At 37.3% G+C, this 144,179-nt stretch overlaps 2 long non-coding RNA genes across 17 annotated transcripts; one reads left to right on the forward strand and one right to left on the reverse strand.

Annotated features, from left to right (window-relative positions):
• The first annotated feature begins 7,593 nt into the window (after window positions 1-7,593).
• On the forward strand, window positions 7,594-97,648 carry LOC139828639 (uncharacterized). 16 transcript variants are annotated; one of them, XR_011740510.1, is made up of 16 exons: window positions 7,594-7,683; window positions 27,753-27,856; window positions 48,827-48,985; window positions 49,096-52,087; window positions 52,525-52,683; window positions 56,159-56,202; window positions 57,532-62,913; window positions 73,736-73,799; window positions 78,028-78,077; window positions 79,633-79,694; window positions 80,945-81,177; window positions 84,826-84,966; window positions 87,707-87,844; window positions 88,330-88,423; window positions 93,924-94,253; window positions 96,395-97,648. It is a non-coding gene; the product is annotated as an uncharacterized lncRNA (long non-coding RNA). The 16 variants fall into 16 exon arrangements; XR_011740509.1 differs by lacking the exon at window positions 96,395-97,648 and having other exon boundaries at window positions 57,532-57,710; window positions 62,732-62,913; window positions 93,924-95,860; XR_011740516.1 differs by lacking the exon at window positions 96,395-97,648 and having other exon boundaries at window positions 88,310-88,423; window positions 93,924-95,860.
• A 21,580-nt stretch (window positions 97,649-119,228) lies between these two features.
• Window positions 119,229-123,475, reverse strand: LOC139828600 (uncharacterized). Its single transcript, XR_011740398.1, has 3 exons — window positions 123,279-123,475; window positions 123,060-123,165; window positions 119,229-119,407 (listed from the first exon to the last, which is right to left on the reverse strand). It is a non-coding gene; the product is annotated as an uncharacterized lncRNA (long non-coding RNA).
• Window positions 123,476-144,179: the final 20,704 nt, after the last annotated feature.

Below are 144,179 nucleotides of genomic sequence, written 5' to 3' on the forward strand. Positions count from 1 at the left end.
CTGCAAAAGCTCATATTATTTTACCAGGGATGGATTAACCGAAGAGGGTATAAAAAAAGTTGTCTTTGACCCTTGCAAAACAACTCTTGAAAGTATCAAGCTTATTTGGCTTTGTTAAAAATCTGAGAACTTGAGTTCATCTCAATTTCTGCAATGAGTATTTTGTTCAAAGTGGAACATAGTTTCAATTACATTGAAGCTTGCTACTTTGTAATTTAGCTCACTGTAAACCACGGCAGGGAGGGAAGGAGGGGAGAATTCCTTAAGTACTCAACCAAATCTTAGTATTTCTTCTGAATTATGCTTGAAGCAATACTGTGTGAGAAAAGAAAACTAGTCTTGCCAAAATTTGAATGGTTTTAGATCTGACGTTTGGTTTGCTTTATGTTCTTTCTAAATAAGCACCTGAATTTGTTGAATAGTCTTTGTCTGGAAATGTCAAAAGAAAATGTTCTATCTTGCTCATGGTAATTTGAAGACTGGTAAAAATCCTTCTCTAATTTTCATATTAGTTTTTCCTCAGATGCAAGTGTGATTTTTTTTTTTCTTACCGAATCAGATAAGCTGACCTAGAAAACTGGTTTTTAACCCAATCTCTCCACCATCTTCCAGAAAACAAACAAAGAATTAAAAGATTTCAAAGTTTGTTCTTTACAGTGCTGTTAAACTTGATGTCTTATTCTTTCAAACAGCACGCTGCAACGTCTTTCCTGTTCCCTCATTTATAATGGAGAATAGCTGAAGGAATTCCAAGTTAGATTCATTATTTTTTCCTGGGATAAGCATCAGGCTGAATACCAGGAGCTATATCACAACCTTATGTATTAGGGATTGCTTCCAATGATGACTGAATAAAACCAATTATTTCTTATCTCCCAAAACTTGAAGGAGGCTACAAAGCCTCAAGCAAAAACAACCACAGCCACATGGTTCGTGGAGCTGCTTTTGTAGAATCAAATACTGCCAGAGCCAATTTGATACTTCTGAGACCTCTGAGGTTACATTTTCAGTTGGCAAAGTATATCTTTAAATTTTAGTAGAGTTCTGTTCCATAGCCAGAAATGTATTTTATTCTTCTAAACTGAATACTGCAATCTACTCTGTAGAATTCCCATTGACTTCAAATATAATTTGTCTGATCTGGTTTGTAGGATTTGACCATCTGGGAACTAGTCGGCAAGATATCAGACTTTTGATTTACTTGATATAAACATCTGATTTGTTTTATGCACTTGTGAGCAATTTAATTTTTCTCACCAAGGCGTTTGGTCACTATGGAGAAAGGTGTGATTTTAGAAACTGTGGTGTCACATATGCTCTGGAGCTCTGCTCTCAATCAGTACCTTTGCAACAAATTGCAAATATTTCTGCATGATTTGAAGATCCTCCAAAGGCTGAAATTTAGCCAACAAGTACAGAATTGTGATTCCACAAATCCCACCACCTTGCTGCATTAGCTCGGAGTTTCCCAGGACTGTTTTTGGTGTGAGAATTTCTTCAGTCTCTTAGTATTTCATTTATTGCTGTGTTCAATGCTGCCTCAGTTGTGATAAATTTGAACATCTTGAGACTGAAGCCTGGTTTGGATTATCCAGACAAAAAGATCCCGGTTTTCTGTCACTTAAATCCCTGAGAGGCTCAAAATTTAGGAGGCCTTTCAGACCACGTTTGCAGGGTTAGGTACCGCATCATCACTAAAATTATTGATGAGACCCATCATTAAACTGAGGACAGAAGCCCACAAACACTCAGTGCCACCTTCCTGTCTCTTCCCTTCACACACATCCTTTTGAGAAAGCTTCTTTAGATGTGCTGGCCTGGATGACTTTCTCACCTGATCCCAATTGATACTGATGTACATGTGTGAAGAAGAGTCAAGGATAATGGTGCCAGAATAAAGACATGCCATGACAGAGCCTCTACGGAGGTACAGGGGAAGTCATTTTTGTATCTAGACTTCTTTTGCTGCTTGATGTTTTTAGGTTTGCAGCCTAAAAAGTCTAAATTATTTCTGTTTCCTAGAAATTATTCAAGCTGCTTTTTTTTTTTTTTGTAAAGCTCTTACTCCTTAGCCAATCTGGAAACGCACAAGAACTTCAAAACACACTCCATGGTGGTTTAGTCTCGTATGTCTTCATCCTGCATCAGCCTGTTAAGAGTCCTCCTCTCATCTGTTGACTTCCATGTCTGTTTGCTGTAAGCTTTTTGCCACAGAGCCTGTCATATTGATCAATAAGTTTCATATACAGCAATTGTGCCGGATAATTAAATAACAACTCTATTTCAAATCCATTTAAATCCATCTGACTTTCAGAAACGACAGTTGCTACAGTGTAAAACCAGTGAATAAAACCCTTTAAATACTTAAATCAATCCCAACTTTGTTTCATCTTAATCTTCAGAAAGCAATTCCTGCAAATGCCAATACTGCCCTAATACATTAGGTGATAATATCTCTGTATATGTTAGCTTCAGAGATACACTTGTATGAGATCAATTAGATGACTGTAATTGTTGCTTTGTTACACATCACAGATATGAGCAGTTTTCTGGCATGGTGCTTGAGATAAGGCATGTATTTACTGTAGTAGTTAAGTACTACTATTGACATAACTGGTTTCCTTCTATTTACGGTGTATTGCAGATATACAGCAGCTACTATAGGTTTATTAGCTAACAGCCAATACTGCAGAATCGAAATTTTTGTATGACTGGAGAGGCAAGATTTTATTTTTTTTCTCTAGGATCAGGGCCCAGTTTGTGCCTGTTCTGTACAAATGCATACGCAGAGGTTATCCTTTTCCCTTAATCAAAGGTAGAAATAAATAATATAACAGATTGCAGTGAAAAGCACTGACAGAACAGAAACCATCTCTGTTGAGTCCCATATGAGTAAGCCGTATGCAATAGGGCATCTACAATATAAAAAATGGTTTTGTGTCTTTTTTATGTCTTGAAGTCTGCTGTTATCAGTCTATGAACATCAAATATATGTTTCAGTTCACATATTCACAAGGAGGTTTGCAAAGTAACAACTAGCATATGTTCCTAATGGACATTTGTTTAGCTACCCCTAGTCATCTGCAATCCTGAATATAAAGATAACTGTCACAAAATTATTAGTCTTTATATGTGCCTAGTGATAGTGGTCATCTTATCCATCCTGATAGGTTTTGTATTACTAATAAACAAAAAAGAACAGGAATTAGCAGGTGCCATTGGTGTATGTAGCCAACTACTGGGCTGGCTGTGAAAGCTTGGGTGATTTGCAGTCATTGAACAATAACAATCCAAATTACTAAAACTCAGTAGAAAACACATAGTGTCGGTACCTTGTTCAAAAACTGCAGCTGGCAGACAATTAATTAGTCTGGGGTTTACCCACAAAGCACTAGTTATGCCTTCAACTGAAACAATTAGGTTGGGTTGTAATATGCTTTTAATAAGACTCAAAGTCCTTATATCTAAAATTTCATTTGCAGATAGTATCATAATTTGCCCGCTCTTTTATTGAGAGTTCAAAATTGTCATGAATTACATTGCTTCCCAGGTCAAATTATAGTGATGGTAGGGATTTGAACAGCAGCTATCTAAAGGCTTATTCATAATGTCTGTTGGGCTGAGCAGCTCTCTCAGCTCAAACTGCTTCCACTGAATTAGCAGACAGTGTTGCAGGAGGACTGCATTAGAAATAATAGGCAAGCCAAGATTCACTTGTGGTACAAAAGCGTCCAGATAAATGAACCTGAGCATGGCTAACCCAGGTCATATTGGCACAAGAGCCAGCTGTCTAAACACAGAGGAAAGTAAGAAGGTAATGAAAGGTAATTTGGTTGTGTTCTGGTATCTTTAATACAAAAGCAGGCACAAAAAAATGGAAAAAAGGGCAGTTGATTCTCGTAGGCTATCAAAAATCTTTAGCATTAAAATCAGCCAGCCTAAAGTGCTGAGTACATTGAGATTTACTAGGGGTAAAGAAAGGAAGAGTTTCTATAAATACATTAGATGAAAAAGAGAACAATGAAATGAGTCAGACTACCAGTTAATGGGAGAGAAAAACAGTAGATGTCAGAGATGAAGCATTCAAAGCCTTCTGCCTTCTGTCTTTGCAGAAAGGTAAACAGTGACCAGATGCTTATGAGTCTAATAAGGATTTAAGAAACAGCCAAAACAGATTTATCAAGAACTAATAGTATCAAACTGATTTGATTTTCTTATTTGATGGAAAGCTTAGACTCTAAAGAGAAGCTATGCAGTGCTGGAAATTTGGATAAGGCTTAGTACCCTGTTCACTGACGTGTTCATAAGCAATTGATGGAAATACAGGCTGAAGGAAATGCTGCTCAGGTGTAGTGAGAGAGTCAATTTGGGAAACTGTAATTGAACAGCAATTGCCTATAGGTCTTTCAAGTTTCTGGAACGGTCTCTGCATTGTAACATATTTTCCCTTTTTCTTTCTCCCTTTTTTCTTTTCCATTTTCTTTTGCCAGTGAATGAAATAAGATAAAATAATTGCAGTTTATGAATTACTTTCTTTACATGTATTCTCCTTGCCAGTGATCAGAATTTTCCTAAGGTTGGAGATGCTCAGCAGAGCAACTGAAGATATGCAGAAAGATTTTTTTCTTTTGATTCAATATCAAGGAAGAGAAGAAAAACAGGGTTTCCCTACATTAGTTAATGAGATTTTTTCTTAAAGTCTATTACATTTATTATTTTCCTTCTTAAAAATATGGTGTAAAAAATTGTTTGTTTTTTCTACACAGTTCTAACAAACAGAATAGAGGAGGCCAGGTCAGTGGGGAAAGTAAGTTGACATTGATTTGTTCTTTCAACAAAATGGGCTGAAGGGAAGCTGATGCACAGCTGAGAGAAGCAGGAGGGCCCCTACTATTAATAATCTACATGTCACTCAGAAAATAAATTCCCATGCAGAAACTTTCCCATTGCATGATTTCTGTTAGTATTCGTGTAAAAAATCATGACTGCTAAATAATAAAGATCAACATGCCTATGGCCACAAGTAAACTTTTCATTTTTTTTATTTTTGAGCTTCTCATCTCTGTGATTAATAGTTTGTTAAAAGGCTCGAATTCTAGACTCAGAATGCTAAATACGTTGGTAATTAGAGCTCTGCAAAATAACGTTGTAAACAGAATGCTCAATGAGCTTTCAGATATGCTCTAAAATAAAAAGACCTTTTGAAGGAGGGAGGAACAAAGCAATGTAGAACAGAGGGAAACGGAAATGCCTGTGCTCAGCGGCTGAGACCTGACAGGGGCACGGGGCTGCTTCTGCTCTTTCCTCACCACTCACAGCCTTCTCAAAAGCACATGGGAAAGGCAGGTTGTTTGGGGTATATAGATGGCATCTTTGGAGATAAGCCCTCAGTCCAGGATAGAAAGAGAGGGAAGGGAGGCTGGAGGTTGGAAAACAAATGGGAAATGAAAGGCCAGTAATACCAAAGTCTGTGGCCTGATGTGTTTGCCACTTCCATCTCCAGCCTGGGCAGTGAATCCCCACATTCGCTCACAGCAAAGAAACAGCCCATTACAAAAACATATTTTTCACAGAATCATTTTGCTTGGAAGACACTCTCAAGATCATCAAGTCCAAGCATTTTAAAAATACATTGCATAGCACATCTTGGAAAATAAGTTTATAAAGTTTTTGTGGGACTGCAAGGAAGTTTTAACTCAATAGGATGTCCAAAATCTTCAGTTGCCTTTCAGCCTAGGCCAAGGATAGGATTAGGAGTACAGAAGAAATGGTCCATCTCACTGTCAGTTAAAATTACAGGAGGTTCATTTGTGTACAGTTCACAACTAGGATGATTGGCTCTCCAAAGAAAACAAGTGTTACAATAGTGTGCAATGATTCAAAAACACATTCTCATCTGTGGACAGTGAAGGGGCACTGCTGGGAGATCTAGAAAAGTCCAGTTCAGATTCTTTGAATGTTCTGAAAATTATCCTAATAAATCATAATTCTGATAAATCTATTTCTTTTAGTAGAACATGGCTATCAGCAAGATCAAATTATCTTTTCCCTAACTGGAGCAATTACAGACCACCACCATAAACCTCCTTGGCAATACAGTAAACTGCTGAGATGGAAACATAAAAGTAGGTAATATTTTAAATGTAAACAGTTGATAGTCTATAAACTGGTGCTATTGAGCTGTTTCTTTCGTGTTTCAGGACTTTTGTAAACAAGAGAGTACAAAACCTGTGGTTTTATTGTTATACCATTAATTCAGAAAAATCTGGGGGATAAAATGGAAGTGATTTTTTCTGAAGCAGACCTATGTCAGTCACTGAAAATTCTCCCACCAGGACCTGTGTTACTGCAATGGTTTTATTTTATAACTGAATATTAGGCTAAGCTTCAGATAATCACTTTTGCTTTTATTTTCCTTTTTTTCTGGTTAGCCATTTGTTCGTGTGCACAGGAAAACATGCAGCTCTTTTGTTCTCTTCTTTTTTTTTTTTTGTATGTAGCAATTGTTTCACAGTCATCTTCCGATCTCCTACAGTTCCCATGACCACGGGACATGATGAACAAAAGCACTGCTTACACATTAGCTCCTACAGCTCGTAGTTCTCTCCTATAGATGTGAGCTGTCAGCCCAATTATACACCTATTGTATTAAGATGGAACAGATAGCTGATATGACTGAGCCTCTTTTTTGGTTTTAGCTAGATAAACATTCAGCTGTATATATATATTTTTTTCTCTGTCCCGTTGGTGAGGTATTTAGTGGCACTATATTACTTGTTTTATTTCTAAATGAAGAAAATCACAGCTGACAGTTGGTGTCTTGGTCAGTACTTTTCATTTCTGAATATTTACCAGATTCAGGTTGGATTTGGACATCTCACTGAACTCCCTTGGCTGCAGAAAAGGCAGTTGCTTGTTCAGGTCCATGCAGTGAATACCTTTTGCTTGGACTTCTCCAGACAGCTAAAACATGTCTTTCGCTGATTTTTGTGGAAGATCCTGCAGGGCTGATTATCCTTCCAGCCTCTGGGAAAGCAACTGCAATGTGCCATCATACTGTGAATGTCAGAGATGGCATGGAGTGCCCTTCCTCCTGCCGAGAGGCTCTCATAAAAACAATTTGACCTCAGTAAAATTACCCTGCAGGTCTTGGTGAAAATGAACAGAATAGACCAATTGTTAACATGATGATGTCAAGAGTACCATTCTATATCGATGTAGCTGCTATTGCTGCCATCAAGGGAAGACAGCAAGAAGGAAACTTGGGAGAAAAAAAAAAAAAGGCTTTTCCATCTACTTCAACCTTTCCGCCCACACTAGAAAAACAAAACCAACCAAACAGAAAACAGTTAATGATACCCTTGCAGCGTAACGTAGCTTAAAATGCTGATGCTTCTTTCAAAGGATTTATTGGTGCTATAGAGTGTAAGAAGCAAAAATATTTCAGCTAAGGACTTCCAGTTTGTTTGTTGGGGGAAAAAAAAAAAAAAAAAAAAAGTCTTCACACTAATTTTCATTGTTAGTATTCAATGACCTGTAATACATTAATTAACAAGCATTTCTAATTCTGGTTGCTACTGAATGAAATGGGAAAACAGGAAAACAGCCTGCCTGCTGCTCTGGTTTAAGGATATGCGCAAGTGTCTTGCCAACTGTACTCCAGAAATTGTAATTCAGAAAAAGGTAAATACTCAATCTTTAGATAGATACCTTAAATCTTGTAATATTCCATGCTGATAAACAGTGTCTTCTCTGTGTATTTTTCATAGTCCTGATTGGGGTTTCCTACCACAGATTTTTACTCAGAAACATTGTGCAGTGCTGTGGAGCCTATGCTGGGGTAGCTCTAAACTGCCAGGTAACATCGCTGTGCCACGTCACTCCTTTAATGCACGGGAAATGCGGTGGGGTTTACATCGCTGTACATGTGCATCTCTGGATATATCAGGCTGTCTGTGTATATTTTATACCTTTGCTGTCATTCAGGGTAGGATTTCTGGATATTCAGCATTCTGGCTAGAGGCTTGGCCACTGCTTTGAAGAGGCTTTGAATAGCCTGAAATAAAAAAGAAATGTGTGCAATTCTAATTCCAAGTGGTTCAGGTTTCATGGCCAAAAATGAAGAGATATTGTGGAAGTAAAATATATAGTAGTGCTAGCCCACAAGTCTCTCTTTGCTTCCATCCTATTTTGCTGCCTCTGCACTCCTCCCAGCACCAAAAACCAGGGTTCTGTTCCTGTTCCACCTGGAAATTGATGGACTTCTACTATTTCTACAGCTCAAATTGTCTCATTCTGCTTTCCTTACACCTTTCTAAGAGCTAAAATGATTTTATATGTATGGTGCATTATAAGATTGTTTAATGTGTAGTATTACAAAAAGCTATACGTTCTTTTCTGTGAACTTCAATAATATACTTCACATTAATATTTTCATATGCATGCACTGCTAATACATCTGTCTGAGGCACAGTGGCATGACTCTTGCAATGACAATATGATTGAACATAGCCTTTACCAGAAAACGTCAGAGCTTATTAAGTTACTGGGAAGAAATCATCGAAAGTTTAGAGACTGACTTTCAACTGGATTTGAAAATGAAAATTGTTAATAAATCATTCTGTATTTAAATGCAAAGATTTTTGTATAAACATTTGAGTAGCCACATGTGTATGTACTTAAGGATATGCTCTAGGTTTTCTGAGAAATAGCATTTTGTTTGCTGTGTCTGAGTTTGGATGGCCTGTTTAGGTAACAAGGAAAGGTGTTTCAAGAGTGCTGGACATTTTAAGAGACAAGAAGTATTTTTTGCAACTTCTAATACAGCCTACAGTACACGGCTTAAGTAAAACAAGCTGCGCTAGTTCACAGTGATCAGTAGTTCTCAGTTGTCATTCCTCTGGAGGCTTTTTTATGTACATCCATGTGTCCACAATTCTTGAACCTGTTGCTCAGTTTCAGAGGTATTTAACAGAGGGGAATATGACTCAACATGTTGAGTTAATTTCAGTAGCATTAAGATAACTGGTCAGAGCAGAGAGGCCCCATCAGTGCCTTCTCCGGGGGAACAGTTCAATGCTGAGATCAGTTCTTACCAGATATCAGAAAGAGAAACATCTTAGAAATGCCCCAACTGTTGGTGAGGCCTCAGTCAGAGTTAGCACCAGAAGCACTTACCCCTGGAACACACGTCTGAAAGAAACCAAGCTGGGAAAGGGACTTGGTTACATTTATTTTGAGTGTTGAGATCTTCCAGTTCTGCTTGTGTCTTCATAGAAATCAGTTTAGTTTCCAGGCTGTATATCATGGAAGTTCAGATATGCACTCCTTTTCTGGCTTTGCAAAACTGCATATTTCAAATAGACACAAAACATTGATTATCATTTCCATGGTTTTCCCTTGCGGCAAATTATTGTAAATGCATGCTCAAAAGAACAAGAAAGGAGATGAGGTATATATTTTGTTACAGTTTACAAGTAGACAGGAATTCCCAGTCGATTATGGGTATAGTTTACTACAAGGTCAGTAGCAGGGAAAAGTATTCTTAATGCTCAGCTGTGGTTTAAGTTACACGTAACTTTCTTGCAGCAGTTGCGTAAAGAGGTATATATTCTCTTCAAAGAAAGAAGTGCAGTAAAACTGAGAACAGCGAAAACTAGTATGTGGTCACGTTATTTGTAAGAGTTACTCATTATAAGATGTCCAAAACTGAATGCATGTAGAAGTTGTAAATATTCATTTCAAGATCAGCCCTTCAAAGTGATTTTGGTGGGCAATAGATACCTAAATGCTTTTTTGAATTGCAACCTAAGCAACTGCTTGGCAACTACTGCAGAGCCTATTTGACTGGGAGATATATATATATATATAGATATATATATATATATATATGTCCACCAGATACTTTTGTATCTTTAAAGCCTGATTTAGCTTTGAAAATAATCTGTGTTTGAAATATTGTGTTATATCAGGTTCTTTACTCTACTGCTATCACCTCTGTTAAATGCAGATACATGTATAAGAGGCCCCACTCCCATCGCTAATTCTAGTTTCTGATTTATATACTGGGTAAAAAGCATATATTTCTGAATTTCAGCATATTCATCAGGGATCTGGTAAATGGAGTGAGAAGTGATGTGACAGCATTTACTGATGTTAGTTAGTTAAGGTAGAAAGGGCAAGAATAATTACAGAAGAATTTTATGAGACTGAGTGACTGTGCAGTAAAATGGTAGGTGAAATTCAGTGTAGTTTAATGTAAAGTGATACAGAAGCAGAAAATAGTTTGAGCTCAGCATATAAAATTATGGTATCTGGACTTACTAATCGTCAAGAGCAAGACCTTGGGTTTGTCATAGATGGTGCTGGTGAAAAGTAACAGCTCAGTGTTTGCTGAGTGTCCAGAACAAATCATCTTTTAGGAATTATAAGCGAAAGAATAGAGACAAAATAAATAAATAGTGTCCCTGTATGAATACACTATTCATCCACACTGTGAATATCGTGTGCTTTTCTAGTGTCTCTCCCATTTCAGAAGAGATGTATTGGAATTTAAAAGCTTTAAAGAAAGGAAATAAGGATGATGAAATGGTTTGCATATCTGAAATGGATAAGTGGGCTGGGACTTCTTGTTGGAAAGGAAGAAGTTTAGAGGGAGATTTTAGATAAATTTATACTCAGTCTATAAATTTTTAATTAGACAGTAAATTCAAATATATTTAATATGACATTTGAAACTCTCTGATTTTCTTGTACTTTATTCTGACTGTTCATGTTTTCTTTATGGAAGCATACAATTAAGGGAAAGATAGTTAACTGTGCTCTAACTTGAGGACCTCATGTGGAGCAGATTCTTCTTTAGCAGAACTCAATGGTAAGAATCTCAGTGGGATTAGAGACTGGAATATATAAATACGCTTCTATGTGATATTGAAATTCATTTAAAATATAGGATTAAATCCTGTTCATCACAGTTGGGCAACATTTAGTGTTTGCTTCAGAGGGACTACTCATTTGAATAAGAACATTATCCATAATCAAGAAGCCTTTCAAAGCTTGGATCAATGCCAGGCTAAAAGTTTTCCCTTCTTGTCTCTTGGAACCAAAGGAAGGCATGAAAAGAGAGAATAAAATTACAATAGACATTTTTATCAGGTGGTTTAATCAAGTATGCACTTATCGTTCCACTATGTTGGAAAAGAGGAGAAAAACCTCACTTTTTTGAATCTTCTGACCTTGTAAGTTAGACAGACTGGCCTGCTGCATGACAGGCTCAGCAGATAACCTTCTCTTTTCCTTATCTGAGTGAAAGGACACATGTTTTTGCAAAGGGAAAAGCAGACAGGCACTCAAGGCTGTATTTACTTGAAGAAAGAACAGGCGGGCTGGTGGGAAGTGCACTGACTGGTCTGAGAGAGAAGGAGCTCCTGTTACTGCTTTTTACTGGTTCTCTAGTTCATTGCATACTGTGCAAGAGCATCAGTAGTATCCATGAGAGAACATTGGGATCGTTTATGTGACACAGCGGGGAGACCAGAATATGCCTCTTTTTATCCCCAGAGTACATAGAAAAGTGAGTGGAAGCAGAAATGTTTCCAATCTTTTCTGACCCTTTTCCAATCTTCTTCAACTTCCTGGGTTTTTTACCTTTCGCATAGGGAAAAAGTGCATGTAAAAATACCTTCAAAATAAGCTTTATAAGTTTAATATGCAAGTTTTATATACCTACATATGTATATATGCCAGCAGGAATGTTTTAGGTTTTAAAGAGAAAATTAATGTGGGAGTTAGAAATGGTGATAAAAATTTGTCCTGAAGCTGTGCAGGGGAACTACTGGTGACAGGGAAGCTATAGCACCCTGCTGTGCATGCATGGTTGTCCACACACTTCCAGTACCTACACCTATATTGTCTGGTTATTTGAGAGAGAATCGATTATGGAGAATTGTAAGGAGAAATTTTCAAATAAATCCTTTTTCTTTGTCCTTTAAGCTACAGAAAAATATCAAACTACATTTTGACCTTATCTACCTGTGTTCATTTTGTTTTACTTTTCTGTGTAATTGAGGTGATCACCTCAGCCCTAAATATCCCATGCATTTCCATCTTTTCAATTTCTTCTCCCTTTTCCCATACCTTGGTTACAGCAGGGTTGTGTGGCAGAGTGTAATTTGAATTCCACTGTGCTCTGAATGACCTCAGAACTACAGTAGCTATGCAACTTTATAGCATTTTCCTCGCTGCAAATAAATGCTGCATGGAAGGCTCCCTTCATGATTCAACATTATAGAAATAAAAACATTTAGAACATGGAGTATTTTGCAAGGATTTAGTGAACTACTTGGCAGTTTTGCTCCTGGGAAGCACATGTGAAGGGGGCAAGAAAGGAAGTCTGTTCCAAATGAGAGGATGGAAGAAATATTGTAAAGAAAAAGATAGTAGGAACCTCACCACTATTGATACAACAGAGGAAAAAATAATGGTCTCAAATACTGCTTTAGCTACCAAATATTTGCTTAAAGTATTTGCTTAAAACATTGTTGATAGAAACAAGTAATCTTTAACACCTACAGCTGATCCAAGATGAAGTAGATATATTTTCTACTCTTTTGCGCTAAAAATATCCTCCCTGAGCTAACCCCAAAGTAATTTCTTCTAAGAGATTCATTGCTTTTAAGCCCTTAGAGTCTACTTTAATCATCGAGTTTGTCTTTCAGTATATTACAGACTAAGTAATTTTGATATCAATGATATAGCATCTGACTAGAAATTAAGAATTAAACATTTCAAGTTATGAAAAATCTATTCCCTTTGATAAAATCTTCTAAACATTATTAACCTTTCCAGTTAAAAACATGTACCCTTTTCTAGATGGAAATTCAGCTTCCAGACCTTTACTTTCCATTTTTATATACATCTTCAGATATCTCTTTCTTTAAGAAATTAACCATGAAAATAGATTATGATAATTGGATTTCTTTAAAGTTCCCTATGCTTTATGACCCTCCTCCCTCTCCCCTAGATAATCAAGTATTTTGGGAAATGGGTATCTGGGCTTAAGTTAGATGAAGTACAGTGGTCCATCTCCCAGAATGCCCTAACAGAAAATAAGGCTAAAATAAACATAGGATTGCAGAGGATATTTGAAAACTATTATCACAAATCAATTTGCTGGGGAAAAAAAAAGCAAGAAACCAAAAACAAACAAACAAACAAACAAAACCCACAACTTTCCTGTTTTCATTTATATGTTTTTTTTAAGTGACAGCCAAAATGAAGAAATGAGTTGATTTTATGGGCTTCATACAAAAATGCAGCAGATGATTTTCAACATGTCATAACAAATTCATGTTGTTCCAGTTTGTATTTAGTAAAACAAGACTGTATGACATTTAACATTGTGTTTGTTTAGTTGAATTACTGATCATCTGAGAATAGCTTGAAATGGAACCCAGCTTGCAGCTGGAACATTAAGTTTGGAACAATTAAGCTAGAATTATATTTACAGAATTAAAACATTTGAGGGCAGACAAACAATAGTTATTTATGATGTTTTATTGACTTCCAGTTCTACTTCTTACATTGTTTTATAAATTTATTTGAAATTCTTATCCCAGAAGCCTCCTGAATGCACTTTCAAAAGCATTGTATACTACTAATCTTGGAGTTTCTTTCAAGTTGTTTTTAAAAAAATCCAGTTCTCTCTATCCACGACTTATTGGGGAAAAAAAATTCAAGAATGCACATGTATTAATTCTGTCTCTCAGAATAAGTTTTAGAAAATGACTTGTGAAAACCTGTAACCATTTCTCTATTTTAAATGCTATTTCTTCCAGACTAAGTCAATTTGTAACTTTTTTAGCCTGAAAAGTTTTTTCCATGGCTGAATGAAAAAGCAGTTTCAGAGAAATTAGATATGAGTCCTTGTTTCACAGCAGAGTAGTTCTGTTGTTCTCTCTAGCCTTGCTGGTGCTGAGGTTTGGGTTCTCTTTTTTCTTTTTCCTTACAATGTCTCTCCATTTTCAATTACTTTAAGGTCAAAACTTTGGTTAATGCTGGGAAAAGCACTGAAATATGTTGCTACAAATGTTATCACTGGGTAAACAAATGGCCTTTCTATTTCTTTCTATTGCCACTTACTGACAGCTTGTGTGACAATATTTTCTATTCATATTTCCTAGAAAAAGTGCTTCTCACAATGTTTTTTCTTTTGCTTGAAAAATCTTTCTAGTTTAATGCATCCACTTAGATGTTTTCTGGCCGCTGTATTTGGAGCAATTCCACTTTGAGCATCTGCCACATCCCACTCAGTTTAGAAGCTGGTTGATGAAATTTCCTAGAATTTTGTCAGTTCTACTGCTTCAGCTGGTAGTTTTCAAAGACATGGCCTTTAGTTTTCTTTTTGGATACTTAGCAAGTTGACTCAGACTTTTGTGAATCAGTCTGCTAGACACAATGGACTTGTGGATATCAGTGCTTGCTATATGAACTTTCTTATAGTAAGGGCTTGTGGTTTTAAATTCAATTTATACAAATTATATTATTTAATTATTTTCTATTTTTAGTGCACAGCCAACACTTTCCAAGCTGAAGTTAACCCTGTGTAGGCTGTTGAAGTCCTGCTGAGAAAAAGGGACATTTTAGAAGGAAAGCCATCACAACTGAGCAGGTGGTACGAAATCAGTGCCTTAAATTTTGCTGAAAGTGGGGTGATAAACTGGAGGTATTTCCTGAGTTTTTATTTCCATTAACTCTAGGGTTTTTTTTTGCCAGGTAGTTGAGTGTATAATAGATAAGCACTTATAACTTTGCAGGGATACACTCATTGCCTCTGTCTAATGCACAAATGCACTTAAGCATACACACTCCTTTGACATACACAGGAACAAAAACAAGATCCCAAAGAGACTGTTAATGGGGGAAGCAGAGGAGGAGAATAGCAGAATATTTGCTCAGTTTTATCTAGTCCAAAAGAGAAGAGTGTCACAGATTCAGTGGCATAACAGTTACCAGACCAAGAAAAGCTATGTTGCTTCTTACAGAGGAAAACTGAGATAAATGACACATCCTAATGACAGACTACATCAGCTACCCTTGCTTCATTCTTGTTAGTGAAGTCATCCTATTGCATTTATTTTAAAATGGCTTTTTTTGTTTGGCTGATATCTTAGGGGTGAGAGCAGGGGAAAATTACTTTTCTGGAACACATATGCTTAAGTTATGTACACTTGCAAAAATCTTTGGATACCTACTTTTTTTCTTCTTGTTGTATCACTGTTGATTGAGAAGTTGTCTATATTCCACATAAAATTATTATTTTCAATTACTCATTTAACACGTTTTCAGGGATCATTTTATGTGATCATCAAATGTCTGGTCTCCAGAAGGTTTATAAATCCCAGTGAGGCGCTTAGTCTTTTCAGAGGTATAATTGCAGATGAGCCCATCTGTCCCCTTTTCATTTCCATCTTCCATGTTTATCTACCTTTCTTATGTTTGGCAGTATATGGATGGCAGAGGGGAGCAGCAATTGACAAAAAGATAGCAGTGTTTGATATTCTCAAGCCTGAAAAAAATAGACCCATTTTTGAAACTTGAAAAATGTGTTGTTATAAATACGTGAATGACTTCAAATTCAGAGTTTGTGAACAAAAATGGTGAAAAACTACAACCTGAATTGAAGTCACAAAGATGAATTCCTATGTAATTCATTGTAAGGGTAATATGCATTTTTCCAAAGGATTTAACTGCCACTGTGCACTCTGTGTGGGCTGCCATAGAGGTGATGATGCTTTTCTCCTGAAGCCATTCCAATAGCTGCTGCTGCAGTGTCAGTAGGGGACAGGACAGCACAAGCTACCTTGCTTGTCCAGAAGAGGCATGGGTAGAAGTTAATAAGTGTGTTTCGTATTTGTATATTGATGATAAGTCCTGATGCAAATGGTTGATGAGCCAACTAGAAGAGCAGCGTTGCTGGATCTCATCCCCACTAACAAGGAGGGTCTGGTCGAAGCAGTAAAGGTTGAGGGGTGCCTTGGTTGCAGTGACCATGAGATTGTGGAGTTCAGGCAATGATTTGTTAGGCCCGACACATATGCAATTTGTTCATTGTTCAGATTTATTATACAAATTCATTGTTCAGTTCAGGAAACCTAGTCCACATTGCTGGAAGGGCATTGTGTGAAAAATATTGCTCTCTATTTGTTTTCCAAATATCCACTCCTTGGCCATTACTGGGACCAAAATACTAGATTAGATGTAACTTTGATCTGGCCCAGCAGAACTGTTCTTGTGTCCTTCAGCAGTGATTGACTGAACCTTGCCAGTCAGACTGCTCAGCACAGCAGCACACTGGCAGACACGCCGCAGGGCGTTACTGCATTAGTAACTAAGCCGTGTAGCACCCCTCTTTCTCAAGGGCTATAGGTCTCACAGCAGAGCTGATTAGAATGAATGAGCCTCAGAACTACGTTTATTGTCATTTTCTGCTTGCAGTGTCTATCTAGGTATGTACACAGTCCTCAGCATCTTACAGTAATTACATTTTTTCCCATTGCTTTTACTACCTACCCTCCATTATAGGTACTGAATTGAGATAAAAGACATCTGCTTGAGGGCAAGTAGGTGAAGATTGTCATGAGTCAGAACCAAATCCACTATTTTAGAGTCTTACTCTGATCACCCATCCACTTATCTCAGAATGAATTGCTCATCTCTCTCCCAGATAGCTGGAAAGCCTCATTCTTGCAATTCTGCTTCCTCTCAGCGTGCAGTTCTGCAAATTTTTACATGCAAATATAAAATAAGACTAATTTAAAAAAAAAATCACCAAAAATAAGCCTCTTCTTTTCAAGGTGTCTAGCTACTCAAGGAGTGACTTGTTATTCTGAAATACTAGCATTACAAACCTAATTTCAGAAGAGTTTTCTTTTCTCATGAGCAGTTTCCAAATAATGCACAATATCGCTGTACCATGCAGCATTTAACCTCTCACTATTGCCACTAATGACATACAACTGCATCAACAATTTTTTGTAATAGATTGAGTGATGGTTTTACCACAATTCCTGAAGTAGTTCTCTCCCATTTCCTTATCAAAGAAAGAAGATAAAGCACATGCGATATTTTTAATTGATGACCTTTTCATTTTTGGAGTTGGCTGATTAGTCGAAGGCAGTGTTCTCAAGCAGAGCACATTAGGATGATTTCTGCTTTATACAGATATTTGACATACTTTATAGAGCATGTCTCATAGTCTCCTTTTCTTCTCTGAAACAATGACTTTGTGAATTTCGTGTTTCCTAGAAGCCAAATTGAGGCCCTTACATGCATTGATAATTTGTTGGGACTCAAAATAAGAAACATTAATTAGTTTGGCAAGGCCCCCTGTTTTCCTGTCCTGTGGTAGGTTAAAAATTAAATAATAGCCTCTTTGTAAGGGAATGCGAGATTATTGAAAATGTTTATCAACATACAAAGAGGATATCTAGAATAAAAAGATAAGTCTCAGTTGCTTCTGTAAAGCAACACCAATTACAGAGTTAAAATCTACATGATTACCTCTTTTTCTGAGAAAATCAAATGGACTGCAATGCGCTTGGAATTAGACATAGTATAGATTATAACTTTTTATGGTTAAAAAGAGAAAACTTCAAGATACACTTTTAAAAAATGTAGCTACTTTTCTATTAAAATTATTCTTTCTACATTGACAGATGATAGAGATGTCACTTCATTGACATCTTCCATGTTTCTGTATAATGAAAATCCATCTGTGAAGCTGCAGACTCCTGAAAGCTGCCCTAATGGCCACTGTTCAATTAAATGGCCCCTGCGACTCTGTCAGTGGTCAGGATGCTGCAGATCCTTGCAATTTGGCAGTCTGCAGAGGAATAGAATGAGATATTTAATAAAATGCACAATTTTCTGCTGCAAAAGCTTGGGGTTTGTAAATTGCTCAGAAGTTACCATGCACAGGGCTGTCAGTTCTAATCCTTTCCACTGGAGGACAGTCTGCCATAACGTCTTGCTACCCAAACTGGCAGTGGTGCTGGCCTGGAAGGTATCTGCCTAATGTTCCCTCAAGGGAGGGAAAGACAAAATTACCATTCCCACAACAAAGCTCTGAAGTTTAGGCCAGAGGTATTAGAGGCATATACAGAGTTTTCCACAAAGGCAAAGTGAGTGCCTTCTCTAGCCTTACTTCTTTTCCATGATACTTGGAGATGGAAAATATCAGTAAAAATAAGAATCTGGCCACAGAGTCCAGGAAAGCACAACATCTCTGTAGCATTTGGGCAGATTTATACAGAGACTCTCCAGGGCTTGGCTGGCCAGTAAAGTACTGAGAAGTTAAAATACTCCTTTTTGCTAGGACTGCAAGGAAGCCCAAGGGAACTGAGAAGGAATTGGAGGCAGAGGTATGACCTATATACACTATGAAAACCTGCTATATCTTCCTCAAGGTCCTGATTCAGCTCCAATCAATAAGAAAGCAACTCACAGGCTTTATAAATTTGGATAGATCACAAGGATATCACGACTTATTGCCTAGTGCTGTTTGCTAACAGTCATCAGCTGAGCCGTAATTCTCTTTACAAAATCCTGACAGTCACTGCCTTCCTGCAGTATTGGACAGAATCTTGTACCCAAGAGTCTGTTGAGTGTGGGGAGTCTATTTCTTTTTGGTTGGTCGTTTGGTGTTTTGTTTGTGTGTGAGCTTTTTTGTTGTTTGGTTCGTTGGGTTTGCTTATATGTAAAGAAGAATATTTATTACACTTAGCTGTACCTTTGAATATTTCACCCTCATGGAATAATTTGCCCTGAAGTCATTTATTTTGCTGCAGGCTGTGGGCATGCAAGATATTGAGAACTCTCACTCTGATTCAGAAAGCGCCATAGGAATGGTGCAAAATTACATTTTGCAGAGATAAATAATAGTATAATGGTTGATTTAGTTGGATTTTAGAGATCAAAACACTTGAGTTCATATCTTAATGCAGATTTCCTCTCTGACCTTGAGTAAATCACATGTAATCTCGGGCCTCATTTCCTTGCCTCCAAGATGAGGGTAACCAGTGCTGTTCTGCTTGATAGGCGAGAACTGTAAAGACTGTGAGGTATTTGGTAATTAAAACCATGAGCAGTCACACCTATTCACAGCCTAATGAACGGGGGGATGCATACAGACTCGGTCTGCCCTCTGCACTAGCAAAATGTGGATTTAGAAGCTACAGAGCAGATTTTCTCTGTAAATACCCATCCAAGTACCTCTGAAACATATTCACTCTTTTGAACACCGTAACAGATAAAGAATCTGTTAGTGCTCTTTGTATAGTCTAGAGAATTTTTTTTTAGTATCTTTCATGTCAGAAGCATTTGTCAAAGCTAGCCTGAAAATGAATTATTAGACAAATGCATTATAAGTAGAGGGGAGAGGTCCAGCAAATGAGTCTCAAGGAACTACAGTTCGCATTCAGTAATGTAAGGTAAATGCTTGAGTGGTTTCATTTTATCCTACTTCTGCAAACAGGGATTTATTGTTCTTTCCTTGCTTCTCCTTGAAAATGACAAGTAAAGAGCTGAGAGATTAAAATTTATCTTAAGAACCTCAATTCAGTAGAAAATTACACTTCAGGGTAAAGGGAGACCACTAAATTATTTTCAATCAGACAAATTTTTTTTATTCTAGCTTTAGTCAATATTGCATGCTCAGAAACTGTAAGTAGAAAAAAAATAAAGGCAAACCTAGATTGAAAATTGATTAATCTTTCAAAGTAGAAAAGCATTTCCAGTAGATGAAAGGATGTCATTTTCTGCTTTGGTTCTTTCATTAATATGGCCAGATTTCGTGATACATACTGTCTTGACAGCATGTTCTTGAGGTTCTCAGAAATTGCTAAGGTTTACAAACACTATTTTTTATTAGTACCTTCCGGTTTCACAAAATGCACTTGGCTGAGCATGGCATAGCATGGACAGTAGCTGTAAAATACTGATTTCCTCTGTCATCTCAGAGCAGCTTGACTCTATTGGCTGGTGTGTCAGATCTTCCCTAGCTGTGTGTTTGACTGAGGAAAGAATTTTGGGGATGCCACGAGTCTTCTGTTTATTACACTTAAAGATTCATGAAACTACAGTTTCTTCCTTTACTCTTCTTACATAATTTATGATGTTTGATAGACATGAAAAGCATCTATGTGTTCTGTTGTCCCACAGATGAATCAGCATTAGCCGATCCCAAAATACATTCAGGTAACATGTTAGATGTTTCTCAGAGTTAATATCTTATTTTACTCCAGCATTTTCCCATGTTTCTAGGTATGTGGAAGGAGGAGTTCTTTTTGAACTACTACTGAATTACAAAAATGTTCACTGCTCCTCTCAAAAAAATGGTTGAAATGTCAACAAGGAATTTCTTTTCCAGATCACATTTATTCTTCCATTGGTTTTGGGCTGAATTGTAATATACAGAGGAGATTGTTATGTGGCAGTGTAAGGGGAAGTATTTGCCTATTTGACATTCAACAGGGCCTAAAAGTCTATGTTAATCATAAGAACAGCTGTATCACTTGACATCGAAGGCCAAAACCTCTTTGTTTATTTGCATGAGCAGTCAGTTTTTGAAGTTAGCATGAATGCTGCTGTGAGAAGGCAAGTACTGTGTAGCCTAAAGGTAGCAAGCAAAGAAATAATATCCAGAAGTATGTAACATAAATGTAAAAATAGGACTTCAGAAAAATTTGCTATAAATAATTGGTAAGCTTGCAACCCACTGTTGTACCAATTGTACTGCAGTATGACCAGCAAAAAAAGGACACAGTGGAGGTCACAACTTTTGAATCAGAAATAATCGATTTCAGTAGCTTTGCCAAAAACCAGTCAAGGATAGTGATTAGTCTCAAGTGACAAAATACCCTGAATATTTTCTTTCTGTCTCTGCCTGTTCCAAAATTTGGTATGCAAACCAAACCATTTACTCATTTTCAAAATTGCTGTCTATCTTCTTCCAGTTTTTTCTCTTCTTCCCAGTTTCACTAAGTGTCATTTATTATAGCCTTACGATTTTAAAGGAAGATTCTAGATCAATTTTATATCTTTAAAAATACCTTTCACAGTATTATGTTAATCTTTAGAATACAAGTTCGTTTAATGCATCCTGGAATCTGAGTTACTTTTCCCAAAAGGGGGACAGGTTTTACAAGTTAGTCTGAAGCCTAGAAAGAAAACTCTGTGTACTTTAGGGCTGTCTATTAAGAATGTAAATATAAATGGCCTACAAGGCACAAAAGAAAACAATCAGATGAATACTACCTGAATTTTCTGCTTATATTCAAAATAATTTTTTTCCTTTTTGATGTATTTGCTTATATAAGCAGTCTGTAAAACTGGTAGTTTTCAGTTCATTGTTGATGCACTGAATATACTGAATGTTCAAACTGGGCCAAGACTTCACGAAAAAACCAAAGTTAAATACAAAATTTGTATTCCAGTTAAACAGCTGTGCAAACTAAGGTTTTCTGAACTTCTTTCATTGTCACCCATAAATATTTGCATAACTTGTCAAAAAAAACTTGGCAGAACTGTTAGGCCTGTTTCCAATTCTTTTCATTCCGAGCACAAGCATGGAGAATGCTTTTCCAGATGTAGAGTGCATGCACAGAAAAAAAAGATATCAACACACTGATTAGTGATGGCAATTTCCAACTAGTGGCAAATCATTTCCTTGAATCACCAGAGGAGAATGCAACTAGGATAACAAATAAAATTGTGTTAAAATATATATATATGAAATAAAGCAGGGTTGTAATAAAAAGGTTGGAGAGCTGATACAGCTTCTAGAGGAGATAAATTAATTTACATTGTACTTAAAAGATTACTGAATGAAATAGGTGCTAATTAGGTTATTTGTGTGATGGTCATTGATTAAAGTTCCCTTGAGCTGTTCTGCAGTGATCTCACCTCTACCATGCTGTGTGAAACAAAAAATGCTTTTTCAGTTTTAACTGTTTTAACAGCTTATATTTGAATTATTTTTGTTAGCTTCCCAATGTAAGAATGTAATTATGGAGATCTGGGCTTATTAAAGAGAAAGTTGTTTCATTTGCAATAAGCCTGTCACATGTAGAGACAGGAGCTGGACACTATGATCCTTGTGGGTCCCTTCCAACTCATGCCATTCTATGATTTTATGTTGTGACCTATACGAATACCTAAGTGTTATATTTTAACAAGTGCCTTTTCTCTACACCTTGCAACCAAAGCAATAGTAGATCTGATTTCCAAGAAAAGAATCTTCCTCTCCTGCTTAATGAATACCCTGAGAATAATCCGAGTCAGATTTGCTTGCTAGAGTGATCCCGTAGCATTAAAAATTCCATGATGCCATATTTTTTATATTTGGGTGCTCTCTTCAAAAACTGCCATAAGGAAATGAGAGGTTTGATACTAATGAGTTTCAAGGAATTTGTAGGAGATCCTCACAGGCTGATAGAAATTCAGAAAGAAGGGAACTGTGGTCATCTGAATATTTTTGGTTTATTTGACTCCAATAGGTACACTGTCTTCCATAATGACAGGAAAACTTTCTCAGAAACCCATTTGGAAAAGAAAAAGCCAAATAATTCATACAGTCACAAAACAAACAAACAAACAAACAAACAAACAAAAACAAACAAAAAAAAAACACAACCAGAAAACTAAGTAAATAAATTAAAAAACAATAACAAAATTTCTATACTGGTTTATATTATAACAATTTTATAGTTCTCCTAAAAGGCTTTTGTACTTTACTGGATAAACCCTGATGGCTTGATCTTTGTGGGGGCTGAACTTTGAGTTGAGGTATATGTTATAACTCTGATTTGTGCCTGCTGAGTGCTTTTCTTAACCTGCTGGCCTATATTTTTGATGTACTTTTTGGCATTTTTACCTCTTTACTGGTATTTTCATATACTTGAGTGCATAAAATCATTGGAAAACAAAGAAGTGTTGGAAATGTATAACCAATATTGTCAGCTTTTCATCAGAGAACTTTGCAAGTACAGTTTTTAAATCCACTGCGCTATTTGTGCTGGATGTCACATTGCCTGACTTACTCCAGGTGAATCTGTACAAGAGTGGCAGATTTAGACAAATATTCTTGTCATCCAGACCTAAAGGAAGCAAATGGCACTGATGGATCTGAAAGCCACAGACACGTTACGCATATGAGTGAAGGTGACATGAAAGTGCAGCTACTCAGTAGCAAGTACAGAAATGTCAAACTACAAATCAGAAAAGGTGGATCTCATGTCACAGATCTGTGCAAGACAAACCAGTAAGTGAGGTGGCAGTAGCTGCCTGCTTTCACTGTTTGATCTTAGCTTCTATTTCAAAAATAAGAGAAAATAACCTGATTGCTGTACCGTGAAGCCAGTTTTGTCCCTAAACATCTGTGTTGTGTACCTTTAATTCTGTTGTTTTCATTTATTATAAATTTATAGTTGGTCACAAAGAACCAGCTGCACTGAAAAGAAAATGGCAGATATTTGAGACATAATTGTGTTTTGAGGGTTTTAGTGACCCATCACACATTAGAAACAGGTGTTTGTGTTGAATGGGAGATTGTTGATAAACACCGATTGTATTCCCTCATCTGAAAATCTTTAATTCTACTTTGAAGGGCTCAGCTTTGAGATAATTTTCACATGCAGAGGCTTGGGTGCATCAGGTACATTTGAATACATTGCCTCTAGTAATAATCCTGATAAGGAGAGCAACAAATTAGTGCAGAACTATCAAAGACAGTAAGAATTTATGTTTATCTTCCTTTTCTTGAGAAAATGACTATGGGATCTCACAATTTGAAGCTTCCCTGTGCAGCTGACCGGCTAAAAGCCAGGGTTCAAATGACAGCATACTAAAATCTTTGCTACTGCCGTTTCAACCTAAACATTAATTTTAAAGTTCTCAGCCTAAATTGGAATGCTTCTTCCAGCTAGTGCAAGATGCTTGGCTTTGGGTTGAGTCTCTACCAGAAGAAATGCAAATTTAAGGTTATGGAACACTGTGAACACACGAGTAAATTCTGTGTTGCCTGACAGCAGACTCTGATTTCACTCTGTATGAGGACATCTAAAATAGGGGCACCTAAAATTGGTAAACATCTCAACCCATAGTATGTATCTTAAAAGATCTAGTTTTTCGGATATTGGAAATATCTTCAACTTTCACAGAAAAACAGATACAGTTTTTTAAATATGTAACGTGTACAGTTGTGGTGCAGATCTGTGTTCAAACCTGCAAGTGGTTCTTTATGTGTGTCCTTTCACCTCTTTCTGCATGTGCAAAAAAGAAACTCTGTAAGAAGCTTGTATGACTTTCATACATGTATTTTAAAAGGTATGGTGGCAAAACAGCCTCTCAGTATATTTGCAAAACAGCAGACAAAAAAAGAAATCATGCTACAAAATAATCTTCTGTTTTCATAACTGTATGTAAAGCTGTAAAACATTTTCATATACATATAAAATATAAAAAAGTCTTTATTTGATATTATTGATCTCTTCTCTTTTTAAAAAATCTGCTTTCTTCTTTTGCCTCAGTAACCAGAATGTCCCCAGTATGTTAAAGGTCAGTATCCTACCCCATAGTGAGCAGATCCACTGACTCCTGTACAATACCAAAGGCGTCTGACTTGTTCTCAACATTTCCATCTTTCAAGTGATTGTGAGTTTTGAAAACCACACATCTTGAAAGTTAGAGCAAAAAATTCCCCAAACTTCCTGGAACACTAATGTGTCCCACCTAAGAAATTAACCTACAGCCACCATGGATGATGTACTCTCTGTATGCATATTTTGTGCAGTGAGGATCTGATCAGAAGCCAGTGGAAATGGTGGCTCTTTCTTTGGATTAGGATCTGGCTCTTGGCATTCCTTTCCATTTTCAGCAAGGAAGTGCTTGATGGCCTGCAAATTGTGGAATCTTGCCAATTGCAGACTAATGAATGTTGCAGCTATGCTCTGTAATTAGGAAGCAGAGGATTGCAATTCGATTTTCTAAAAAATCTGCCAAGGTTATTTTTCTATTATTATAACAGAAGGAAGGGATGAGTTGGCAAGCTTTATTGAAAAAGAATTTACACTCTGTTTTTAAATAATGTAAATTTGCAATAGTCTTTATGTAGAAGAAAAATAACAAATTTCCAAGTGGAATTACATATCTCATCAATTATCAGACAGGAAAAAAACATAACCTGTCTAACAGCATAAGCTATTTTGGATCTGGCATTTAATATCTCTGCATTCATCTTAACTTCTACATAGTAATGCTTCTGGTGAAACCTCCTCAAAACTAAAAATCCTCGTTAGGAATAAAAGTATATCCCAAACTCAGTGTTATCTCAATTGGAATTAAAAATTACATACATCAGTTGCTTTTCCAATTATGAATAACTTTCTACTTGCAAATTGATGTAAAAGGCAGTTTTCTGACTTCTAATCTGACTGGTCACTTTAACCCTTTGCAGTGTTATCGTGTTGCTTCTATTGCCTTGTCAAAAACCTCATGTTCTACATGTGACAAAGACTCTGTATATTAATAAGTTAATTATACCTCTTCCAACCATAATTATTTTAATCACTGCAATCACGGTAGCATAGCACCTGCAATTCAGAGCAATCAGCTGTTCTTGGATTACAAAAATTAAGTGTTCATATGAAATATTAAGTAGTGTGAACCTTTGTAGAAGTCTGTCAATAAGTCAGCTATAAGATGACCTACTCTCTTCCAGCCCTTTCTTCAATTCTTGAGAATGAAATGTTTCAGAAAGAATCATTGAGTGGCACTGTATGTGGATATGAACCAAGTATTATGTAAAAGAATGCAGTTTTCTTCTAAGTGGCTAGGTAATTGCTGAAGAATTTAAACTAAATTTAAAATCAATATTTTGATTTATCTAGGGATTTATGATACATGTGTGGCATAAGATACAGTTTCCTAGAAGAATTGAGATTAATATTGATTAGAATTATCTACTTCCATGAAAGTTAAAAGAGACGAGTATTAGGAAATCAGAATACTGAACTACAAAGACAGATAGCCTCAGAGTTCATAATGATTAAGTTCTAAAGGCAAGTGTCCAAACATATTACTGAGGAATTTCTCTGCTTAAATGCTAGATGTCTTCCTTCATAACAGAGAGGAATAGCAAAGCAGCTGTCAGTCTGAAATGCAGTTTCCTACAACATATGCTTCATGACATATGGAGAGTGGTACAGAAAACAAACATCATGGAGATTTTCTTGACTGAGACACCATGCAATACAGAAAAACATACTGGTTAAGTAGATTTATTTGAACAGTTAGTGAAGCTGAAGTTTCTCATAAGTCTCCATTTCAAGCTACTTACTTAAAATAATTTGGATGCCTCTTGAGACTGCTGCTAAACAAAATAAAAATGATGTTCAGTAACAGAAAGTAAAATAGATTTTGTTTTTACAATTTTTAAACAAAATATTTCAAGTTCTTATTTTGATATGATATTTGAAAATAACATTTAGCTAAATTCAGTGTTTAAGGGGTCATCAGTGAATTTGGAAAAAAATATTTTATTTTGACAGAATAAAATATTTTGTCAACTTTAAATGTGGGGTTTTTTTCACATTTTCATTTGGGTAGGAAACAAAACTGGAAGTTCTGTTCAGGTATATTCAAAATAGATTGTTTTCTCTGTGTTCCTCACTACACCACACACTTTGCACCAAATAAGAAACCAGCCCAATTTACAAATGTTTATACACTATATTCAGTATAGAGATGAATGACAGTCAATTCTTCCCATTTCTCGTAAGTAATTTGTATGATCTCAGAGTGCATAAAGACAACAGTATTGCATAGGTAAAGTACTGCAAAACACTACTTTTTCTGAAATGTGACATGCCAGTAGAATGAAACATATGATACAAGCAATTTTTGGGCGGTGAGATGTTGCCTCAGCTGTGGCACATGTTAGCAGAGAAACTAGAGAACGACATGCTTTTCACCGTGTAGAAATACTGTGCCTTTACAGAATTCTGCAGTCTGCTCTTGCTTCTAGTCATTTCTGCTCTCTCAAACACAGAACTGTTGATAGTTAAACAAAACTGTTAAAAAAACTCAAACCAAAACAAACAAACAAACTAGTTTTGTCCTGTGATTTTATAAATTAAAGTGAATTAGTTATTTAAAGAATTGTATTTATGTCATGACATATTTTTAAAAAACAGGAAAGAGAGGCAATAAATATAAACATTGTCAGAATTTCATAAATTACCAGACTATTTTATTCTGTAATTCTGAGTTAAAGAAACCCGTATAAGCTATTCCTTCTAAATTAGAAGAATGTACAGAAGCTCAGATGCCAGACCTTCAGCTAGTGTAAACATATAAATGGTGTACCTAACAACATCCATGAAAGTTTGTAGTAGGTAAAGACTTGGTCAGTTGAACAATTTCCTTGTGTGCTAGTTTCACACAGGTGTATGTGCATAAAGCTTCTTAGAGGTGATTTCTTCCTTAATTTATACATGGGGATTTTAGAGAAAACTTTGGGCTCAACAGAGTAGGTCTTGTGTTGTTACCGTGTGCTGTGTACATTACATTGCTTCTTGGCTTCTTAAGGTGCCTCCATTTTGCTAATTTTCAATACATTGTATTTGGGCTTTGATAGAGTTGAGGGGAAAAAAAAGATAAAGACTATGTTTCTAGTTGTTAATTTTCTGTTCTCTCAGTCAGACACAGGTTGCATCTGACTGATTGCTTTTCAATGTTTCCTGAAAGACCTGATGATAGGGGCTCAGCAGGCCAAGGTCAAATGTTGGTAGCCAGGAGCCAGGTAAGATTTCCTGATACAGCTGCTTCTTCTTCCATTTACTGCGTAATGAAAAAAATCCATTAGGCTTTCTGCATGCTATTCCCAGCTTTAAAATGGAAATAATGACGTTTGTGCACTAAAAAATGCACCAAAATACTATGATTTAAATATTGTGTTCCAAATCCTAAGGTCCTATTGATTTCAGTATGAGTTGATTTGACCCTATCGTAGTTATGCAGAAATAAACATGTTATCAAAATACCACAAAATAATGACACTTCAATAGGTAAATTTTGACGGAATTGTGATGACAGTGCTTACCTAAGAAAAAAACTTGAAAATGCCTGCAGCATAGAAAAGCAAACTCCAACATTAATTAATGAATGTTATATTAGTAGAAACAGTTTCTGACTACCTCTAACTTACTTTCAAATTATAGATTGTTTACTTAGCGTACTTCATTGCCAGTAAAACTTTATTTTAAATAGAAGTTTATAAAGCAAATTATCCAACTGTGAAATTGGAAGCACAACTGTTTCAGCCCATATGATTTTTTTTTAAATGTTCCCCCACAGTAATCTGCACTCGTCTTTATAAGTGCCTAAAACTGAAAAGGATTATCTAGTCAGAATACATCAGTATATAATAAATGTGCTTCATTTCTTCCTCAGTCCTTAAAGCTGACAGCCAAAATGAATGTTTGCCTCAGCATTGGCAACACTGGTACTTTCGCAGAGACTATTTCATGGTCCATTGGACCCTAAAGGACATTGTTTTTAAAGGCATATTATCAAAAGGAATGAAGCACACCATCAGAGCACATATCAGCATGTATTATTAAACTTAGGGGTAATAGTATTGCGTATTTGATATTGTAAAGCTCTCTAGTCAAAACGTATTAAAACTAAACCTTCATGCTTCTCAGCTTTTATAATTTTTTTTGTGTCTAATTAGTAAATACAAGTCATGCAAAGTACTTGTAGATATCCAGTAACTTTGAAAAAAGAAAAGTGTTTTATAAACGAAGTAATGTATCATTCTTTCTATATCTATATGGAACACATACTATCACAACCACTGTTATACTAATGGCCTTCCCATACAGTGCCACATTAATTGGATGTCAAAGCAGCACAGCTCTGAATCCCATTTTGCTGATTTATGAAAAAAAAATAGCTACATTCCTTTAAAAATATGCAGATTCACTGCTAGGAATATTATCATGAAGTAATCAGCTTTCTTGGAAACAGCTGTTAAACTACACAACGTAAATTTCTGAATCTCAGAGGCCGGGGGCTCATCAGAATATTCATTGGTCAAATCACAGCAATGATGAGATTGTGTGGGCAGTGCTTAATTTGATGGAGATTGCAGCAGTGTTCATTGGGTTAGATGCTGCATGATCCTGACAGCTTCACTGTCAGATAAATTGCTGCAGTTATAGCATATGAGCAAGCCCATAAGCTGATCATATTAATGTTACAAAAATATGACACCAAAAACTAATAACGTTCTTTGAGGCATCTGGACATAAGCAGAATCTAATCTTGTCTAAAAGATCTCCACTAGCACTAATCATTTTGTAATATGATCAACATATTCTTGTCAGAGTAGATTGTACTGTGCAGTATCAGTAGAACTGATTAAACTTGGCATGCTATTGTAAAATAAACCTTCAACTTTAAAAATCAGGGCCTGCTGATTACACTGGATTTGTTGGATAAAACACGTCCAAGCCATTTTAAAAATAACTTCTTCTGGTGATTTGTTTTCTGTAAGTGAGAAATATACAATAGTAGAAAGGAAATCAAAATGAGAAGTTAAACCATATGGAATTTGAATAGCTTGAGGAAGAGGAAAAAAAAAATCTGAAAAGTGTTGAGCCCTTAGTACAATAATCTTCTATTGCCTCCCAGAAAAAAAAAAAAAAAAAAGAAGTTTATACATCCTTTGCTCATGATACCTTGAGATCCAATTGCGTTATCAACCGAAGTTCTTTCAAGGATGCACATTCTTACAGCTGAAGCATAAATGCATCAAGAGCACATAAGGCTACCTATTTCTTTGTTAAAAAAAGGCCTCACTCTTTGGATTAATCCTGTGCAAGTGATGGCTGATTGCTGAAAGTTTTTGCTGTGAAACATATGGTCCATGATGCTCTAGTGTTCCCTGCAACCACAGAAGTTAATGAACTTAAAAAGGAGGAAAGAGCTTGATATCAAGCACCATGCATTTTTCACTCAATGTTGCTGTGGGTCAGCAAAGTTTCACGCATGATGATTTATAGCAAAGCAAAGGAACTAAGGAGTTGGAATTTAGTATTAAGAGACCATGTAAATGGTGGGGGGGGTTGTGTTTTGGTTGGTTGGTTGGGTGGTTATTTGGCGGGGGGGAAGGTTGTTTTTTTTGTTGGTTTTGTTTTGGAGTTTTTGATTTTTTTTTTTTTTTTTTTTGGTCATTGGTTGGGTTTGGTGGTTGGTGGTGGTGGTGGTTTTTTGGTAAATATTTTCATTCAACTAATTATTCTGTAAGATCTCCAGTGTGCTGCAGAATCCAGTTACTCTGATGGGTATAAGGATGTGCACTCACACAGTTCCTAGTTTAAATTAGAATTAGAAAATATTTCTCCAGCTGTGAACTGATTTCTCTTTAGGGGTCATAAAAGGATCCAGATAGATCTGATGAGCTTTAATCTGCAACATCTGAGTTCCTTAAGGATAAGAGGATTTTTTACAGGCTGTAATTACAGCGTGCAAGTGTTTACTTTGCAGGGAATATTGCTAAATACATTTAACAGCTGGCAGTGGCTGAATTTCTCCAGAGAAGGAGCATGAGCAAAAAAGGTACTACAGATAAGGATGGCAGTTTCTGCTTTCTTTCCTGGAGGAAATGAGCTATGGTTGGTTGTGGACCCTCTACAAACAGAGAGGAGCTAAAACAGGAAAAGAAGGCAAGGCTTGAGGAGAGAGACTTTGGAGGGACACAGGGGCTGTATTTCAGAGATCCATCAGTGCTGCCGTTGCTGTCCCCACATGCCAGAGTGCAGTGCAATGCCGTGAAGTGCTGCTAAAGAAGAAACACATAATTTGCAGACTTCAAGTAGATTATGAAAGAAGACAAGGTGGAAACAGCAAGATGTTCCTGCTTCTATGTAACATGAACTAATTAAGGCAAATTCAGGGCTAATTTTATTTGGGAACTTGACAGTCATTGCAGAGGGCAAGCGGTGGACAGGAGAGTAAGGAGAGAGCTAAGCAGTACACTGACTAACAAATAATTTGTAAAAGTCAAAAAAATACAGTTTTGAACAAAATGTCCACCCATAATGAAGAATCTGGTTCCAAAGTACAAGGGAGATAATTTACTTATTTTCTGTGATGTAAAGACAAAGGCTACAACCATTAGATCAACAAATAATGTGTCTTCAGCAAGATTTTGTATTTTCTTTCACACAGCTATTTTGAACTGAACATCAAACACTTTTTTGTTCCACTGATGAAAGGACAGTTATTATGCTGGGATGAAGTATTTCCCAATATTTATCCTTGTAAAGTGAAAAATAGGGCTAAACATTGGAACGTCTCAGAAAATTAAGTTTAGTTTTTACTGGCACAACCTTGTCTAACAGGATGGGCATCTGTATCATGATATTATAGTGTCCTCATGAGAGAGATGCCTCATTTTTACCACAGGAGAGCTACTTTCAAGGTGAAGGATGTTCAGTGTTAAATCATAAATTCAACAAGCTTACTCTGTCACAAGAAACAAATTCAATTTTACAGTAAAAATTGTACACTGACTATCTGTGCTTCTGAAATGGAGATGGGATGGTGATAAATGAGATCAGGGCAATAGATGTCAGACCCTCTAAATTATATGAGCTAGACTAAAAGTATTACTAAACATACACAATGAAGTACAAGGAAATGAAAGTGCACTCATTTATACTAATACGTACTGCTAAGTATATTTTAATTTGTGTGTGTTAAATAGATGGAAATACCTTCACTTTTCCCCATCCAGTGCGCCGACACTGGCTCACAGGAGGTTTTGGAGTTTGCTGACCAATGTCTGAAAGTCCACCTGGCACTTTCCTCCCCTCTCAAGAAGCAAGAAGGCAGTTGCCACCCAGACCCACACTGTGTAAATCTGCCGCCCATGTTGATGCGCTTACAGGCACATCCTTGCTCAGGCTGCATCAGGAACTGGTTTTAAGTTCCGAGTACAATTAATTGCTTTTTTAACATTTTGCCCTGATGATTTAGCCTTTAAAAGTTAACATCATTTAAACATGATTTCAAAGCAGAAATAATATTTCAGTGATATCTTATTAGAACAAATAGCTCACTCTGTCATGAAATCTTAACTCCACCAACAGTCAAACTGAATGAATACAAAGGAACAAAGCTGCTCAAACACTGGAAACCAATTATTTCACTTTCTTTCCTGTCTGTACCATGCAATGATTTCCCCTTATTAAGGCAGTATATTTCAGAGGAATTACAATTTATATACAATGAAGAACATCTTAATATATCACTGTTTCTTGGATATTTTTGGCGAAAGAATCAATGGGCAGATTTTTCACGGGAAGATGTAGAAGCAGAAATTAACTGCTGTGTGCCATTTATAGTAGGAAAACAATGACACTTGGTTCAACAGATATGGATTATAAATATGGATGACCACATTTATGTAGTTGTTTTGAAAATCTTAGCATTGAGGTATAAATTTATTAAAATGTGTTCTCAGACTTACTATATTGTGCTGTATCCTGGACTTCTGGTGATGATCAAACTTAATGGGGTCTTCTGATTTACAACTATCCAGAGGTGCATGGCATTACCAAAGATTTTAGGCATGCACAGATGATGGGTGATTTCAGAGACAAAACTCTCTCAGGAGTGATAATGCCAATGTGCTGCTGTTGTGAATCACCTTTAAAATCTCCATTATGTGTGAAGGACATCCCCTCAATTAAGGGGTCTGGTGGTTTGCTTAAGTCAACATTGCTATGGTCAGCAGGTTTGCAGTGAAAAACAACTCTACTGGATTTCAAGATACTGCCATTACAGGTAACTCTGACACAAATCCTTACTTAAAGTCTCCTTTCTCTAAGACTTATAAAAAACTGCTTATGTGCTTTTTCTGTGAAGGGTTTTCTACAGGTTTTAAAAATTGAGGAAAATAATACCATCACTTTCTTGCCCCATAACTAGAATGGATTATAAATCCTCTCAATTGTGGTGGATGAAAAATATTAAAGAGGTATTTGTGTGTGTGTGACACAGAGCACATATAGCTAGGTCAGCCTGTATTCTGACACACTGACAAGTAGCCCAAACATGTACAAGAAAAAAGGGAAAAAAAAAAAAAAGTGTCTTAATTAGGCAGAGTGAAATCTGATTCAGAGTTACCTTAAAATTTTATTACTGTCATTTTCAGTATGGAATATGTTATAAACAAACTCGTAGTAAAAAGAGGACAAAATATGAGCATGCTTTCCATGTATGGTTCATATCTATTCAAACAGTAGAAAAGCTCTTAGAAATAGAATATTCTGAAGGGACAATTTTTCTGACCACAAAGATCTTCCAGTAGCAAAAGACCTGTGTTTCGGTGTAAAGTGAAAGACCATCAGGGAAAGGGCAGATCAGAATGATTCCTCATTCTTAAGACTACATGAAATATGTTGTGCGTGTAATAGTCTAATCTTCTACACTTCGAAGAAGGATGTTACAACATTGTAACCTCATTGTTTCTGGAGGATGCTTTCCTGGTATTTTGGGAAGAGTCAGAGGTTAAAAATCTCAGTCTTGATCTGAATTTCCCTGAAGTGTCAGAAAAATCTCATATAAGAAAATTTTAAAACTTTCAACTTTGATATTTCATTTGTGTCAGAATGCTGACAATATATACTGTGCGTGTGGCAATTTTAGATCCTGTTTAAATAAAATATTATCAAACTATTTATGAGAAAGGGAAAAGACATTACCAAAATTGCTTTTTTTGTACTTTGCTTTGTAAGTGAACAGAAATAAGTAAAAGTAGCATGTTTTATTGCAAGGGAAAGAAAGAGGAATTAATATAATTTCCTCAGGAAGAAAATGCTAGTTATACTACTAGATGTTGAAATGGTGTACATTAAAATATTTTTATACTAATCGAACTTCTTATCAGGAATTCAGCTCTGTGAGTAGTTAAACAGAACAACGAGATGCATTAACATGACAAGATAGCACAAAGTGTTGTGAAGGTTCTACTTGTAATTAAGCACCCAAAATGCTGGAAATAACTGAATTATTGAGGAGAATAAAGTACTTGATGTTTTCAAATATTCTACAAAAGACTTTTCATCCAAAGGTTATTTGTAGTTTCTCTTGGTAAGTTTACTTTATATTAATTTTCTTCCCCATTATTTATTTTTAAATTTCTTCAGAAATGGAGAACAGGCTTGTTCCAATGAAGTGAAACTAAGTTAATACAAAAGCTAATTAATTTAATTAAGAGGTTTTTGTTATATCTTCTAAAAAAAGTGATTCAGAAATCTTTTATACATTTTCATAGGACAGCTGGATGTTCAAAAAATTGAAGTTGAACAACCTGGCTCCAAAGAGGTAGTATTACATAAGGTGCACATACATAGGGCTTACTACATTTAAACAGTTTGGCATTTGCTTATTTCTTTAAATTGGAGTGATGTGAGGAAGTTTCAAGCTTGTTCTTTTTTTTTTTAACTACTTGGGCAGATTGAGGTCTTGCACTGAGGTCTGCCAAGCTTCATTTTACTCTCATTTTACTACTCTAGTCATCATTATGACAATGGCCAAGGGAATATTTCTGAGAAATATACCTAATCTCATATTATGTTTGAAGGTAATAGAATAGGAATTTGTATATATCACTCTTAGTAAAAACATATTTCCCCTTCTCTTGTAAAAAACACCGGGTAGCATACATGTCTCTGAAGCACCTGGAAAGACATTGACTCCAAAAGGAATTGGAACCAAATCCGTAGTATGTCCCTAAATATCTTATGTTGAACTATGTGACATAATCTTTTTCTGTGAAAACTCAGATGTTGGGGCAAGGGGTATAGGGGCATTACTAACAAGAAACAGATAGATTTGTAAGAGCAGAAATGCCTCCAGACCTGACTGCTGCAGCTGAGGTCCCACCATACATGGAGGAAGAGATGTCTGTAAATCCCTTTCTGTCACTGTTCATGCTGCTTTGGTTTGGAGCTAGGGTGGGCAGGTGCCCCACTGCTGTGGGTCCTGAGACTGCAAGAAGTGGGAATATGGAGAACACCAAGTCTGGAGGCAGAAATGGGCTGCGGACCATGCTGAGAGGAGCAGTGAAGTCATGGGCCGTCGTGGTGAGCAGCAGGAGCCAGTGTGCAACTGGGAAAGGGCATCTTAATGGGGCTACTGAAGAGCAACACAGAGGTATAGAAGAAATAGTCATGGGCTCATGCTGTCTGTGTGTGCAGGCTTTGAAAACTGTATAATATTCATTTAACAATGTTTATTTCTGTCTGTCAAAAGAAATAGTCCTCAATTCAGATTCAACGGATGCCTGGTGCCAGAATTTTGTTCAGGACTCATTTTTGGGGTTTTTTTTGGGTTGTTGTTTTTTTGTTTTGTGTTGGTTTTTACTTTTCTTGAATTTAGAGACTATTGCAGTTAAAGTAATAAGCTTGATTGTAATGAAAATAATTTTAATGAGTAAATCAAGGGAGTGCAATTAAAATCTAGATACATAAATAATATGCCATCCTAATTAGAATGAAAGTGGGGTTTTTTTGAGAGTTTACTTAGGGTTTTTTTATGTTTTGGGGTGGGGTTTTTTTTTAAGATTAATTGAAAATATAGGCACTCCAGACTGAAAAAATAATACAAAATAAATTTATTTTATTTTGCTTAAACTTCAGCAGTTACCCAGTGTGTTTGGTTATCTTCCATCCTGGATTCTCTATGTGAAGAGGGAGGGAGCAGGGAAAAGGAACAAGAGATATCAGTACTTACAGAGCCATGGTATGGTAGGGGCGATTTGTTTGAATGGAGCTTATGGCAAAATTTGTAGCTGTTGTAGGATTTACATCAGTGCATTGGAGATCACCACCATTGCATGAATATGCTTTAGGCTCAATTACCTTATTGTGGAACACAGACCATTCGGATCCCATTGCTCATGTACCCCCAACCTGAGGAATTTAGTAAGAGCATGAAGTCTACAAGTGATGAAGGTTTTTACCATTGTACCAAGGTCTACTTTCTAAAAGCATTACATTAATGTGCTAATAGATTTAACTATCTAAACATAATTTTTCTGCCAAAAAACCTAAATCTTGGAAGACTATAAAACAAACTAGTGTCTTGCTGGCATAGTTTTTCCTCAGTTTTGTAAAAGTTATTGACTGGATAGTGTATAGATGCTGCACCATAGGAGAAGGAATACACACTTTGTTTTCAGAAGTTCACTGAATTATAGGCATAAGAAATGGAAAGGTATATTAACTTATTAATGTACCTGTAAGTATAGGATTGCTGTTGTGCATATGAGTTATGTACTTTTTTACATTAATAAGTGAATCATCCTACTCTGTTCTCTCTCTGATTTTCTGCTGAAAAGTTTCTACTTAAATACTAATTTGTGTTGCTACAAGAGAGTTTTTTTAGAGGCTAGTAAATCAACTCCGTTTACATTGACTAAGCCAAGAAAATACTACCTTGCAAGGCCCCCAGAGCCTTGTGTACCACAGTATTACAACTTCTGGTATATTACAAATGAGATAGACAATTTTATCAGAGAGAACAAGAGATGATTAAGATGATTCAGAGACTGGTAAGAGGCATCAACATAGAAACATGGTATCTTTGCTGGTGCATCCTGTGACCAGTCCAACATGAACTGGGCATGCAAAAAAGGAAGGCTTTCCAAACTGGAGTGGGAGGCAGAGATGCCTATATGTTGAATAGTGTAAAGCCTGCTGATTTGCAGAAGTAAGAGTTGACCTACATTGGCTCCCCATATGTACTTTTATTTCAATTAATGAAATTGTGAAGCAAAAGGAAAAGGGAGGGACAGATTGAAATTAAACTAAAGATCCTGAATACTAAGTGCCATGGGAGCCTGCACTGTCCATAGTAAATAAATGTCTGGTCTCCTTGGAGAACCCTCAAAATGAAGTTTTCCCCTCCCATTATAAAAAAAAATAATAAATTAAAAATTGCACCCCCTGCTCTGAAACTCATCCCTGGATTTTATCCTTCAATACTCCTACCAAATAGTGAGTCTGAAAGGACTTAAAACAATTGTATCAAGGCATAGTCTTACATTAAAGACCTTACTGATATTGACTGAAAGTTGGTTGCCTTTTCTAGTCACACCGAATGACACCAAGTACCTGAGGCCAGCACTCCTGTGAGGAGCAGTGAGATTCTGACTCCATGTAAGTACTGTAGTATTCTCTAGCAATGCTGTGCTAAGCAGCTTGGCTGGAAAACGCTTCACATGAATAACAATTTGTCATTAAAACTGAAGTAGAGAAAGCTAAGGTTAAATAAAAAGCATTTAAGCTCTTATCAGTATAGCCAAGGATATTTTTCATGTTGGAAAGGTATGTCTAGACATTGAGTAACTGATGTATTTAGTTCTCATAGCATACTGTAAATGCAGATCAACTTGATAAGCAAAGGCACATTTGCTGAATAGGAACATGGTTTATCATTTTTCTCCTGAGCTAATGACTACCTATTCACCCTCCCCTGTCTCGCCAGCACCTATAAGACTTCTCCTGCATTCCTACACAAAGTGACAGTGCAATTCATTCTACTTATTATTCTTGTATTGTCAACACTGTGCCTGTCTTTTTTAATGATGTATGGCCTTACCTTAGTGGTGGTTAATCTAATGATGGACTGATTCCCTGGAGGTTACAGGCACTGTTTTCTGTGTTTCTAGCTAGCAGCCAGCATCACACGGAGATGAACATCTTGGGCTTCCCCCACTCTCCCTCACTCATACTGCCTATGTGCATATTTATTGCAGTGTGAAGTTATAGATGTAGCTTCAAAAAGATCAATTTCCTGGCAAGGATCTTTGGTGTCTTATGTGCTATAATACCACTTATCTATCATTTAAATATCTCTGCAGTTTCAGTTAAAAGCTCAGACCATCAGCTAGTAACCTTCAGCATGCTGAAACATCATTTGACTGGAACCTGGCCAGGCAGTTTCAAAAGAAACTCTATATAATTGGCATAAAAGTTTTTTTTTCTAAAATATTGATTAATGCATGTCCTGAAATCCAACTAGAAGATAAACTGTATGATAAAGGAGAAATAGTAAATTTTGCACAGATTTCTCAGGAAAATAACTAACTTCTTCAGTAATATAAAGCATGTAACTATGTTCAGCCTGAAAACTTAATTGGTAACTAATTATTATTACTACAAGTGATTCAAAAACACCTACAAAACTGGAATTATTGCTTATGCAAAGTATAAACAACATTGATATTAAAACATAATTTTGTAACATGTTTATACCGCTTTCATGAAAGATACTTAGCTTTGAAGTTAGTGGTCACAAGGCATACCAGAAAAGAGTGCTCAGCATTCACCATCACATTATGTGCTACTTCTCATTTTTAATAAAAAGCTACTGCTCTATACTGATCTCCTGCTGGCCTCCTCCCTTGCCATGGCCGGTGTGTCATCTCTTATATTATGATCTTACTCGTTTCAACCAAGCACCGTTTTTATGTACTTCTGTTTTCTTTTTTGACTGAATATTTTCCATTTTATGGACATTTGCCAACTTAGAAATCAGGACTCCACTCCTGCAAGTATTAAATAAAAGTATCTTGAATCAACTCTCACCCTGGCAGGATGTAACATATTGTGTCCTAGTGCCCATTTTTCCAGAGTTCTCAACTCCCATTGCAGTTCATTTCTTATCACTTGCTCTCTGTAAGGAGAATCTCTGTGCATCAATATTTCAGGAAAAACAAACTAAAAAAAACCCTTAAACACAACAAAACAATAGCCTGCTATATATACTTGAAAGGGCATGCTGCCACAAGAGGCTAGATGAAAAAGACAGCAAAGGTTCCTCCAGGAGAGGTTCACTGCAAATGAGGTGATGCTGTTTGCAACTACCTCTGAACTCAGAGAAAGTGTTTAAAGATATTTGGTATGATTGTTTCTTACTAATAATGGTGTAGACCACTTCAATCTCTGAAATGCAAGAAAGATGACTGCATTAGTTTACCAAAGAATACAAGCGGATAAGTGATATAATTATTTTAGGACCATTCTTCTCCAAAACTCTCTTATAACCATAGTTTGTTAACTTGAAATTGATGCTTCAGCTTGTGGCTGCTATTCTACAATAACTATTTTGTGACTGCAATTCTGTCAAGCAGAGACAGATAATAAGAATGACCAAGAGAAGAAAAAAACCCAACAGATAGTGTTTGAGTATTCACTTAATATAATTTGTTTCCAGAGAGTGTGCAAATCTCACAATCAAACATAACTGCAAAATCTTAAAAAGGAGAGAGACCATTAATATTGCTTTTGCAAATTTCATTTCATAAGTTGTATTAAAATGTCAGTCATGTCCTAACTTATGCCAGAAAGCAGTTCACAGTTTTGTTTGTGGCTCTGTTTTTGAGTTCTTTAAGATGTTTTGGTTTTGCTTTGGTTTTTGTTGGTTGGTTGGTTGGGCTTCTTTGGTTTGGTTTGGTTTTGGAAGAATTGGTGAAGGGAAAAATTGAGATCAAACAAAAGAATACAGTGACTCTCATCCTGGTTCAATCCTCCTTCAGAGCTGTCTGCCTTAAGCAAGTAAGTGGTGTCATCCTCTCATTAGCTCACAATTTGTTTGACCCTTCCTGGGTTTGTTACAATAGTATATGTATCTATGAATAAGTATGTTGTTGCTATATGTATGACAGAATTGTAATATAGTTTCTAACTAATAATTATATTTGGAAACAGCTAATCATAGAAGTGTTACCCCAAACTGAACATGTGTTCATTCTGTCTGCAAAGTGAAACTGAACAGAGTTGACTTAGTTGAAATGGATTTTTGCGTTATTTTGGCATTTCTTTATTTTGTGTTTATTTTCTTTACTCAATGTTTTGTTCTTATTGTTTTAATTATTTTAGATAGATATTGAAATGCTCAAATAATCCTTTTCCCTAGTTTTTCATAGAATTAGTCACAGAAGTGTATTGGAAACTCATTTTATTAACCCCAAACTGCATTTTCCAGAAGCTAAACTATTTGACTAAAGACATTTTCTCTGTATTAGATACATAATCCGTTTGCAAAATTTCCTGGTTTTCAATATGAATTCAGTGCTTTTGTTTATTTAGTCAATTTCTGTTATAAACTTTCTCTTCTGTAACAATTTAAATAGTGTTTAAATTCAGTTTCAGATATTCCAAATAATATTGAATATGCAGGTATTTTGAAACGGAAATTTTGAAGCTTTTGACTTAAAATTGTTTACTTTTACATAATCTAAGTAGTCTATTGAGTCATCCATTGATGCAGCTGCCTCACCCAGAGCTTTCTGGTGAAAATTCCCTTGTAGTTCGTAATGTGTATGGCTTTTGCAGAAATGTTTTTTATATACATTTTAAATAAGTACTACATTTGATAATTTCCTAGTCAATTACTGCACAGATTATAAATACAGAAAATTAGACAGATATAATAAAATTATTAATGATGAGGTGTTTGCTCAGATTTAGCTACCATGTCTCTCATTTGACATTTTTAAAATTTGGCCTATTTTAGTACCTCAGTTCTTTTTAATTAGATTTCTTGACTGTTTTCAAGTTGTACCATTTCCCCTGTGATCATCCCAACTCGAAACCTGAAACTTTTCATGCGAAACTTGAAGCTGTAAATTATTCTAGGTTGTATTTTGTTCTTTAGGACAGAGCACAACTGTATTTAAATTAAGATTCATGGAATAAATTCTTCTATTTTAATTGCATCTTACGCTGAGGGGTTTTTGTTCGCATAGATTAAATAAGGATTGCAACAATGGGGTTTAAATCCTCCAGAAATCTGCTGAAGACAGCAGTATACTCTGTAGTTTACTTCTAATTTAACAACTTAGAAAAGCACTTTCAGTTCTCATTCCAACAGCCTGATGGAGGAGCTCAGGAAGAGACAAGACAGTCGGAGTGAGGAATGTGTAAAAAGCAAACAGAGTGAGCAATTTCAATTCACAGTGTTACAGTGCTGATGTTTTCTATATTCCCATGACAAGCTCAGGCAAGGAAGGTTGTAAAATCACATCCTTTTTAGTTTTACTGTAGTTTATACTTCCCAAAGACCACTGGGGATACGAGGTTCAGTTAGACAAGACATAAGAGAAGTCCCCAAATAAATCATTTATTCGTCAGCATGGTACAAAAAGAGTTCCTGCAAGAGCTGAGAAAAGAAAAGCCACTGTAATATTATGGGATACAATGCAGAGGTCCCTACATACCTTACCTCTAAGGTGCACCCAGGTTTGTAGAGAACATTTTATCCCTTATCAGACAGCTACTGAACAAGCAGATCCTGAGGTTTTCTTCTCCTGTCTATAATAATCTCTTTGACACCTAACACCAGGAAAGTAATTTCTTTCTTCCTTCATGAAGTAAACATCCTGAAATCAATACTGGTGTTTGCAGCTCTTCATAGGAAATATACTCTATTCCTATTCCCTTTAAAGAAGATAATGTCAATAGCACGACTACTTAAAATCTTTTCTGCCTTCAACCTAAGTATTAGCTCTGTTTTGTGGACTACATGGAAGAAACCTTCTCTCAGTATCTTTAAAAGGAACAGATGCAACCTGACTACAACCAATTGATCCTCAAAACTGGGATATAAATATTGTAATACTTCTCAGTGATACTAGCAATATGACCTTTACAGATTAATGTATTTATGTCTTAGCAAACAACCCTATTTATGGCTGACCCAATTACTTAAGAGCTCATTAATCTGAGATCTAAGTTTTTAGAGAGGGAAGTTTAGAATTGTCTTTAGAGTCAGCTGCTCATCTCTATTATTTTGGACAAATATAATCAGACCTCCTGGGGATCGATATGAAGCTGATTTAGATTTACAATTAGAACAGGGTTTCTGTCAGTGCTGAAGAAGGTAAATGACAAAGAAAGCACAGGAATGAAAAGCCCAAGAGGATTTTCAGTGCTTACTGCTGGAGTTATTCTCTGAATTTCCCAGCCTGAAAACACAGAGAGAAAGATGCTGAAGTAACACTGACATCTCTTCCCAGCCTTAAACCACCTTAAATCTAAGATTTCCTTTATTTTTGCTTCTAAATTCACTCCAGAGAAATGACCACCTCATTCTGGGCTGCTCAGCCCCTAGCCTTGCCCAAGACCTGGCCGGGCCTCATGGTGGACCTGAAGCAACAACACCAAACTCTTCCAAAAATCAAGATGAGGTGCTGCAGTCACCCAGCGTAGCTGGAAATTCCTGCCTCACCATTGCCAGGCAGCCCAGAAACATTGCTGTGTTTTCTGAATTATTCACTACCATCTGTAACCATCACCTTAAGGCATCGCCACATATTTTTGGCATGGGAATAGCAATGTTGCCTGGGAATTGACACTCCTCCCTGCTGCCACTTTGTCACAACCATAAGCTGTCCTCTCTGGAAATGTGCACCGGTTTTCATGCATTATAGAGCTGGGCCCAGCCTCAGGCTGGAGGGGCACAGCGGGCTCCCACCTTAGCTGCAGTTGCAGGGAAGAAGGTGAGTTTCATGCAGGTTGACCCTCAGCTTTCCCTGGCTAACAACCCCCAAAATGATCCTCACTGGATGTCTTCTCCTCCCAACTTACAGACCCAAGCTCTCACTCAAACATGAGACTTGGCTAAGTTTGTAAAGGAAGGAAGGAAACCTTCAATACCAGAGCAGTGCAAGCAAGGACACAGATTTCAAATGTCCCCACTCTGGAATCCATTCTTCCTCTCACCGTTTTGGTTTTGTATCAAGGAAACACCAGCCTTAACTCTTACTGTATAGCTCTCCTGTAATAGGAGCTCACAGTGGCCCAGAACAGACCAAGGGATTGAATACAGAGAGATGCAGCACTGCTTGGAAGTGCTATCTAAGGACACTGATGTTAAGGAAGGTGTTAAATGGTTGACTATACTAAACATTTACTGAAAAAGTAAAGTAAGAAGATTCCTGAGATTATTATCTACAGTTTTCTGGATGGATCAGTTACATTTCAGATACATTGCAGTGAAAAAAATTTGAAAAATATGTTTTTTGAAACTCCATAGTGAGGCACAAATTACTTTAATGACACTTCATATAATTGTGTTTATATTCTTAAAGGTCTTAAAATTTCTAAACAATCTTAACTAGCTAAAAATGTGCATAGAAGAGACCACCGCAAAAAAGCTGTTATGTAGATCCCCTCTATAATTTTTAGACTGGATGCATCAAAAGCAATATATATATATTAGTTGTATTTTATGTGTGTCTAAATTTATTCAGTATCAGTTTCTCACATAAAATCTAGAATAAAGCTATTGGTTGGTTTAATGCCATGACAACATTCACATTCAATGTAATGTCTCTGATGACAGTTGCGACTGGGGTCAGAACCTCCGAGCACTGACCCCAAGGGATAAACATGTCAGAGTCTGTGTGCAAATAAACAAAAAGGCACTCATAACAACATATACACACAGGCACCCCAAATCCCATCACAACGGGTTCTTGTAACAAGTCAGATCGTGCACAGAGGGCTTTGAAGTCTCTTGCTAAAGCAATAACTGGTTCTGTCAGATACCAGTAACTTCATTTGACAGCCATAATGTTCCTACTTTGTCTTCATTCAGGACAGCATTGCTCCAGTGGCTAGAAACATGACAAAGAATTGTAACAAGCAGCAGTTCAAAACATTTTTTAAAATTCTGTATAGAGGTGATTAAAATAACAAGCTAAAAATATGAGATAAATCAGTGTAAATTTAACCACAACTTTTTAAAAGCCAACCTTATGTAATACTGGGCTTTCACAAGCTCCTTATGAGCAGTGACATTTTAAGAAAAGCTTCTGTCCATTTCTCTTCCAATTTACCCTGCAGAATGCTTGCTTTTCCTCTTGCCCTTTTCAATCAGGCTGGCATTAATGAAATAAGAGGAAACAGTGAAAAACACACAGTAGAAAAAGGAGAGAAGTTTGTAAAACTGCCAAAAAAAATTTAGGTCATTAGACATACATTGTGATGGACAATTTCTGACATTCATTGGCAAGGTGCGGTGCTATGCAAGGGCATTTTTGACCTCAGGTCCAGATGGAAGAATGACATTAGTAGTTTAAGTATGCATTAAAATCTGGATACAACTCATAGATACTCAGTTCTCTGGCAGTATAACAAGAATCATGGAAAAATATTGTACTCCTTATATTACCCTGGACACTATGCTGGAGAGAAATAAAGACCCTCTTATACAGTGGCCATTGATCTTTTCTTTCTTCAAGGCTTGCCAGCTTATCACCTGAAGTATGCTGCTGGAGATTGTTGCAACCTGATATCACCGGAAACCACAGCTGTAACAAATATTCAGGTAGAATGAACTGTGCATGCTGATGCTGGGAGGATAGCAAGCCATAAAGCCCTATTTTGCCTGCCTCTTCTTGGATTTCATTAAATCCCCTTCCAGAATTCTTTGTCTGGCTTATTTTGCAACACTGTTCTGGCTGAGTAAGTTAAAGCAGGGCCTTATAGGAACTTCCAAAAGTTGGAAGAGCTAAAGAAGTAACAGCTGAAAGAAATTCTCCCCTGGGGAAGGTGGCCTCTCCTGCCCTCACAATTCTATCAGGCCTATAAAGTCATACCAAAATGCTAAGAGTGATTTAGCAAAAAACACACAAAAGAAAGGAAAGAAAAGCAAAGGAAAACAAACTTCAAAGTCAAATAAACCTAAAAAATATTTTTTTTAATTTCCCACATTAATATAAGAAGTCATGTAAATGAAAACCCAGCCTTTTTCCAAAATTCATTTAACTCAGTAGGACTACTCAAGAACTTGTAACTCCACCTTAGAAATGTTAACTCACACGCAGCACTCAGCAAAAATGCAAATCTGTTAGTAGCTTCTAGAACTCCTCTTAAGTAATCAATCAGATAAAATAACCTTTATATAATATCTAGGAAATGGTTCTTGCATCTTGCCATTTAAGTTTCTGTAGTTGAAAAAGAGAGTTTTGAGTTAATAGAGGCAGCAATATAAGTGATTTTAGTATTCAGCTAAAAATAGTTAGCTATTCCTTGAATTATCATAGTTTGAGGAAACCCCCCCTTTTACTGTTGGATGTGATTTGGTGATGCCTTATTTTGCTTTACACCTAGCACTGCTGGTGCTTGCACAACTGGGAATGGTAACTATCACTTCTTTGCCTTTATGAGTTAATAGTGTCTGTATTATAAATTAGATATTATTTTTAGAATATCTACTACAATTTTGTCATTGGCCACATTAGCAGTTCAGTATGTACTTACAGGAATATTATGATGCACAGGTGACATCTTAACATTAATGACAGATTACTGCAATTTTCAAACAAAGTGTCCCAATTCAATTCAAATGTTGTAAATACAAAAATTTTGGAGTTTAAGCAACCTACAGATATAGTATACTTCCAAAATGTAGAACTATTTGGAAAGACAGAAATGTCATAAAATGTTTAATTTTGGAGGTAGGTTTGCACCAGTATAAATCATGTCATTTGACTTAATTATACAGAACCAGTGCTTACTGTTAATACCTGATTATTAACCCCCACGTGAGCTATTTACATCTCAGTCTTGAGTAATCAGCATAATGATTACCTGCCTGTTGTGGTAATAATTAAGCAGAAAAGCCAGCAACAAAATAATGAGTTTTTTCATATTCTTTTTAGGTTGAACATAATGGGCATGGAGTGTAATAGTGGGTCTCAAATATAATGCAATTGAGATTAATTTTTAAGGGGCCTAATTTTTTTCACTTACAGATATTTATTTTTTGTCAAGGGGAAGCTAAAAATATTTCTGAGTAAAATAAACTAAAAGGTCTGATTATAATGCATAAGACTTCATGATATGCCAGAAGAGGAAGGGTCTGCTTGCACCTGAGCCCAGTTCATGCCAGTGTTCACACACCTGCGTAACACTGTGGGCCACCCAGCAGATCCTCATTGGTGTGAGTTTGCAGCAACTAATGAACAACATCAGGAGAATTCTTTTTTAAATCAATGGGCTTATTCATCACCAAATTTTCTCCAGGCACGTAGTAAGTTATGGATGTGCAATGTTTGTTCAAATGAAGAAGATACTTTCAGCTTAGTATAAGAATAATACTCCATAGGGCTGGTCCAGGTTGCAGAGTTATCTCCAAAGGGAAATGACAGAAGTTTGCTTACTGTGGGCACTGTAAATTAGGTTCAATAATGCACTAAGAAATTTACTGCAAGGTACTAATACTGAAAATGTGCTAGTGTATAGCATATGGCTTTGATCTGAAAATATTGAAGCGTGAGGTCATTTTCACTTGAGTAGTCCTGTGGGACTAACATCTTAAATTCATCTGGAATTTTGCAGCTGGTGTACATGTTGGAGGATTACTTGTAAGTGTTTATTTTGCCAGCATGTTAAACTACTGCTGGATTGCATTAATTTTCTGCCATCAACCCCAATTTAAGCATTTTTCACTACAATTTCTTAGTATATTCTGCTCTCTTCCCAGTGTTGACATCCTGATGAACGTATAACACCCCATAGATGATAAAGCCACTGACTGTATGAAACAGTTGTCTTTGGAAGAGTTGGTTTTCTCCAAGCTTCCTAGATTTTGTTCAGACTTAATTAACAGTTTTTCGTCTATAGACAGCTCAAAGCAACACCTGCAAGCCACATTAGGCATATATACAGAAAGACTCTTATCTCCGTTCTTGATAACGAGGTGCCCTGAGAGTGCATCTGAAGTATGTTGGCCTTATTTGCTACATTCTTCCTTAATGATCTTACATATACATTGCTTTCTGCGCTGAGAGAACTCTTGTCTGAACCAGTTTTTAAACTATTCCTTGTGTTTTTCTGTTAGTGTTTCAAACATATTTACATTGCTTAAATATATATTTCTGTTTAAAATCCCTCTTACTGCTGGTTAGTTCAGGTTCAAAAATATGGTAAGAGACCCCTACTGATTATTTACAGGTATTTTCTTTGTGTAGGGAAAAGAAGTCAAACAAAAATATTTTATGACCTCAACTTTTATAAAACTAAAAAAACCAAAACTGTCTTTGTTTAATTAGAACATCATCTTCATGAGAAATAGAAGTTAGTGGGAAGCTACGAAGCTGTCCAAGGATTAATAACAAAAGCTTTAGTATGTTTATTTGATTTTGATTCTGACCTCTTTGAAACATTGATTGTTTGTGATCATTTTACAACTCCACTCTCAAACATCTCTTTCATCAGCACAGAACACTCAGAAAGTCCAATACCAGTTCTCCCCCAAGGCTTTTCTCATCTGGTTTTGTTCTTTGTCTTTTTGTGTAATTGTATTTGTGTATTAAAGGGTAACATGTTCTATTTCTCTGCTGAATAGACAGCTGAGGATGGTTTTGTTTTTTACTGCAGAATAGTATTGAAGGCCTCAGCTCTGCAGTAAATTGCATAATCACTCTATGATAATTACAGGAGGGCTGGTGAGGCCCATCCAGAGGCTATTCCATGGTTGAGGACAAAAGAAGAAACAGAATTTATTTTATGTATGCATTAAGGCATATGCAGCACCAGCTTACTAAAAAGTCCTCTGATTCTTCAAATGATCATCTATATTAAAATTCTAGACATGAGTAATTAATTGACAGTAATGGAACTACTTGTGCCCACTTCAGATTGTTTACTTATCCAGGAATGGAAGTTTATGTCCTTGGTTGCAGTACAGTCCCTTGGAGGAATGTTTTAACTTTAAAACATTAATCTCTGAGTGCAATGATCCTTGCATGAGCCCTATATTTGAAGAACTGTGTTTTTAAACAAAAGGAAACTGTGTCTTCTACTTTCAGTGGATATGTGCTTTAACCACGATAATTTAAAACTTCTGTTAGGTTGTTGTTTTTGGGTTTTTTTTTAAGTAAAGTAGAGATGCTTTTGCTCAGTGAAGGAAAAAATACTGGTGTTTTTCTTTGCTCTTAGGGTGAGCTTAAAAGAGTGCATTCTATATGCTGCATGAATGGTTGCGGGAGACAGAATGAAGAGAGTAATAGCTTTTATTTTTTAACCCTATTTTTTAAAAACACTGTTAAAGATAAAAATGTTTGCAGAAAAGATTAAACTCTACCAAAGCTTCAGTAGATTGAAATGAAGATGAGTTAATGTCTAAGATTATCTTTTGAATACTTTTCTTTTTTGTAAGTATAGGTCTGTCAGCTAAATATAGTTCAAATTTTTACATTTTTATAGACCATGTGAGTTCCCTGCAGGCACATTGTCTCTCTTCAGTGATTTATATAGTTTGAATTATAGGGGATGATAAGCATTTGCTGTTCAATAGTGTAGTTAATGTTCAGCCCCCCGGGTAACAGAGCAGTGAAGCATTTAGTACTTTGTGGTAGTTCTGCAACAATCAGCAGCAGTGTGGCTCTATCACAGTAAATTTACATCAGTATACTTCATTCTCAGGGAGCTGAATATTCACCAAACATAGCCTAGGGAAAACAAGTAGAATGGACATTTACCAGTCTTTTTGGGTGGCGCAATGGGAGAAGCTTACTGTTATAACAGGATCAGAAACAGAAATCACAGATGGTACAATATGAAAATTATCCAACTTCTATTTTCTCTCATTGTTTCTTTGTTTTGTTTTTTTTTGTGTGTTTTGGGGTTTTTTTGTTCGTTTGTTTGTTTTGTTTGTTTGTTTGTTTGTTTTTCCCCTTCAGCTTAAATAATAGATATTTGGACTGCAAATTTTTTGGAAAGTTGAAAGTCGAAAGAGGTGCAGTACTGGTAGAACTGCTGCAGTTCTGGTGCAGAAGCCAGAGGCTCTGGGAGGGCTCTGACCCTTCCCTCCCATGATTAGGAAGAATCTCTTCTATCAGGTAGGTGAGCTTACAGGCACTGTAGATATATAATACTTCTGTGCTTGTGACTGTGATGAGAAAATAACAAGTGCTGCATCAGCCAAGCAATAATAGCTTTTCTTTTGCAGGATATTTTTCTTCACTAGGCCTGAAAGCATTTTATAAAGGAAGCCAATATCGTCTTTGTATGAAAAATGGTGAAACCAATGCAGAAAGAGGCCTCAGGAGTTGGTCACGTCCTTCAGCAAGACTGTGGCAGAGTGAAAAATAAAGCTGAGCTTCCCAGGGTGTCCTGCTTAATGCTTTACCTGCTGCAGTGAGCAATGCCCTCTCTCTGTAATGCACCTGGAAGCCTCAGGCTGCAGTACAGCCTACAGCGAGAATAAGGACTGACAAAGTTAAATTTTGTCTTGTAAGATACAAAAGATGAGGTACAGTAATCTACAGTAGGCAAGATGAGCTTCAGCCTAGAAAACGCAGTGGAAAAGCGTTAAGTGGGATTTTTCTAAGTACTCCATCCCCACAGACACTGCTGTGGTTGTAAGAAAAGGCGATTACAGTGAACCGAAGAGATGTAACTCAGCTTTGGTGACAGGGAATCTATAGGTAATGACCATTAAACCTACACTGTGGTTTTAAGCCTGACTGCTTGTACAGTAGAGAGCCAGCAAGTATAAACATAGGCATGCTTAAGTGCACCGCTCAAGTCCCTCAGATCTCCACATCTATACATTTGGTAGCACATTATCACACCAGAGTGCCTGAACAGCCTGTCTGCAAGAAGGCTTCAAGCTGAGAGGGCAAGTCAGGTCTCCGGAAGATGCCTGTGTTATGCTTTGTGCTTGCCTGCCCACTGCAGTGTGGAAACAGCATAAGGACATTGTGAAGGGCCTCAGGAAAGCTAATGTTGACAGGCAAGTGAAGACTGAGAAAAAAAGGCATAATTTGTGTTAAAGTCATAGAGACAGAGCTGCTGACATCCCGTGGTAGTGGTGAGAATGTAACACTACCATGTGTTTGCGAATAATTGAAGAGTGGCTCAATGGCATTAGAACTGGGACTGGTTTGGAAGCAGCATAAAAATTAAGAGCTTCAAGACGTTCGAAGAACAGGAATCTGATGAATAATGGGGAGAGAGAAAGAAAAAAAAAAAGTTGATTGACTAAGAATTGTGAAAAGATGCCATATGACCCATTGCAGTCAGTGCTCCCCTGGACATTTATCTGCTCCCTGCTGTCAGCATCCGTGAGTGTCCTTCCCCCACACCCACCTGCATCTGACCTTAAAGCATGGACACTGTGATAATAAAGTGAGGAGGACTATTTATGTAAAGCTTGGAATGAACCCTATAGAACTGACAAAGATAAATCTTATGCAGTAAAATTGTGACCTGTTTGATCACTCCAGTCAAGAAAATCAACATTATGCTCCAGTTCTAGAAGGAACTCTGAATTTAAAACTGTGAAATGGAAAATGAAAAGAACTATGAATAAAATCAAAGAGAAAAATGTAAAGGTCACACTTAGAGTCAAAGAGAAGATGAAGGTGCACTAAGCTAGTAGCAAGTCAGCTTACTGTGAGGCAGAATAATAATCTCGGCAGTTTCAGGGTTCAGGTAACTGAACCATTCCTTCGCCTAAAGCTAAAAGGCAGGTCTCTTGGGGAGAGTGGTTGTAATATTTGAATAATTTCTGTAGTAATAGCAGAAGGAAGTTGGGAATAATGAAGGATTCATTAGGTCCGATTCAGAATCTGTGGTCTCAGAAACAGGAGAGCAGCAGCTATGGAAGGGAGATACAGTATTAATGTTGTAAGTCTCAGTGCACATGTAGGTAATACAAAGAATCTGTATCGCTTTATCTCTGATAAAGCATTTACCTCTGTTGTTACCTCCATCCTCTTTCCTGCATCACAGTATGCCTAAGGCAATAGGAGCTGAGGCATAATATGGAGTTACACAATGCAAATAAAGGTGAGGGTGCTGCACAGAACATCTATTATAAGTGATAGTGTGTATGATTGAAAGAGTGGATGTCTTCAACTGATAGGAAAAAAAAAAATGTTTCTTTAAACTTTGTGCAACTGAGAAAGAAACCATTGATTAAATCAGAATGGCACTATACCAGACCACTTTATAGGTTCTTTCCAGAGCTGAATCACATATGGAAACAATTTTGGATAACGTGCTGAAAATGCATTCCAGGGAATAATCCTGTGCTAGCAGAGATTGAACTAGACAGTTTAATAAGTCTTCCATCCCTAATTTCTCTCTGCCTATGATTCTTTAAGCTGAAGTCACATAGTGTAATGTTCTCTGTAGCTTTTGAGTCATCCAATATCTCTGATTTAGAGCTTGACCTGCATATAACAAACTCCAGGTTGCTTGTGGAAGAACGACACCCTAATCATAACAGCAGGTTTCAGATACAACATTGCCAATTCCAGACCCTCATTTTATTCATTTATTTATTCATTCAGTCATTTATTTATTTAGTCTGGGGAAATAAATATACTGATTAGAAATAGCCACAGTGGCCAGCCTCCTCTAGGGCCTTTATTAAATCCTCATGTTGAGAAAGTGCAGAACAGTAAAAGTGATATAAAAATTTAAGGCAAGATACACAAAAACTAGAGAAAAAAGGTTTGTGTGAAGCCATCCTCATTTCTTAAGTGTGAGTGTTGAGAGGCGATAGTGTCGTAGCATTGAATGGGCTATACGTTCTGTGTAGCTACTGTTCTAGTCCTACAAAATGGAAGAGACACAGGCACTTCCAGAGGCCAGTTTATCCCATGTGTCCATCAGAAGAGGAATTACTTCATATGACTGAAAGTAAACCTTATCCTTCAAAATTTAGTAGAAGCAGTCTTATGGGATGAATTTTAACCAACAACTGGAATACTTCCAAATTTTTCCTGGAGAAACAATAGGCATTTAAGAAGGCTGAAATCTGTAACAAAGTTGTGCCAGGCTCCAAGGCTTCAGCAGCTTGTGCTCTTACCTGTGCAAGCATGAGAAAAATTTTAAAACTGCTAGCAACATTTATGCAAGACTTTCAAAAACACTTTGATCTACGCAAGAATACTGCTTGGGGAAGATGCCTTCCAACAAGAAGCTGTCAGGTGAGGCTGTTGACTGTTTTGTTAATGAACAGCACAATCAAAGGAATCCATGTGAAATGTTAATAGATGAACTAATTAGAAATGGAGATATATGCGATTATAACTATGTCACACCAAAAGTACCAAAAGAATGCCTCCCCCCCACAAATTGTATTCATCATCACACTGAATGCTACGCATTCAAAATGATAGTATTAGCAAGTGAAGAAGGACCCCAATTGCATTTAAGTAAAAATTTATACCCAGAATTTTCAATAAATGGGGGCAGGGACAGAAGGAGGGAGACTAAGAAACCAAATAATACACTTGTTTGTAGTAATTCTGAATGTGATGTAATTTTATAATTTTAGTAGGGTGTTAAATAGTTTGGGGACTCATTATGAACCAGTAAACAGTAATTGATTACAAATCAATTTTCATTCCAAATGTAATCTCAGGTTTTGGAGGAACTCTTGTTTGAATAGGTAGAAGTTTAATTTTTATATTCAAGACATGATTGTATCACCTAGAACTGCACCAGGAAGTCTGTTTCACTATGAATGTGTCAAACCTCAGGCATCGAAGTGTTGCTTCCTTATGAAATAAATACACAAAAGGTAAGTGACTGGAAGTGTCATGCAAGTTGATTTTTCTATTTGGAAAAGCTTGCTAGGTCTGTCTTAATAAGGTTGTTGAACCTGAAAGAGGACAATTAAATGTATCTATGATAGGCTTCATCCTGTGAAACAAAGAACATCCAAACTCTAACAAAGCAATGAGGAATTTATTTTAAAACTGTGTTTAGATTTGGAACATTGATACACATCACCATTGTGGGGGCTGATGGCAGGGACTGTCCAAACCAACTTCCCAGAGGTGTGTGCGCAGTGGTATGGGAAGTCTATATTCTGTGTCCTGTGGTTTTGGAAAAGTTTGAGCTAAAATTCATTGTAAAGGACTAAACATATAGTCAAGAAAGAAGGCCATCTTAACCAGCCACTTCAAAGCATTGATTAAAATCTCCATATAGGCAACACTTTGACTAAGGTTTGCCAAATAGAGATTGCACATTGACTACTGATGCTAGAAATGTGTTTACAATCACTTTTGTGGTACAACTAAAAACAGGAATAGGGGTTTTGCATTAAAATGCATTTGAAAAGATTTTTAGAACTCTGTTACTAAACTTATCCCAGGCATAAACACAACCTCAATCCCAGTCCTACTAGAGAAACCACATGCTAACCTAAGCTCAAGGATCTCCACTTGACCCCAACAGCAGGTGCTTAATGGGAAAATAAAAGCTACATGTTCTTACTTTTGCTTAGAATTCTGGTCTGGAACATCCAGAGGAGGAGCGTTCAAGTAGCTGAACTAGGAATGAAAAACTTGGTGTAATATGTAATTGTCACATGGAATACTGCAGGCTCCAGACGCCTTCAGTGCCTGAATGTGACCTGGTTAGCTACTCTTTTAAATGTTTCAGGCAAGGATCAACATTATTTATTCAAAGAATACTACTTCATATATGTGACATGCATGTTATGTGACAATAGTGAAGACAGTCTGTGATTTGTATTTCCTTTTTCCAGAATAACAGATCAGAATTTAAAGCCATATTTCAGAATCAAGTACAACTTCGATGATGAGGTAGCAAATGAAAATGAACAACACAATTGATTTACACTTGCAAATTATGTTTTTATCTTGAACACAATGGAATGGTCCAACTGTGCTGTAGACTTGAATTTGTTCAAGGTAATTTGATATTGATCAGCCTTCAGCTGTAATGCTACAACAATCAAGCTGATCAGACGTAATGCTACACAGATACGGTTTCTCAGGCATATTATTTCTATGAGAAATCATCACATCAAAGGGAAACAAAGCAGACTGGCAAAAGCACATTTGTCATGCTCAGTTTCTTTTTCTCCCTTCTGATGTATTTGTATTGAGTTTTATTTTTAACATTTGAAAACAGCTGAGAAATATGTGGTTATTTCAGACATTCATTGAACAGTGGATTTTTCTTTTCAATCCTCTTAAATGTGTTAATGATGTAAACAAAGAACTCAAACAGTTCAAGAAGAGGCAATACCCAAAGTGTTTTTTTTGAATTCAGTTATTTACTCCAACCCATCTCTGAAATTCAGTAAGTTCTCTAAATTCATTGGAGACTGTTCTCACTTACTTTAATGAAGAGAGTGTTTGGACCCTGACAAAATACTTACTTATAAATAAGACACATTCATCTGGCGTCTCCTGACTCCCCGTGTTATAGTTCTGGCAACTGTGTCCATTTCCGGTGTAGCGGTATGACTTTTCTGTGGCTTTCCAACTCAATATACCATTTGCAGCTAATCAACCCAGTGACCACATAAGCTGATCAATACACTTGCATACATAATTCTGTTGCTTCTGCTGTAAGAGTAAGATTGATCCAAGGTGTATTGACATCAAGTAAACTAATTTGGTCATTTGACCAGTTTAATTTGAGTTGCATTTCTACAATGAGACACATTTTGAAAGGCATTTTACTTATTGAAAAGGTATGAGTGTCTTATGCACACCGTCTTTTTTCTGCATCTTCAACATCTTAATCTTAAGACTTATTTTTCTCGAAAAGCAACAAGTGTTCAGTTCTGTTTTTAACTCAGAAATAGATACTCTCATAAGTCATGCAATTAGAACCTGGATAGTGATCTACCCTGATACTAAAATTAATTTAGAATTATTTGTTTCATGCTCATGTTAAATATAGAAGTAGAGGTAGTCAATGTGATTGCTTAAAATAGTCTGTTTTCAGTGGGAATTGCAGCAGCATTCAAAATTCATCAAGATATGGACATATGTTACTCAGCCAAATATTCACCATAGTCTTTTTTAGACAATTAACGGCATTAAATCTTCACATATTAGATTCTGACGAACAGAGTCTTGGGTAAGCTGCTTATACAAATAATATATAACATGTTAATTAATGAATCCAAGCGCAAACTCATTAGCTTAACACTACACAGCAGAAGTATGAAAACAGTTACGTTTTTCCCCTTAGGATGACAACTTCGCAATTATAAACAGAGCTTGGGAAGATACCCTTAGGAGGCACTTCTTTCAGATGAGCTAATTAAGAATGTTCTGTTTATTTTTGTGTGCACCCAAGTGAACAGTACTATTAGGGCAGAAGGAACTAGATAATTTTTAAGTCCCATTCACAGTTTGTTCAAGTGGTTAAGTTTGGTTTCAGGACAGTGGTTCAAATTCAGGTTGGATACATTTTATTCACTATAATTTTAGAAGACAATAAAAATGCAAACAGCTCCCAAGGGTAAGTCCTATCACCTAAATGAGGAATTCAGATGTCTTCTTTAAATTAAAAGCACTGAGTTAGACAAAATACATGCAGATGTAGTTAATGTTTAATAAAAGATGTAGAAACCATGGTATTCAGAATCTTGTTGTCCACTAATAAAGAGAAAGAACTTAAGTCTTTTTTTCTGTGCTACATTTACACTTGCTGCAGTATGATGACTTTTGTTATTAAATATCCATGTACCCATCAAAAACAAATCCCATCAGTTACATTGGTGCTTCGTTTTGTTATGATGCTTTGTCATTTGATAAAAATTGATTGATATCAGTGAAATGACCTCAGCAGTAATCTCTGTTGATGTATTCATCTGTTCAGGAGCTGAAAACATACCCATGCAAACAATGCCAATTTATTATTATTATTATTATTATTATTATTATTATTATTATTATTATTATCATCATCATCATCGTCATCGTCATCGTCATCATCACAATGCATGACAGTAAGACATGGAGTGACTGCTTCTTAGAAAACACCATTGAATTAGCCAGTTTTCCTAGTGGAGAAAAGAATGAAATCTCATTATCTTGAATTTAGTATCCGTAATCCTACTTTACACATAGTTTTTCTAACCATCTTTTTTCTATTTGAAAACAAAGCATTTTGACATCCTTAAAGGCTTAATATGCTCCCATGCACTTTTTAAGACTTAATCATTAGAAACAAACTGCTTCGTGATTTCTGTTACTTGATGCAAGTCTGTTATTCTTTTACAGTCCATCTTGATCACAGGAAACAGAAATGTCTTGCTGGCAAGCCGGTAAAAGTACTTTTGCAATCATTTAATAGTTGTAGAAAATAACTTATCTGAATCAGGCTCTTGAAATTTAAGCAAAGAAGTTTAGCTGGTTTTTGTTCTCAGACAAGCCCTTGTTGCGCAATGTTGATGCTACTGAGATTCCTGTCTTGCTCCTTGTCCCTCAGTCTGTCTCTCAATGTGTGACTGTTTGTCCATATTCCCCTACTTATGAACAGATTGACTAAGTTAAACTGAAGTCTCACAGGTATTTGTGCAAGTCATTAATACAAGTTGTATGGAAATAGGTAGCCAGGCAGCTGAGGGAAATTTGTTGTACCTTCTCAAAGGTACTCTATGCTTTAGGGGAGGCAAAGGCATTTTTTCTTCTATGCAGTGGAAAAATAAACAGTCACATTGTCTTTCACATCTGACCTGCATAACAGAGTCAGGTAAATTCTCCAAATTCACTTTCCATGCATTTCTTCCAGAATCACAGCTGCTCTTGGCTGAAATTCACTGGGAAGTGCTGAGGCTGCCATTCTGATCACAGCTCTTAAGTTAATAAGGATGTTTTCCTGGGACTTGCCTGGACCCCAGTAAAATTCCATAGGAGAAAAATCTTTCTATTCCTATCTAACAAAAATGGGACATTTGTCTACTAGATGCTGTTTCTTGTTTTCCTGTGATTCACAAGCCTAATAAAATGAAATGTCAGCAAGTGAAATGGAAACTGTAGTGCAATTAAATTCTCAATACATTAATAGCCAAGGAGTTGTGCCAGAAATCACTCAGGATCATGAAAGAGAAGAAAACATTACGGTGGTAAATCACATACATATACAGGAGGTATTATTTCAACCTGAGAAATGCTAGTTTATCCTTGAGCAAAACAACTTATTGCACAGAGAATGAAGTTTTACATCACTTCATGTTGCACATTTGTCTTGTGTCAGAAGTTAATCCCTGCTCTTCAAATTTTAATCCAATTCCTTGTTTGGCAAATTTGAAATATGTGTAGGTATGGAAAGAAGTACTGTAGATTTATGAGGGCTTTGCACCAGATTAAAAAGAAGGCACCATACTAAAAATGGTGTAAGGTCTGCTGTGAGTTAAGAAAGGGATGGTTTTGCTGTTCCATCACTAATTCCTTGATCTGGTTCTTCTATTAATGGTTTACTGTCACGGTTACTTGAATTTTATTTCAGTAGCAGCTCATTAACTTTCTTTTACATTTCTTTTCATGATTATGTTTTGCAGGTTGGAGAATACACAGTAGTAATGGTCTTTACCTTTAAAATTTGGAGCTTTTTTCCTAAACAGGAGTGATCTTACATGCTCTTTTTCCTCCAGCCAGATTGATTTGTGGTAGTCTGTAATGACAGAAATCCAGCATCTTTGACCATACATGGGACCTGAGATACAGTCCACGGAAGCTAATAAAATATAGCTGACTAGAGTAATCTTCAGGACCTCTGAACTGAACACAGCAGAGACACACCATGACTGAAGTTTCCAAGTCCCAGTGTAAGGTAAACCACTGCAAAAGTGGTAAAGCATGTGCAAAATACTTGGTGGTGTTTTGTGGACAGTATGCTGTTATTTTCAATACTCCTTTTAATGTTTGAGAATTCCTTCCCTTCTCTCCTTTTTTTGTTTGTTTTTGAACAAGTAGCCCTGATGTGTGAGAAGAGTCTCACTGGATCACCTTACTAAGTATTTTCAACAGTAAAAAAAAAAAAAAAAAACAAAAAACATGTAGGACCATTCTTATTCTACTGAAGTCATGAGAAAAAATCCACTGGAATGGGAATAGGTAGAATTTGCTTATCAAAACCCTTCAAGAGGACTGTATAATTATAAACAAAGCATTAGCTAAATAGTAGATATGTGGAGTCAAGTTCCAGGAGGAAAAAAAAAAAACAACACACACACCCCACAAAATCCCAAACTTTTCACTATTTCTGTGAATTCCAACTCAAGAAAAGCAACTTATGTCTGCTATTATGGATAATATTAACAAACTAAAGGAGAGAAGATTTTTTTGTGGGAGTAACAAACTGGACAACAAAGGAAACATTTTTGTTTTAGGAAGGGCTTCTTTTACTTAATCCATAAGTGGAAAAACATTTTGTATTATTATTCATTGGACTGTTATAATAACAGTTTTGAAACTAGTTGATTCAGGAGGTATTCTGCAGTCTAGATTATTAAATGATAGAAGGTATAATCAAGAAATTCAGCTAGCAGCACACTTGGTAGAATGAGAAATATTTGTTTAGACTCCAATTTATGGTTGATTGTTTTGTTATTCTCAGGAAGAATCTTAGATGTTTAATTCTGAAGCTTTTCTAATACTATACAAAGCACACAACAAAGGATAAGGCAACTTTGCCTGGCTTATACTGGCATTTTTAATTAAATGTTTTCCCTTTTTATTGCAAACTGAAATTTAAAACCAAAAATCAGCAGCAGGAGATTTTAACTGCATGATATTCCATTCTAGTTGGAGACAAAAGCTCTCATTAGTTTTGTTAGCGAAGGATCAAATCTTTCTTTCTTACCTAAAGTCTGGTTTAATTGTTGAGTGGTTCTACCTGAGTTTGTGATCTAGTCACTTAGCTAAGTCTCTTCAGGTATTAACAAATTATCTTCACAAAATTGTTATCAGGGAGAAGATGTTTTATTTGCACTTTAGAAGCTGGAACAAGATATGTCAGAAACAGTAAATATATTTGTGGATCTGGTGCTGTGTTCGGTTATGTACGAATACCTCCCATACCCTACCAAATGCCTGTGCCACAGAACTGTGGTTTTGTCTTGATGTGCTATCAGGACATCTATTAGTACTCCAAAAGAAGGAATACAATTCAAAAAAAATTTAAATTCAATGGACCAAATTGGATTTCGACTGGGCTTTTTATTGTGTTTTTATTTTTATTTTGCAATCTGCAAAGGAGTTTGCTTACAGAGACGAGTTTCATTAAGTCTCCAATTATGACCTCCTTTTCCCATCATAGGGTGTGAACCAAGGAGGCCTTGGCGTAACCTTTATGTTATTCCTTTCACTCTCTGTTTTGGTTTGCACAAGCCAAATCACACTTCTGACAAATAGAAGAATACAACATTAGCTGAGATCTTCATATAACATTTTTATGTGCACCAAGGGTCTCTGAAAATGCTCTTCTTGCACAGTATGAACTGGAAGATGTAACTACAGAGTGGGAGAATGTATAGGACATCCTATCACACCTGTGCACATGGGCATTTCTGCATCCCCACAGTCATTCCATCTACTTTACTTACATTTGATTCCATGTGAAGTGTTATTCAGTGAAAACCTTACTAGATTGGATTTTTAAGCTGGCCTGAAGCTATTTGTCATATTCATTGTTTGGTCAAACCAGAATATAGAATATACAGAATATAGACACCATAGAATGAAAATCTTGCTCTTTGTTTAACTTGGAACTCCTAGGTATATGCCTGCTTTAGTAAAAACAGCTGTAAAAGCTCAAACTAGGTGGAATAATTCAGGCAAATAAAGCCCAAGCCAGAGACAATAATTTAGAAGCAATATACTTTTTCATTGGTATTCTAGGAGCTGAAATGTGAAATACTGACTCATTCCCCAGAAACATGAGACTAATTCTTGCCACATTCCTAATCTAATTGTGCAGATTCACCAGTTCAGCTGAGATTCAGATAGGCAGCAAAATGTCTAGGCACTGTTTTATTCAATTTGACATAAGTTGAGAGCTGATTTGTTTGAAACTGGACTTTTACTGACTGTGAACCTTGTCTTCCCGGATTTTGTAATTCCTGGATTTTCAAAAAGCTTCCTCCTGCTCATGAACTCTGTAGTTCTACCACCCATTAATGTAAAATGTTTGCATCATTATTTCTAGATGAATAATCCACTTGTTAAAAAATAATAGCAAAAAAAAAAAAAAAAACAAACTTTAGAGGTTTCAGCAGAAAAGCAGTAACCTGGATCCCTCTAGAGGCCATTTGTGTAATATTTGATAGGGAAAAAGAATTGAACTTGTCTCCTAGTTCTTTGTCTACAAATAAAGGAAGCTTATCTATCTTGTGTTGTTGCTTATTATCTTGCCAGCATGCTTCTGTTGGATGGTGAAAGCTGCATAATTATTGTACTTTCTCTCCCTTAAACCAGTTCATGCTTAGAATGAGTAATACAGCAGGAGTTCCTGTATGGATTAAGTCAGAGTGTTAAATTAATTCCTGTATGCATGTTCCTTGAAGATTTTTTTAGAAAGTGAATGTTTTATGTCAGACACTAATCAAGGCACCAGAAAGACAGGCTTCCATTTGTAGTAGTATTGCCAAGGAGCTAATTAAGCAGGCCAGACAAGAGATACTATTTCTTTCCCATCTGCATGCGTTTTAAGTAAATGCCTCTGTGCGTCCGATTCTGATCTCAAGTATAGTGACGTTACTCCTTAATGGCTGTGAAGAGACAAAACTTAGATACCTGTAAAAGACAAGACAGGCTATTGTGATGGTGGAAAACTGCACAGAAGGAGCCACAGTGTGAGTAGTTGGATTGCAAAGAACAGTTCTCAACACAGCAAGGGAAAGCCAAGCATTCTGAACTCTTCACATTGCCTTTGGGAGGAAAACAATCAAATGCCAAATTTAAGAGAACACCTAAGTTATGATAAGTTCATGCCTGTTAAACACTTACTGTGACAAATTTTCCACATTAAATGCTTCCTGGACCCGAGAACACTACTGGCTCTTTCAGGATGATCTGTTTATTGGGGTGTATTCATGGACTTAAAGGATAGAGAGAACACCGGTTTATCAGCAGTCCTTGTGACACAGCAGACTGTGAATACAGTGTACAAAGTACTAGCAATGTGTCACAATTTGTCCTTCATTAATTGATTGAAAACGCTTATCAAAATAAACAAACAAAAAACCACAAAAAAGCGCCAAATTGATTTAGACAGCTAATTGAAAAAATCCGAATGTTTCAATAGTGATCTTGATAAAATTCATTGAATTGACTTTGTTGACAGCTATGTATGCACTTTGTGTGATTTTAATAATCTCCTTCTTAGCAAAGTGTTACAGTTGTTTATCACTGTGTTATTCCACAGGATCCTCCCAGGTATTTGAAAATAAATTTTAAGTTTTTAATGACAAAAATGTGGAGAAAGGTATACTTTTATCCTTCTGGCATAGAATAAAATAGTTTTTGATCATTCATTACATGCAAAATACCCTATTGCACATCATCAAATGTGATTTCATCCACATGAGTGAACACTGATGAGGTACTTTGGAAGAAGTGTTGGGTAAAATTACTGGCCATATTCAACCTTGCTGGAAGGGTGAAAAAAATAATTTTATGATGCAATATAAAGATGTGGGAGAATACTCATAAAGGCAATTTACAAAACAATTTAAAAAGAGCAACATCTTCTTCGCAGCATTATGGTGCCTAGGAAAAAAAAAATCTGTAATTTATGTTTATTGTGCACTACGATATACCAGAACATAAGAAGATTGTGCATAATCTGGATTAATTTTCTGACCATAGAATGTCACTATACAAGACTATAATAAGCTGAGGTTCACAAGAAGTACTGGTAGTGTCAAAATCTCATCCATACTTTTGTACTGGAGCTGAACCAAGAACTATTGATGGCAGGGGAAAGACTCCAGTGGGCTTTGTTTCATTCTTCATTCTGTTTCAGCACTTTCCAAAGTGCCACTTTACATTTTACCTGTGTACTTGTTCATGGGAGAAGTTTCATTTCAAATCAGGATGCAGACTGGAAAGTATGTGAGCTGTCGCCAGATACTTTTAGGCAATATAATTCTTTTATTCTGGGATGATCGACAGGGTAATGAATTCATCACTACTTACTTTTGGTTCAATAATGAAGTGGGAAGCAATAACTCAGGGGCTGCATCTGCCGGTAAGTGGAGCTCTTTGCTAACCCAGGGAGGTGTGTCCTCCCAGGAACCTTTTTTTTTTCCCCGAACTGTAACTACTGGACAGTTGGTATTCAGTTTTTCCTTGGCCCTTTTGCAACTTCCACATTATGTTCCAGTTCCGTTGGTTTACAAAACAAGAGGATGATGGCTAAAATGAAGTACTTTATACATTATTTTGTTTCCATGGAGATTTTATTGCTTTTCTCTTTGACAGCCAGCTGTTATATTCATTGCATTTGTTCCTTAAAAGAAAGAGGAGATTTAAACATTTTATTTTCATTTCATTATTTTGTAAGAAATATATACTGATACTTTTAATAAAAATGGTGCATTTTGCCCTACCAGGGATAAGGGGGACAGAGGGTACAGTTTTTCTGTACTTTTTACACTATGGGCTCATTGCTCAGTGACGAACATTTGTAGTAATAGTTCCTTAGAGCAGAATGTCAACCCAGTTGTGTCATTATTTACTTTGGTGATTTATAAATGGTTTAAAGTGTAGGACAGTGAAGAATCTGCTTTCATGAGAACTGCTCTCCAATAATCAATTTTATATAAAATTCTTCTGCTTTTCTACTCCAAGCTGTCTCAGTTAGGAAGGATTTTTAATGAGAACATACAACTTCCTGGTCACATAAAGAGGAGCATGGAGAAAATTGTATTCAATCAAGATGAGATGTCAGGATTGGTTTTCCAGCTTAAATTCTCAAATGAATCCTCAATGAAATCCAGATTGAACATAGCATTTGCTTGTTAATGCTGGAGGTATGTTTCTCTATGTACTTTATTAATGTTGGAATCTCATTTATTTATGCTGGTATGTGATTTACTTGGTATATTACTCCATGTATACTGGTAAAGTTTTATCCTAATCATTGTATATATACATAGGCTAATGTTAGGTCAGCCAACTTTCCAAATGTAGTTCATTTTTTGCATAATGTGTGCTCTGTAATGCTTGAATTTTTTCCCTTAGAGTTCACCAATGTTCTTACTCCCCCAGAGTCAAAACAGGTATTGCTATCCTATTCCTGAAAAAAGAGCAAGACTATTTTGGTAGGAAAAATATGTTGGTTTACACGTATAGCTATGACTTAATAAGCGAAAGACAAAGATGTATCCTCTCCTTACCAGTCCTTGTGCGCTTGGCAGGCAACCTGCTCTTTGCCCCAGTTGTGTTGAGGACAAGGTAAGCAAAGAGAATTCACCACACCTTCGAGATGACTTCTGCTAGCTCCATGGCTTTGAACTGAATCTTGAGGGGAAGAGAGATTGGATTTCTGAAAAGGTTTCAAACACTTAATCTAATTTTCTCAGTGCTTCTGAGGAATAAAAATCAGTAAATTCACAATGTTATTTGTGTTAGTAACAATAAAGTCCAAGGAAGCAGAGCACACACCCACAGTATGTAGACAGAGGCATAGAATGTAAAATGGATTAAGTAAATTGCTATGTTAGAGTTGGAAATTGTATCCAGCTCTCTTGTGTCCTACTCCATGAGGCCTCTCACTTTTCCTCCTTTTGAAATTATTAATGTTATGAGGCATGCTCAGCTTTCCTCTTCTTTCATTGCCAGGACAGTGTTCCCTGGAAATGCTTTGTAACCTTGCATGTTTGGCCATGTCTTTATAGCCCTGGGAGAAAAATTCAAGTAGAGCTTTGAAGGAGATCTTCTTAGACTAAAATCTCAAACTCTTTAAATAAGGGAAACTCAAAACAACAAAGTAAGAGGAAATGGAAGTAAAATGGACCTGTAAACTAGTGGCATATACTATGCCAGTCTTTGCAAGCTCTCTGTTGCTTTTAGGATTAGCTTTTGTGTCTGCACAACCTTCTTAAGCTGCAACACAGTGTGCAGCTTCCAGCTTTGCCTTTCCTGTCCCTGGAGGCCCTTGGAGATTCTTACCCTGAATTTACTCAGCAGCTTTTGAGAAATGATGCTGCTTCCTCTCTTCTTCCCCAGCTCACTGATTTCTGAAAGGAATACAACGTACGATGAAGAACAGAAGAAATATATAGTCACAATTTTCCCCTTGTAGAGGTCATTTCTCAAGTGGGAAGGTAGAAAGGATTGCTGTATCTCAAGAAAAAAGTGTTACCTATACAAACAATGAGAAGAGGTCTCTTATAGCTATGGGGAAAGTATTGAAATGAAGGGGAAACAGTCTTCACAAGACAAGAGTGGCTTATGGCAGCTTTCCACAGTACTTTCACTCCCTGTAACCTATTGTGTTTCCCAGCCTCTGCAGAAACCAAAGCTCATCTGTGCTTTCCCTCAGGTCTTCAAGGGGCCGATTGTTTTTCCAAGTACAAAGACCTATTTCATTTGGCTTTTAGGGACTTTCAATGGTGCTATGAAGTCACTCATATATTCAGAAAAGTGCACCTGTATATCTCTGCAGGATCATGTTGTTTTATTACTGCTACAGCATAGTGAAACTGCATTTCAGATCACTCCCAGGCAAATCTGGCTTTTGTTCCACATAAAAGTAGGGTCTCCCATAAACCATAGCTCAGTTTAGAAGTGTAGTCAGGTACTGTTGCCCCTTACAAGGCAAGGAAGGCAGCCAATATTTTCACTCAATCAGAACAAAAGCAAACAAAAACCCCTTCCCTGAAAGGCCACTGTATCAGTGCAATAAGCCTCAAGGCTTCAGTAACTTATACTCCTCTCCATTGTGTGTGACTTTGTTAGAGGATTCATTAGTTAACACTAATGAGTGCTAGCCTACACACCCTCATCTTCATAACTAACACACCAGCACTTGTCTCACAGCATTACAGAGGCATTACTGTGATTTATTAGACTGCGAAACAAAAGCAATGTAAAAATTAGTTAGGATGGATACTGGGAGGAGAAAAAATGTCAGACTCTGATCTTGTGTGTTTCCTTAAGAGAGAATGCAGCCATTCTGTCCAAGTCAAGGTCCATGTATATTCTTTGTTCTATCTTTGTATTCCGAAATACCATCTAGAACATCCTGCATTTTATGACTGCGTGTTAAAATTCTTTGTCAGTCTACATGAACATTGGAGGAGCTGTCAAAAGTCTTTAAACTCAAGGTAAGGGCTGACAAACTGCATACCCATAAGTCCAAATACAGAGAAGAGTAACATTAACTCCAATGAAACAGGGTAAGGATTGCAAACTGAGGAAGTGCTTAAATGCTCTGACAGATCATTGCCTCCTTCTGCCCTGTTTTGCATCAGACTAGTACAGCTGAACTGAACAGAAAAGGCAGAGTAATGTAGCCATAGTTCATAGGCAGCCGGTGCATATATAACTTTCTAAGACAACCTCCTCTTTGGCTTGTGTCAGTCTCGGCAGCTTAGATTAAGTAAGGGGATTATTTTGTAGCTTTATGTCCCTGTGCTGCAATCAGACCTGGAGAGAGTCTCTCAAAAGAAGTATCTGAATCACCAAGGCCATTTTGAATCACTGTCGCTGCAGGAAAGACAGTAAGTGCTGTGGTACAGAAAGGTGCTTGCAGGGTAATCAGGTGCTAAAAAGGGACTGATGCTGAAACCCTGATTGGCATTAGCATTCATCTTCAAAATACCTGCTCATAACTAGCTTCCATTTTTAAGAGCTTATGTGAAGTACACACCTCACAACAGCCCATTCCACATGGCAAAGGTATAGCTCAAGAAAAGTTTAAAGAAATAAAGATAAGACAATAATGAATTATTTTGTCACTTTTCTCATGTTGCTTTGTAAACAATAGGCAAGTTGCTTAAATACATTGTTTTGGTAAGTATTTTGATGTTTAATCATTATTTTTGCAGGTTTGGCTATTAGATAGGTATAATTTCTGGATGTGTTGCCGTTGCCATCAAATAGAGAAAAATTAATTCTCAGTTTTTTGTACCGCACAAACAGAAGTAAATTTAATTGGGGTCAACTTTGGTTGCCTTTTCAATAATTTTCATGTAGGGGCAAGGGTTTATTTCTGAATCCTTTGCAAAAATAAAAAAGCAAACCCAAGAAAATAACAGATAATATGAAAGTTCAATCACAAGGCAAAATGTAAAAAGAGTTGATCCTATAAATTTTCCAAGAATATAGTGGAGTTATAAAGAGGAGGACTGGACTGACCACTAATACATTCAGGCAAAACTATTAATGAAGAGACACGGTATTTTTTTACTTCAAAAACACTGAACATGCACATTTGGAAAGTTCTGCTGTTTCTTTAAACAGTAGTTATGAAAAAAAACCGCCACATTTATAAATAGACAATGTGAGATCTGATAAATTCAACAAAAGCAGTTTTGTATCTATTGCAGAGATAGGGCCAAGCCTGACATTTAAATGAATGCCCAGAGTAGTAGACTGAAGAGAGTAGGTAAATAGCTATATCCATCGCCAGCTCTCTTCCTTCTGACCTGTCTTTTAGAGCAGGCAGATTTGGAAAAACAGAACAGAGTTTTTTGTTTGTGTGGGGTTTTTTCTTTGTTTTGGTTTTGGTTTTTTTTGCAAGAGAGAAAACTAATAAATGAACTCTTTTTGCCTTGTTAAAAACAGGGTTGCCAGGTCTTAATTTATATTATCACCATCCATTTTTATTTTCAGCTCTAGTGCAATACTTTGAGAATAGTTGGAATAAGCAAAGTAAAGCTTCAAGCTAAAGAAAAGGTCATTCTGTAGGAATAAATATAAAAAAATGAGTTAAATCTTGTACCATAAAGCCTCCTTTGTGCTTTTCTGGTAGTGGTAAAGGTTATTAAAGACACAGAAAGAATCCCAAATGTCATCCATTTGGAAAAGAAGACATCACTGGATCAGCATTGCTCCACAGCATAGTGTAGAAAGCAGCAGGACTGAATTGCTTCAAAAAATAATGCAGCATGGAAAGAAGATGAGAGTGACAACCTTCAAACCATTCAGGGTAAGGCTGGCCCAAAAGGCTGCAGGGCTGTGGGGCACAAGGCTGCCCATGCACGCTGCGCAGACAACTCTGTCCCAGCTGCCTGCCCTGCCCCTGGGAGTGCAGCCCTGCAGCCTTGGTGAACCACCTCTGCCAGCAAGTACTTTGCTGCTGAGAGACATTTCCTTCGAGACTTCTACATTTGGACTAAAGCTTTTTGCACCTTTCATCTCAGCTTGCAGAGCTGCAATGAATTTGTAGTTAAGATTCTAAACTACATAAAACACTGAAAAAAAAAAAAAATCCACTCTCTTAAGCAATTTTAGTGCATCTCTCTCGAGTGCTGATGTTGCCAGGGTGATTGTGTAGTAGAGCGGAGAGCTGGGATACACTGGGTCCCTGCTTTGAGGCCAGTGGCCTGCAAAGTTGCTCTTACTGAATTTACCCCCTTCCAAAACAGATCTTGCTCTAGGGGCTCTTTGGCTCTCTTGCATGTATGTCTACGTCTGTCTTAACACGAGCTATAGAAATTTCAGTCATTACAGTCCTGAGGCTGCAAACTGGGAAGAGACAGACAAGATTCAGGTTCCTGATTCTGAGGACTTTATCCAATTGGGGAGAATTCCTGTTCTTTTTTTGAGCAGTATGGAAAACAAATCTGAGAGTTTTGTTTACAGATAAAGAAAATACACAAGGATGCAATGGGATGAGTGTAAAACTTTCCATACTGACTCTCTTTGCTTACATAGAAAGAGTAGTGGTCTATTTTTGAAGTTCTTCCACCTTTGTCTTGTTACTCAACAGGGACAATATTTGTTTCCTCATTTTGATGTTTTAAGGTGAGAACTGATCCATAGACTTTATGTTCTGTGTCACTTACAGGAAGATGGAAATTTATGTGGGATACATTTCTTCTCACTATTTCTCTTTGGCTAATCTTTTTAATAAAATCTCTGTCCAAGAGCCAAAAATAAATATGAAGCACTTCTGTGCTGATGGTTGAAGCTGCTAAACCACTGGATGTCCCTATGACACATGCATATCATATTCTGGTTTCTGTCTCTGAACACATGAGCTCTTTTTCCTCCCTCCAAAAGGATGTAGTTGGCCAATGGAAGAGGTTTTGTCCTGCTGCTGCTGTTGCTGCCAGTTTCTCATGTAGTAAAAGTATATGATTACAGTGGTGCTGTAAACTTCATCACTTTTGAAAGCATTTCTGCACATGCTGGACTGTAAAGTGACACTTGCCAGGTGGTTTCTGTGCTCAAATACATCTGCTCTGTCATTGTAACTTTTTCTGATCATAAATGCTGTTGGTCCTGGGCCTGAGTCTCCCTTTATTTGCACCATTGATGTGTTGTAATATTTCCTTACAAGTAAAATTCATTATGCCCCTGTCAGTGTCATGGAAGTACCGACACAGAAGTAGTCTCTGCACAATTAAGGTGCCTGTGGTGGCAGCCCAGAAGTGTGAAGTTTCTGTGGTCTGCTCTGAAACTACACCTAATCACAGGGCTCTGAGTGAGGTAGACAGGAATTTCACACTGTTTGGTATTGCCTGTGAATTCAGATAAGAAATTCTTACATTGTCAGACACACTATCTCTTATTTATTGGATTACTCTCTTCCATTTATGTAAAAAAATATTTTACCACATAAAAATTGCTGGAATAACATTAAATGGAAGTTAATTCATTTGCAGGTATATTTAAGCTCTTAAAAATTTCAAGGTAAGTTTGCCAAAATGTTTTAAATGTGCTGTTTCAGAAGTACCATAGGTCCTTGGAAATATCCTTTCACAGAATGTAGCCTTCTAAATGTTTAATTTAACAGCTGATAATAGGATTCAGGCTCTTCAGGCTGAGAGCTTTCAGAAGTTTATTCAGCTTGTTTATCTAGATAGAGCAGAGACACAGCATGTAATTGAATAAACAATGGTTTAATTAATTTTTCAATCTTGTGGTATAATTCATTTGTACATGTGAATGATAATCTCTTTGGCAGACGCCAGTTTCAGATCACAAAGTAGTGTTCCACTACAGGGACAAGAAATGGCTTTTCAGTCCCCATCTGTGTGTTACTTCTGAAAAAAGCACTATAAATCTCATCTCTTTTTTTATAGATAATACAGAAATATCATGATGCTTGTTTGCAGGTTGAAATTTCATGGCCTTAGAACTCCTGTTTAGTAGCAGTTTGTCTTTCACATCAGCATGAACTAGACCCTTTCCTGGGAGAATGCAGGTGGAGTGTCTAGATCCAGTTTGTACAGCACCCTCATCAGCTTCCCAGGGACATGGGCTTATTTGCAGACCCGTCCAACAGTGGAGGCTGGTGCATGATGACCTGAGGGTATGTGGAGACCCTGACAGGCATTGGTCAGGTTGGCAGGTTTGGATGAAGAACCACAGAAGATTTGTTTGCTTTCTCCCTTCTAAACACACAGCTGGGAATAAGAAATGTCTGAGCATGCACAATTTGGCTATTCCTACTTTAAATTCTAATATGTAGTTTCAAGCTTTGGGGTTGTGCTTTTGGCTTGGTTTTTTGCTTGTTTGTTTGGATTCTTTCTACCGAAGCAAACAGAGCATTTGTAAAGTGCAGATGTATTTTGAAAAACCACAATAAAATGAAAGAAAATCACAATAATTACAAAGACTGAGTAAAGGTCAAAGATAGAGTTGGTCAAAGTCATCACCCAAACTTGCTCTGTAGTTTTCCTGTGGTGCGTCACAGCTCTTCAGGCTTACGCTGGGCACTGCCAGTGCTGTTTGCTTGATTGTCTTTCTCCATGTTTCAGTCTTTTTATAGAAGTCCTGAGCCCACATCTGCATGAAGAAATAACATACAGACAAAGGTTGAGACTTCATATTAAACACAAGAATGTTTTTGATCCTCCATTGAGCTGAAGTAATCAGACTGAGACCATAAAACCTCTGTTTTTTCTCAGATTTGTCTTACAGTGCTGCTTTTAGGATCCTGGTATTTTTACCATTTTTAACTTGTTCTGTGACAATGATTCCAGGAAAAGAGGCAAGCAGAAAATATTTGAGAACACAGGCACAGGTGATGTGACTGGAGGATCACAGGAGGAATTTAGCAGCTATTACAAAAACAACTATGTAGAAATGTCCAGGCTTTGAGACAGGGATTTTGGTTATGATTGAAGTAGCTAGAGGCTGCACAATAAACATGTAACGAGATAACATTACTTTTTTTTATGTTTTTCAACTCCATTGATAAGGAAATACAGTGACATTTAATTGTACGGAGAACTTGGATGAGCGTTCATTGAAATAAGAAAAGTGTCAGCAAAGATTTTATCATTCTCATCAGACCAAGCACATGATAGGAAGTCATTGATTACATAAATCACCTCGTCTTGTAGCATCTGAAGATTTTGCAGACTGAAAACAGGCAATTCAGGGTCTCTTGCAAGGAATTAGAATGAGTGTAGAAACTCCTAAGCAAGTTTAAATTTCCAAGGAAAGATGTTTTCTGGCCTGCACGATTCTGAACAATAATCAACTAATACAGCAACTAATCACTCTCGTATTAGACATCTGCACAGAAGTAATGAAGGAGACCTCTCACATCCCTCCAGAACCAGAAAACTTCAGAAAGCATGAGTATAAGGAGATGTCATCTACATGGTTGGCTGGCTGCCTGATGGGAAGGCTGTGTCCTCTCCACTCTACGTTCACTGGAAAAGCCTCTGGAGTTTGCTGTAGAGGACTTTACTAATTTCTGGAATGTCCTTTGTGCTAATAGAGTTGTCTCTGGCCTGATGCAGAATGAAGTTTCTTCTAAAAAAAAAAAAAAAGAAAAAAAAAAAGCAAAACCAAGAAACAACAAATCCAACAACTAAAACCCACAATAAAAGGATTTAGAAACAAAACCAAATAAGTTTATAATAGCAGACTGACTGTTAACCTTTCCCGTACACAGATTGTTCTGGTTTAGGTGGCACTAAGCTCTAGATCTATTCATAAATGCTCTGAGAAATGTATTTTCACTTTATTACAGGACACAAGATCCCACAACTCTCTCATCTTCTTTCCTTTCACTTTCTACCTTAGTTTGAAAGACTTTTTTCTCTGTCTCCTCCATTATATTCCTTGGCTTTTTACAGAAGTACAACTTCTGTGTGCCAAACTCTTTTCACATAATGTAACTAAATCCATATGTCCACTTCATACAATTGAACACGAATCTCTGGCAGATGCTCTCTCAAAATCTGGCTGCCACTTCAGACTTTTTCATTCCATGCAGGTTTTTAAGAGATTTTTGCACATGTAGCTTTAACTTTTGGCAGCTGGAAAACAAACACACCTTCTTTCCTGCTATAGATTTCAAACAATTCCTTAAAGACTTGGTTCCCAGTTTTTGCATTCATAGAACAATGACTTGGAAATTAGCTGTTCTTTCTTCCTAGCCCTTACTGTTTTCCAAAGATTTGAAGATGTTTCTTTAAAAAAATGTGGAAACTCCAGCATTTTGCCTACAGTTCCTCTGTCCTAATCCAATTTCTTTGAAGCACAGGTTGGATCAGCAGCTTGTACTTGGTTGCAGATGTTGTTCTGCCTCTTACTTGCCAAGCTACATGAGTCTGCTGAAGAAGTGGAAGCAGTGGGTTTTGTCTTGTGTTTGTCCATCACATTTAAAAGCAACTCATCAAAATTAGCTCTGCCAGTTTTCTGTGTTTTCTTAAGAGACAAACAAGCACAACAGTATTCAAGCATCTGCAACAGTTAAAGTCTATTCAGTTTTGCTTTCTGAATACTACCGTTTTGGATTATATGTCTGTGAAATGAAGCTATATTTTCATGTATCCTGGTTCTGTGACCAAGCTCTATAAATTAAAAAGATCAAACACTAAAAGATGTTTGCACAGTGTACTTTTACTGCACTGAGACTGAAAAAAAATTCAAGCTGTAAAAACTGCCTGAGCTACCAAAAGGAGTTGTGAGGAAGTATAATTGCTTCCAAAGATAGTTAGAGAGAATATGTGTTTATATAGTAAATTAATTTCAAAAAAAAGCAATTTATTTTGTCTGTAGATTCACATGGTATGTAATGCAGTTGAATTAGAAAAACAAGAACAAGGAGCTTGGAAATTCTTACCTATTTAAAAGCTGCACTAGGCACTTTCTATTTTAGGACAAGATTTAATTACATTCTGTAAAATGCATTGGCAGGACAGTCATTTTCTCACCAGCAGGTAACAGCAGTTCCAAAAAATGTGCTTTCTCCAATGTAGCTGTAGGAACTGTTGCTGCTTAGAAACTAGCATAGCCATTAATCAAAATAAAAAGAACAGACTGTTACATAAAGTAATCATTTTACCAGACAAGTACTTTGAGTGTGCCTAAAACAGATGATCAGAACATATTACCCAGTTCTTGGTTTATTGTCTCCATAAAAACTTGGAAGGATACATCTCTGGTCTTTTTTTTTTAATTTTTTTTTTATTTCTCCCAGGGTCAAATATAATGTTCTTTCTCAAGGTTTTGGTGGTTTGGTTTTTTTCTTTTGGTTTGTTTGTTTGTTTGTTTTTGTTTTTCCTGTTGTTGTGGAGGGTTTTGGGGTTATTTTTGTTGGTTTTATTTTATATATATATTTCCAGTTCTTGCAACATTTATTGGTGTCTTGCAACATTTATTGGTGTCTTATTGGTATCTGGCTTATTACTGCGGTAGCTCAAGCACACACGTAGTCCACCGCGATGGCACTGAAGTTGCTGAGAAGAAGTGAATATCAATGGGAAGCTTCACTGAGGGTGTTGTTATCAGGAGGTAGGTTGCTGGTAGTAACCATGGAAACGTTCAGGATGATCTGAAGTAGTCTAAGGATAAGTAATAGGATGAAAGCAAGGAGAAGGAAATTTATGCTGATTCTTAGGGAAAAATAAACTCTTCATGTTGCATCCTGTTAAATTACACAAAAGGTCACTGGGGAACAGGTAGGTGATCTGAGTAGTTTTAAACTGGTTTGGATGAAGAAATTCAAGGTTCTCTTGCAGGAAGGGGTTTTGGCTGGAGGAGGGACTCTCCTGATCCTAGTTTAATTTCTCAGTTTCCTTTGCTCTCTTACAGTCCCTTTTTTTAGGGATACGTTATGCTGATATACTTGTGACTCATGCTCTCCTGAATAGGTGAGGATTTGCAAAACCATGTCTTTTCCTACTACTTCATATTGTTACAGAGGATGAAGTATTTTCCAATTTCAATTTCAGTTCTTTTTATGCTGAAGTGGTGACAGAACACAGATTACCTCCTCCTGGTCCTCCCACAGGCAGTGTAGCACTGGCAAAAAGATAACACTCTAAATTCCTTTATTGTACAGTGTTCTTGGTGTCCATTATAACAAAGGTATTACAATAAGTTTTTTTTTATTGTATTTAATCTGCACAAATACAGCATTATGAAAAAAGGATTTATAAAGCTTTTACCTCATTTGATTGACAAAACCACCAGAAAAAAAAAAAAAAAAAAAAAAGGAGCTTGCTTGCTTGATTCAGTATGCATACCAGGATGACTGGTAAGCTCCATGTTGTAAAAGAGAGTGATCCTTTCTCATGAATGATGCCTTGCATTATATCCTGGTTAGACAGAAAATTTTTGATGCTCCTATGAAAAACTGAGATGGAAATGAAACAGGTAATTTCTTTGAAGAAGATGGTAAATGTTTTTGATATTTCCTCACTTTTATTATTGTAGAACTTCCTTCTGATGAACCCATGCAAGTCACTTACACAGAAGTTTCGTTCTGTGACTCTTTGAGGTTAGTTTATCTACTTTTATATTAATAAAAAGCATCAGAGAGAAGTCATAAATGCATTACTTTCCAATTCATGCTTGCCTGGATCACAAATTACCCTATATTGAGTTGTTATTTAAAGCATGTATGTTTTTATGTAGTAAGATCAGATTTTGTTGAAATTGATGGGTAAGAAAACTGCCTCCATCTCTCCCTCTTTGGTGCCATCTTTGCTCGACATTTGGAAACCAATGACCTGTAAGAGTCTCTCGGAAATCCCAGCATGATATGTAGGAAGCAGCCAAGTGTCGCTACTGGTCTCTGGCTTGTACAGCTTCTTACATCCCACAGATGTGATTTAGGCAGCTGTGAACCTGCTTTTACACAATACTAGTTGTAAGGAAGCCAAATTGCCCTTTTCTAATGCCTTGAATTCATAAAAGACTCAATTGGTACAAAGCCAGCTTGAGTCTTCTTAATACTACTCAACCTTAGGCTGAATACAGCTCAGCAAGGCCGAGCTCCGTGACTGTATCTAAAAATGCTATAATGAATAATTTTAAGTCTTTTCTGAATACTTTTAGATATTATTTTTTGATATCTTGAGAAACTTTTTTTTTATTATTTACCGGGATCAGTGTAATCGAGATGTGACAGCTCTTCTTTATATTTCCAGTTACGTGCTTTTAGCTTCAAATCTGCTCAAAAACAACATATTGTAGGATAATGTGGTGAATAAAAGTCATTCTGCCCTTGAACTGCACATGACCTATTAAAAGCTGAGTGAAAAATTACTCACTGTCTGAGCTCACAAAGACTGAGGTTTTCAGTCAGCTTGTACTGAGCAAAATCTGTATTTTTCTCTGACCTGTGACGCTGACTTAAAATATTCTATGACCATTTGTTCAATACCAAGAAATCAAAATAGTTCATTATTCAGATAAACAAATGTAACAATATGATATTACTGTTCAGCAGCTTTGCAGCCCATTTTTAAATTAACTGGTTTAACAAAACTTATTTTCTTCCTGAAAAGAACACCCAGGAAATTTAGAAAAAAAACTCCCTCAGTGCTATTTAGAGTTATGAGGCCAGCTTGCAAAAGTGTTGCATGCTTTTACATACTAAAAGAGATAGAAGAAAAAAGCACATGCTCTAAGACTAGAACTTTTTGACTCAAATCAAAATTCTGAAAATAAATCAAAATTAATATTTAGGTGTTTGATAGATGTAATCCCATGTGTAATTACTTGCACCAAACATAATTTGGTATTAAACCCTTTGAAGAATTTTCCTTATTTTCCTGAATATAATCTGAAGGGATCCCAGCTCTTGTCATCATGTTTATGCTGGTGGGAGCTCTGCCGAGTAGTATTTATTTCTGACTTTAGCAGAAAGCACAGTTTGAGGCTCCAGAGGCAGCACCTGAAGGGAATAGTCAGAGGAGCATGAAAGAACGTGCCATCAGAAAATATGGAGATCCAACACAGATACTCGTAGTCTGCCAATTTGTCTGCCTGTTGTAAACGCTCACACAGGTCACGTATTTCCAGTAAGAGTCAATTTTTCTGTGGATTTTTAACTCAAGAAGAATCTTTTGAAGAAAAAGCTACTATCTTCTCTGACTCTTTCAGATAAATGCTTGCCTGAGATGGGGAAGGGCTGTAAAGCAGGTGTATACAGCTGCCATTCCCAGTCTCCTGTAGGCACAGGGTCAGTATTCGGAGGGCTTTGAGACTCTACTCAGCCTTGCGGTTGCATTGGCTACGCAATCTCAGAGTTTGGAAAAGCGCAGTTATTCCTGTGCATCACCAAGTACTCATAGTCAATGGAGTTCCCATTTCTTTGCAGTCTAAGAATTTCTGCAAGTCTAGGAAATAAGCTGTATTTCATTCCAGTTTATATCTGGATTTTTTTTCCTCCTAAAGATTAGGAGATTAAGCATTTCTGCAATAAAATTAATCTTTGTGTATCCATTCTATTGCATGTGCTATTTTTTCTTATCAGAGGAATTAACCTCTAGCAGCAATAAATACCATAAATTGTAAAAATTAAAGAGGGCACTAAAAACATAGGCACTATAAAAAGAGTACATAAATCAGTTTAAAAATAGGAATAGGTTTTCCAGTTAAGCTGTTTATTACCGTTCATATTAAAATTTTATGGGAGAATAAAAATGTTGTTTTTTCTGTGCATCTGAACATCTAATTGCAAACTCACCAATCAGTTAGAAAGCAAACATGTCTGAGCGGCTAAACCATCTAAAATCTCAACATACTTTAAATTAATGACATAGAAAACAATGTATTTCAAGCAAGTCTATACAAAGCTAGTATATTTCAATGTAAGATGTTAAGAATGATCAACTCTTAGATTACAAATTGTAATCTTAAATAAGAAATCTCCATTCTCATCATTTATGCCAAGTCTTCCACAGAAATACACTTGATTCAGAATAATTCAATCTCTTGAATAACAAATATCTGAAAAGTGATATAAAATCAGTGCAAATAAAATTTGCCCATGACTCATAACAGCAACGACAAGAACACAAAACCATAAACAAACAACAACAACAAAAAGTAGTAATAAGTAGTGGTGCCAGGTCAGTTCTACAGCTCCGCTTGGGTGAGAAGACATACTTAAAATAACAGTGCAAATTAGGGTTTCTACAGAAGTAGAAACCTTTATGGCTAAGTGCTGAAGTTTGTATATTTTCTAGAATTTTGATAACTTCAGCCATGTTTCGATGAATAAAGTCTCCTCTAAAATTTTGTTTGAGTCTGAAGTGTTTCAATTTTAACTGTCCTGAGTTTTTATTGAGTCTGGAAATTTAAAAGCCTCAAAATTTTGAAATACATAAGGCTGTTTTTTATATCAAAATACAAAAAAGAGAATTTAACATGGTTTCAACTTGAAACCATATATCAGAACAGTTTTTCCTAAACCTGATACAAAGGCAACCATAAGAATTTGAAACCTGTGATGTGATTCATACCACATCCTCTTCTTTTTGAAACTAGGTAAATTTTCAGTAATCTTCCATTTACTATCTGATTTCCGTAACTCTGATATTCAGCCTCTGGCCTTACACTTGCTAAAACACCTTCTTGTTGCAGAACTCCCATTTGTGATGACTCACCCCCATACCAAGATCTCTTTGCACTGAGTGATGACAGTGTTGCTGAGTCTTTATTCTTTGCTTCATGACATATTTACGGATAATCAGTTGCTTCCTGAGATGTAAATTCTTTTATGGGACTAAGATGAGTGGTTGCCAGTTCAGACTAAATAATTCCTCTGTGATCTTAGGCAAGACACTTCAGTTCTCTGTAGCTAATGTCCTTATCTGTAAAATGTGAATTACACCACTTCATTTATTGCCTAAAAAGAAAGCAACAATAAAACTTTTTTCTTCTGGTACTATGACAGTGTACATCTGACAGACGTTACTGTTCATGAAGAAAGAAATAAATTAGTACTACATAGGACTCGACAATTACTCTGTGCAAGTCCAAGACTCTGAGTGTTTTATACCTAGACACAAGTGTTTCAACCTTTCAACAGTTATGCAGAGATTTTGGAGTTTGCTGGTTATTACTTTAAGACAACCAATCAAAGCAATTGTTTTTTTCTGTTCATTACTGAAATTGAGTTCAATTTTTGAGTGCATCGCATTCAGTTTGGTTAGTAGAAGGAATAAAGATCTAAGTCCCCAAAGTGTGTGGAGACCTGTCTGTCAGTATGTCCTTTAATGTGCCTTCAGGAAAACTACAAAATCCACAGCCTATCTCTTTTCACCACAATGCGAAATTCCACACCAATAGCACCATGAATGGGCTGCAGCCATCCATACAGAGCTCTTGTTTTCTGAGATGTGAGCACGATGAATATACTTCGCTTAACAGTGCTGTGGTGATTTAACGTCGGCATTTTAGTTATCAATATTTGCACCCTTCAGAAAATTTAGTGTCGGTAAACACACAATAGCCACAGATGTCTTCCATGACTGTAAGTAGGGAGAATGATAAAGGCCACAATGTCTAGTGTGGGTTTAATTTTTACTGTCATTGGCAGTCTTGAGTATTAAAACTATAAACCATTTCTAACCAGCTCACTTTAAGTAGCTGGATTAATTTCTCTTTCTCTTCTAAACTGCTCAGAAATGCAGGTTTATGACTTTTTTTTTTTTTTAATAGCCTCACTTACTCTGGTGTTGGACTTTCTCTAACAGTTACTTTCTATCTTGCAGACTCACAGCAAAGTTCCCCCTCTCCCAAGCAGACTTCATCTCACATACAGGTAACTATTTCCTGCTAAGCCATTAATGAACAGTGTGCTATTGTGCTTCCACCCATTTGCAAATCACAAACCACCAAATACACATAAAACATACCAATTACTTTAACTCACAATTTCTTCTGTGAAGGATTGTAATTGTTCAGGACGGAAAACATATCTACATGGCACTCTCGAACCTCATCATACCTTCACATTGTGGGTTCAGCGTAGTGTAGAGACATCTAAGGTTTTTGCAATGTAGTTATAAATTAAGCATGGCTCGGTCCTTAGGTTTTTCTTTAAAAGAAAATCTGCAGACCTATAATTATAGATGGCTAATATTTCTATAACTTTTTTCCCGATTTGTTGCCAATTTAAAAAAGCTTCAGAATATTATGCTTTACAGAAAGATTTTTGCATTGTGTTAACTGAAAGGATATGTGTTTGCCTATCAGACATACTTGTTTGCAAGACCTCATCTACACAGGTGAGGCCCTGGTGTAAAGTTTTAAGATCTTTCTGCTCCCTGCACTTTTGTTTCTAAGGGAAATAAAGCCTGGCCCACACAGGCTCAAACATTGCCTCTCTGTCTGATTCCTGATGTGGAGAATTAGAAGCCTGAGACTCACGGGCCACCCTGGGAAAAATATGTGGTTTTACTCGAATTTGCATTTTGAACTCGCATGTGCTTTCAGATAAAAAGGAACTCTTTGAAAGACTCTAATTACCTGGCATGTTCATATAACAGCAGGATTTAAAGTTCAGTTCTTTGCTTTTCTTTATAAATTCGGCTTCATTTTGGGAATTCATTACACATGAAACCAAGAAAAAGACAAGGTTGCCATTGTATTGCTCTGGTATTGCCATACAATGCCATCCAGCATAGACAAAAAGATGATAGTATGATGTTTCTCTGTTTGGGTGCAATGATATTCAATATGCATTTTGGAGAGCTGTGTGGTCAAAGTCAGAGAAAGCAGAGGTTTTCTACTGACCTTTCTCATGTCCTTTGTAGAATTGTGATAGAACGGGAAAATGGCCTGTAGGTCTGTAAGCTTTTCTTAAGACAGATAAAGGGATGTGGAATTTCTGATATCGAGTTTCCAGTATCTTGAAGAACACAAAATCACTTAAAAGTTGACACAGTTTGAGTCTTTTATTTGAATTCAAATGTGCCATAAGTAAATTGTGGCTGCTTTGAAACCAGTGAAGTGGAATGCTTTTATTAAAAGTTTCAGGGATGACATTACTGTTATTGGAAGAGATTATTTCATTTCAAATATTTTGCCGCTCCCTGTCACGAATGCAGAGGTGCTGCTGCCCAAAAAGGGAGCACCTGGGAGAGGACTGGTAGCTACTGCAGCATTTGCATTCTGCTCTGCGCTGCATTTCTTTTTTCCTGGGTCCTTTATAAATTCATCACATTTTGCAGGTAGAAAATGGCCTGCAGGTTGTAAGATGGGTACAGTTGTTAGATTTAGCCTGCTTTATATATATAAAAAAGTACAACATGGCATAAAGTAAAAAAACATGTAAATGGTTTTGCTTTTTGTGCTTTCCTTTTTAAAACTTACAGACTAATGATGCCCTGAGCATGTTGAAGAGACTGGGACATAAAGACTGGAAGATTTCTTTCAGGTTTTTATTACTGGGCTCGTTATGCCTTGGTCTAATCCATCTGCCTAGGTCTAGTATTACACCTAACTGATCTGGACCACAAAATCAGAAAAATGTCTCTGCCCTTAGGCTGAGTTGGAAAAATCTTTATTATGTAGCAGATTTCCCTTCCCTCCCCTATTCCCTCAATATCTGAGTCAATAGGTAGAGAAAGTACCAGTATGTTTACTATTTGATAACTGGCTCATGTATTAGAATCTCACTTTTCAGCATGCTCTTTATATGTCTGTTAAAAGATTGAAAACTATAACAGAAAAAAAAAGTGTGGAATTTTACATGTACGTTTCAAGGCATGATATATGGGCCCCTCATCATTGTTTTACATTAGCAAATAGAGGTACAAGGACAGGAGACAATAAGCCCTGTAGAAAACAGGGTTCTGTCCTGTGCACTGAGGCACAATGAGAAAGATGTATCAGAAGATGGTATGAGAAAAGTGGAAAAGAGTTGCATACACTTGCAAATCAGCAGTGTGATGGTGAACCACCACTAAAAGCTGCTTGCCTTAATAATAAAGTCTTGAAAATATGCAGTAATTAGGCATTATAATCTTGAGATGCACTTCTTTCACAACATAGGGCTTATGATGAACATTTAACTCACAGAGATACTTTCATTAAAAAGTGATTACTCGAGCATGGTTTTAATAAATTTTTAGGAAAATATAAACAGGAGTTAAATCCCATAGCCTTTATGTGCTTCAGAGGTTCCTTTCTGTGTCAGTCTTGCATAAGCTAAAACACTCAAAAGGAAGTTGAAACTGTGTTTTTTAACACAGTATAGAATTTTTCCAGTTTTTAACATTTACAAAAGGAAATGTAGCACCTAACTGGAATACCACACCTATTTAACAATGCGATACTGTGGTTTTTTTACCCTCTTCTCTGGAGTAAGCTCCGGTTTCCAACCAAATTATGCAGGAGCTAATTTTCTTTTCAAACTCTAGAGCACCTACAAGCAGTATTTAATTTAAATTTCTTACCATAATTTTAAAGGTTATTGCTGAAACATACCATTTTCACGCTACTGCATGACATTGGGTATGCCTCTACCTTGGGAGTAGACACAAATGATCAAAATCTGTCTTCTGTTTCGCTCCTCTTCCTCCCTCTCTTTTTCTCACAGTTCACCCATATTATTTCACACATATTGTTGCATACATTTACCAGTGTTGATATTTTACTGTTTTTAATGGTTAACCACATTGGCAGATGTTTGTAGACTCTGCAACAGCAGAATATGAAGAAGAGGAACTGCACAAACCCTCCCATGTCTCATTGGTAAGGATGTCTCCCATAACTTCAGAGTAGCATATACCTCCAGTCTGTTCTTCATGAAGAAAACATGATGGCTTCTTAAGGCATAGACACCAATTTCTCTGCTTCTGGAGTTCACCAATGTTCAGATGATGGGAATTCGTTACCGTGCAAACACAATAATGTTGGTAAGTTTGCAGTTCAAGTAATTGCAAAATGTCATTAGACCATTTATACGGATTTACTGGTTAGATAGTACATACAAAGTTGCTATGAGCAGGTGGAACATTGGCTCTGTAACAGGATTACAGAATATTTTTTCAAACCTGTTACGATATAGTTGAGACCTAATACCTGAAATGGTTCACACCAATTCTTCTGAGCAATGTAGACAACACTGACCTTGTATGAGCAAGCAGAAATGACTTGATGAGGTTTTTATCACTAGTAGAACATAGAAAGGAACAGTCTTTATCCATTATATTTTGAACAAGCCATTTATATATGCATTGTGGGTTTTAGTGATACTTTAGACTATTTTTTTCAGTATGCATTTTTTCTTTCTGCTGATGCTGAGGTTATATATTAATCTGTCCTTTACTGATGTATCCACTGCTTTGCCCAGAATATTTCCTCACAATATCCTAAATACTACTGCTTGTAGAAAGACCATAGTGGATAAAATTTAATAATTGTTGATATATTACTGAATAAAAATAGTTCAGTATCTATACAGCAGCAGTCTTGTAAGCATAGGCAGACATAAAGAAGTAGTAAAAACGTAATTAAATCAGCTGAATTATTGTTATCCTTCAAGCTCAAATGGGGCAGGGAAAGAGTAACGTTAAAACTGCTACACTGATTACTAGGAGACTTGCAAGCATTTATAATTTAATGCAAGAAAATAACTAAGATCAAGACTAGTTTTAGGTTGAACTAACATTAAATTGTCTGCATCAAGTACTCCCCAAATAAAGGTATGTCTTGTCAGAGAAGAGACGTGAGCAAGAAATGACTTTGCACTATAGATATGCTGAGCTTATATATATATGTATAGGAGTGGTCTGACTAGAAATATGGGAATATGGAAGATGATTCAACTGGGTTTTTTCTTCCTCAGTCTACTCCTGTGCTGGGCTTAGTTTGAGCACAGCAGAGATATAAGCCCAGAGCATATCAGAGAGTGGTATTTCTGATCACTCAGAACACAGAGTCTATAAAATATTCATAAAACCCCTGCAATTTGAATTGGCCTTTCAAGTAATAAAAAAATACATCAAAGTAATACAATAAATGAGGACGTTCCTCTACTGTGTGTGATAAAAAACATATAGATTTCTTTTAAATATTTGATTATTGAAAATTAACTGAGGCTTTTTCTGATGCGAAAATTATGGGATTTCATACAGTATGAAACAGTAACAAGAAAAATAATGTTATTGTTAATGGCTCTATTTCTTACCATCTAAACTAATGAGCATCTTTGATCATCTTTGATTTCTTTATGCTTTGTTGTTTTCATCATTGTTAAAAGCCCACTTCTTCACTTTTCTTGTGAAATAATCTACATAATGCAAAGTGACTGTTTATGGAGCACAGTCAGTATTCCACCAGCAAGGAAGAAAGGGCATCATTTGATAAAAGCAGACATATCATCGAGACAGCTACAAAATTAGAAAATTTTAGCAGAGAGCAAATCCTTTTGTGTTTCCTGCCAGTCAGGATTTAAACAAAGGAATCATCCCACATTTGGCAGATAATTATGCTTCTCCAAGGGAAAACATAACACTGATTGAAAAGAGTTAAGGTGTCCTTTTTCTCAGATAGTTTTGTTCTTTGAACATTTTCAACTGCCTGTTTCATTAACAAAAAAAATCTAAAAATCTGAACAACAGTAACAATTATTGTTTCAGGGATATAAGCAATGTTGATGTCTTCCTTTTGTGAGTTCATTTTTTATTTCAGTTTTCAGACTGCTACTTCATTAATTTTTGCTTTTGGTCCCCAGACAGCAGATACCAATGTAGGAGGACACCTGCATATTGCTGGTGTACAAGCTCCCATAAATTTATTTGAAGCATTGAGGTTGAATTTCAAAATATAAGGCTCTAATCCCGTAATGTCTTCTAAATTTGAAAGCCTTACTTAGTAGCATTGAGTGTCTACCTCAAGTCTATCTATATGGAATTTTTACATAATTTTTTATTGGACATAGTTCCATAAGGAACAAGAGAGAATTATTTTAAAGGGCTTAAATTACAAATGTGTTTGTATTTAGCACAGTCTGACTGTAATTGAATGATTCCATTGCAAATAAAAACTAAAATTTAAGAAACAAATCCTTAGCCACAAATAGATATTGTTGATATGGCAGATTCTGAAAAAAAGTATTCACTCCCCTGGACCTTTGTCTGAAAGTGGGAAAATAAAGAAAAGTTTGTCTTAGGAAGCTGTATACCACATGTAGAATGTTTCATTACCAGTGGGATCAGAAAATGGACAGAGCTGAGGAGGCCAGGGATCACTCAGCCATTGCTCTGCAAAACATCTGACTAGGGAGAAGCTGACTAAATTCTAGTATTCTTTTTTGAGGCTAACATTCCTGATCCCTAGAAGGAGAACATACTCATTTTCTCCTCTCTTCATACAGTCCCAGGAATATCTTGATAAATATCAGAGCTGTATGCAATATGTAAAAGAGATCACATTTTGTAAGATGTATTTTAAATTATACATTTCCACACACTGTATTAACATGAAATGCTTTTTTATCTGATTTCAATACCTTAACATTAGTTTCCATTACTTGCACAGTAAGTAAAGTACGAGATGCTCATCAAATTTGGATTTAATTAGATAGGACATGCTGTCACTTACTGATTGACATAAGTAGAATGCACTATATACCAGCATTGCATAATACTTTTCTGTTCTGACATCATACACAGCAAAGTTACATTTAATGTTGAGTGCCTAAACCCAGTCATTTGAGTTTTCTTAAAAGTATTAAATTCAGTTTTATAGATGGTAGATGTGACATCCAACTTTCAAAAGCATTTCTTATTTCTTTCAACACTAACCTTCTGACCTTTCATCAATTCTACTTGTAGCAACCAAAAGAAAATCCTGCATGATTCTCCCATAACTGAGGTTTGGTGCTACTGCTGTCAGTAGAAGTTTTCTTTACCCCAAATATGTAGTCATTATTATGCCACAGAGAAGAGCACCAGATGCAAGAACCAAAAAAGAGGAGTTTGCAGAAGGAAAGCCAGCAAGGCTGGGCCTTTACCCAGGGAAATGCCCATCTCCAGGTGCTTTGAAAACCTGCTACAGAAAGAAATTGCTTTTTCACTTTTTAGCTCCCATGGAGCACAGTCTAAATGTCTCTGTGATTCATCAGTGTCCCTGATAGTTCCCTGAGACATCCAGGTACAGCCTTACTTATGCCGTTTGTAATCCTGGTTGCTTTCTGCAAAGGCAGGTTTGCAGGAGCAGCCCTGGGGAGCAGGTCCCTGCCGGAGCTGCAGCAGGAGCCACCTGCCAGGGCTGCCCGGGCTGAGCTGGGCACTCACTCAGCCTTGTTCCTCTGTGCAAAATGGCAGCAGTGGAATGGCTTTTCACTAGAGCAGTAGCATTGCTTTCAAAGCCCATTCATTGTGACCAAATAACAGATGCCTAAGCCTTATTCGTTGCTGCTGTGTCATAGCTCCTGGTGACCAACAAAACTGAGGAAAGGGTTTCTCTGTTGTTCTCAGGGTACTTCTCCTATCTGCGGTACTTTTCTAGCCCTTTCATTATAGTGGTATCTGAGCACTTGTTTGCCTTTTATCTCTCAGAAGCTTCAAAGCTGTATTCAGAGTGGCAACTGGAGCAGGCCATCTCAAGAACCACCATGGCTCATGGAGATCTTCCAAGAAACTTAATGCAGATGCCGGCAGCTCAGAGTTCAGCATGAGCTCATTCAGCTGCCTTTTTGGGTAAGCTTTTCACCCTATCGTGTGTCTGTAGTGCTGTGCTTGGACTGTGGTGGGCACCCACTACTGTTCTGATGTATGTGGTCCTTCAGCTCACCATAGCCATGTGCCTCATGAGTTTGTGCAGGCAGACATGCTTATGGTTGCCAGAAGACTTGCATCCACACCGTATTAGCTGTGACAGTGCTACAGGACATTTGGAAGACAGGACAAGTGTCCTAAGGTCTGACATGTCACCAGGACAAGAGAATGGTGTCCAGTGCTGTGGTAACTCCACATACTTCCCTCTGTATTTTTTTATTTTCCTCGGTTGCTAGTTCCCATTAGACAAAAAAGCTTTCTTTACCACAGTTTGTTATATACAATTCACATAGAAAATTGTTGTTCAATGTTAAAACATTTTTTATTTTATAGGACAAGAGTAAAAATAAAACTAGATCCATTACATTCCTCCCCATCTCAAGAGGTCTGATTTCCAGCAGATCCTTCCAGTTCCACAGGGTTTTTTGATTTTCCATCATAGTAGACTCTTATGTTCAGGAAACCTTTTTATCTTTATTCATAGCTGCCTACATAAATTTTTGGCTTGTTATTTATGCTATCTATGATAATGCCCCTTTCATCTTAAAATACTGCACTGAATTTGTCTTGATTTTATGTTAAGGGTTACACTGACAAAGGCTGATAAAACACATGGAACAGTATTTCTATTTACTTATAAAGCTGCAGTATCCAGGACGACATCATCACTTCTATAAAGTATTATCCCATAAAGATCATTTTGAAAGTGAATGTCATATATCATTTTACTTTGACATATAAATACATTTCAGCCTATCTGTCTAAGCCTTTCCAGCACATCCATCACACCAGAAGTGTGCTGGTGCCAGTGAATCAGAAGCTGCAGCAGCAGTTAACAAGTGGTGTGCTAATTAATGGCTCAAGCAGAACAGTATAAGAGCGATTTTTCCAGACACTTCACTCAAAAGTGATTTAGAAGGAAATGCCTTTTTAAAATTTTTATATAATGTCACACTAAATGAACCATAAAGAAACAATATAGAAAATGCGTAGCTTGGAATTTATGAGAACATTTTACAACTATTAAAGACCACACTTAAAGGTCTGAACTTTAATGGGGCTGAGGGACCTTTAAAAGTAGATTTACCAGCAAGGTCATCTTTAAAAATGGAAAGGAAGAAAACCAGTCCCCAAACATCAGAGTCAGGAACATAACGAAGCACAGAATTGCTAGACAAGAGAGGAGGCAAAAGAGTTTTCTGGCTGCTAAGATAATTCTCTGTTTGAGATGTGAATACCCTCTACCTTTGACAAAGACATCATTCCTGAAGTTTTTACAAAATAACACTAGTCTATTTCATATGCATTGAAGAGCATCACTTCATTTAAAGCTACAGTAAATGTATCCAGAAGAGAGCTGAAAGGTAATCACCAGTGGTAATTGTTTGCCACATTTTTCTTAGTCAGACATTTTCAAGTCCTGTAAAATAAGTAGTGTCTAACATTAATGACCTATTTATTTGTATATAACATTGAACTTACCAACCATTTTTACTTATCAGTTTTTTAAGAAAATATTTTAGAGCTAGAATCTTGTAAAATTTCAGCCTGTAGCAGAGTTCACCAAAGTTAATGAGCTGTGAAAAATAAGATTTAGTTTGGGAAGGCTGCTAAAACATTTTTGCAGCTGTAGCCTGTACTAGCAGGATATGATCAGTTAAAATTGATACCTCAATTAATCCTTAATTTGAAATTGAGACGATAACCTATATAGTTTTATTTTTAAAAAGTTATGAAGTTCATCTAAATGCTACACCCCAAAAAATGCCATTCAGACTTGTAACAACCATGGAGGCTAAGGAGAAGTATTTAAAAAAAAGAGACATACGCTTCCTTGGATATAGTTAATAAATAGGTTATTAAAACACTGTAAAATGAAGAAGCAATCAATAGGGAAAGATTTTTTCCCCTTCCCTAAGTACCTCTAGCAAAGACAGCTTTTTATTATGAAAAATAGGAAAAAAAGAAAAGTCTACTTCAGTTTTGCAAAAATGTTCCTGCTACAGAAAGGGATATTCTCTGTGAATCCTATTGCAAACCAGAATAGCAGATATTTCATCTTTAAAATGGAATAAATGAGACCATCAATAGTATAAAGTGCTAAAGTGCCAAAAACTAGCGCTGGCTGAACATAATTAGTTACTGTACTGGCAGAATATCTTGTTATAAATCAGAATGCACTCAGATCAGTCTAATCTGCAGGAAAGAAATTGAGAGGGTAAATTTTGTTTTCTAGGTTTCTCATAGATGTGTATATAAATGCTCACACATATATCCATATGTATATGTAATATACACACATAGGTATGTATATCTATGTATGTGTTTATCTGAATCTAGTGCAGAAAAAAACGAGATCTGGGAGAAAAGCGTAGCTCTCAGTCATAACACGCTTTAGCCTAACCTTGGCTACTTATATAAATTGGAAAGGCCTGCAATCAATAGGCGGACAGGTTCTGATGGAAGAAAGAAAAAAAAAAAAAGAAGAGGGAAAAGATCTGCCAAATCAAATAACTAGCAAGTAGCAAGAAGAGAAATACTGTAGGGCCTGATCAATTCTTTCTTGCATTTTGAAAATGTCATTATGTTGGGAGGAGCTCCTCACTGCCCAGCAAAGCGGTGATGCTGCTCACTGAGGACTTGCTTTCTGTGCACCTTGTAGTGCTGGACTGGCCTGTGGCTGCTCAGGGGTGAAGCTATGAAAACTACTGACCTGCTCACAGTGTCACATCACCTGGGGACAGATGCTGATCAAGCGAGAGCTCCCTCGTAGGCTTTACCTGGATCATCACTGCTACAGGTAGGGGATTGGATCTGGATTTGCAAGCAACCAAGCAAGTACAGTAGCCAGTATATCCTACCCATGTAACCTGAATACCATATCCTAAACCTATGCTTTGAAAACAAGATTGGAAAACTCTTGTATATGTTCTACATGATATTTGGAGTTATCTTCTTTCTTTTCCTGACCAGGAACAATAATAATCTGTATTGGGGGGAAAAAAAAAAAAAAAGTGATTGTAAATTTAGGAGCCTGGCTTTTGTTATCATGTGAACACTGTGTCTACATATTGATATGTTTTCTTTTAGAAGAAAAAAATCTGCCTTTTTCTATTTTAGGTCAAAGTCATCACAGGATTTCAAAACAAACAACAAAGAAATCAAAAACCCATTTACTTCTTTTACAGCGTGAACTGGTACATTAAAATCTGTCATAAAGTTATACTCAATATTATGCTGCATTCACAATTTTTTTTACTTTCAGATTTCTTTTCTTTTTTCAAGACAGATGTCTGGGAAAAACAGAAAACAACAAGCTGTTGCTACATTCACCATGCTGGACTCTCGTTCCAAATGTCATTTTCACTCATGCTGCTTGGTAAGATCATATGAGAAATGACATAGAAAGGTCACAGAATTGTCACTTCTGTGTTAAAATGGAATAGTCTCTTGTTTGCTGTGCTTCTTCACAATTTTCAGACCTTAATGTGAGTAAATGAGTGGCATACAAAAGGCATTTAAAAATTCAGTCCATTTTGTTTTATCTAGAAAACAGAAATAGAACTTGGCAACTTCTAAGTGTTTTCTTGATAGCAGATATTTAGACAAATATCCAACTACATGAAGAACTATTTATCAAAATAAACATGCTATCTATATGTAAACACCTCTACCTGTTGCAGAGATTACTTTTATATCCCCATTTTTCTCCAGTCTTGGAGGCATATTGTTGCACTTGAAGTGCTGATAAAAATGATTGGGTTCTGCTGACCACAAAATGGGAAATGTCAAATAGATCGAAATCCACAGATTAAAACGAAAATAATTGCTAAACTTGCTACTGTTGCTTGAACATGTTTGCTTGGCAACACAATATTCATATTAAATAGACAAATGTAATAGATAAACGTCTCTCCAGTCCAAAAAGAATGCCTTACACTGTAATTGGCAATAAACATTAGCACTCCATCCTAGTGGGTGAATGTTGTTATGAGATTAGGCACTAAACGTCCCTCATTACTTTTTAGAAATCATACTAGCTGCTGCCTGTCAGCACCTAAATATCTGTGACCATCTGGTGCACATGAATAAATATTTAAAGGTGCACAGTAACGTGTAGTGTAGAAACAGATGCAGTTCTTTAGTATGTGGAAAAGAAGAGCTCATGCTCCAGACTAAACTACTTTCCTGACCTGAGACACAACTGAAAAATTCACTCAAAAGCAAAGCGCTTTATTGTCACTGGATCCAGCTCCTGGTGCTGCAGGCAAGACAGCTACTGCCTTCAGCAAACTCCAGCCCAAACTGATGTAGACCTCCTGCCTCTTCAACCTGGTTCGCCATGCAGCACCTATGCACAGCTCACCTCCTCTTCCTCAGCTCTGGCTACATGGCAAAGCCTTATTTAAAATCTAGGTAATGTACGGTTACTACACGTGTGTCTTAAAGGGAGGAGTGGGCCGCTCTGGCACTATTGGCGTTGTTTTTCAAGGCCTCCTCCTTCTAGGTCTTCTGTTTAAATTTCCTTCCCCCTTTGTTTCACTGTTCTCCTGCCTGGAACAGTCATCACGTAGCTCACTCCTCTAACCCTTTCCCCGTCTCCTTCTATTCTTCACTGTCATTGTCATATTTTGTATTCACAACTATAAGGTATCTTCTCTCCCTTACAGCCACAATCTGAAAGAATTATTAAATTCCTTTTTATAGTCTTGCAACATTATGTGCCAGGCTTTTCAGCACTGTCAGTGTGGAATAGTAAGTCAGTGTGAGTGTATCGAGGTCCTTGTATTTGACTGCCAGCTCTGCTGTCACACTTTCTAGCTAATACACTCCTGTATTAGCAGACCTCTCTTCAGATCCATAAACTACATTAATATTCCTCCTGAAAAAGTAACATGCTCATAGCCTGTATAATCCCTTCTGTATTGCCTTAAACCTCCCATCTTCTGTCGTTCTCTGTAATTTGGCCATCCGAGGCTTTCACTGTATTCTTCATTTTCTTTGCAAAGTCTGGCAACTTTCACTTCCTCACTTCTTCTCCGTAGATCTCCCTTTCTGTGCCTAAATCTCCAAGATTTAGCTGTTGTTGCAAATAAATCTCTTTTTCCATTCCAAATAGGTGCCATACTTGCTCTTTGCTGTCCTACTGAAAGAGGATATTTGTCCAATAATCTCTCAACTACTAATTTTCACATCTTACTAGGATACAGATTTCAGACAGCTTTTACCTTTATTAGAGAAATAACCTAACTTCTCCATTCCACGTGATTTTATTAGCTGTTTATCTTACTTTCTAAAAGCTTGACCTTTTGAAACCAAAGTTTATGATTTGTTGATGATATTTATGCAAAATTGATCTGTGAGCTCTCAATTTACATCACTTCTTCCAGCAGCAGTTTCAAACTAATCCCATCACCAAAATTCATGGCAGAATGAAGAGTACCTTTTGTTTTGGAAAAGGTGAAGTAGTCTTTCACCTGTCACACCTGTAGTGACTGAACCATCTAGGCAATACCCATTCTCCGATTCCCAGCAGTATTTAGCTCCCTAGTAATGTTTGTCTTTTTAACTTTATCCCTTTCTATTCTGCTTGAGCAGAGGAGAGTCATAGCAAGGGAAGGATTTAGGACAGACACACCCTTCAACACTAACAGAAATTAATCTACAGTAGTTCTTCAAAGCACTTTGGTTCCAGATAAATTATTTGTAACTCCAGCTTCCCAAGCAGTACATGCCATCAGTCTATGTCTCGGTCATGCCAGTGATTTGGCTGTTGCTATAAAATCTGATCCATCCTGCAGCAAAAACTCTGATTCCCATTTTACCCTCCTCAGGTATTTTTCTTTTTTTAACTGAACAAATATTGTAGTTGTTTCTTTCTCCTTAAGCCTAATTGTGTGCCATTACAGCTAAGCAGCCCTTGGTCTTTCCTGCTAAACAATAATATTTTTTATGTTAGCAAGAACCCTTGGTAATATTTCATGCAGCCAGTGCAGCTGTAGGCTGTGGCATTCTGAATGTTTTCTGTCTGTGTCTTTAGAAAACCATTCTGTGTTTAATATGTATGGAAGGCTTTTCTTGATTAAAGGACATACAGTGACAGATATTGCTAGATCAGGTCTCTACTATATTCTTTCTGTTACTGCTCAGTTAAAGCAGCTTGATGACAGATGGGGACCCTTCTTCTGGTCAATAATTTCAGAATTTCTTAAGAGGAGAGTGCATGTTCTTGAATGGAAAAGACTGGATTTTCAGTACTAGACTTTTCTCAATATTCGTGCTTGTGGGTACAGGCATTTTTTTTTCTCATCAAGCAGAAAGATGAATGGAAAGAACACTTTGCTATTTCTCTGTCTGTAAAAGTGATTTTCCTGTTGCTTCTATTTGTTTGCTATTGAGTTGGAAAAGTAAATTCGGAATCTGTCAACTTACATCCATTGAAATTAGCAGTAAAACTTCCAGTCAACTTAGCAGAGGCCAGACTTCCCCTCAAGAGTATGAGAGGGTCTTGCTTTATAGCAGAGTTCTGTCCCTATTTGCTCGCTAGAGGCAACAATAACAGTCCAGCAGAAGGGAACTGTGGTGTGTCCTGTGGCCAGTGCCTGTCTGTGGTGTCAAGTATGCAGTAGATATATCTAAGGATCGTCGAGACCTTATCAACATAAGCAACAGTAAAATCAGTTATGGTCCAGACAATGTACTAGTCTATGCAAGAGGCAGATTTGCCAGGACCACCTCCAGCTTTTCTATCCTTATTCTGGGATGCAATGAGTCAATTGTCTCTGCTTTATGACCTCTAGCTCAATACCACCATGGTACTTGAGAGCTAAAAACCAGAAAATATGACAAATATGTGTCATGAGAAAACCACAGAATTACAAGCCAGTAAATCTGATATTCATACCTTAAAATCATTAGAAAGTAGAAGAGAAAAGGGAGTAGATAAACTAGAATATAAATGAGAGTCTTCATTCTTTGTTGCTCTTTGAAGAAGACTAAAAGTCTATGATAAAGAAGATGCATTTGATATAATCTATTTGACTTTCCAAAAGGCTTCAAAATCTCCCTCACCAAAAGGGAAGGATTAATGAGCTGAAAACAGAGAGTAGGAGTAGAGATTGAAGCTTCATGAAAGAAGTTTTTTTTAAAATCCTTTGAGATGGGTGATTGGTCACTGAAATGGCGGATAAAATTCCACAAAGTAAATGTGATGTGGTATAGATGAAGGAAAGAAAAATCCTACTTTCATATACAACATGATGGGCTCTAAGTTACTTTAGGATACATGTTGAAGAGGTAGTAATACACAATCCATGAGAACATCAGCTCAGGCAGTAGAAAAATAAAGTCAAATGCTAGGAACTATTAAGAATTGGGGGTAGGGAGAAGAAAAACTTTCCCTGATGGAGGTAGTTTCTGATTTCATGTTTGGTCTGTCCTAGGCATCTGCTTTCGGTCGTTGCTACAGACAGCATACTAGGACCTTTGGTTTTACCCACTATAGCCATTTTTAATGCTTTTACCAATAGTGCCCAGAGAATTAAGCAATTTCTTCAGTAAAGAGTATAAAAATCAGACTTCCATTAATAATATAACTAGGCCTAATTGCATCAGGCTTGTTTTAATTTTCCATAAGTATTTATATATATGTTTTCCAATCTATTTCATTTTTCTAATCCTAAATTGCAATGTTGTTTTTATTCTACCTTATATCCTCTATATTTATCTCTCCTTAAATGCTCCTTGTGTGGTCCTCAAAACCATGACTCTGACTAGAAAGGCCAAGGAACATTAAATCAACCACACTGAACTTGTCTAGACCTAATTTGACTGGCAGCTTGCCTTAAATGTTATTTTGCTCCCTGTGTACCCTTTTGATGTTACAACAGAGATCTCCCTGAAGCAGCACTTGCATTATGATGTTTTTCCTAAAAAAAGGTTGCTTGATATTCTTTTTAATTATTCTCTACTCAGCTTCAGAAAGCTGTCAAAATATATCTTTATGTTAATATAATTGACAACAATATTGGAATAAGGAGTCGACTATTAGAATAGAAAGTAAAAAAAAAAAAAAAAAATATTTCTAGGTAAATAAGTTTTGCTTATCAGCTACCCTGGAAGTAATTTGCACAGCATAATGTATTGTAAATGTCTTTTACAAATATGCTAGGATCAACTTGTTGAGAGTGACAAATAATTACAATGAAGTTTGATAGGGGGAAGATGCAAGCATATAAAGACTCATAAAAATAATACATTTTTAGTAGATGCAATTTATACAGAAAATTTGGCTTCTTCAAGTAGCATCCTCCTTCTGATGTCCCTATGCCAAGTTCAAAATTAAACAAATTGAAAAATTGGTTTAAAATTAGGTCCAAGCCTAGAAACTTTCTTCATCACTTTACTGTAGGTTGCCAAAGAACATTATCTATATAATAAATCACAGTCTGCCTTGGCTTTAACCAGGTTATTCTCTATCTTCCCTTGGCCTTTGAGATGTATTTTTTTCTTTTGGCTTATGCAGTTGTCAGTGAGGCACAACTTTTTTGTTACTCATTTGCTTCCCTCTGCACTTGAACAAATTAGCTTTACCTTGTTAAAGCCCATATGCCTCAGGTGTCTTTGAGTGCAGAGTTTCTTCTGAGGTGAGCACAGATAACCTCAGGATGAAGCTGCATTAGTGTTTGAGGCTGATCTAGATCTGTCGTGTTACCAGTAGAATTGTCTACCCCTCATTCCTGCCCAGTCTGTTATTTTGGTCCATGTGTTTAGTGATTTACAGATATGGATAAAGAAGTGAAGATTAGTGAAAAGAATACAAACTAGTGAAAATAATCACACTGACTAATCCTGTCTCTTATGTGTTTTACATGTCTTAGTTCATACAGTGGCTCTGCTCCAGGATGGAATTAGAGGGAGGACAAGATCAGCAGGAATTTGGTTGTTGAAGAGTGGGGCAGATGTTCTCAGAGAGCTGGAAAAGTCCACCTGCCTTCCTGAAAGTCTGACGTGCTCTTCCCCTGCATCTCTTCCAACACTTAGGTGGAAAAACTCTGTAAAGAGACAGAAATTTTTACATGGCTCAGTTTCACAGCACACCTGGCTCCTGAACAGAATGGGCTACTAACTAATCGAAGGTCCTGTGAAAATATTTCAGGAGGAGGAAGGATTGGAACCAGATGTCAAGGTTAGAAGTGTTGCAGCTTCAGGTCTGTACTCATCAAAAAGTTTGTCTATTAGCTAAGGCTCTCCTAAAAAGTTCTTGATATAGCATTTTTTTCCATTTGTTTTCTGTGAAATATTAGCTATACTATACCCCTGAACGTGGCATAGTCTTTCCACAGGAAAATATACGCCTGCTTAAATATTGAAGTTCCACAAAATAAATTTGATATTAACTTTAGATCCTGTAATTAGGTGGAAAATAAGTAGTCTCTGATCTCTTTCTTTTCATAGCAGAAGCAAAATTATCCTTCTTGTTTTAAATGAAAATTTGAAATGTAGGGGTTTTTTTAATGTTGGTCTTCAGTGTGCCACATTTTTTTTATTTATAACTAACATGACTCAGTTTAATAGAAGGCAAAGGACAGAGGAGAGATTATTTATTTTAATGGTCTGTAAAATGATAAAATACCAGCAAAAACAGCATAAAATCAGTGAGAAAGTATTTGTTGATGGGAAAAAAAATAGCATTATAATCAGATAATTTTTAGTCAGCCCATTTGGATGATATTTTTAACAAAAATATATGTAGTACTTACTATTATTTCTTGAAAATAAATGTCTACTGTTAAGCTATTAATGTTTTTATTGGGTTGTGAAATAAAAATTTGTAGCCTTCTTGCCGCAATTTAATTTATTTTCAGATGACAATGTATATGTTGGAGCAGAGCAGCCAGGAGCTTCATCTACATACAGTTTTTGTGTGAGAAAATTATTTCATAAGCGTACAAGTTTTAGAAATTTCTCTGAAAGTAACCTAGTGAAGTATTGGAAGAAGAGCATTTCTTGGTTGTATACTTGTGCCAAAAGCAGTGAAACCTATTTCAAATTAGGCACAGAAAGCATTTGTTGTCTTTAGGCTTCAGAAAGAGCCATGAGTGCTTGCAAACGCCCTTGTCTTGATCTGTGCCATTCTTTATGGGTATTGTACGTGAGCAAACACCGATAAGCAAGCTTGCCCATCCCAGGCTGTTCCCAATTACTAAGTTTAACTCAACAATATTATTTTTTAATTTTATCTTATTCTGAATCTCAAGCAGATGAGAAGGATAATTTTTTTAGGAAAGTAATAAGTTTGTGGAACAGGGTTTAATACTGAGACAGAAGACAGTTTGGTTGCAGAGTGAACCTTACATTTCTCCACTTTCCACCTTCTTTCCTTAGCACAGTAGGGTTTATTCTGGAATGGAAAAGGTACTACTTTTGTGCAATTTTTGTCAACATATTGTGGTTGTTCTAAGTCTGTTATTTGAGGGCCTTTTCCATGGAATTTAGCCATTCCAATGACACTTTGTAATTTGCTGTGTTCAGGAAAGATTTTCAGTCATGCAAGTAGCATACAGGCGAAGAATACATAAGGCCAAAAAAAAAAAAAAAAAAGAGTAAAGCTTTTCCAGGCAGCGAGATGTTTACATAGAAGGCTTACAGAGAAGTGATGTAATTACAGGAGGAATCCAAATATCCTGTAGGGCTCTATTGGCCACATATGGCTTTAGCAAATAATGTTTACCATTGTTCAGAATACCTATTCCAAAAACAAAAGCACAACAAAACCCACATGAAAACTACAAACCTTTGTCCTGCAATTTTCTGTGCCTCCTAAATGTCACCACTAAAATAAAATCTGAAGTAGAAAACTCATTGAACCTTCAGAAACATTTATTGTTTCAGTGCTTTTGTTATCATATTTCAATCTGTTACTCTAATACAAAAGATATACTCTAGGAGAGTGCTTATTTATTTGTGCAATGGTAGTGCCCAAGTGACAGTGGCAGAATAAGGGATAGGCATTGTGTCTGCACGAAGCATTGCATGCACAGACAGTAAATGACATGCCCAGCAACAGATATGGCAACGTAAGTGCTATCCAAATTAACTAAATGCATATACTTAACTTTGTACTGTCAAAGAATACTAAAAATTAATTAAATCTTTGCACAGGCAACAACTATATTGGTTCTGTTCCATCTCTATAAGCAGTAATGCAATTCAACAGAGAGCAGAAGGTTAGCCAAAGGATTCATTGCACTGTTCGCAAGAGTTAAGGACTTGGAGGGTTGTGGGTTTTTTTTTCCCTCTGACACTTGGAATCTCTCACAAAGAAATACAATTTTTACTTCCATTTCAGGATATGTGATCTTCACATCTCTGATTTCGCTGTTATCTATTTCCTGTGTCATGTTTATCATCTGCAGACACCTGCATTCTATGCCAGAAACACTACCTGGAGTGTGCAAGACCTATATCGTGTGGATACTGGGGTTGTAATTGAGCAGCGGACTGTTACTTGCCAAGGACTATGGTCTGCAATACATATGGCATTTCTAGTCTTGCCAGCTTAACCAGAGCATTTTATATTTATTGATCAATAGGGATTGAAGTATGCAATGAAATATCAATACCTAGAGGTAAGACAGTTTTCCACATAGCCTGTTTTTATGGCTACTGTAGATAATTTTTTCTTGTGTTCCCAAAGTAACTGTCTTCTAGCAACTCATTACTCAGACATTCAGTGGGAAATGGAAACCCACCCAGAGTGACGACAGCTAAATTAATATGCAGCATAATGCAAACAGCTCCACAAGTAACTGGAACAATATAAATTATTCCTATACATGCCAGGGCATTTCCAAGAAGGGTTTCACCATTACAGAAGAATAAATTCAGTAATTCTTTCTTATAGTTGAAGAAATATCAAAGAGAAGTTCACCGGAGTACTTTCACAGTATTTTGTATAGAAGTCATGTCTTGATCAGGACTACAAAATGCAAAAAAAAAAAAAAAAGTTGAACTCTTATTAAAAATAAGGAAACAATATTTCTCTGGACAGTACATGGGAGGAAATCTTGGTCTCTGTATGTCACCACTGTCACCAATTTTGCAGTTATAGATATTTTTTTGAACTTGAATTTGTGCTGGGGTTTGCTTATTTTTTCTGTAGGATTTGGCTGTGCTGATAGCGTTGAATAAGTTTGCAGGTTTTCACTCTTTTCTGGTTGCCTGAGTAGGTAGGAGCAGCAGTGAAACTTTCCTGCCCTGTTAAAACACAGAAACTGTAACCATTGGAAATCGTGCAGGACTCAAGGACTTAAGAGTTCACTTGCTGGAGCAGTATGTTGCTGTCAATGGAGGACATTCAAAAGTAATGCTAAAATTTTATGACCAGATATCCTGCTCATGTTTTTGCCTCACTCTCAACATTAAGAAAATAGAAATCCTTCACCATAATAAGGATGTTTTGTTTTGTTTTTTAATTTTTCATAATTTTTTCTTCTTTTGTCAAGAGAAAGCAAAAATTAAGAACACATACAGACCAAAGAAGAAACTTTAAAAAACCCAGTGTGTTTAAACTAATAAGAAGGGGAAAAAAAAAAAAAAAAAAAAAAAAGGTTTTTAAGCTTTTTCCTTCATGGAAAGCAATGGTTTGAAAATTTCTCCCATTCCTTTTCATTAAAAAAAAAAAGTGGTTGAGAAAATGTCTCAGCATACTACCTCTGTTGCTCTAACTTCAATTTATCTTCAAATTTGTGCTTTAAAAAAAGAAAAAGCAAATTAAAAAAATAGAAAGATGCCAGAATTTTCCAAGCATTTTTCATAAAAGATCAAACAGAAGATTGTTGATAAAAAAACCCTGCTGATTCACTGTAATATTTGTGATCTGTCTAAAACGTTAGCTTTGAAAGCTATTTTTTCTAGGTGTTCAACAGACTTGAACAGTCATGCCTACATTTTCATTGTATTCATGGTTTTAGACCTTTCAGACTAAGTCTAATATCTAGACAGGTTTTATTGTTGTTCTTGTAAATAGAGGAGGAAAAAATTCTTATGTCAGAAAATCCCTAGAAAAGTGGAAACAGCACATGCTGCCCCATGCTGGGCTATTCCAAGTCCTGCTGCAAAAGAGCCTTGAAGAAAGATGTTTCCTCTTCTGCATAATCACAGAAGGAGAATTTCCCTTATGGTTTCTCATGACAGAGAGACTAGTGAGCAGTATCGCAATAACTCATAGAATATAATTTATGTTAATACCATTATGGTCCAATGTTTTACATGAAAAAATTTCTCATAGCTATTCTGCTATGCAGTAATTTTACAGCTTGAAATTTCATAGGGGAAAGAGGTATATTCAGTTCCATGATTTTCTACATATAACAGTTAATGACCATAGAAGCCCAAACTTCTTTTGAAGACTGGGTGCACCCATCACTAGTGTGTACTGCCCCATTTATATCACCAGTATGAAAGTACTCCTGGTAAAGTTCAGCATTTTCCTGAGGAGGACAGTGTACTTTATAAAAGTATCTGAATGCATCTCAGGAAATACTGACAGCAAGCCAAAAAGAGATGGAAATACTTGACCAGGAGAAGTGAGCTATAAGAAAAGAAATCTGTGCTACAGTTTGAGTTCTGTGATTGGTATTGGAAAAAAAAATCCTGGATGGATCTAAAACCAATGAGGTATGAACGTAGTTCACATTAGAATAAAATTTTGGTTGTAATTGGAAGGACTCATATTGGCTTCAGAGGATGTAGAACTGTGGCATGGTTCCTCAGCTGCCTTTGGGTTACAGAAATCACAGGAACATATGACAAGATTTAAACCATCTGCTGAAATCATTGTTCCGATAGAAAAATCAAGGGTACTCTTTAAACCATTTTCCCCTTAATACAGATTCATTTCATACAGAATGGAAGTTTCCATTTTAAATAAGGTGTCAAAAATGGTTTTTTTTATGTATCAAAGAAATATCTGTGTAGAAACATATGTCACATTTCAAACTTGTGAATCCTTGTGAATACTCTTCAGAGGGTAAATGAACCTAAACATAAATATTTGACATATAATATTAAAGAAGGTATACATGTCTTCTGGGGATTCCCTCTCTAATAGGAGTTCACCTTCAAGGTCAGCTAATTGCCTCTGTTATAGAAAAATACCATAGCTAACGCTACATCTTAAGGTCAAAAGCCTCCAGATGAAATTAGAAACTCCTTTGGGCAAAGTCATATCCATGCAATAAGAGGCAGTCAATCTCTCACCATTTTAAAGTCTGAATAGACTGGACAAATCAAGAAGGGTGAGGAAAGATGCCCCTCAAGAAAGGTACCTGGGAGAAAGGAAAATTTCCACTGTCACCTCACTGAGCAGTCACAAAATTAGGAAAGCAAAGTCTACAGAAAATCTTGGTTATATCAGTTTTATAATAAAAACACAAAATTTTCATGTTTCTAAAAAGTGCTGCTAAACTGATCATCTATTAAAAGAACAGGTACTAGTTTGCAGATGGACAGAATATTCCTTGGTTGGCAATGTCTCATTTTGGTTCCCCCTTCCCCATTTTGGATTTGATGTAGCCCAATCCATAACAAGCCCTTGGAGCACAGAGATCAAATGCCCTGGCCCCTCTTCTCCTAATGGACTGTTGGGCAGAGGGGAAAAAGTTGTCTGATAATGCACAGTAACTTCCCATGCATGGGTACAGTATCACTAACAAGTGTAATAGTATATACATTTTTGCTGAAGTGCTAAAATATCGACATTCTCTGTAGCTTGTGAGTCATAGTAACTCCATGGTGGGTTAGCAGATGGTGAGCTGACTGAGACAGCGTGCCACGTCTCATATATTTTGAAATAAATTAGAAACATATTCTCTATAGGGAAAACAGAGCCACAATATTTTCCTTTGAAGGCAGATCCTGGTCTTTCTATATGACAGCATCCTGACTGAAAGCAAGGAGAAGAACAAAATCATTTTAAACACTTGCATATTTCCTGCATCACTCAGAGCCACTCCATAAGATACTACTGCACTATAGTCTCAGCTTGCCAAGTCACATCTTCTCCAGCATTACCTCTTGCAATACTAGTCATATGAGCTGATAGTGTTCATAGGTTATCACTGTCAATACCATTCCAAACCCTACTTTTTCAAGTATTGCAAAACAAAATACTGCTGGTGCTATACATGTGTAAACATGAGAGAGGACTTCAGTTAACTAATAAAAAATGTAATTTAAAAATATACTTTGCTGCCTTTTGAGACACCAATATGAAAAGCTGTTAAAATTGAATGCATGTGGCAGCTGTTTAGACTAAGAAGTATTTTAAAGGAAAATAAGTGTCTTGCTAACTCCTTTAAAAACAAACACTGACAATATATTTAAATAGCTAAGCACACATCTTCCCTTCAGTGCCTAAACAACTTGCTTACAAAAAAAAAAATAGAAAAAAAAAAAAATCAAGCAACTCCAAGGAGTATATTGAATCTGGAATGCCAAAAGAAGCTTTTGTTTCTAAGTGTAACGTACAGAGACTAAGATACACAGAATAGTACCATTTGGTTGTTATTATTGCTTTTTTGTTTTGATCTCTGTAACATGTCTGCCTGTATATAAATCACCAGGCTGCTGGTTTTGCTCCTTCTGGACTCCATCTTTGCCTCAGGAATCAACGTCATAGTGAAACCTCAAGACACTTACTTCCTTGTTTCACAACTAAATTTTTATCCTGACTTATTTACAAACTACTCCTAGACCAGTATTTTCTGAAACATGGATTCCCTGCCACTTTGGTACTCTGAGTCATTAAACTTATGATTACGCCAATTTGCCTTTGAGTCCCTAGATCTGATGGGCTTCAAACCCATTGCCTTGACTGCACCTGAACAAAGTATTTGTGCCCTTTTCACCCCAATCACACAGCCTCAATCCTCACTCATCGGGTCTGTCCAACCCAGCTGGGCTGCCAGCACAGCCCAGTGGCACCCAGTAACCCCAGTGTGCAGCGAATGTTTTGCAGGCTGGTTTGGAGCACAAAAAAAAATGTTTATAAAGTTTCAAAAATCTGTCATCACTTCTGTTGCTGGATCATCTCTAAAGTATGGGGAACCTCTCTGAAGTCTGTGAGGCATCATGACTGAGGCCATGACAACCTAAAATCTGTCATAAGAAATCTACCACTCTGAAAAGCATTTTCTCTCCACTCTCTCTGCGATGCTGAACAGGCACTAGTGAAGCATAACTATTATGTAAAAAGTCTCCATGTTATGTATAATTAGTGTACGCATGAGCAGACAATAATCTAGTTAATATTTCTGCTTGATACTTGTATTGTCATATGTGATTAACCTTTCATAACTCTTAGAGCAGCAACACTATGTGGTAATGCCAAAACAGAAAAGGGTTAGGAAGGAATAAAGATACTTGTGTAAAAGGTAATGCACTGGTTCCTGAGTCCAGTGCACTCAATGGTGCAGAAAAAATACATGTTGAAGTTCAGGTCAGCATATTGGAGGCAAACAGCTAAGAAAGAAAGAAAATAACATGGCAGACCAGACTTCAAATAACAAAGTAAAACTGTAGAAGACTCACATATAAGTGAAAAAGCTGACAGTGAAACAGGTGGTCTTGGATGCTCTTTAGTAATTTTTCTGATCCATGTGATCTTAAATAAAAGAGCAGGAGAGTTCTTATGTCTTTACTATAAATATGACAATATATTCCACTAAACTGAAAGTGTGATAATCTCTCTGTAATGACAACAAAGATAATATTCATCAGTTTATAGTTTGCTGAACTTCGAATCAGATACACTTGAATTGCTTACTCATGCTCATAGAAAAGGAATGTCAGCACTGGGACTAAAGCCCCGCAGTTAAGACTAGAGTAATATTCAGAGACCTCAGAAAAGTGTCCTATTGCCTAACGTATAACACAAAAAAATAAGATGGTGTTGGGACATGGGCTATGGAATCTAAAGGAAAAAGTCTTTCTAAGAACACAAAACCAGAAGCCAATAACAGCCTTTCTTCACTGTCTTAATAAGAATTTCCCAGATTTATAAATCTCTCCTTCCACACCTTATTTTGTTATGTAATTTGTTCAAACGCCTGGAGCTGAATCTCAGTCATTGACTTTTCTACTGGCCTGTTCTCAGAAACCTTGTTTCTAAATATTTCTCTTTTATATTTTAATATCTACCACAGCAGATTATCAGAGCCAAATAACTAATTTGTTAAGGAGAATGTCAGATGTGTTTGTGAATATGCCAAGAAAATACATACACATAATATCATGTAAAATAATTTCTTTGCTGCTCATTTTAGTAAGAGGCAGGCAGTCATCTCAGGTACAGTGAAAAGAGTGTAAGTCTTCAGAACTCTGACAATTTGCTAAAGTTACTTTTCTAAGGAGTTATTCTGCTAACTCTTGGTACCAAAGGGAAGGTCCAGCTTTTGAATGCACGTTTTTGTCCGCTGGCTAGAGGACACTGGTGAGGCCCAGCACAACCCTTGAGAGGGCACGCAAGGATATGACTCGTGTCCTCAGCCAGCATCCAGGAGCTATAAGCAAATATTTGAGACAGTAAACAGTATTTTCTCTAAAAATAGAATAATTTTGGTGTCTCTGTTTACAACTGTCTCATTTCTCGGTGGATTCACAAATTCTTACCTCTATTTTTGTCTTCAGGCTTTTGCAGGTATAAAAATGAGCAATACCTTTGCAGATGACAGGATTTTGGCATGAGTCATTTGGCACCTAAATGCTGATTCCATTCTGTCAGACATAAAATATTTATTATGATTAATTTTTTAAGAAGTAGTAATTCATTTTCATGCCCAGTATTAGACACCTGGGAAGAAAAATTATCTCATTTTAGTGTTTATATGGATAACTCTAGACAGGCTATTATTTTAGCAAGAGGACTGAATGTTTTAGAAAATTTTATCAACGAGTACACAAAATTGACATAACACCAGCTTATATAATATAGCTTGTACTTCTCCATTCATGTTATAACTGTGATGCCAGCAATTCTTTTCATCTTTCACAAAAAGCTTTGAAAAACACTTGTAAAAATATTAATTAGAAATTTAACTCCTTAGTGGCCTGAGAGAACAGATATTCCCTGTTTACAAGAGCTCTACATTTGTATTCTGAAAGCTCTGCTGTTCAAAATGATGAGCAAAAGTTTTAAATGCCCTTGTCCAGCAACAAAATCAAAAAATTAAGGTTGCTCTTATTTTCTTTTGTTTATACTTAATGTTTACGAAATGGTGTCCACCAATTGTATATAAAAAGCTTTTATCTGCTACGTCCCTTTTCTAGAGCCACCCGCTCCTGCTAATATCCTACTGATTTTCATTTTCAAAATGAAGAATATATTCAGCTGCTTCTGTATAATAAGTGCATATTTTTGACAAACATACACAGAACAATAGCTCTGCTGCACTGATGAGTCCTGTTTAAATTAGATCCTTAGTACATAGAGATAGGCTTGGAAAGGAAAGTATTTGAGTTTCAATGGAGAGAGATCTAATTAATAAAGTGAAGTTTGTCAAAATGCAAGTCCAGGATGAATTTGCAAATTCAACTTAAAACATGCATTCTGAAAGGATTGTTAGTCAAATAAACGGGGCGAGGGAGCAAAGACAGGGGAAAAAAATGAAGCTGAACTGTTATACAGTAAGGATGGTATAAAGTTTAAAGAATTTTAAGCCCAAAAAATGAAATGTAACATATGCCTACATTTTTAATAAAGATGATAAAGGAGAGCATGGGGACAAAACTATGCTTGTCTAATGAACTGTGACTATAGAAATTTAAGTTACCATATCCAAGGTTCATCCAAGGCTGAAAGTTTTTTTGTTCACACAAGGACTCTCTATCCAGAATACTAGAACAAATGGCACAGGGTCAAGCCTGAGATGCCTCACAACAGAGGAAAAACAAAAGTAGAAATTCCATTTACAAAAAAGAGAAAAATAAGGTTATCATAAAATAATGAAAAATATTTATTAAAGAAAATGAGACTAAAATACAGCATGTGATTAATAGTGATCAATTGTATCAAGCTCATTGAACTGAACCTTGAATTAACGTTGAAGATTTTTTTTGTTGTTGTTGCTATGTTTCATTTTTTGAAGATTTGAAGAAGTGCCATAGTGTTAATGTGCCTGGACTTCAATAAACACATGTGAAATAATTAATTTGAAAGAAATTAGTGGTAGCACCATAACGAAAGAAATGGTTAGGAATTTTGTCAAAAATGAGAAGAATCAGACTGGAAAGACATTAAAACTGTGTGCTTTAGGAAAAGTGATGGGCTCCATCTCATTCCATGTCCTGTAGGAAAGATGCCTTATAAAGCCCTTGCTGCTGGAGTGTGCTGGTGATGCACCACTGGGAGACTGGTGCATACCAAGGAGGACAGGAATATCACAGTGAAGAAACTCAATATGGGGAACTGGGTTGGTTAAAATAGAAAAGAGTGTAATTGCAGAAAGCAATTTTATAGACTACAGCCCTTTACTGATTTAAACGTCAGAACTTGTGTACACATAGACTGGAAATGGGAGAAAGATGCCCCATTTGAGAAAGCAGGGGTTTTAGTCAAAGGGACTAGGACCAAGCTTAGTAAAGTCTGAGAGTGTGTGACAGGAGCAGAGGGACAAAAGAATCAAAGACAGGTTTGAATTTTTCCATGGAACAAGTTCTCAAGTGGAAAAATTACTTTTCAAATAATTTTAATTTAATAAAAATTTGTTAATATTATCTACGGTATTAAACAGTGTAGCTGTCTGCTTTAGGAGGAGCCTGGATCTGGTATTCCTATATTAACATCTAAACCCCTAATGTGTTGAATAAGGCCAAGATGTAATGCAGAATACAGCAGCTATAAAGCCATAACAACATAAAATCACAATAGTATAGTGAATGAAGGAGTAATTTTTTCATCTTTAAAAATGTGAAATCAAGGAACATCCACCTTTTTTGGGAAAGGTTCTGTAGCTGCCACACCATATCACCTACTGTTTGCAGCGTTTATATGAGCATGGGGCACCTTATTTTTCCAGTCTGTATTCTGCAGGAGTTTCTTGGGCTGGTGACAACACGTGTGGAATCCAGGAGCATTCCAGGCAGCTGAACCACTTGAAATCTCTTTGTTCTCATATTCTACCGTAGCTTTTTTCCCACCCTAGGCAGATTTGCAGATCTGTGACAGATACATCTTCATTCTAATTAGAAGAGAGAAGTGAAAATCCAGGAATCACTAAGTTATACAAATCTTAAGAGGACATGGATACCATTTAGTGATAAATAAATGTATCAATTCCAGATATTTGTAGATGAAGTTGTGTGTGCCAGTTTGTGCATATGTGAATAATTTTAGCTTTCTTGACCTTTTATTTGCAAGCAGTGTGTGGGAGATATGGTGTCTTACTTTTAAAACCCACAAAACATAAGCTTAATGTCCTCCTACTTATAAAAAAATCTCAGTTCATAAACTTCTGTGGAAATACAGTGTTTACCTTCCTGTTAAATTCTTAGCATGTTTCTGCCAACTCCTCAAAACATCTTCCTTCACCCTTTTTGATTATGAAAAAAACTCCAAAACAAATATTGAGGCAAAACACACTGAACTAGAATAGAAGCTCTAAGTGGCTAGCAATTAATTTTTGATATACGTGATCCTTTTTCCTAGAGGAGTGAAAGCTGGGAAACCACACTGCAGGAAGTGAAAGTCTGGGTCTGCCCAGAACAAGCCCTTCCTTCCCCATCTTGTCTGCCACCATGAATTTTCCATGGACCACAAGCCCATCATTCCTGAGAAACCTCTGTCAACTCCCTTGTAAACTGAAACTGCATTTCCTAACTAAAGACTCAGCAAAAAGCACCACCTGCTCCCTTAGCACCAGAGTAAGAACAAACTGTATGAATCAATGTCCTTCATACACAGTTCATGTGTGATGCGCTCTACTATGGGCTTGGTATCACAGCTTCTCTCCTACTGGAGTTTACTGACACTGTAGCTGTGCTAAAGTCACATTTCTATGCATTATTTTTCTTATGGTCAAAGATGATACGATTACACTTGCACCAAAACAACCCATTTTTCAGCCTTGTCCTTGTTGGAGTGTCCAGTCCACACAAAAGACCTACTCTTATCTAATATAGACTAAAACTTACTTAAAAATGAAATATTCAAGGCCATGAGAGAATGATGGAAACTCCAGCTTATGGTACTTTTGATCCATGCCCCCACCATAACAATTTTTCACAAGCAGAGAAACAGAAATAAAATCAAAACAACTGAAGTTCTGCTCAGCTAGGGGAGGAGGAAAAAAAAAATTAACAAGTTGCTAAGTTTGGAATAATCTCTATTTTCTTCACCTCTGAAATAGTAACTTCACATTTAGTAGTTGCTTCTTTATACTTTTTGGTACCAGATGCAGTGAGTTATAGCAAAATAAAAACAGAGCTGTCTTTCCACTTCCAGCCCTTATTCCTGCATGCTTCTTCATATGGTTTTATTTTTAAACATTTTCCCATAAAGATGTAACTTACTTTAGGGCTTACTTCAAGGAAGTTCCCAACAAGTTCCCATATGTGATTGCTTAACCCAGAACAGCTGATCTTTGTAAATCAGCACCAGACCCAGCAGCAGTATCTGACTCTACTAGGCTGCTGGGTTTTACCTATTTGTAGTGCAGTCGGTTCACTAATGAGGAGCTGGCAAGAGGTACAATGCCCCCTGGACTTCATTAAAGAGGCTTCTTTTGGCCTGCTGACATGTTGCCTCAGCACTTGGGCACAGTGACTGGAACAACGTCCTGCTGCAGAAACAGAAGCCCTGTCTCACCAGTGGAGGTGGTGTCTTCCCGAAGAGTTTTAAGTCAGGTTTCCTCCCTGTCATTGTCTCTCTAGGTATGACTTAAGGATACTTCAGTGAAAGTAGATTTAAGTCGAAGGCTTGCCATAGAGGCTCAATCCCATCCTGGAGACCACTCTGCAGTCACCCCCTGCGTAACAGCATCTCCCCAGCACTGACAGTCCAAATACCTGCTGGCCCCCTTGATGCCGCTCTGCTTTGCAGAGCTGAGCAGCTTTAAAACTACTTAACAAATCACTCAGACATCTTTCCAACATAAGGGAAACAACAGGAGCAGCAGCAGAGCTGCCCCACTCCCCACTCTGCTCCCAGGCTCTGCAGCCTCGGGGCTGTAGGTGGTGGGGGGAGGCCACAGCTGCGTTAGCATTATTCCAGTTAAAACTCATTACTTTGTTCTCTCAGGTACAGAGGAGTCTGAAAGTGAATGGCAGTCATTAGAGCTTTCTAACCTGCTCTCATTTTCCTCAGCTGTCATGTCCATGTTTGCTATTTCTAGCTCAGACATGCTGGCAAAAAGAGATGCTTATAGAGTGAAGCTCAAGTGCCAAGTCCAAAGGTCCCCTGAGGCTGTAGATTATTTTGCTTGGAGGCTCATCTCCACTCTGGCTAAGTAGAAGCATGAAAACATGACAAATCTAATTAGGCTTTTTCCTGCCCATGAGTATGCAACTTCTGCTACTGTGAAAACTAGAACACAAGGCACCTTTTGTGCGAAAACCTCAAAATTGCTTTAGAAGGGAAACAGTTACCTGTATGAGCACTTGAGCTGTGACAGCAGTGCATTGATCCTGGTAAAGCATTAAAAATTGTGGACATATCATCTCATACTGGAGCAGAATACACAGTGCCTGCTGACTCTTCAATGCCTGTGGCACATGCAGGAGGCTCGTGTGAGTTCGGTGGGAGTGTTAAGTTAGTCTGGGAAGCCCCTGTTGAGTTTTGGATTCCTCTAGTGTCAGGTAGCCTCTGACTGTCACCAAAAGTGGCATTCTCCAGCCAGATTTTTAAGTCAATGGGTATTAGATTGTACCCAAAGCTGCAGAAGTATTCATGAAACAGAAAAAAAAGTTAAGGATCTTAACTGCAGATTTTAATTAGCAACGATTAAAAGCTACTTTAAGTTAGCCTAACTACAGTCTTTACTTACTAATATAGCCTTATCTATTTCCAAGTCCGTATAAGCACAGCTAGAGGTGCAGCGTCAGCTGCTTTGGCTGCACGACTGCAGTTGGTGTCTGGAGACCACCCATGTCTTCGGTTAACGCAGTGGGAGGCTCTCAGGCAGCTGGTGCACTGAAACGTCCTGCTGCCAGATATCACCTCAGAGGCAGCATTTATATAAAGAGATATATGAGACACACTTTTCTAAATTAGTGATGACTTCTTTAATCTGGATAGGAATGGCTATGGACATCTAACAAGAAACGAGAGCACTATTTTTTGTTCTTCTGTGTCTGTACAGAAATGATTGATAACATTGGTGGCAGTCGGCTGAAGCTGAAGCTCAGAGCTACAGGGGATCATTTGTTCACAACAGCACTCCCAGCCATTCCTGCCCTTCCGGAAGTTTGTATCTCCTGCTGCCTTGGTGGTGCACAGTGCTGTGTTGTCACGGCTCTGCCATGCTGCCCCCTCCATCTAAGCCTTTATTCACTTGATTGAAGCACAGTATACTGAAAAGCAGTGGCGAAATCTCAAGGCTTGTGGGGTGCCTTATTTGACAAAGTTCACAGCTCTGCTACAGCTCCAGTTTATCATGATAAAGTAACTGGTTTAGTGTACACAGAGGGTGTTTCTTTTTCCATTCAGTCTCCTGTGCTTCAGATTTATTTGTGGTTTCATTATATGTCCCCTTGGAACTGTTCTCACCATATTTTCAGCAGACATGTCTTGCAGCAGATTGCCATTTAGAAGGTAAGCAGTTATTCCTGTTTCAAGATTTGCCATTCAGCAATCTGGGATCCAGACATGTTTTCTGTTCCTCTTACATCCAGTTTGTGTCTTAAACACAGAGACAAGTCATAGCTGATACTACCTGAACTCACTTGCCCTTATGGATTCAATGCTTAGAGACTTTTTAAAACTTAATTTTAGTCCAAAGCCTTTTGCCTAATATCTGTGCTTAGCCTGAGATAATTTTTATCCTGACTCATTCAGTTCACTATTGGGGAGAAGCTGAGACTGACTTGCTTTCACTGTTTTTGATGCTTAGTTGATAAAAAAACTACTTGTTAACAAAGCTGCATGAACGTTTACAAAACACTTCAAGGTAGCATTAGAAAACTGCCTTTTAATTTTCTCTAATTTAAATAAAACACATTTGTCCAAGGGACCCATATTTTATGTCTGTTATCTTCACAAAATAAAAGCAAAAGTAGAAAAATTCTGTAAACTGAACTCTTAACACAGGGCAGCTCCCAAAGAACTGCTAAGGAACCATTGCTTTCTGAAAGTTACCCATCAAAAGTGGAATGACGTATGCAGATAAGTTTTTGGTGTTGATTAAGTACATTTATGATTATGTTGCTATCACCTATGTAAATGTCCACTGAAGCTAAAATTCAGTGGTGCATTTCCCATGTTTACTTACAGAGCTTAACTCGCCACTGGTACTTTATCAAGATTATGTATTAAATGCTTTTTCTGAATTATTTTTTGTATGTTTGGTCACTAAAATCCACTTGTGTTGCTAAATTATATTAGTGGTTTGATGAAGCTTCATTAGCATCTGTTCTACCTTAAGTTTTTTCTCTAATAACTTTTTATGCATTCCCTCTACAAGATGTGTTCTAAGATTGGCAAAATTAGTTTAAGAAACTTACCTATCTTGAGTGGTATGCAGGTGAAGATCAGCTACAATCTGATAGCTGAAGGTGTATAAATACTGAATTGCAAAAATTAACCTGTAGGATTAAACCACGTGGCAATACTCACAGCACTGAATGCAGGGAATTGTGAGAGATTTTGCAGATTTCCTCTCTCCATGAGATCCTGAACCCCAAGGAAGCTTCCCAGCTTGCCTGGCTGTAAACTGAGCAGAAAAAACTTTCATGGATTTTCACAAAGTAAAATGACGCTGCTTTACTCTAAGAGGCTCTGTGGAAAACAGTACAACAAGAGTAATTTAAATGATTGCTTTAAAATTAATATGCATGAGAAAAAGTTTTTTGGGCAAGTTCTCTCAATAGGACAGTGGCTTCAAACTGAACAGATCTGTTCTAGATGGGACTTAGCACTGCCAGTGCTAACAGTTTACAGTTACAGTCAATAAGTCCCACTGGAAACATTTACTCCTAATTACATCCTGCAAGCAGAGAAAAAAAAAGGCAAAAATTTGAATTTTTACTATTCAACTACTTAATTATTTGTCTACCATTTTGTATTTCCCGCAAGAATTAAGCTGTGCAACAGATCCTAAGCATCCTTGATCTGTTTAAATAAACAATACAATACATACCAGCCTGCAAGGGTCATCTGACACTGATTTCTTTCATTTCCATGTGTGGATCAGGCAAATTATATACTGCACAGTTTGAACAAACCTATCCATGTGATTTCATCAAAGATCTTCATTTGTGGTGGTAAGTTCCACCACACCACTTGATGGTCTGTTTTTCATAAATGGAAACATTTTTGACTCTCGGAGGGTGAAGGAGATGACATTTCCATAAGAGGAGTCACTACATGTACTTTTGTGGTTCCCTCATGGGCAGAAAGCTAGTAAATGCCAAACTCACAGGGTTCAGGATCATATATATGTTAACCACAAACTTGTTTCTCCTCTGAAGGAATTGAAAAGCTCGCTGGAAACATTTTTCCACTCATTTGTGATATGTTTTACAGGTTGGAAAGGCTAAATTTATAGGTACCGCTTACTCTCATTCAGCAAGATTGTTTCCATAAGAAAAGCAGCACTGTTCCCTAGTCTAAATATACATTAAGTAAAAAGACTTATTGCAGCCAGAGTCTATAATTGCCCCAGCATTGATTGAGCAATTGAACCAACACTCAGCCCCCAAGACTGGAGCACGCCAAGTTCTGGGAGGCACTGCAGAACAGACGTAGCCTCCATTTAGGGAGCATGTTTCTGCCTCACGAGGTGAAGGATGCCTTGTAGCGCAGGGCTCCTGTCTCTGCCTGGAGGAAGCGTCTCCTTAAGATGCCACTTACACCACCCAAGGGACACAGAGGCCACCTATGTCCAATAGACTCAATGCAATAATGGCTGCACCACCACCATTTCCTTCTTGGTCCTTAGATTCAGGTACTTGAGTTTGGATTTCGCCTATGTTGTCAAGTCCCCAGAAGCAGCAAAGCCAAGTGTCTCCAAGGAAGGGCTCTTCAGAGTGAGAGAAGGTTAGAGGAAAATTAATTCCCAGAAGAAAACATGAGGGAGATCAAATGGCTCCCTAACACAGAGGAACCTAATGCCATTTGCCAGCTGGTTACACCATCTTCAGCAGCTCATCCAGTCCTCTTGTCATGCAACAGTAACACTGAATATGGGGAAAAAAGTATTTGAAACAGTTAGAGTATTTTTTTTTTCTTTTTTTCTTTATATGCCAGAGAACTTTTTATCTTTATGTACAAGGCCTTACTTTCACAAGCGTTGATATTCAAGGCAAGTATTTTGTTATTTATTATTATGAAATAAATGAAAAGGGTTTTTTTCTACAGATAGTTTATTTTGTTCCCTGAGTATTACTTTAGACTATTGGCAGTCTAACTGCCTACTATTTATCAGAAAGCTAATTTGATAATCCCATAGCAGGCAGATCCATGGCCCTCCTCCAGACGATATTGAAAATGCTGGTTTAGCATCAAGGAGGTTATAAATCCATGCTATGCGATCAAGCTGAAGGTTCAAAGAACAGCTATACTGAAAAATAAGTAGTTATGTTCTTGCTGCATCCTTGAGATCATTTCTAAGTTAGCTGATCCCTCTAGAGCCTGACTTATGTGACAGAACTGCATATAAACTCAAGCAATACTGTAAAGCAATCCCATATATTTCTGAGTTTTCTAATGTTAAGAGATAACCACATAGATTGACAGAGCAACTAAAAAATATTTTAGAGAAAATGAAATCTTCTGAGTCCTTCACATGTTTTTTTTTTTAAATAAAAAAAAAAGAACTTTCCCCTATTCAGACATCCCAGGAGATTACATATTCTGGCAACATAACTTTCCCATTAATTTCCTCAGAAATAATCCTTTGTCTCAGAGACTGACGTATACATGTTCTTCTGCTTAGCCTGACAGAAGCTGTAAGCTAGACCTGCCCACATTTGGACAGAGTTTTGGCTGCCTGTAGCACATCTTGAGTAGCGGGTTCCCTGCACACCTTTGATAGAGTTGCTAACTTCCACATAGAAGTGTTAATTAATAACAATACATAAGGTCACCTCTCTACAGTTGAAATTCCTTCCCTGTGGAGAACAACACAGAGCAGTAGTGATGCAGAAGAGCAGGTGAAAGCCACTGTAAATATAGCTAACAGGCATGTGTATTCCCTGAGCTTCTCTTCTTACAGAAAAAGGTGAACTATTTGGATGCTAGAATACACCTTCCACAGATTACAAGCACAGACAAATCCTCTGCTGCAGAACAGGCATCTCAGTTTACCTAATGAAGATTTACTAGCTTGTAGGAAAAGCTTAAGTTGTTAACAAAGTGGAAAAGGATCTCAATAGAGCCATGTCATCTCTTTTTTGTGAAAAAAAAATACGTGAGACAATGGATAACTCCATTTCTTGCCTAAACACCCTCTCTGAGAAAAGTGCTCGCTGGACAGCGAGCAAGGAAGGTGGTAATTCTGTGGAATATGAAGATTGAGATTTTCCTTAAGAACTCCCTAGGCTTTGGGGTCAGTTTTCTCTTGTAGCAATTTGTCCTTGGATCTGTCTCCTCAAATGGCTTATCTTAGTCAAAAATTAAACCCAGGGAGGAGGCTAAGAGGCTAATTCCAAATGCAATAAAAACTGTGCAAGAAAGGTACCTTCCCTGGTCTTTTCTCGTGGGCTAGAGGGTAGTAAATCAGTTAAAAGAGCAAGAAGAGATATTAGTTACACTCTTGTGTGACAGTTGAGGTGCCTACATCCAGAAAGCTGCTTCTCCAAAATAAGCCAGGGAGGAAGGGACCAGGAATCCTTTCCCACACGGCAGCAGCTGGAAGAGTGCTTGAATGAGCTCTGCAGCCCATATGGGACAGTGCCCGCTGTGTCTCTATATTTACCAGAACCTCACAATTTTTGCACTTGGGTTTGACTTACGCAACTCCTTCTCAGAAAACGAAGTTGCAGTTTATTTATCCATCTGCTAGCTGTGCTGCTATAGATTCTTGTATCGAATTTAGCCCTAAAGCTATTGGAGTTTCACAGGTACTAAATTCTCCAACATAATTTTTAGAAATATAAGATAAGGCAGTAAAGTTGTTAACTTAGAACTCACTTGACACATTGTCAGCTTGAGGCCTTTCTAAGAAAACACATGGCAGAAAAGCAAAACAAAACTAAACAGCAACATAAATTCTGAGTTCATAAAATGTTCAGTGCAATTTGCAGCATTGATAGCTGTTACAGCCCTGTCTTATACTGCCAGGAAATATTTAAACATACTTAAATACATATGCATGATACACCCTGCTAGACAAAACTATGTGCTACGTAAAGACAGACGGGAATGAGCTGTGTATTTTGTACTTGATCACTGGATTGTATCATACTAAGACTGGTCACAGTCATAAAGTTGGTTCATGCAACTGTTCATATTCACTTAAAAATTCTCAAGATAGTCATTGAAACAACAGTTCTTTTCTTACCCAAAAAAAAACAAATGCAGAGAGACTGAAAGTATCCGAATTCTTCTGGAAGATGCTACTGAAAGCAAAGTTTGCTTGATATTGCCTTCTTTTGAATCACACATGGAGATGGCTGGAGTGTAGCAGTCACCAAACAGCAAGTAAAACAAAGCACTTGGAGCTGGCAGCTAGACCAATATAACACAGCAAATGTTGGAGACAAAGCCTGTGAATCATTCCAGAAATACAGTTAGTTGTAGTGATTTAAGTTTTGGACAAATATCACTCTACACTAAAAATATGTGAATCTTCTAGAAGAAATAAATCTAAAACAGGATTATTTTTTTAAAGGCCCTCAAAATCAAATACTTCTGCTGTCCAGTATCTCTGAAGTTTACAAGAGAAGTATAGACCATCTGTTCAAGAGACCAGTAACACAATCTGTGCAGCTAATCAGCACAATAGCAGCAGGAAATGATTTCATAGGGGCCTATCACATCTGTTTTTAAAACCAGTAGTCTTTTAGATTTTTTTTTAAAATACATTTTCTTCATCTCTTGCAAGACCTCTTTTCTGACAGGATTTATGCTTTATAATACAGCTTTTAAAACTCTTTATCAGTCTCTGAAGAGGAATATGAGTACATAAATACATATATATAGCATGGTGCATGAAGCCTACTACCACCTCTGTGAAAAGTCGTTAGGGTTATGTCAGCAATGGAGAACATCACTATCATCATAAAAGACTAATATTAAACCTTTACAAGGATTCTCTTGATTAATTATACAATAAAAATAATTCTAAAAAACCAAAGCAGTAGTCCATTAACTGAACTCCCTAGCTATTTTTCATTTTTACTAGCCTATATTATTATTATCTGGGTATATTTTTTACTATTTTTAAACATTTTGCTAAATTCTGAATATGGAAATCTGGAACACTATACTGAGTGTATTTTTCATCAATTTAGTTTTGTCAAGAATTGTGAAAATGTATAATAAAAAGTGCTACAGTGCTCATAAATCTATTTACTACATCTCCCAATGTCAGGAATACCTGATACAAAAACATCTAAATCAGGGAGTAGTTACATTTATACAGTACGCATAAATAATGTAACGTATAAATGTAGGAGTAGTTACATTTATACAATCCTAAAATTACATTTGGCCCTTGGAAGGCAAATGCAAGGCTTATGTGGCCCCCAGCAAAAATGAATTTGACACCCCTGCTGTAAATGAATGTGTCTTAAAGCATTTAGGGGAAGGAAAAAAAAAAAAAAAGAGGTTAGGTGTTTCTGAGGATGCTAGGAGATACAGTTGTGGGTTTTTTTTACAGCAATGTTATACAGGTCTGATACAAATATCCTGGATATTGTATCAAAACATCTTCAATACTTCAGTGAACTTCACTAACATTTCCTTTTACATTTACCTCTGTAAAGTCTACCTGACTGCTTCCCTGGAAGGACATCTGAGTCCATCGTGCTTTCTTTTCAGGCAGGGTACAAATAAAAAAACTGTGACCTGAGAACTTCAAGAAACAAATCTATATTCAGCAAGAAAGGCAAAGCAGGAATGGTTATCTAGAATAAATACATAAGAGAGAACTAGAAATATTTGAATGACGTCATTATTGAAAATATTGTTTATATATCTTGGTCCTGCATTATTATACACAGGATTTTCCCCTTTCACACTCCTGACAAACTGCTTGTATTTTTTTCTGGCAGCATGAAGGAAGTAATAGTAGTCAATGTGCTTGTAGCCCTACTGTGGTCTGATAGAGAAAACGAAATCTATGCTAGTGAAGAAACTTGCATGTTCCCTCCCACACCCCTGTTGCTCACACCAGTCATTCCCCAGTGGGCTGGAATTTCCTTTTCTTGTGGCAGTTAGCTCAAAGCTCAGTCCTCCAGCCCCAGGACATTCCTGTGTCATCTGCTGAAGTCTGGCTCTTACAAAAAGGGCAGGTGTTGCAACTCTCTTCCGAAGAAGTCCTGCTTCTCTGGTTGCCTGATGAGCTTACGCCCTCCCTCTTTCTTCCACAGGAGACAAGACCAGAGGGACTTCTGTCTAATCAGATCTGCTGCTTTACTGTTTCATCTTAGCATGCTCTACCACAAGGACAACAAGCCTCAATCCAGGGGTGATCAATCTAAGCAGTTAGTGTTTCTAATGGGGGTATTCAGAGTAAATATTGAACTGGTTCAGGAAACTTAAAGAACCATTATTTTGGGATAAGGCTTATTCCAGGGTCTTAAGCTCCCGCCCAGAGAAGACTAAATACTGTCATTGACAGATTTGGAAGCAGGACTGCATTTGCATATTCTGCTTATCGCCATTAAAATTCCAGTCTGTTTTACTAATGACAGGCATGCCACTGAACCTGTGGGAAAATGAATTGGGTCCTGCTAAGATAGGAGCATGGTAATGGTGATCTATCAGCCAGGACAGTTTGCATTTTTCCTGAAAACAAATTTGACTTGTTTCTTATCCTCATCTGCCTGCAAATGGCATGTGCTGTCGATGTATTGACTGCTGTTGTTCCAACATATGGCTTGGCTTGAAGGGAAAGGTTTTCTGCACATGAACTCAAAAGCAAGGGTGGGCAAAAAGAATCAATGTACATTTGCGATTTATAAGCAGTTTTCAATGAACTTAATTTAGGTGATCCCTGGACAGTGTAGATGAACATTAAGATGCCCTATTAAGATTCAGCTAATTAAATTAATTTTGACCAACAACTACTGGGTTTTAATAACAGACTATTGATGTGCTAGAAAGCAAAAGAGACCATTTGGATTTCATTTGGATTCCATATCTGATCTTTGCAAGAAGGTGCCTACATAGGGAACTCTCCACATTCCCATCTATCTTCTGCTCTCTCCCTACTCTTATCGTAACAAAATATTCCAGCTGTGAACAGTTCAAAGACTGAGCTGCTTATCACCATTGGTCTGTAACCAGGGCTTTAAAAAGACACTAATACAAACAACACAAAGCTCGCTTAGGAAAATAGATCACTTAAAAAAATATAAAGTGGAATGAACAAAAAAGTTAAGTGTGAAGCCCATAAGCTATCTGCTAAGTTACAAGAAATTAAAAGTGTATTTGGCAAGCTATTATTTTTAGTCCTTTAAGTTCACTGGAGGTATGTAGTCATGCCTGCAGGCTGATGGATATAAACAAAGGACTTAATTCTACTGCCAGTTTCCTTCTACCTGATTTACTGAAGTCATCTACCAGCTTCTGCAACACAAGCATGAGCTCCAACAATCATGACGTGGTTTAGTAAGTATAAGGACAAAATCTGTAAGACATTTAGTCCCAAAACTCAGCTTCTTTCTTGTGAATTTCTAAAGGTCATTTATAAAAAACAAACAAAACAACACCACCAAAAATGACAAAAAAAAAAAAAAAAAGAAATAAAAACACACAAACAAACAAAAACTACTTCATGAAATATATTTTTGAGCTTAATGGCTAAAGGACGACTTGCATTCTGGCGCTTCCTGCTACATTTGCAACTAAGAACTGCATTACCATGTAGATGGCATAGAGCATCTACAAAACTATGGGAAAATAAGCTGAATGAGGCTACTGGAGTCATCAGCAATTGCTCCATGCTTCCAGTCCCTTCCCTCCCAGGAAGGCACAGATAAGAACAAACTACAGTGGTTATCCCCGAATTCAAAGGGTCACACTCACCTAACAATTGCACCTGGAATGACTGTCCCAAACAAACATTACATATACACACACAGAGTTAAATATCTTAGATCTGCACCAAACTTCTTTAAGGCACAGAGAAAGTGGGGATGTTCTGGCACCCACAGCAGAATGCAACCCTTGTGCTTTCAGGGATGAGTGACCAGGCTCCAAACCAGTAAAATGCTGATCAATAAATTTTGCATTAGTAAATTTCTTTTAGTCTCAGAGTCTTTTCCAATCTATTTTTTTGTTTGTTTGTTTTCCATGCTGAAAACCAGACAGCTGCTCAGGAAGAAAGGAGTGTTGTTTCTATTTGAGAAAGAAAGTGCCTCAGAGAATTATGTGGTTTGCTAGACCTTGTACACAAACCAGAGCTGCTTCTGCCCGAGGATTTTCAAAGTAAGCACCAGATTCCTCTTTACCACTGTGGATACTTTGCAGTGCCCAAGTGGCAGCATCTAAAAGAAAAATGTGAGTTACTATAGGACATTTTCCCACCACTGTGCAAATATTATTCTGTAGTGACAGGGCTTTCTATAATCAGTGTAATAGTCTGTAATATCACCTAATGCAGAGTATAACCTGCCTATGTAGCTCACTGCTGCACTGACAGAAGCAGTTTGGTTTCAACCAGTTCATTTAGAATATGATCCTGAAATAAAAATCTTATGCTTTCAAGCCTTCTTACTCTAATGCTTCCAAAACATTTCAATGAACTTTTTATACCACTAAATTTGATCTAATATGTCCCACACATTTAGCATATTAATCAGGTACTGAAATTGCTAAATTAGGTAGCTTGAGGGCACTGTGGTGTGTATTTGGTATCTAAGTGTTATTGTTTTTCACTATGATAAACTGCGCCTTGACTCTACTTTGTCTTGCACTATTAAGCGATCAGTACTTCTGTCTGCCACAGAAGCCACCTAAACATTACGGACTTTATGGCTGTAGATGCAGCTAAATGAAAATCAGCAGACATCTACAAACAGACATTTTACTGATCCCTTTTACTGCCATGGAAACAGTGATAAAGCAATTTGTATAGCCACAGCATCACTGAACTTGTGTGTCAACACAAGCAACAAAAAGAATGGATTGGGCAGGGACCAATGGGAACAGATGTATCTTCAATACTGCCACTGTTTCCATCAAGTCCAAAGCTTCCTAGAAAGCTTTATGCAAGGGAGAGGGTATAATTTTCAGTGCACAACAGGTTATGTTACAGAAAAGTGTTTTCTATTCAATGGCAATAAAGAGACTTTTTGGGTAGCAAAAATTTTCTTCCACATTTAGGAAGGCAGTTCTGATACTGCAGTAGTAAGATGGTGGGAGACTGAGAAATCCACGTTATCATGGGCTGGTAGCCATCTGTCTTTTCTTGCAGCCCCACAAACTTTTCTGGTAATCAGCAAGTAAGATGCAACTTTAAAGCTCTTAATTGGTTTCTGTATATTAACAGTGAAAGGGTTTTACTGGCATCATCCTACTCTTGCTGAATAGATCCTGAAGGTTAATAAGGTAAAAATTTTACTCACAAGGAATTTGTTTCCATCAAGAGATATATTTTAGATGACTTCTTTGTAAAAAACAAGTCAAAAACCAGATATGTGAGAGTGGTTTGAAATATGTTATGATTTAACACCAGCCAGCAACTAGGACCACACAGTCACTTACTCACTCCCCCATCACCAAGTGGGATGGGAAAGCAAATCAGAAAGGGAAAAAAAAAAAAAACACAACAAGAACAACAACACTTCATGGGTTGAGACAAGAACAGTTTAATAGGACAACAAAGGAAGAGGAAATAGTAGTAATAACAATAATAGAATAAACAAAACAAGTGATGGATAGTGCAGTTGCTCACTGTGGTACAGATAATCCATTTGTTCCAAAGCAGTGGTATTCTTGTGCGCTTGGTAGAGCATGGGAAGTCGAGAAGTCCTTGACTACCTGACAACAACCAAAACATCAGCATATTGTCAATGTTCTTCTCATACTGAATCAAAACCACAGCTACTAGAAAGAGAATTAACTCTATCCCAGCCAAAACCTGGCCAAATATTAGCAGGTTAATGATATTAAATACATTTTTTAAAGTTATACTTGCAGATGGTTACTGTAAAATGAGCATGGATACTTATATACCTAGATATAGATCTAGCTGACAACATTATAGTTATATTATGTCAGAAAATCACGTGGTTCAAATGAGGAAAATTTGGAAAAGCAGAACTCTGGTTTTCCTGACTTTTCTGTTTTTTCATGTGTTTGTCGTTATATATGTTGAGACTAGTGAAGGAAGTTTGAATACCGCATGGGTTTTTTGGACAACAGCTATTTTTTCATAGCTGTATCAAGAATTATAATCTTTTAAGTCTTCTAAATTTCCTTTGCTTGCAATACTAAGGACTTCAACAAGGAGAAAAAAATTTTTGTAAATCAATACAAATAGCTTCTAGAAATTTTGCTGGAAAAAGGACTACTTAACAAATTAGCAAAAATAAAAACTTTATCAAACATGAGATTTTAAATGCCACCTAGGTAGCGAAGCAATGGATTGCTAAAAGCATTGCAAAATGTTTGAAAATAAGTCTCAGCGATGACTTGTAAAAGGATGTACTTCACTTATCATTCTGACAAAGAAATTAGGGCCCTTTTATGCATCAACTCAGCTAGTATTGACTACGTTCAGATTACATGTGACTGTAAGCAACATAATGAGAGAACTAGGAGGAAATTTTCTTATTCCCTTGGCTAAGCTGAAAGTCCTAAATATGTAAAAGCTAGCTAGTCACTTAGCCTTAAAGGGGGACTGAAAAAATATTATGTGAGGTTATTCTGAGGGGGTTTTGCTCTTTGAAGAGTTATAAAGAGAAATACCGGCAGTATCCATTTTTCAATTTTTAGCATCAAGGAATCAAGGAAGACTATTACAACTCCAAATCCTGTGCTATGAAAGCATAGACACATGAGAAATTATTCCATTCTTGATTTCTGGTAGAAAAAGGTATTTAAAAAACAAGTCACCCTGAAATGTTTTTAATTATTTGATTAAAATTCTCATTTGTTATTAATGACTAAAAATTTGTTTCCTGGTATCTCTGATGTTAGTTATGCATTAGTTCTCTAATTAAAGCAAGCAGTGGAAAAAGAGGGGGCAGGGAAAAATCTCTAAGATAAAAAGAACTAAGAAAAAAAAAATCTTTCTTAACTTTAGAATCCACTCATTTAAGAAGATTTACAGTCCACTTTTAAACAAAGCCAATCTAGTTCTTACTAAGAATGTAAAATGTATGCCTTCCTTCTCCAATGCAGACATATCCTTCCTATTTTGTACCAAAATCCTACTTAGGCTTCAATACACATTAAAGTTAAACCAAAGCAGCAAAAGAAAAAAGGTCTGAGAACCTAAGATTCCATGCAGGTGTTTTTCCAGTAATTAATAATTATTTTAATTAATCCCTCCTCTTGAAGCTAATAGGGGTTTTATAATCAGTTTTAACTGTAATAAGTGCACATCTGAAATTTTTGAACACATTATATTAGCATGTCTTAAATAAAAAGACTGGGTATTTAAGACCATTTCTTACAGATTTCTAAAATGGAATTTTCAGACTTAGAATAAATCATGGAAAAAGCCTGCTTTCTCTCCCAGATTGGCATACTTATCGATTCGAATTGCTTTCTAAGTATTTCAGCATTAAAATATTGCAGTCTCTGAACGTAATGGCTTACATCTGTTTCTTTTGGACTCTTGCATCTCTAGCTCAGAGTTAGAGCACAAGAACATGGAGCACAGGACGAAGGGAAAGCTACTGCCTGTGGGTCTCGCACAGTGGCAAGCAGTTCTACTCTCATACCACTTCTCCATATAGCGCCAGCCAACCCCCAAAGGGTGGAACAGGCTTCTATGTGTCCTCAGATATGTCCACGAGCACCACAAGGACAAGTTTGAGTTCTGGTGGTTTGGGTCTTGCCCATGGGAAGAGAAGGTGGTGGCTGGCAGCTGTGGCACAGCTCAGTGCTGGATGTGGCTCCATGCTGCGGTGCACACCTTGGAGTAACGTTCCTCTCATATCAGACAACATACAAATAATGAGAAAGGTTGGAGGGATCATGTGAGAGAGTGCTAAAAGAAGCATAAATCTTGTGTGTTTAGGAAACCTGGCTAAAAGATTAAAAAAAAAAAAAAAAAATCCCTGGTGGATTAAATTCCCTGTCTATCCTCATGCCATTGAGCTGTGTGAGCAGGAGATGTAAGTGATATCAGACTGCCTTGGAGGGCAACATTATCTGGCTATCACTTTCAGAAACATATTTCTAAAAGATAAGCCTAGACTTGAAGGTATTTTAACCTGGGAATTAAACTAGTGAAAAAAATTATTCCTCAAAGGAAACCATCCGTGTAGTTAATTAGCACCATGACGGGGTGCTTTTTCATAATTTTGTTTTCACGAAACTCAAATGAATTGTATATTAGCCTTTAAAAATGCTTTGAAATGAAGATTTTTTTTTTTACTTAATATCAGCAGGTATAAGAGAATATAAAGGGGGTTAAAAGTTCAGGAATATACTTGAGACAAATAATTGCATAAAATCTGTCAGTACACTCTTGAAGAGGAGAAAAAGCAATGGCCATTTATGAATGTTTAATGATTTTACCCACGGATCAACGAAGTCTTAATCAAAGCGGGATGCATACTTAGCCTGATCAAATACTGCATGAAGATTCCAACATTCTTTCTGAATACTAATGTGGTATTATACTTGGACTTTTAAGCAATCAAGGTTTGAAAAATGTCAGAAGACTGCCATTGCACATGTATGAAATACATGATTAAGTTAAACATTTCAAATTTCATGTCTTAAGCATAGATATTATCTTAATTACTGACATTAAAGTGCCTACTAAACTTTTTTTCAGTTAGGCTCATGAATCCTGCATGTCATTTGTTTTTGTTTGTTTGTTTTTTGAGGGTGAAGCACATTTAATATTAAATTGAAAGTTTTCAAGTTTTGGTTAATCATTTCCTCCAAATGTACATGTGCACGGCATGCAAGCCTCTGTGTCTCTTTTTCCTATTCATGCCATGAGTTTTACTGGGGGACAGTGAGGATCCCCTGAGTCTTACTCGCCTCCAACACTATGAGTCTGTATTCAGATACAAACTAAATGTAGCAGCTTGTGCTGGCACAAGTATCTTGCTTGCTCCAAAAAGATGTGACAATGGTCAAGTATTTCCCAGTAACAAAAGGAAGTGGCAGGAGAAGTATGCTGCTGGTTTCATTTTGTAAGCCTTTTTTTTTTTTTATAATACTTTATTTACTTTGCTTTCTAATCAATGTTGTTACATCTAAGTCCAAATATGACCTAACAGTTCATTAGGTTTTATAGTGAATTAAGGCTACAGCTACAACCAACAAGATTTTTCACTGATCTCTGCTAAACTGGCCATTCTCCAAAGACACCCTGGTATGAGTGCTTCCGCACTCCTGGGCTTTGCTTATATTATTTTAATTATTATTACATATGTATACATGCATTGTTTAAACCTGAAATGGGAATGATCTTAAAATCACAGCTGGTAGTAATGTCACTCACCTGTGATTTGCAGAGGTCCCTGTAACAGCTCTTCATAACAGGAGTCTGCTTCATTAGTTGTATGGAAGTTCAGTGATGCTCAATGATCAGAAGTCAAACTCTCCTACTGCCAAGACACAAGGTTTAAATACAGAAAGCCAAGGATATTTAACAGCGGGTAGTACAGACTACCCAACATATACATTTATTTTAATAAGAGAGAAGGGATAAATTACTTACAAAAGAGGGCAGTACTCATATGATTATACTATAGTGAGACTGTCCAAAACCTTTTCCTTGCTAAATATATTCCATAAAAATCCATGGAAAAGAAAGCAAGCAGAGAGAAAGTTCAGTGAATAGATGAAGACCAACAAAACGCAGAGGACAAAGAACTTTGGGAAATAGAGGTCTTGTTTACTTTAATAAAGAAACAAGATTAGTAGTTCCTTCTTGTATATACACTGAAATAACCTGATCTTTTAGGAAGATTACTATGTTCCTGCCACTAGCTAAAACTAATATGCAGTACTTTTTGCTGTCTAGTACCAATATAAATCAGGTTTTTTGCCTACATCCAAATATGTGTAATAGGAATTTTAAAATAAATTCTTCTGACATGCATTTGGAACTGCTAGTAAGCCACCTACTTTAAAACACCCTAGAAAAGGACAAGCAAAATGTTTGCTGGAACTAACTCCAGTTATGATAGTCAGAATACCTTGCTTTAACCATTATAGCTGTGATGTAAAAAATGCAAACCAGCTGTACCCAAGGAGAGCTGGATCCAAACAGAATTTTTTGACATTTATGTTGATGATATTTCCTTTTATGGCTTGACAAAATAACTCTTGAAAGTATGCAAACTATCAGCACCCACAGCAAACTCTGGAAAATATTATGAGAGCTGCGTTGTTGAACTTGTCTTTTGCTCCTGGAGGTGGCCCTTTCTAAACACAGCTGAGCACCTTTGCCAAAGCTCACTGCCAGTGTTGGCATGCCTCATTTTGTGCATACACAGCTCACAGTTTCCACCACTGCTGACATTTGGCAGAATTTCTGTTCAGGAAGAAATGAAAGAGAGATACTTATTTTGATGAACTACTTGAAAGAGCAGCATTTCAAACAACAACAAAAATCTAGCACAGCTTTTTAAAGTCAGGTGCTTCTGTTTACAGCATTCCTAATGGAAAAGGGTACAGTCAGTTCAAATCCACAGCATCTTCCTCTTATCAGGTTTTCAAGGATGCTGCTTTTGTGGGTTAGTGCTATTTGTTGTCTCTAGCCATAAAGGACACTAGAGCTTACAGTCTTATGGATCCATTCTTTGATAAATAGTTCAGCACCACATATTTGATCCTGCAGTCAAGAACTGATTTCTGGTCACTGCTCTGAGTGGTTAGAGGGGTATCCAAGGAGAAGGAAACACCTGCTCTGAGGCTCTGCTCTTCAAGACAGCATTGGAGTATTGCTGGCTGGTTCCTAACTCCAGTTTGACAACTGAGAGCACAGATTTATCTATACTTGCTGAGCAGAGAATTGCTTCTGGCAATTATATTAACAAATCCCCAAAAACTTAGATAATCTGTAACTATTAAAATTGTAATTGTTTTACTTCCTTTTCTTTATGGTACTTATTATTGAAAAATCATTTTCTCCCCTAGCAACGCAGGTATGTTGAATTAATAAAGTATAGCAAATATATGGGCCATCTATAGTGCTGCTTCCCCAAAATGGGAACATCACATGCTCCAGTAGTTACTGTTTCCAGATACAATTTGTCCCTTGACGGTTCACTCTAAAATGTTTTCATAACTTTTTTTTTTCCTGAAGTGACGTTTCTGCTCACTGTATCAGTAAAAACAGGATAAGAAAAGGTTGGGTTTTTTTTTAATCTAAGGCTCTCTATTGGAGATTTTATTTTTCTGTTACTGCACAAATGCGGAGTGTTAAGATCTTAAAATAGGTATCAATTATTAACAAAGATGATGGAGAAAGAAAGCACAAATTTTCATGACAAATTGCACTATAAGCAGAGTTCCATAGCCTGGTATACTGCATTGTCATTCTTCAGAGGACAAAGAATGACTAATACATCAATTTCAGTGCTCTTCCCTTGCTTTTTTTGAAAAGTACCTTGCTATCTAAGATCACCCTTAATTTACCATCTTTTGAAGACAGAAAATGTAATGAAAACATCTGTCTCTGGTTTCTGCTAGCCTGTAGTATTATACATAAGAGTAACAGTTATTCTCCACCCAGTCATTAATCACATCCCTGCTCCATGCATATTCCTCTGCTCTTCTGACACATGATATAAACCACCCAAAACGGACACCTCTTCCCCTGCTTAAAGAAATTTCCACTATTACAGAAGGGAATGAAAACTCTGAACTTTGGGAAGTTAAGTTATACAGTACTTTCTTTACTCTGATGATCCAGAGCTTCAGATTTTAATTCCTTAGTGCTGTTAAGGATTTTAGATTCCTGGACTTCAACTCATCAGGACATGCCAAATGCCAAAATCCCACAGCAAGAGGTTTGCAGGAGCTACCCAGTCAGCCACTTCAGGAGAACTAGGGTATTTATACCCACCTGAGAGCTTCCCTTCCTTTTCTCAAATAGATAAATAAATTGTATTTTACCTATATATGATACTTGAATCCAACTCAGATTCACTCTGCCTGTGCCCTGGAGTGGCAGGACACAAGCCAGACCTGATTCAAAAGCCATCTGAGAGCATGAGCATGGCACAGAGCCCACCCTAACACACTTGCTCATCTGCAGGATTTACTACTTCAGAAGTAGTGCCATGCCAACACGATGATGGCTCAGAGCACCATCAGGCTGGGCTTGTTTCTGCCACATACCATGTCACCAGACAAATCTAAGGAGCAGGCTCACTGGTCTGTGAAGCACAGTTGCTCATGGAAAAACTCATGAGAAACAGCTGAACAATGTCAGTCTCCATGTTGTCAAAAACTAATGGCAATTTCCTTCAGCTTCAATAGCAGGGTCTGTGCTTTTAAGCTGCACAAACTCTGCTGGTTGCCTTCACTGCTGCCACAAGGTTCTCTGTGGCCACAATGTGCAGCCTCCTATCGACTAATCTGTCATCCCAAGACTCCCACAGCCCTGCTTCACAAAGCTCTCATGTTCCCAGCCCTTCAAAGCTGTATCTGAGGGTTTTGCTTGTAGGTCACTCAGTACTGGTCCCAGAATGTTCTGTAGAGTATTAGACTCCTCCTCCACAGTAGGAAGTCACTGCTGGCAAATAAATTTCAGATCATTTATGAATGTTCAAGGGCTAGGAATTTGAGTGTCTAAGGGATTACACATGGAAGCTGGAGTGCATGCAGAGTTCTTTGTTTTTTCTGGAGGACAATTTGTGTGTGTGTGTGCACAAGTGCAGGTGCAGCTTGAAAAAGATTTTCATTTAAATAATTTGGAAACATCATTTAATTTTTCTCATCCTTTCATCTAACTAATTGAGCTAGGCATAGACTGTGTATATCCTGAATAAGATAATTATTACAGCTGTATGGATTTCTGCCATGTCCATAGTTACTCCTGAAGGTCTCAACAGCAGTGAATCACAGCCTAGTTCTGGCCTACGTGCCAAGGGCCCAGAGGCCAAGGAACTAATTGAAATCAGTGCATTTATACACAAACACACATACATGCACACAAATAACTCATGCTTCACTTTGAAATGCATTATTTTTCAATTGAAAAAATCAAACCAAATCAGAAAGTACTCACAAGTACTTGCTAGCTGCAAACTACTGGATTGGATACCATCCTAACTGGTAAGTTTGATGTTTTCAGCTTTGTCCAAGAGGTTGTTATCATTGCTCAACATTTCAAAAGATGTTATCTGAAGTTTTTGATTTATCAAGGCTATGCAGTAAGGAACAGAAGTCTTTCAACTTTATGTCAAAACAGTACTAGCTCCTCAGCTCTAGTCAGTCTCCTCCCAGAGTTTCGCATTTTCCTCTAGGTTTTGCCATTTGACATTTTTTCATGTAGAAGTTTGGGCTATAGCTGGATGTAGTCCAAATACTTCATGTTCTTTTGAGACAGAGTAGGAGAAAAGGGTTTTGTTTACACAGGCTGTGTTTTTATGAATATTTTATTTCCATACTACATCATCCCACTTGCTATAAATCAACTGTCAATGATAATTTAACACTCCGGTTTCACAGGCATTTCCCATAGCAGCAGTGATGCCTTTGAGATGTTTCTCATCCCATCCCACACACAGTTTGTGCATCTCCTCAGCAGCGAAGGCTCCTCTGGTGCTGACACAGCAATGCAGCACTGCAGGGGGTGAGGGGAAGCACTGACACCAGAAACAGCTTGTGAAACTTCTCTATGTCAGAAGGAGTTTGTAGGATACTACAGGAGGAGAAAAAGGGGGCTGGAGAACATGGATTAGAGGTGGCATGAGAAGGGAGCCTCTAGACAGAGAGAGAAATTGAGCAGACCTGTGGAATCTCAGTTTGAGGTAAGTCAGGGCAGATCGAGCTCATCTGAAATAATGTCTTACCTTGTTATGCTAACCTACGGTTTCTAGCTGTAAACCAAGGCATGAAAGGGAGGACTTTGGCAGACATGGGATTGCTTCACCCATTGTTTGAGCACTTCACTGCGATGGCAGTTGTGCCTGGCTGAGCTCCTCTGCTGCAGGGACTCCTGTGGCCAGAGAAGCTGCTGTGATGGGCACAAACCTGAGCCTTTCTTTTCATCACCTACAGAGTGATCACATCTGCATATTACCCTGTGTTCACCTCTATATGCCTCATTGGGCTCCCTCTCCACGAGTTGAATAAATGCATCTGAAGACCTATACTACTTACTGGAAACACCAGGACAGCACAAAGAAAACTGTTATGGAGTCCAACAACACAAGGCTAATAAAGTAGGTTTGTATACCAGATCATTTCCAGACTGATTTTTTTTCCTTCATTAAAGCACAGTGCTTTGGAATAGTTTTCAAATGCAAGTCTGACTCCCAAGGACCTGAAAAGGGTATTTGCTGATAAAGAGCAAAATGGGCACAGGCCCATTCTTCTACTTTAGCTTTTTTTGAGTCTTTGCAAGATTGCTAGTTTACAAAAATGTCAATCCACAGAGAGTTAATCTTACTGGCTCTATGAAACTATATATCTGCCTCTGGCTAAACTAGAAGTGATACAAATCCAAACAATTACTTTTCTAATAAAATACTAGAAGGGATCCTTTACGCACCAATCCATCACCTATAATGTCCTGTCAAAGCTGGTTTAGTATATGCCAGTACACTTTGGGAGCCACTAGAAAAAAAAAAAAAAAGACAAAATAAGGGAGGGGAGGTCTACCTCATTCTTTCCTGCTTTGAACATTAAAAAGGGACTTCAAGTATTCTCCACTTGCAGAACCATGGAACTTCGCACAAAATCTATGCCTTGTTACAGACTCCTGGTTTTCACTTTCAAAAATGCTTTTAGCTTATACGGTTAGAGGGGAAAAAAAAAGCTTCCAAACTGTAACTTTTGTTTGAATTGGCAACACATCTCTATGAGACCACAAAGCACCTGAATGAAGATCTCTTAACCATACAATTAACATCTATGGAGTATGGACATAAAATGTGAAAGCTCCCTCAACCTGACTGTGGATCAGTAGGGCTAATAAAAGACACCATTTTTACTAAATATCTTTGCCTTCTTTATCCCTCCAGATCATTTTGGTTAGTAACAACCAATGTTTTTTGCCCCTGCCAAACACAATCTCCACCTGGGTTGCCACCCCACTTGCAGAAAAGGGCCTCAAAGTTCAGGCATCCTGGTAATTGCCCTGGCAAAAACAGCTTTACCAGCTGTTGTGGTTGTACCCCAGCTAGTAATCAAAACCAGGAGCACTGCTCGCTCACTCCCCACCCTCCACCCTCAAGCAGGGAAGAGAATTGAATGGGAGAAAACTTGTAGATTGAGATAAAAGCAGTTTCATAAAATAACAAAATAATACTAGTATACTACTAATAATATATATATACAATGAAAAATTAAAATAAAATAAAATAAAATAAAAACATGATACTCAATGCAATTCCTCATGAAATCTGTCCTCAACAAGCAGACAGTCCCAGGAAGACAGCACCCTTGTCCCAAACAGCCAATCCCAAAAATCCCAAAAAGGAAGAAAGGCCCAGAGGCCACTGCAAAATGGTAGAATGGCAAAAAGCCAAACTAAAGGAACTCCCAAACAGAACTCAACCTGAATTAAGCAGAACTGGAACGGGTCTCCCTAGCTGGAAAACCCAACTCCCATTAAATATGAAGCAAAATGCTAATGGCATGGAATATTCTCATTGATCAGCTCAGCTGTCGGTCAAGGTCTGCCCCATCTATACCCCCCTTCCCAGTTGCCTCACACCTGCAAATAGAAAGCCCAGAAAGAACTCCCAGAAAACAGCTAAGGAAACAGTAAGTTCTTTTATTCTCTTCATTTCAACTGGAAAGTTACTTGAAGAAAAACATTAATTCTGTCCTGGGGTGCTATCTTATTATTCTCAAATTAAATCCAAACACTGACCATGCTAGCTATGAAGAGTTTCTAGCTGCATGATGAAATTAACTCGTTTTCAGTCAAACCAGGACACCAGCCAAAGGGATATAGCAGAGGTGAGGTTTGAAAAAAAGTCTGTGATGTCCCTGTTGCAGTTGCTGGTGCTCTCTCCCTTCCTTATCTCTCACCGCCAGCTTATCCATCACCTGGGGCTCAGCATGCTCCAGTGGAAATGGGTACCAGACTGTAGAGTAAGCCCCTGCATACTGCACTTCCTTAGGCATCTCCTTACTAAGTCTTTAGCCATCTATTCTTTACTACTTTTCCCCATTTCATCTACACAAATAGGTTGTGGAAAAAATGAGAGAGATGCTCACAATAGAAAAAAACAGAACACCTCATTCCTGCCCTCTTCATCCAGCCTGAGGCCAAAGCTCACAGGTTCCGTGCTCAGAGCAGCCTGTTCATCTTGCCCTCCTGAAGGTCTCCATGCCCATCAGTAGGATGCTCGGTGCCCTCATCCCACTTGGTTAGCCCAGAGCTCCAAGGTAGGTAAGGTGCTGGATGTACTTCTTGGGCTGCTCTGCCATGCTCCAGCTCTGAGCCTGCTCACACCTGTGTAGTAACAAAGGCAAATGTACCAAACACCTGCTCCCCTTCCTGCCCTGACATGTCTCTGCTCCAACTTATTATTTCTAGCATGTTCCACTATCTGTACAGAGGAAGAAATGCTTTATTTTAGTAACTGAATGCAACCTGACAACATCACGTCCAGAGCCTCAGAGAGCATGAGTGCCAAACTCCCTCTGACCTGGCTTCTCGGCCTCTTAGGACCTCATTTCTCAGCTCCTCCAGAGTCAGACTTCTCAGCCTCCCCAAACACCTAGCTCCAGCCTGGGATCCGGGCTCATGGAGACTACAGGCTATTACGAAACACGAACCCTTTATGCAGCTACATTTGCTGCTACCGCTATGACTACTGAAAACCACCTGCATTAAACACTATAGCTGATATGTCACCCAAATAACAGAACTTAAAATTATCAGTATCATGCAATTCTCAGCCTGCAACCCTTGTAACATAGTCCTTAACATACATGTAATTCTGCAATAACGCCAAAATTCAAAATCATGATCCCAATAGTCCATTTTCTTCAACACAACACTTAACTATATAATATATCTTGGGAAGAGAAGCATGAAGTAAAAAAAACAAACCACAGACCTACCATCTAACAAACAAATTTGCTTTTTTCTTCACAACATATTCTTTTTGGCTACAAATGACAAAAGGAATTTAGGACAATTACAGATTAAACACAAACACAACCAAACACAGAGTGGATGCAGACTGACACACCACTCACTAAATAGCCATAGTCTGTAATATGTCTAAATTAGCTAATTCGTTTCAGTTCATTAATTCTTGAATTAGCAAACTGTACACCTGCTTTGGCAAAGCTTGTTAGTTTCAGCTACAGCTCGACGTTGCCCTCCTGTGGGCCGAAAAAAGGGAGAGCTGTTGTGTTTCTTCACGCCTTTGCCAGATCTAGAGAAATGTGGTCATGGCCCACTCCTTCCAGGCTGAGACAGAGAAAGCACAAATGAGATGAGTTGCTGTGAACCATGCAAATGTGACATTGTCCTCCAGACTTAATCACTTCTGAACTACTTTTGGTACAAGTCTGCTCCACATCAGTCACAGGAATAAACATCTGTATTCTGCCAAATTAGACACAGTTTACAATACCATGTTTATATTGTCTTTCTCCCAGATAAGGAAAGAGGCATGACACATGAAGTTTGCTGGAACAAAACAAAAATAAACTAAACAAAACAAAAACAAAACAAAACAACACAACCCTACTCTTCAATTTTTTCAGCAGGCTTGAATGGCAGAGTGAATTTTGTTTTTATCCTTTTCCTCCTGACAGTACAGGTGCCCAACAATGGGGTTTTCAGTCTTGAGGACCCACAGGCGCAAACCATTTTTGCTTTCAATTTGATGAAGGCATCTCCCTTGCCTAGGCTGGGGTGGATTTGTCTGCAACAGCCTTATTGTAACACAGTTAAGTGTTCGTCACTCATGGGATACTTCCCATGTTTTTGTCACTTGCGGACTGTAGGTCTCCATTTCTGTAACAGTCTGAGTTTGAGACCCATCTGAATTCTGAACTATGGTTGAATTGATTTGAGGATGGCATGTAGTCAGCTTGGTCTCCAATTAGTCTTCTGCTCCCTAAGGATGGGATAAAGGGGCAAATTCTCCACCAGTAAGAGGCAGGAAATGCTCCAAAAACAGACACTTGTGAAACACAGACAGCACTTAAGGGCTGGAAAGCTAATAATTCATCTCTTCATGCCTGAAGCAACAGCCAGGAGACAGGATGAGAATACCTGCTCTCTATAACACCATACTCCTTTTCCTGTGCATAATGCATGAATAGTGGGAACCATGAGAAATATAGGGTAGTAGGGCTTGGTTTTTTTATTTAAATTGGTAATTAATAATTCTTCCTGCATCAAAGGCCTCTGAGGCCCATCCAGGGCACAGTGCTAAGGGAAGGAAAAGGTGTTTGAGGCAGCTGCAGGCAGAAACTGAGCTTCAGCTCCCCCTACTGGAACAGCACAGCTCAGGTCTGTGCCAGGGTCACTGCAAACCTCAAGGAGAGAGAGTCTCACTTCAAGCATACAAATTGAGACTGTCCTCAAAATGAGCCTGCCCTCCTTCCTGAGATGATATTTATGGCACTCTGGAGCAAAACCACATCAAGCTGGGATTTACAGGTCATTTATTTTCACTGAAGATGCAAGTTGCCCATACCACTGTTCCAAACAAACAATAAAGCAAGAGAGTTTGACTTTAGTTAACACAGAGCAGTATGTTGTGTAGTCTTGGATCATTGGTAAAATCCACCTCCAAATTCAGAAATGAACTTTGTGGCTGGGTTTTACTGTTGCCATAGGCCAAGCCAACATCTCAAATCCAAACATAACCTCAAACTGAGGAAGCTGAGGTCAGACAATTGCAGCTTGTGTTCATGTCTAGTTGCTACCAAGTCAAAGGCTTCCCTCTCAAAAGCAGAATGCTAATGATCAAGCAACTATCCAAACGCAAACAAGAAAGAAGCACCAAAAAAACATCTGGAAGCAATACTGGTAGGAAGAGAACGTGGAGACGTGGCCAAATGTTTCACTGCCAAAGACAGGAAAAAAAAATCTTGACAAGGGGCTTTTCCCTGCCTGCATTCAAAGATCATCAACAGGGCATCTATGTAGAATAAAAGACTAAGAGAGAATGTATACACACGGCTAGGGAGTAAGGAAAGAAGAAACTGCTAGAAAAGCAACTCCAGAGTAGTTAAGGAAAAGGCAGCTGATTAGCATGCAGTCATTTGAGATCTACAAAATAAACAGCATAATCAACATGCATACACATTTGTCTAATAAAGCCTGTAAAAGCCACCATTTTTCCTTAACGTTCACCAAGTTTATATCTGAAATTACCAAGCACTGGCAAACAAAACCAAATTTCTGAAATCTTTCTTGCCACAATGGATCCATTGATAAACAATCAGGACAATCCAAGGAGTAAAATTAACAAAATCCACTGGAAACTTTTACATTAATGCTTAGGCTATGGTAGCTGCTGACCAAAAGAATTTAAATGAATTCCAGAGACCAGCTGGCAAAGGATATATGTTGAAGCAGAGGGAAATTTTTAAAGCAAATCTGTGCATTTCCTGAAAGGTAATTTTCCTCTGGGGCTTGATTCTGAAAGGAAAAAATGAATAAATGAAAAAATTCTGAAAGAAAAAAATGAAACCAACAAACAAAAAACCCCCAAAACAACAACAAAAATAAAGACAAAACAACAAACAAACAAACAAAAACAACAAACAAAAAACACACCTACTTTTCACTCTACTGCAGCAGCTTTAACTTCAACAGAAACATTGCTCCTTATTCCCTGGCCGGTTCTTACATACACACCCCTTCAGGGTAGATTTCCCAATACGAGGAAATGGGCAGAGATGCAGTATGAATATTTACTGTGTTCTGTGAGGTAGAAAGTGAGGGGCAGTAAAACACAGGTTTTACAAAAGGAGAGAGAGATGCCTGTTGCCAAGGGCACCCATCGCTTGGTTCCCATTTCCCAGCTCCCAGCACATCCCTGCTGAAGGCTGAGGCTCCTGTCAGGGTGCAGTGGCTGCAGGCTGCATTTGGGGTCTCTGTCCTCAGGGACAAGCTGTGACACATGCCTTCGGGCTGAGTTTCTGCATCACAGGCTGCAAATACAGGAGTCAACAGCCCTCAAAAAGTCAGGACACAGGAAAATCTGCTGTCTGTACAAGCTGCTTTTAGAAGAGCTGGTTCTGCAGCCGAAAGCACTTTTAACCTACTGTCAAATTATATAATGGAGCAAGGGACAAATTACTGCCTCTTTCCAGCCCTGCTCGAAGTGAGTTTCACAGGCTTTATTCTTCCTCTGAATCACTTCTGCTCTAGCACAGTCTGCCAGTTAAAAAGCCATTTCTGAGAGTGCCTTCATCCAAGCGACAATCCAAATAAAATATACTACATGCAGACATTTATTTGTCCTTAATAGCACCTTCCTTGATGGATATATACTTTCCATACATCTAGGAAATGAAATCTGAGCAGAGATGTGAAGAATTTGCAAGGAGGTGAGATCCGATGAGTAAGCAGCTGCTTTATTAGCAGCTGTACAGCTCTTGATTTAGAGGCTTCATTCACTCAGAGCTGAGGAACATCTCCTGTGCCTGATGCTATAAATGTCATTCAGGACTAAAAATGGCAACAGGACATTTTTGTTGTTGTTTCCCAGCCATGTCACCGGAGTCCAACGAAGCTAAACAGGTGATATAGGAAGCGGATCTTCTGCAGCAGCATTGCCATCCCATTACTTGCATCTGTGCCTCCTTTCTGGCTCCTGCAGCAGGGACAGCTGTCAAGGGAAAGCGGAGCCGTGGAAACGAACAGGGCTCCCAGTGACTGCCCAGCAGCCAGACGCACACATCGAACTCATTCTGCATCTCCAAACTTCCCACTGATGTGATGAAAGCCTGATGCCTACAGAACGGCTGTGTACTTTCAAAACTATCTGGACTGTCAAACCTATAGTCATTCCTGACCAAGAATGACCTCTTCAGATAAACACAGCATGTTTTACCCAGTGGACTGCCCAGCTGTGGCCCCAGAGTGCCACAGGATAACCAGGACATCTAGAAGGACACCAGATTAGACCAGCAGTGTGGTGTTTGTGAAACAGTGCTGACGTGACACAAGAGAGACTCAACATACTTTCGTATTTCCAGCAACCTTTTCAAAGGAAGTTGTTCTTTCCACCTCACCCCAGAAGTCTGCTTTACTCCGATTCCCTAGGAACAATCCCACAAGTCCCTTGGTAAACAGATACTTGCTACATTTTCCATTCCTACAGGAAAGAAGGTTCTTAACCCCCTATGATCCTTCGGGTTTTAAATTAAGTAACCACCAAAAAAAATAGGCTTTTTTTGTTTTTTTGCTGGGTTAGTCTTTAACACTAGTTTAGGATTTTTTTTATTTTCCCACAGCATGAAAAGTCACCACGTGGTTCAAAACTGTAACTTTTCAGCTCACGCAGAAGAGGAAGTTAATAATCTCTGATAAGAAAACAATTCTGCAGTTGTATTTTCTGATCTGTCACACCTATAAATTCAAATGCCAATCCAGAAAACTCCAACTGGCTTTACTCACTAAGAAATTGCCTCTTCTCCTAGTGATGACTTCCTTTGACAATAAAATTATACTGAAACAACTGAACTTTGCCAACAGAGAATTTATGAGATAGAAAGTGAAATCTTTGTGCTATAAAGAGTCAGTGGCTCAAGATGTAGTCCAGAGCAGTTAAGGGAAATAGAACTATTATTAATAATGAATATTTATAAAGCATAATAGCCCAAGCATTTTACAGTTTGATGGTGTAAAATGTAAATCATTTTTCCATTTTGTCCTTTCCTCTGCAGCCTACAAACCACATAGCCAATTAATATACTCACTGAAGTACACAAAGAGTTCTATTTAACTTCTTCGTACTTGACTAAAATGAGTATGCAAACCCAACAAATTACAGCTGATAAAAATGTCTCTATCCATTTACCTCATCATTTACCAGGAAATGGTTCTATGCAAATATTTTTTTTAATGTAGTTTTAAGTTCTATATTCTTGTTTTGACAAGGTACAACCAAACATATGTCAGTGGTCACTTGAAATATTTGATGGTGGTTTGGTAAGAACTGGAGATATCAAAACAAACAAACAGAGTTTCAATCTTTGGAAGAAAGAAACAAGATGAAATTTTCCTTTTCATTCTGGGAGGTAACGGTTATTTTCTCATATCTAAATAATTAGCAAAAAGGCTTAGAAAAGGGGCCCCACCACTCCAGGCATTTCATACTTACCGCACGCACCATACTAAAACAGCACATCCAACTGACATCTAGGAGAATAACAAGCAAGTTATTTGCTCCAGCATGTATTAACTGGTCCCTATATATTAATATTCAGACAACAGCATAAGAATCCGAAGTAACATGTTACTAGAATGCCAAACGAGTGCATAAACAGCAGGTGCAGAAGGGGTGTGTGGAGTACAGGGGTGTGGAGGCTCCCACAGACAAGATGTGGGAAGAGACGTTCCCACAGCATCGCCCTGGCTACCGTCGCTCTTGGCTCCCACAGTCCGGGAGATTTTGATTTCATACCAGAAGACAATTTTAGAAAGTAACAGAATAAGACCAGGGAAGACATCAGCTTGTTGGGAAATTTTGTCTTAGTTTTCACTCTGCACATCGCACTGGCAGAGAGCTCTGTCTGGTATTTGAAGCACGTCCCTCCTCGCAGCCCCCTCCCGTCCCACCGCCCCCAGACTCCAGCAGGGCTGCCAGGAAGGCGGTGGGATGAATCAGGGATGCTCGCCTGGCTACTGAGTCACTCGGCTGTAGGTCAAAGCCAAGACTGCAAACTGAGACTCCGCAGGCTCTTCCCAGATCTGTTGCCAAACAGTATGAACGAATGGGTTTTCCTGAACCTCAGTTTTCCCATCTATTTACAAAATACTTTTATCCATTTAGAGGGCTGTACAAGTACTGCTCTATTACCAGACACTATTTCATCTTCTCTCAGATTATAAATTGCAACTACCACCTAAAAATAGGTGTTTGCAAGTATTTTTCATTGTTTTTTACGTATATGTGTACAAAGGCAAGCTGCCCAAATGTGAACATATTACTAGACTAGAATTCTCAAACTGTATCTTAAGTATGATGTTCAAGTATTTTTGCAGCTTTTACGTCTATTCTAATTTCTATTACCCACAACCCATCCTGTCTCTACCAAGCATCTGTCAAATTCGATTTTGACCACAGGATGGCAGAGTATAAAGACAGTATTTTATCTTCGACTTCTGCTTACCAGGGAAAAAGTATACACATAAGGCAAAGCATTTTTTCTTTCCACTGTCTTTTTTTCCTCATGCTTTTAATAACAAGGTTAAATACTTTAACCTCCCCAGCAAACTACAGAAAAGTTTATAAAACAGACATTACGAAATTAAATTGAGAAAGGTCATTTCCAAGAAGTAGTTTAAGTCAGATGTGCAGAAATTCAGCAATTTGCAGGCATGGCCTCAAAATGGATCTCACTATTTTATTGTTCATACATAGCACTATTTTAATTTTGTTAAAATTACAGTTATTTGCTTTTTATCTAATGGACTTTTTAAGATTATTCTTGCAAGCTGCCTCAAGCAACCATCAAATGAATTAAATTATGTTGTTGTGGTATATTTACTCAATACATACCCAAGAGAGCAGAATAAATGATCAGAAACTTAGCAGACAGAAGGTTATTGTGGGACTACCCAAAACTCATTCCTAAGTCATAAGCATTTTTTCTTGTTGTTATTATTCTTGGCTTAAGTTTAGTGAATTTGAGATTTTCAATAGCCTTCTGCCCTAACTTCTGAAGAAAATGGAAATGCATAGAAAGCATCATTAAATATTGCAGAGGGCTTTCTTTGAGCTTCATGTGTTATGATTTAACCAAAGCATAACGCGCTCCAACTTGCAGAGGGCAGCAGTTCAGTTCAGTACAGAGTTATAATGCTTCTTCAAATACTTTCCTGAGTGATAAATAAGTAGAAGATGGATGCTGTGCAAAGCTGTCTCTATGCAAGCCTTTACACAGTCCTGAATCTATGACTATTCTAAAAAGGAAAGGAAAGGTTTTCTTTGACGTTTGGTTTGAATGTATTTATTTTTGAACTGAAAAGAGGGATGGACACAAAGAGAGGAACTGTAGCCTGGAGAAGCATACCATGAAGAAACCATGCTTCACACTTAAGTAGCATTTATATTGCCAAAGCTATTGGCTGTGTTGTTGAAGTGTTTTCTTATTTCCCGCAACACTCTACTACAAAGAAAAACATTCATAATTCAAAACTTAGGAGGTTGGAAAGCTAGCTGAAAAGGATGAATATTCTCTTTATCAAGGTTCATTTTATACAGAGGGCTGAACTAAAGCCAGGTGGAAATGCAGAAAGAAGCTCTGTATCTACAACCAAATTCCATGAAGCTGAGAGGAAAAGTGAAATGTTTAATAAAGTGGTAAGGAAGGACTGCAGGCATCTCTGTAATCGCTTTACCAGTGGACCACAGGCATTTAGGAAAATACTGGATTGAAGAAAGAAGTTGGCACAACATATGGAGAAATACCATGTCTTAGTACTCTGCTTGTACCATGGGACATTCCACTAAGCAACATACACAGAAGGCAGCACAGTAAAGTAAAAAAAATAAGGAATCAAAGTAATCTAAAAGCCGATGACAAGAAAACAGAGTAAACTTAACTTTAGGATGGAGGGAACCTAGGAGCTTCTTTAGTTGCTTTACGAGTAATCCTCATTGTTTCAGCTGACCAAATGTGACAAATGACAGTGGAGATGATTGTTGGGGATTCAGCCCCTTAGAGCAGAAGACAGCAGAGGATCTGCTAACTTCTGACAAGATCAATATATTTCACTGTCAGCTATAGCTTGGCAACCGGCCTGAAAAAGGACCCCACACTTAATGCTATTTTTCTCATGAATGGTAGACTATGATATCCAATGCTGACGCTAGATTGCTCAAATACCACTGACTTTTTCTAAACTTGTTTCCTGTGCATAAAGACTTATAACTTTAGTTCATATACAATCACTTGGCTCCATTATAATATAAAAAAAGGTTTTATTTCTTTACCTGTGAAAAGTAAAACTGAATCCCAAAATGGTTTTCTTCAGTAGATTTTTTTTTTATCTGCAAGGTTCATTAATTAAATGTAAACATTCTTATGATCAGCAATAAACAGTTTTCTCTTTTCTTAGATATTTGAAAGAAGAAAGATAAAAATCCAGTAAAGTTTGCTAGAAGTTTTTATCATGAGCAAATAATCTGTGGAAGACATTCAGTCCAAAAGAGCTTCTTTGGCTTTTCTCTGAAGTACAGTAGCACCACAACACAGCATGCTGCACATTAAATCTTCAGCTTCAATATAAACACATCAAAACCAAAAGAGCGGTAGCAGTATTTTTACATATGGGAAAGATAAAAAACAACCTACGTTTTGTTCATAAAAGTAACTATACAGTAGTGGTATGAGTTACTTATAATAAATGCAAGGCTATCCTTCCCTAAAGTTTCTCTGCGAAGTAAGGAAATATTTTTCAGCCTTATGAGACCAATTCCTTTTGCATTAGCCAAGGACTGCAGATAACTTCATTATCTAAAGAAATAAAATAATTCTGTAAGGGCATTTCCAGCAAAAAGAATAAGAATTGCTCACTACAGACCTCCTATATGTTGTCAACAGGAATTTCTTCATATTTGAACACTCAGATTATTTATTTTGTCTATTTTCCTGAAAGAAAAAAGTGTTCACTTCTCAAGTGTTAACATATTTGTATAGTTCTATGTTAACACATTTGTATAGTTCTAGTGATACTCTGTGGAAAAAACAGAGTATGCTACCAGCCTCCTCTCTTCCAGGGGCTTTGCTCTGTCCCAGTGTCTGGGCTTGGACGTCCATCAGTGCTTAGTGCTACTCTGCAACTGACAACCCACCCCTTCAGGTTAATGAGAAATGCACCGGGAACAAAGAGTTCTGACTGGATTTCTAAAATACCAAGACAAGAGAAGCTTCAGTCAACCCTGTATAGAAGGAAAGTGTCTTGAATTCCAAACTGTAAGAGCCAGGTGATATTTCAGCATCCTTTGAGATAAGTGTTTCATTCAACAACTGTCTTGTTTATCCTAAAGGTGGAGCCTGTCCAGAAAAAACACAAGAACAGGATGGTGAACTTACAGCCTCTAAACCCTTGACCCCTGTGGTCTCAATATAAAACAGTATCACCTGCTTTGCAAGAAGTAGGTAAGTTAGCATTTTGGATATAAATATTTTGAAAACATGTTATCAGCTCTTGGGTACTTGCAAGCTAAGGACAATTTGAAGCCGTATGCACACATTCATTCTAGCTGAAATTAATACTTGCATCAGAAACATGTATTCACAAATGCAGGCACCTTCAATTCCTTCATGAAATCTGTTGAAAAAGTACCTATCTCTATATTTGTTTATTTTTTTCCTGTTAACTTTGAATAATTTACTTCACATAGAGTTTTAATGCCAGGCATGAGACCTACTAGGCCTTTGAGCTAAATGCAGTGTTGTATGCTGGGGGCTTCTCAGATAAGGAATGATGATAGAAGTTTGGCCTTACTTTTGAACATGTATGTTTTAATGATATCTCATTTATTGTTGTATATGAAGAAAAGACCCTTCAGGAAGAAAGTCTGCAACCAGGATCTATTCTTTTTTTTTTTTTTTAATTGTTAAAGTTAAATTTATCTAAAAATAAAAAATAGGTCTTCAGGCTGCAGTATTTTGATGACATTCCTCAAGTGCCTCCTCAGAGTTCTGGTCATAAAATACTCCACGTAGGGAGTAATTTTGTTGTCTTAATGGCTGCTAAGTTTTCCTCTCCTCTGCAATATAATCTCAATTTATTATTGTTTTTTATGAGCTTCTAATTCCCAGCATTTGAATGCTACCATAGCTTTATAATGTGCTTTTGTTCCCTTCAGACTTAAAGTAAATAAGAATGGGAAAAACTTGCCAAGAACAGATCCATTTATTTGCTCAAACGTTTCAAGAACACCTGCACAGCTATTTTAGAAAAATACTGGTATCTCCATTCCGCCTTTTACGTGTTATCCAGCTTCAGGTAGATTATGCCTACCTAATGATGAAAAATGTACAGGATTTCCCATAATTCTGTGTTCAGCTAAAGAACATCTAATTTTCATACTTTCACCATTTGTACAACTAATATGGATCAATTAATTCATGGAAAGTTCCTATTCCCTTTGTGTCAGTGATATTTACAGAAAAATCAAGCCTTGCTGCTGTACTTTTCCATGAACTAGAGTTTTCAGAATAAGGGAAACAATTCTTTCAAGTCTTAGCAGCAAAATGAAAAAATCCTCTTTGTAGAACAAGGCCAAGATACAGCCAGGCTATGGAAAAGATCAAGCATGGGTTTGTGTTTGTACGCACAGACACATATGCTGATGGATAACGAGATGGAAGACTAAAAAGCTCTCACCAGATGCACATCAGAACAGTGAAACACTGCAGCGGTCACCTGCTCCAACACCCATCAGTGATGCCACAGCTCAGGGTGAAAGGCTCACCTGGGATCTGAGAAACTGCACTCACCATCCTCTATATCCATCTCATCCCACTGGCTGTATAAACTACAAGAAAGAAGTTTAATTGGGAAACATTTGCTATACTTTTCTACAGAGTGTATCTCAGTTACACCCTTGATATAAAATAGCTCCCTAGGTTTGATCCTAAGGCATCTTTCATTACCATGGAAGCAGCAGTTTAAAATTTACACTTCAAGAACACTTTAAAATAAAGATCCCTTCTCTCTGCCTTCCTTGTTCCTGCCTGCAACAGCCATCGGCCACCCGTGGTTGTTTTTTTTTCCCCCTGCTGGATAGCTGACATATGGCAAACACATGACATGCAAACGGGGAACAGTTTGGATGGAAAGCAACATGCACAAGGGCAAGGAGTCTAAGAGAACAAAACATTCATATCTCACGTGACCAAAATGCTCTCGTGCAGATTAATGCATGTGATTGAAATTCAAGAACTGAGCATTTCCTCTTTTTGCAAGCAACGCTATCAAGATCTCTACTCTACAATTCATGATGGCACAGTGAATAGAAGTCTGAGACAGCTGGATCTGGAAATTTTATACCACGACCTGTCCTACTTTAAAGGTATGTGTTTTAAAGAATGACCAAACACTTGAAATAGCTCCTTAGTAAATCACAGTTTGCAAAAGTGAATCAGAGATTACGAGGCTCTTAATTTGGCTATCCCAGAAGTTCCTTGTTGCATTATGCACCTGCCCACCTATTTCATTCACCCAGTACTACCAAAGACAAAAACTAGCTTTTAGTAGCTTATACTTAATACTTTCTGCTTCAACTTCTCATGCATTGTGTTTACCTCATGTTGGAGAACCTTCCTTTAAAAAGCTGCAATGACCTTGTGTTTTTGGAACTTGAAACTCAATAAGGGACATCACTTTTTGCAGATATGCCTTCAGTTACCACCATGCCCAAGCTAGAAGTCTCTGTGGAAAAAACACATTAAACACCCCAATTCCTCATCTGTAAGTTCAGAGACTTGGTAGAACTCAGAAGCTAAAATACCAAAAGAGTTAATTCTTACAAGGTGTGCTCCGCTTTCTTCAGTCTCTTTATACACATCCTGGAGGCAACTAAGCTAGATCCAACTATAGCAGCAAACCCCAAATTTCTCTGTAGTCTGTGCACCCTAGTGCAACTGGGGACTGAAGCAGGATACAGCTCCCTCTCTGAGGTATCCTCACCAACTCCATCTCTCCATCCTCACTGCTACCACAGGAGGATGGAGAAAGACGTGTCATTCAAATACTAACAACAGCAGTTGGACACTACTTCTTGTATAAGAATAACATTTGTTATCAGGCATCAAGTTACTTTAAGGAACAAAGACCCAAACATTTATTCTGCTAGTTCTGCTGCTATATCACACTGAGAAAATAATTTACTTTATATGCTTGGAATATGTTTTAATTTAAAACTGAAAAATACTACTTTAAAAACAAAGTGGAAGACAGTAAGGCTGCAAACCTTTTCACACACTGCCGGTGGATGAGTGCACAATGTGAGAGATTAGCAACTCAAGTCTGAAATGTTAGGCAAGCTCACTGTGAAGGGTAGGTCCTGATGTCTTAAGGTATTAAGTATTGTAAACCATCTCACAGGTTTAAAAGTATTGCTCACATTAACTACTATTCCAACTGAAGCTGTGAAAATGCCATGTTTTCATCCTTTACCTGTACTACAGATGTTGCAGTAAGGAAGTAACTTATACTACACTTGCTCTGCTACCTTCCTCCTCTCTCTGCTCCCCACTCCCAAAATAGTGCAGAAACAAAATGATGCAAAGGCATTAGGAATTAAGCAACTCCTTTCACAACTAAGCAAAATTATTGGAAATAGAAGAATTCTGATTTCAAGCCAAAACACTAGTTTCTGAATAAATTTGTCACTATGCGACTATGCATCTCCCTTGCCAACTTCAGGCACTACAAGATCTTCAAAAACTGTAAACCAAGAGTAAGTAGAGGAGGCAGGAGGACCAAAAGCAAGACTTTTCATAAAAACAGAGTTTTCTCCACCACCTTGGTGACACGGCATTGCCCCAAAGCACTGCCCACCATATGGCCAACATCCTCCACGCTGGCCAGGCTCTCAGCTTTGCTACTTCCGGAGTTGCATTGACACCAAGACAAACTGTAACCATGCTGAACAAACTCCTTTTGAACTGTTGCCTTAGTCTAATAAATACCTTAAGATGAATATGCTTTTATCGGATAGCTGATTTCACATTTGATTCTTGTGCAAAATAATCCCAAGAGGCATTGCTCTAAACACAGCCAAAACAGCTTTTCTGAAGTCAAGCGCAATCCAGAAAACTTTCCAAAAGCAATAAATTATGAAGAGAAAAAGAAAATTATTATTATCTTTCTACATTTAGCCCCTTTAGCAACACATCAGGATATGAACTGCTTTTCAGATCTCCTCCCGTTAGTTAGGACTGAGGTGCCACAGGAACACGCTGCACAGCTCTGTGCCAACAGCTGCACAATGAACCAATTCTGTGCAGTGAATTTTGAACTTTCCTGAGCTTTGACCCATCCCCTCCTCAGTTCAGCCTCCTCCCAGCACCAAAATGCACTATAAGATAGCCATCACCCTGTAAGTGGGATGTATTTATACAAATCTTAAAGCTACATCAAGTGGGAATATAATTACGGAAAGAAAAAAGAAATAAAAATAGCAAGTAAAATGTTTCACTGAAAATAAAAGCAACTCTTTCCAATTGCGTTTAACATCCAAACTGTATATAAGAACAAGGTTCTTCA

This window comes from Patagioenas fasciata, chromosome 9 (genome assembly GCF_037038585.1).
Source record: "Patagioenas fasciata isolate bPatFas1 chromosome 9, bPatFas1.hap1, whole genome shotgun sequence".
In the NCBI taxonomy this organism is placed as follows: domain Eukaryota; kingdom Metazoa; phylum Chordata; class Aves; order Columbiformes; family Columbidae; genus Patagioenas; species Patagioenas fasciata.